General features: G+C 40.6%; 1 protein-coding gene and 1 long non-coding RNA gene across 3 annotated transcripts; one reads left to right on the forward strand and one right to left on the reverse strand.

Annotated features, from left to right (window-relative positions):
* Positions 1-29369: 29369 nt before the first annotated feature.
* On the reverse strand, positions 29370-100850 carry ATP10B (ATPase phospholipid transporting 10B (putative)). 2 transcript variants are annotated; one of them, XM_034780261.1, is made up of 22 exons: positions 100564-100850; positions 99372-99566; positions 83296-83500; positions 78250-78335; positions 74621-74727; positions 70672-70803; positions 67652-67779; positions 65850-66102; positions 62419-62654; positions 52857-53045; positions 50843-51455; positions 50214-50320; positions 48884-49010; positions 47139-47323; positions 42195-42510; positions 40464-40540; positions 39835-39960; positions 38255-38455; positions 36339-36419; positions 36152-36256; positions 35410-35597; positions 29370-31831 (listed from the first exon to the last, which is right to left on the reverse strand). In XM_034780261.1, exons 1-22 carry the CDS (start codon positions 100836-100838, stop codon positions 31330-31332), a joined length of 4434 nt encoding a protein of 1477 aa, XP_034636152.1. In that variant the 5' UTR covers positions 100839-100850; the 3' UTR covers positions 29370-31329. The 2 variants fall into 2 exon arrangements, with proteins under 2 accessions (XP_034636152.1, XP_034636151.1); XM_034780260.1 differs by lacking the exons at positions 99372-99566; positions 100564-100850 and adding an exon at positions 97434-98061.
* LOC117882204 lies at positions 48889-56730 on the forward strand. The gene is made up of 3 exons (XR_004646955.1): positions 48889-49029; positions 51333-51504; positions 56097-56730. It is a non-coding gene; the product is annotated as an uncharacterized LOC117882204 (long non-coding RNA).
* Positions 100851-128446: the final 27596 nt, after the last annotated feature.

Consider the following 128446-nt stretch of genomic DNA (forward strand, 5'->3'; position numbering starts at 1 on the left):
TTCCTGTGTTTTCCCCAACCCCAAACTGTCTTGCAACGCACACGCACACGCACACACACACACACACAAAATTATCAGTCTTTGATTGTGCCCTCAGCAATATCAGGATGAAGTCAAATAAATAATAAACGTGGATGAGGTCAATTAAACCAACCACAAGACATTCTATATGGTAGAGTCATGCTGTCATGTCAACTTTTAAATCAAATATTGCACTAATGTTACCTTAACTCTACTAATGTGCTTTCTGAACCAATGTGTTTCCATAAACTGACCTGCTAGGCTGAAGAATGTAATTTACAGTGGATTGTGGTACGGAACTACACTGCAGATGGCATTTACTTAAAAGACAAGTAAATTCCTATTTTTGTCTGCACTAGAACTAAAACTAATTAAACACTAGGCAGAGTGCTTTCCGGCGACCTAAAAAATACAATCAATGACAACATCTGTGCTATACAATTTATTATTTAATTTATATGTTTATTTATAGACTTTTAAAATGCACTTCTCTACCACCACCAAGTAGATGGTACAAAAATAAAACACTTTAATTAAATAACATTCAAAAATGATCCCACTTCAATTAAGGGTCTCAACCACAAACCTAATTAAAGAACTCAGTATAATTCTTCCATCAAAAGGGTTCTTCCCAGTCTACCCCAGCAAAAGCCTGTGCAAACAGGGAAACAGTACAGTGTGCTCTTCAGGTCAATAGACTCAAGCCCTGTCAGACCAGTGGGGCTCGTCACCTATTATATAAATCTGTGGGGTAGGGCCTCAGACTTCAGCTGATTGCACATGCTGGGACATAAGGAGGAGAGGCAGGTGTGACCTGAAGGACCTCTGTATTCAGATCCTACACACTACTGTATTAATCTTTGTTCAAAATATGCATTATGAGTTATCATTTGAAAATGAATAACTCATGGATCATTAATGCTCTTGGACGATGTATGTACACAGTGTGTATTAAGAGTTATGCATATATGGAGGAATTATGACTCAAGTGTGTTTAGACCAGGCATGTCGAGGGGCATGGGAGATTGATAAACAGGTCTATCCTAAACAAAGGCTGGTGGGTTTAATCTCAATTTACACATAAGCAGTAAACAGGGGCATCAAACTAACAAGGGGTGGAGATTGCAGGAAACAGACTAATTTGCATTTTATCAAACACTACCGGGGAAAGAAAGAGCACAGGGCTTCCTTCACCATCCGACTGCATGTCACCTTCCTCACAGCTTGAATAAACTTTATTTTGAGGGTACCTTTTAGAAGAATCAATTTCAAAGGGTCCCAGGAAAGGGGCAGAGAACTCCAAGTTATCTCTTTCAGCTAACAGATCCAGCACTCTGGGTTTCTGGAGGAGATTCTGAGGGGGGTATGGGTGTCAGCCACCATCTTGCTAGAAGACTGTGGGTGAGAAAAGCCATCTTGAACAAATCCTGTACCTTGCTAGATTATGTTTTAGATTTTTAGATGTGTGCTTCCACTTTTATTTGCTTGTAACCATTTCTCACTTTGTTTCTTGCACTTGAACTGACTGAACATCCTATCTTCTTATGTTAATAAACTTGTTCTACTATTAATTTAAACCAACAATGTTGTGTTTGAATTACAGTGAATGTTAACTCCAGTTAACGTGGCAAACTGTTGGGTTTTGTCTCTTTACATGAGCAAATGGCTCTTATTAGTCCTCTGAATGTCACAAAAGAGGGCTGAACATTGCAGAGCACTTGGCTTTGGGAAAGTTTGGGACTGATGGTGTGTTGGGGTCACCTGCAACATCAACCAAGTCTGAGACAGACAGGAATGTGTCTGTGATAACTGCTGGCAGGCTGTTGGATTCAAAGTGGTTGAATCAAAGCTGTACAGCACACATGACATGAAGTGAATACTGGCTGCTGGCTGTGTGTGTGTCCCAGGCAGGGAGTCACAACTAGCAGAAGCATTTTGGGGAACTCGGGGTTATAATTCAAGGGGTGACACAACCTCTCACTGGTTTGAACTGTATCCCAGAATATGACAGAGGGTCCTTCTAAAGTAGCCAGGACCTAGTCAAAACAAAATTGCAGGAACCTAAAACAACATCTTGAATTGCACTGGAAATCTGGAGTCTATAAACAGGAAATGAAAAACCTATCTCTAGGTTTGCAAGATTCTATAGGAAGTAACACACTTTGCATCTTTTATTGAATCCTCTACATGAACTGGGACATGGAGCCAAAGTCCAAATTTCTAAGCAGTGAACCAAGAATGATTCACTGTCTCCCACAGGTCTGTTGACACTAGTGTCAGATGATGCCGCTGATAGGGAAGTGGCTTTTTGTACTTTGTCCAACAGGTTGGGTGTACCCAGGTGGTGCGAGCACCTTAGAATAGCAGGATCCAATGTGCCTGCTTAAGGCCTAATACCATAACTGGGAATCAGAACAGGAAGCTGCCTTCATAGTTGTCTAACTTCCCCTTCTGATTAGAGAAGGGGGGTGAATGGCAAAATGTTGATGGTTTGCTATGGATAAGCAGCCATAAGCCAATTATTCCAGATCTTGTTGGGATGTACCATGATCATCTGCCAATTATTTAGTATTTCTGCTTTGGCCCAAACTAAAAAGTTTAGAGGTAACATATTTTTTAAAAGGTCAGTCAGAGGCTATTGATGAGGGAAATTACATGGATGATGCTAGCAAGTGCTTATAGTGGCTAATGTCTTACTTCACCAGAATCCCGGAGTGGAGGGAAAAAAGATGGTATTGAACCAAAAGGAGAGCACAAGTAGATGTGAATATTGGTACCTGCGATTTTAAAATTCACACTTCCTGGAACAGTGCTTGTGTACATGGTTATAAAATGTGCTTTTATTAGCAAATCTTGTTCACTCAAATGTCTCTGGAAAGTAAACATAAAAGGGATACAAGTCCACGTGAAGTAAATTTCTGCTTAAACGTTCATGAATACACAGGGTCAAGGTTTTGTGGTATTTGCCTAGCGCTTCCTAGATGAATGAGAAATAGTAGAAACATGCCTTCTTCTGAGATTCATTATTTGTACCTTCATTTTTTCAGACATGTGTCACAGTTATTTACATGTTTAGTTACATACAAGGCAAACTGGAAGGCCTCAGTCCCTTGCACATAGGTTTTAGATTTCTAAATGCAAGGTTCCAATGTTAATGAAAGCAAACAAATAGCCCTCTGAAACTGCAGACATATCAGCAATAGGTCTCTTTGGGAAAGAACAATCAACCCCTATTATCAGTGTCAGTACAAGGATGCTAGATAGGAATTTTACCACACTTTACTGAGCTTTTATTTCTTGTGAATAGCTGTGGGTTGCTCCTTCAGCTTTGGGAATTACATTTGCCCAATTCTACATAAACCATAGAGACCACAGAATATCAGGGTTGGAAGGGATCACAGGAGGGCATCTAGTCCAACCCCCTGCTCAAAGCAGGACGAATCCCCAGTCAGATTTTTGCCCCAGATCCCTAAATGGCACCCTCAAGGATTGAGCTCATAACCCTGGGTTTAGCAGGCTAATGCTCAAACCACTGAGCTATCCCTCCCTCTATAAACCTATACAGCACAGAGAAAATGTTCTGCTGCGAAACTTGCAGAGCAGCTTTATACCCCATATAACTGCTGACTTAATGACCTGCACCCTATATTCTGCATTGCCTTGATAAACATAAAGGGCTTTCACAGGTAGAAAATGCATTTTTTTGCCTATACAAAGTATTAACACTATTTAATGTAATAATTTAATGCGACTTTAGCTTCAGAGAACTTTCTTACTGCACTTGGCAGGTCAGTGCAGTTCTTTAGATGAAGTGAAGACACATGACTGTGTAATCCTTTAGAGAAATGGTGACATATTCTCTTTTGTTTCCAAAATATTAGCTACAGTTCAAATATATTTACAGAGTTTCTCTCCACTCTTACCTTCTTTTATTGGATTTTATAAATAAAATACAATACAAGTATCTAACAATATGACAGACCTGCTGTGGAAAACATTAAAATGCAGATCATCCCATCATGGGCCTAAAAACTTATAACCACATATTTATGGAGCTAATCAAATTCCTTCCCTCCAAAATGAAACACCTTTGTTCCCCATACTGAAAAGCCAATTTGATTATAAAACCAACACATCCAGTTGGCCTATAGTTACATTATCAACATCAGGGGTCCAGTGACTGCAGAGAAACCTAATGTTAAAAAGGAACACAGTGGAAAATTATCTTTTATTACATGGGTGAAAAAAGTGAAAGTCCATTCAAAGGTGACAGGAATATTTTCTATTACAATCAGAAGGCAGAAATGAAATCTCTGGTTCCCCAGATCGAACAGATGTTGAGACGATGCCAAATTATTATGAATTGCTGTGATTGATATGAATAAATGTGTCAAGCATGAGTTTGGTATGGCTTGGTATGTCTGAATTTGCTAGAGGATTCTGGGAGCAGGATTCTCTTACCATTAGATAAATGATGTGGAGAATCACTGGAGGTGCTGGAACTGCACTGAAATGGTTAATAACCATTTGATCTGCGTGTATGTTTCAACACTGAACTTTGGAATGTCAGCAGGGAACCAGCTCACAAAGTAAAGAAAATGTAATATCATGCGATCAGTGGGTTTGGCGCAAGCTGACCTGGGTCAAAGTGACCCGTTCGGATGGCATCACGCTAAGAGCTTAAGGGAATGATTGATGAGAGGGTAAATGATTGAGTTTTGGTCTGTATCTGCTTTGCTGCCCCCTTCCAAAATATTAATTAGAGTATACCAGTAATAAATGCCCACAAGGCGTATTTCTGGGACATGTGACTCCTTTGAGAACAAACGGTATAAATGCTAAGTAAAGTAAATTAGTTCAATTAATTTCCCAATTAACATCTGAAGAAGTTTGTGATGCTCTGAGACAGAGGGCTTGGAGCAGCCTAGGCTCCGCTTCAAGGGACATTTGCGGGATTCTAGAACCGGAGCTATGCCAATTTACAGCAGTTGAGAATCTGGCCCATTGCGTGTAAGTCTAAAGGGCCAAAAGAAACCTGATGAGGTTCAGCAAGGACAAGTGCAGAGTCCTGCACTTAGGATGGAAAAATCCCATGCACTGCTACAGACTAAGGACCGAATGGCTAGGCAGCAGTGCTGCAGAAAAGGGCCTACGGTTACAGTGCACGAGAATCTGGATATGAGTCGACAGTGTGCCCTCATTGCCAAGAAGGCTAATGGCATTTTGGGCTGTAGAAGTAGGGGCATTGCCAGCAGATCGAGGGACGTGATCATTCCCCTCTATTCGACATTAGTGAGGCCTTATCTGGAGTACTGTGTCCAGTTTTGGGCCCCACACTACAAGAAGGATGTGAAAAAATTGGAAAGAGTCCAGTGGAGGGCAACAAAAATTATTAGGGGGTTGGAACACATGACTTATGAGGAGAGGCTGAGGGAACTGGGATTGTTTAGTCTGCAGAAGAGAAGAATGAGGGGGGATTTGATAGCTGCTTTCCACTCCCTGAAAGGGGTTTCCAAAGAGGTTGGATCTAGACCAGGGGTCGGCAATGTTTGGCACACGGCTCGCCAGGGTAAGCACCCTTGCAGGCCAGGCCAGTTTATTTAGCCGGCTGACGTGGCAGATTCGGATGATCGCGGCCCCCACTGGCCGCGGTTCACCGTCCCGGGCCAATGGGGGCGGCAGGAAGCAGCGCGGGCGAGGGATGTGGTGGCCGCGGCTTCCCGCCGCCCCCATTGGCCCGGGACGGCAAACCGCGGCCAGTAGGGGCTGCGATTGACCAAACCTGCCGTGTCAGCAGGTAAATAAACTGGCCCGGCCCGCTAGGGTGCTTACCATGGCGAGCCGCGTGCCAAACGTTGCCGACCCCTGATCTAGACTGTTCTCAGTGGTAGCAGATGACAGAACCAGGGCCGGCTCCAGGCACCAGCCTACCAAGCATGTGCTTGGGGCGGCACCTGGAGGGGGGCGGCGCTCACCCGGGGAGAGCGGAGCCGCAGTGGTCTCGCTGCCATCCCCCAGCACTCTGGCTGGGCTCTCTGCCCTCCTCTTGGCGCTCCAGCCGGTCAGGGACAGCGGAGCCACGGCTGGGCTTGGCGCCCTCCCCTGCTGCGCTCCCCGCTGGGAGGGGGGTGGGGGGCGGCAAAAAAGCCAGAACCGGCTCTGGACAGAACAAGGAGTAATGGTCTCAAGTTGCAGTGGGGGAGGTTTAGGTTGGATATTAGGAAAAACTTTTTCACTAAAAGGGTGGTGAAGCACTGGAACGGGTTACCTAGGGAGGTGGTGGAATCGCCTTCCTTAGAGGTTTTTTATGTCAGGCTTGACAAAGCCCTGGCTGGGATGATTTAGTTGGGAATTGGTCCTGCTTTGAGCAGGGGTTGAACTAGATGACCTCCTGAGGTCCCTTCCAACCCTGATATTCTATGATTCTATATTAAAATAAGCCGGAGGAGCAAAGAAAATAGAAAAGGAGAAAGGGAAGGTTAGGGTTAGAGCCATTATTGAGTTTCTGTGAAATATTTTTTCACCCTCTCTGCCGTTAAAGTAATTTTTTTTCTTTTACACTCATGCTGGTTCATCTTTTTCAGATTTATATTTGATGTAAAATGTGTTGGGCTGCTTAGAGCGGTTTACCTGTTTAGACATGCCTGTAGGCAGATCCCATTAGCATGCATATTTTCCCCTACATTTGCAAAATACCTTCTTATGAGTTCTATAACCAGGAAGATAATTAATGTCTGGAACTGACTAGCACGGGCAGCAACAGACATCATATCTGTGAACATACATTCAGAGACCAACTGGTTTGTACATAGGGAATGAGTATATAGAGGAAAAGTATTACAGGACATACTTATTCCCCTTATTTTTATCAGAGAGCTGGGTGAGCATCTTTTCTGATTCTCAAGGAGTCCCTAGAAATTCCTTGCTTATTTCCTAACATTTTGGCTTTTGTGGCTTGTTTGATAATTCAAACCCAAACTGGAAAAATCACCACAGGTAACATGGCACTTTTCCAACTGTTCAGCATGGTGACTAGACATTGACTAACTGTATTTGATAGATAAATACATTAGGTAAAATAGATAAAGGACAGGCAAGTGGATAGATGATAGATTGATAAAATAGGCTCAAAAATATAAACTAACATCCACTCAAAATTAAAACACTTCCTCACAAAATGTTTAGAGAGGGAACCATCTTTTAATATGGGGTCAAATTCACTGTGGTGCAATTGCCGTTGACTTCAGTTGGAACTGTGCTGCTTACACCTTAGCTGAATGTTGTCCCTAGTCAGATAAGTGACACTTTCAAGGCACTATTCACCCTGGTGTGTATAAGTGATATCTGCTCATTTTACTGAGAGAAAACAAGTATTGACTCCTGTTAATAATACAGATCTGATAAAATCTGAGACCAAGTCTGCTGTGCAAGGGCTAGAGTGGTTCTCAATCTATTTACCACTGTGGGCCGCATATGTGGCCCACGCTGTGTTATGGGCTGCATCCAATACTACCTCTATGGCCCTGAGGATGTCACTTGGGCTGTAGCTCTGGGCCGCAAATGGCCTGCTGGCTGCAGGTTGAGAATCACTGGGCTAGACTAAGTGGAATGCCTCCCTGTACTCACCAGGAGTGTGCTTGCTACTGCTAACCCTTTCTGGGATACAGCCACTGCTCTCTCTGGGCTGGTTCTAGTTTTGCTCTGGGGCCAAATGAATATCTCATATGCAAGCAGTGCCATAATTTTTGTGAGGGGCAATTGCTTCAGTGCCTTAGAAGTATTCCTGTGGGTTTTATGTGTGTGTGAGAGAAAATACCCATTGCTTCCACATCATTGGGTTGTCTCCAGTTTGCAGGGTTGAATTGTCTCACAGCATTGAATACTCATGGAGCAATGGCTTAAAGTTTAGATTTGCTGCTAGATTAGGTCAGACTACTTTGGTAACATCTGTTACTTGTGATCTTCCATGTGGATGTGGAGACTGAGCAGCAAGAGAGGGGAATTCCTGTTTTATACGAATCTGCACCAAAACATTTTGTGCTACATATAAATACTGTTGGGAAATATGATGAAGTCATACACTGCAGTGCTGGGAAACTGGAATCCCCCTTGTTTGTAGATAATTTAATTCATAGATATTGAGTATCCTCCTCTCAGCCAAAATCAATGGTTTTCATGTATAATAGTAGAAGTCCCCGCTCACCCTTTTGTAGAACAGGTGTTGCTCTCAGAATAGCTTAGTTTGATTTTCAGCACCCAGATGGAATGTGCAGTGTTGGCAGACAGGGAAAAAAAATCTTGTGACTTGTAACCAAGAAGTTTGGAGCAGATGAAATGAAGAGAATCAGTAAGAAACTCCACATCATTTTTATACAGCCACTTTTATGACTTACTGTAAGCATTTTAAGACTGTCTTTATGAATCAGTCTTTCACTGTCTTTTAAAGCACAACGATGACTACAAAACTAATTTCAATTAACTGAATCCCTGGGAAGTTCACAAAATCTTGACAGGTATCCCTCACTTATCAAACTTTGGAGAGCTCCTTTTACTATGAAACAACCGTGCTAGTATTGGAATCTGGCCGGTACCGTGATCCAGCCCATTGTTTCACTCGCTAAGCTGTGTTCTGGTTCCATGACGGTTCTCCAGCACACTTCAGCAAGTGATTGTGACCTGGGTCTGTTGATAAATCATCTTCGTTACTTGTCTGCTGGCAGACAATTCTTCCCAAGTTTGTTTCAGCTTTCAGGTTTAGCTTTAATCCCCCTCCAACACTCAAGACTAAATCTGACAATTCTGAAGGCCTGATCGGTATTATCCAGATTACCTATGGATTTAATCACTATGGACTTGTCTATATTACAAAATATTATTCTGTTCAAACATGATTATGAGGAGATGAGTTAGGTAGCATGTTGCTGACCACAACTGATTGATCATTGTAGTATGCAGTGTAGTTGTAGCCATGTCAGCCCCAGGATATTAGATAGACAAGGTGGATTAGGTAATATCTTTTAAATTGTATTGAGCTTTGTGCCAGTCAATTGTGGTTAAACCCTGGTGTATATGGATTTGTGCTAGGGATTTATGCTAAATTTACGTACGTTTGGAAAATATATCCCAAGAGGAAGTCACCGCAATACATTCCAGAACTAGAATTGTTTATAAAAAGGTATAGGTTAATCCTAGCACTGCCTGTAACCACAGTAAATATACCACCATTCTAAGACTGGACATTGGCTTACATTTACAGGATAACAATTCTTGGAGTGTCAGCTTTGAAAGACAGCTGAAGAAAGGAAATAAAGGCAGAATCCAATTCTATTATATCTAGATGGAGACTTCACAGTAAAGGAGATGAATTAGAAACACATTTTTTTACATGTGATTTATGATTCAATGTGCAGGAGGTCAGACTAGATAAGTGGTTCTGAAACTTTTTTTCGCGGACCACTTGAAAATTGCTGAGGGTCTCAGCAGACCACTTGTTGATCTTTCCAAATGTTGTTTGTACCATTAGCTAACTATTATAAAGTGCTTTGGATAAAAGTGCTATATAAAAAAACCTTAATAATAATTAACTTTTTATTCTACAAATAAAAGCACACAACTCATATTTTAATATCACTAGTCTTACCTTTCTAATATAATGGATGTGCCCTCTCTCCCCTGCCATGGCGCGCTCCGAGATGGGGCTGGGAATGAGGGGGATCTCTCCCTCACCACAGCAGCCCCTGAGCTGGGGCTGAGAAGGAGGTGGGTCTCTCCCTCGCCACAGCAGCCATAGAGCTGAATCTGGGAAGGAGGGCCATCTCTCCCCCGCAGCCGCAGCCCTGTAGCTGGGGAAAGTCGCCTCTTTCTCTGGCCACTGCAGCCCTGCAGCCCCTCCACCCCTTCTTCTCACCCCACTGCCCCCTCCCACCTACCCCCTATTCCCCTAAGGCGGCTACCTTACCTTAAATGTGCATCTTCTCCAGGGTCCACTAATTAGGTGGGTGGCCCTTCATTCCCTCGTTTGCAGCCGCCCAGGCATGCACCTTAGAGGGAACTATCCACAGACCACCTGAATGGAGCTCGTGGACCACTGGTGGTCCGTGGACCACAGTTTGAGAACCTCTGTATTAGATGATCATGATGGTCCCTTCTGATCTTAAAGTCTATGAATCTATGAGTGACCATCCGTAGGTTAAATGACACATCTATGGAGGTGGACAAAGCAGTCATCAATCATCTAGCCTACATATCACAATGGTATTAATTGAAATGTAATTATTCCATCAAACATTATTCTGCCAATGGCCTGCAAAGCAGAGGAAGCTATAGCTGTTTTTAAATGTAAGGAATTTTATATACAGAGAGGTAATATAAGCAAAACTCAGCATCTCTCTCTCAGAGTAAGACTTCTGACTTTCTAAGTTTTGTAGCTGGAAAAATGGGGGATATTTATAAGCAGGGATGCTGGAAATGCAGATTTCTGCTTCCATAGGGTTAGGATATTTCAGGGTTATTTAATTTAATTCTTTCCATCATCTAGGTTATGGGTGAGAATTAATTTTTGGTTCCTTTTCTCCTGCACAAAGTTGGTGGTTTCTTAATGTCAACTGTGATGCCCATAAAAGGGCTTAATATATAAAATGTAGGGCGGTCGATTAATCAAAGTTAATTCACATGATTAACTCAAAAAATTAATTTCAATTAAAAAACGAATCGTGATTAATCGCAGTTTTAATCGTACTGTTAAACAATAGAATACCAATTGAAATTTATTAAATATTTTTGGATGTTTTTCTACATTTTCAAATATATTGATTTCACTTACAACACAAAATACAAAGTGTACAGTGCTCACTTTATATTACTTTTGATTACAAATATTTGCATTGTAAAAATGACAGAAAACAAATAGTATTTTTCAATTCACCTCATACAAGTATTGTAGTGCAATCTCTTTTAAGTGAAAGTGCAATTTCCAAATGTAGATTTTTTTTGTTACATAACTGCACGCAACAACAAAACAATGTAAAACTTTAGAGCTTACAAGTCCACTCCGTCCTACTTCTTGTTCAGCCAATTGCTAAGAGAAACAAGTTTGTTTACATTTACGGGAGATGATGATATCTGCTTCTTATTTACCATGTCACCTGAAAGTAAGAAAAGGCATTCGCATGGCACATTTGTAGCCGGCATTGCGAGGTATTTATGTGCCAGATATTCTAAACATTCATATGCCTCTTCATGCTTTGACCACCATTCCAAAGGACATGCTTCCATGCTGATGATGCTTGTCTAAAAAAATGTGTTAATTAAATTTGTGACTGAACTCCTTGGAGGAGAATTGTATGTCTCCTGCTCCATGGTTTTACCTGCATTCTACCATATATTTTGTGTTATGGTAGTCTAGGATGACGAGCCAGCATATGTTGTTTGATTTAAGATCACTTTCACTGCAGATTTGACAAAACAAAAAGAAGGGTTCCAATATCAGATTTCTAAAGATAGCTACAGCACTCAACCCAAGGTTTGAGCACTTTGTATTCTGTGCTGTAATTGAAATCAATATATTTGAAAATGTAGAAAGTATCCAAAAATATTTAAATAAATGGTATTCTATTATTGTTTAGTGATTAATTTTTTTAATTGCTTGACAGCCCTAGTAAAATGCTTTTTTTATAGACATTTCTATAGGGCTCAGCACTATACTGTCTGAACAACTGTCAAAGATTGCTAGGTAACACTGTCATACCTCAGGCTATGATGAAGTGATGGGAACTTGTATTGTTGATGTATTACCTGTAATTTGGTATCTGGCTTCAGAACTTTGATGGTATCTCTCTGGAACTAGTCAGAAGTGTAATTTTCCATGCTGGAGAGATTCATTCTCTCCTTGTGCAGCTGAATTTAGCTTTTATTAAAAGCATTCACTATTTTTTCCAACTGGCCTCTTGCTACTTTTACTCCAAACAAGATCAAATGATAATGCTCAGCATGTATGGTTTAGGGTCCAATCTAATTCCCATAAAATCAATGTGAGTTTTACCATTTATTTCCATGGGAGTTGGATCAACATCAAAGGCTTGTATAAGCATTGGGAAAGCATTCAAACTATGGTGTCTGAACTGAAAGGAACCTAATCTCTGAACCTTCTGAGTTTCATCCATCATTATTCATTATAACAGAACTCTCTTTGGCTTCTGGTTGGTAGCAACAAGCTAGAGATTAGTACCAAGGTCAGAGAACCACCTTGTATACTATGATAAATGGCGTGATCTCTGATGTGCTCAATCTACTATCAGATTCCATTTCATATCTTCTCTGTTATTATGAGCATAGGATGTGCAAAAGTTCCCCACTGCTATAACATGCCAACAAACAAGGGGCAAATGCTCTGACTTCCTATTAGCAAGAGATGTGATATTATATAGTGTTTAATCATATCTTAGTGAGAATAATGAATTTTAAAGAATTATTTACATTTGATTAATTCCATCTCCTGCGTCTCCTGGAAGAGGAGCAATTTATGGACATCATATCATTGATAAAACATTAAAGTTTACTTCTAAAAATTGAGACTTTTTAACGGGTTGATGTTGGTTATAGAGTACTTGAAATTAGGGCCGTTGATTAATAGCAGTTAACTCATACGATTAACTCAAAAAAAGTAATCACAATAAAAAAAATTAATCATGACTAATTGCTGTTTTAATTGCACTGTTAAATAATAGAATATCAATTGAAATTTATTAAATATTTTGGATGTTGTTCTACATTTTCACATATTGTATTTTGTGTTGTAATTTAAATTAAAGTGTATATTATTTTTGCTTACAAATATTTGCACTGTAAAAATGATATACAAAAGAAACAGTATTTTTCAATTAACCTCATACAAGTACGGTAGCGCAATCTCTTTGTCGTGAAAGTGCAACTTACAAATGTAGATTTTTTTTGTTACATGACTGCACAATGTAAAACTTCAGAGCCTACAAATTCACTCAGTCCTACCTCTTGTTCAGCCAATCACTAAGACAAACAAGTTTGTTTACATTTAAGGGAGATAATGCTTAAATCTTCTTATTTACAATGTCACCAGAAAATGAGAACAGGCATTTGCATGGCACTTTTGTAGCTGGCATTGCAAGATATTTATGTGCCAGATATGCTAAACATTCATATGCCCCTTCATGCTTCGGCCACCATTCCAGGGGATATGCTTCCATGCTGATGATGCTCATTAAAAAAATGCGTTAATTAAATTTCTGATTGAACTCCTTGGGGGAGAATTGTATGTCCCCTGCTCTGTTTTAGCCGCATTCTGCCATATATTTCCTGTTATAGCAGTCTCAGATGATGACCCAGCACATATAGTTCATTTTAAGAACACTTTCACTGCAGATTTGACAAAATGCAAAGAAATTACCAATGTGAGATTTCTAAAGATAGCTATAGCACTTGACCCAAGGTTTAAGACTCTGAAGTGCCTTCCAAAATCTGAGAGGGACCAAGTGTGGAACTTGCTTTCAGAAGTCTTAAAAGAGCAACACTCGGATGCAGAAACTACAGAACCTGAACCACCAAAAAAGAAAATCAACCTTCTGTTGGTGGCATCTGACTCTGATGATGAAAATGAACATGCATCGGTCCGCTCTGCTTTGGATTGTTATCAAGTAGAACCGGTCATCAGCATGGATGCATGTACTCTTGAATGGCGGTTGAAGCATGAAGGGACATAAGAATCATTAGCACATCTGGCATGTAAATATCTTGCGACGCCAGCTACAACTGTACCATGCAAATACCTGTTCTCACTTTCAGGTGACATTGTAAACAAGAAGCGGGCAGCATTATCTCCTGCAAATGTAAAAAAACTTGTTTGTCTGAGCGATTGGCTGAAGTAGGACTGATTGGACTTGTAGGCTCTAAAGTTTTACATTGTTTTATTTTTGAATGCAGTTATTTTTGTACATAATTCTACATTTGTAAGTTCAACTTTCATGATAAAGAGATTGAATTACAGTACTTTTATTAGGTGAATTGAAAAATACTATTTTTTCTTGTTTTTTACAGTGCAAATGTTTGTAATGAAAATAAATATAAAGTGAGCACCGTACACTTTGTATTCTGTGTTGTAATTGAAATCAATATATTTGAAAATGTAGAAAACATCCAAAAATATTTAAATATATGGTACTCTATTACTGTTTAACGGTGCGATTAATCACGCATTTAATTTTTTTTAATCAAGCGATTAATCTTGATTAATTTTTTAATCACTTGACAGCCCTACTTGAAATACAATGGCACTTTGAGATCAAAATGCCTTCAATTGAGGGATGTAGATATTTTCCCACACAAAATAGAGGGCTGTTTTTAAAAATCAGGCCTCAGATGCCTCATGCAAGAGAATACTGAAAGGCTCAAGAGAAGTTTGTTTTCTCTCAGTAAAGTTATTTGCATTTATATAAGAAGTCTCATGACCTGGTGTGCAAGCACAACAGCTTCTAGTGGTTACTCGATAAAGCTGTTATTCATAGAGCGCAGGCCTGCTCCTCAGCTGTTGTAAGGTGGTATAGCTCTGCTGATGTCACTGGAACGATGTGGATTTACACCAGCTGAAGGTCTGGGCCAAAATTGCTTAGCTTCTTCCCAGGGAGTAAAAGAGGACACAAGTGTAACCCTGAATATTGGGGAGACTTTTTTCTGTTCACAGGCTAAAGCTAAGAATGGTAAGGAAGTGTAATTTACTGTAAATCATGGAGACATATTACAAGATATTGCTGCTAGTATCTTAGCAACCAAGGAGAGTAATAGAGAAACTACACAGGGAAATCAACTACTCTTGGCTCATCTTTTTGTTTTATATTTCTTACATGTCTTTCTGGTATTGATGTTTTAGCTAGGGTATTGCATCCCAGGGGGTGGTTTTGTTTGTATGGGTCATTGTTTCTGCTCATTGACTGATAGATAAGGACATTTCTGCATTCATCAATATGTTAGAGCAGTTTCTGTTGACACATATCAGACTTAATTTGGGATCATCAGAGATAGAATAGAATAATGCAGCAAAACCAGGGCTAGCTATATTCTTACCAAATAAGTATCATGGTGGATGAAAAGCACTGTGGCCCTGATCTTGTTCCCACTGAACTTAATGACAAAACCTTCATTGACTTCAGTGGGGTAGTTGAGGACCTATTTACTGTCAGATCTGAAAACCTTTTATATGGTATACTTCAAACTTGTTTCACACATATTAAATTTTACACAGCGCAGTCAATGTAATTCTGTATAATTGTGGTAAATGGAACTTCCTGCAAATTAAATGTTACTGACTTTTCCCCCTAAATCAGCAAAATTAGAACAAATTAATTGATAATTATTTCCATTTTTTTTCAGTATGTGTATTATGAAGATGTATTCAAGAAGACAAGCTTAGAATCTGTTGATTTCCTTCAAAATTGTTCCATAACTCTCTATTTCAGTTTATAAGCTACTTCTTGAGGCACCGTTGGTCCCAATAGTCCTGCTGGATACAGGAATTTTGAAGCAAAATGGGATTTGGAAAGCTGGAGAAATAATAAAATAATAGATTCATATGAATGTTTCAAATTCAATTTGCTTTTCTTTTTGGGACCATACTATATGGTATTCATGAATATTTAGAGCACCACTGGTATTCATGGCAATGATCACAGATTCTGAAAGTTTTACAACTTGTTATAGGCAGCAGTGCATTATTTGCTATGCACTAATCATTCTGTTTGTTTTTTAAATTCTCCTATTAAAGATTTTCAGGAACCCAATGAGAAAGCAGGAAATATGCCAACACGATCAATCATGTAACATGAACAGCAAATAGTCAGTGTGAGTCATTTGTGCACAACCGTTTAAAAATTATTCAGCTGGGCTGTTCAGTGTATACTTATGAATAATGAAAACTCTTGCAGAAATCAGAAAGGGTTTGCAAATTATTCACAAACTCCAAAAATGCTTAAATTCATCACATTTTGTTCAACTAATTCCATTCTACCTGCTCAAAGAAGTTGTGCGCCAATACCTAAAAGGCTCTTGCAGCTCACAAAAAATGCAAACAAAGGGTTTATAATGGAAATTCCAGTTCAATATTGGCTTCTGCATAGTTCATCCATGTGTGTTAAATGTGGGGTAACTCGGGTGTGTGACACACACATGCTTCTGACCCTAAATTGCACATTATGATCCAATAAGCCTCAGGCTGTGCATATGAAGCTCTCTTATTATCATGTATAGTGAGGTCTAAAGGTCTCATTATTTACAGAACACCCCATTCCAGGCACTTTCAGGGCTGTTGTATTACTTGACTGGGAGATGACTCAAGGGCATATTTTAATTAGTATCTTGAGGTTAAAAAGGCAGTTTCTAGTTAACAGATAGATCCTGAATCAACCTAGAGGAATGTGCTTCAGTTCGAGCAGCGGTCCTTAAGTCAGCCATTGTTCTAAATGGATAATATGCTGCTAAACACAGACCGAATTAAAGTTTGAGAAAACGTGTAGGGTATAATTTCCTAGAGATTTTAACTATTCAATAGATTGTGTGAATAATTGCTTCTTTCTGCTTCAGGCTGGAGACGTGGCAAGCACTACATTCATGGGCAATTATGGCAGGCCTCAGGAGGTCTTGTAAGGCACACGACAGAGGCTCGAGTCATTTTAACCAGCCGGGAAGGGCACTAATCACCTTGAAATGTGCTGCCTGTGGTGCTTCTTACTGCGATTATCAAATGGAATTTCCAAATAAAAAATGCATAACCCAGCCACTCCTGTGCCCACACTGAGCATGCTAGCTATGATTGTGGCACCACTGACAGCCCAGGGTAAAGTTCTAATAATGGACAGCCTTTTAACGCTGTTTAAAAATTTTAATTGATTTAATCTTTAGTTTGCTTGGCCTGTTTAATCGGTGCTTTAGGTACTCTGCATAGAGAAAAGATGAGTTACTTGAAAAAAAGGTGGTATATTGAAAATACCCACCCTACCCCAGGAGTTGTCATGACTGGATATCATCCTCATAAGTATCTATCCGCTTGTTCAAATTCCACATCCCCTTTATGGTCCTGGCAAGATTTTCAGAAGTAGCTAGTGAGCTGAGATGCATTAATTTTTAGGTGCACAATTTAAGACACCCTAAAGGGGCCTGATCTTTTCAGAGAGGGATGTATAGCACTTTCTGGATAACAGGCCCCTTTAAGGAGTGTCAAGCTGGGTATCCACAAATGGAAACACCTCAGATAGTTAGTCACAACTGAAAATCTTGGCTCCAGTTCTCATCTTCCTTGCTTTCAGTGTGCTAGTGCTTGGCTACCTAGGGCTTATTTCTCTTTGTTTCAAAATATTATTTGATCACGGTGCCTATCAACATGAGAGCCTATCTTCTAGTTGAGCTATGAGCAACAATGTCATTACTGCTGGTAGAGGCCAGGCTAAAACTCTCAGGAAACAGAGGCCTTTCCTGTGGAGATTCTGGTCTATGGGCCTTCCTATTAGCAGATATTAAAATGAGTTCCTGTCTTTTCTCTTTTTGGCTGAGTGCTAGGCTGGGAACTAGGAGATCCACATGCAAATCCCTGCGCCTCAACTGACTTCCTGGGTGACCTTGCGCAAGTCACTTAATCTTTCTACGCCCTACCTCACAAAGATGTTGTGAGGCTAAACACGTTAAAGATTGTGAGACACTCAGATGTTACATTGGTGTAGGACTGATAAGTACCGTAGACAGATAGGACATCAGTCAAGCATGGCACTTACATAGATGCTTAAATTTAAAGCAGTAGTCCTCTTGACTCTTGCCCTAGAGCATGATATAAGACACAGCTCTTTGTGCAGGACTGAAATAAGGGATGACTCACAATTGGTGGAAGACTTTTCTTCCCTTAAAAAAACAACAAGGAGTCTGGTGGCACCTTAAAGACTAACAGATTTATTTGGGCATAAGCTTTCGTGGGTTAAAACCTCACTTCTTCAGATGCATAGAGTGAAAGTTACAGATGCAGGCATTATATACTGACACATGAAGAGCAGGGAGTTACTTTGCATGTGGAGAACCAGTATTGACAGGGCCAATTCAATCAGGGTGGATGTAGTCCACTCCCAATAATAGATGAGGAGGTGTCAATTTCAGGAGAGGAAAAGCTGCTTCTGTAATGAGCCAGCCACTCCCAGTCCCTGTTCAAGCCCAGATTAATGGTGTTAAATTTGCAAATGAATTTTAGTTCTGCTGTTTCTCTTTGAAGTCTGTTTCTGAAGTTTTTTTGTTCAATGATAGTGACTTTTAAATCTATAATAGAAAGACCAGGGAGATTGAAGTGTTCACTTACTGGCTTATGTATGTTACCATTCCTGATGTCCGATTTGTGTCCATTTATTCTTTCGCAGAGGGACTGTCTGGTTTGGCCAATGTACATGGCAGAGGGGCATTGCTGGCACATGATGGCATATATAACATTAGTGGATGTGCAGGTGAATGAGCCCTTGATGGTGTGGCTGATGTGGTTGGGTCCTCTGATGGTGTCGCCAAAGTAGATATGGGGACAGAGTAGGCAACGAGGTTTGCTACAGGGATTGGTTCCTGGGTTGGTGTTTCTTCCCTTAGGCACTTTAGAAAGATCCACAAGACCATGAGCTAAGTGAAAAAAAAAGGAGTGGAGAAGATGCCCATACTTAGGCAGAACTTCATTCCGTTTTTGAAGTTAAGGCTTAGATACTATAGCACTAGACAGGAGCACCAGAAGCTCCCTAGAAGTGTGTGGCCCCCACTGCTCTGCCCCTTCCCCCCAGGGCCCCGCCCCCACTTGCTCCTCTCCACCCCCTTCCCCCATTGCTTGCCCTTAAGGCAGGAAAAAGTGGGAAGGCATAGCTCTCTCACTTTTAAAAGTGATGGGGCCGTGGCCCCCAGTCCCTCCTGTTCCTGGTACTAGACACAGACAGACAAAGGCAGTACTGAGATATGTAATTATCTTACTTAATATATTCACGATGTTTATTAGAGCCGGTTGAAACCTGGGACTACATTTTTGCAAACTTCAGCAATTTTATGGAAATGTTTAATCTAAATTTTGAAATCTGAACAATTTCAGTCTGCTCTAAATATTTATTGTGTGCTCATATATTTGACCTTTTTTATCCTCTATGTGTTAAAGTTGAATTCTTTTATTTCTTTAAATTGATTTGTTACTGCACTTGTACTATTTCTTGTTTCTACTAGTATTTGGAAGACCTAGGTTTAAAGTCCTTGCTCTGCCACAGATATCCTGAGAGACCTTGGGCCAGTTATTTAACCTCTCAATCCCTCAGTTCCCCATCTGTAAAATGGTAATAATAGCACTGCCCTACCTCACAGGGGTGTTGTGAGAATACACACATTACAGATTGTGAGGCACACAGAGTACAGTGAGGTGGGCCTTATAAGTACCTCTGATAGACAGATACCTTCAGGGCTTAGAGCTGGGGAGTTCCCTTCTACAATCTTATCCTGGTTCACAATCATACCTTCTTAACTAGAACTATCAGGGAATTCTGATGTGGATGTCAGATGCAAATTTACTGATGTGCAAGTGAGAAGCAGAACAGTATTCACGTTAATAGTTATCTCAACACTTGGAAAAATCCCCTAGAATTAGATGCTTGTAAATGTAAATATTTACCAATAATGTTTCAATTACTGGCAGGCTAGTGGATGACATCAATGCCATTCAGATTCTTTTAAGATTTGCAAATCAATACTTATGAGCCACTAAAGTCTCAGATTACACCTGTCTATTAGACTAAATTGACTAGTTTATTGTTTTAACAGTCTTTTGAAGAGTGATAAGCACATCCTTAAACAACTGCTCAGAGAAGATTTCTTGATTATAGCCTTTGAGTGAGTTATGAGAGGAGGCTGACAGCTGTCCTCTCTCGTTTGGAAACAATCACATTAGACTGAATGCTAATGGAAAATGCTACTCAAAGGATGAGCCTATAATATGGGATAACAAATGATGCCTTGATGACCTTTTTCGTTTTCTGAAGTGGAAGGAAAAGATTGGCATGAGTAATTAGCAGCAGAGGTAAATGCCTGTGTTATTACTTAAAGAACAGTTCAGTATTAACAGTGATGTTCTTGTGTGGAAAATGTAACAACATCCTCTTTTGAAATTATTTTCTCAAGTCGTCTCTTGCAGGGATAAACAAACAGAGATGTGAGAATATTCAAGTTAATTTTGTGGGCCTGTGCCAGTAGAGATGTTTCTTTCCTTTTTTTCAGGGAAAACCTGGGAATAGCCCATTTTTCAGGGAGTAATCAGTGAGTGATAACTTAAATAACCATCATATAGCATACTAAATTTCTTTCTCTTCCACAACCCACTATGATGGCAGATGGCTTTGGCTAACACTTGAGAGCTTGAATGGTAAATTACCAGGAAGAATGATCTCCATTCTGTTTATTATTAACCTGATTGCTTCATTTTTAACAAGACACTGGGTTTTCAGAGACCTGCTGCCCCCAGACACACAAATATAACTTACCTAACAGCCTGGATAGGCAAAGAATTCAAGAGTTCCAGGCAAACCCTTTGTCAATTACAATGATAGACAAGAAAAGCGCTTCAGCGGCTTTCTTCATTGCCACAGAAAGGCTGATGTTATGAATGGATGGATGGATAGGTCTGATGCCCTGAAATAGACTACAGAGGCCATTCTAACAGAACTGAACATTTTTTCTGAGCTCAGATTCAGCACACTAGGTGGCAAAGAGCCTTTTTCACTTTGCATGGCGCTGAGAGCCTTATTCCCTGAAACACTAAACTTCAGAGGAAAAAATAGCGGGTTGAAAGTGAAAAAGATGGGTTCTATAGAATGTTGTGTGCGCTGACACAGGTATAGGTGTGATGGAGAGTGACTACTAAACTTCTCTGCTCTTTGTACATCTAGCTCCTAATTCCTTAGAAAGTTCTTTTTTCTGGTTCCCTAGTCTGTGTGTGGGGAGACTTCATCTAATTTATTTTTCAGTTGTTATCCCTAGCTACCGCTCGCTCTTTGCCTTCTGATTCTTATGCTTGGATGTTTTCCTTCTGCTTCTTTAGTCTGAAGAAGGTATCCAGACATGAAAGACAGGAGAAGAATGGTGCCCAAGCTAATTAACAGCTGCTTGAAGCTATTGTTTACCATACACAGTAACGTATCTCAAATCATTGGCTATTTTGCTCCTGAAAATTTTGCTAGATATCCAGAACAAAGTCTCGAAAATCAATAGCCCCTCCACAATCCTCTTTGGGGTGTCTTATTTCCTCATTAGCATCAGACAGGTCCCATTAGGGGATATCCCAAGTCCATAGATTTTGACCCGCTGGAAGATTTCTAGGACATGTATCACACCAGTTCCATGTAGGCAGAAATCCCTTGTTAAATTAGCAAGCACACAATTTTACACTCTTACTGTTTCAGAAAAGACACAGGGTGTCAGGGTGGGGGGGGGGGAAAAGAAAATTAGGAAATTGTTATTTGGATTAACTGGTTTCTGAAGACCAGTGAAGAATATAAAGCAATAAGGGGCTCCGGGAGGGAGGCGCGGGAGGCAGCGGGACACTATAGAGGCAGCAGGCACTGCTTGATGTGTAGAGAGTTGTGTAGGGTCTGGCATGTCTTTACTCTGCTCGTGTAAGCAATGCTATTTATACCTTTGATGGGTGTGTGTGCAGTGTACGTATGCTATATCCCACTGTAACTGTGGCCATAATCTAAGTGGCTGCAGGCTCAGGACCTCAATGAGCTAAAAGCAAGTTTGAGATGATTAACCGCTCTACACACTTCCTCTAGTTGGATGGAATGAGGAGCAAACAGTAAAACTGGAATTTTTCTTTTAATTCACATTTCATAAGTGTTGTCAGTTGTATGGCGTTGATTTATGCCTGTACATCTCTTACTTTGTTTCTGTCTTTGGTATCCATACCGTGAAAATCAGGCAAACACTACCGCATATAAAACTAGCTCCCAACACTCCATCAACCACTCACATTTGAATTCTGAAACTCCCCTAATATAGTGTCTGTGTACTGCAAGCCAGGGAAAATCCTTAAAACGTACAGTCCTAAAATGCACATTGCTTATTACTCTCATTTGTAAAAAGGGAAATGTTAATATAGACCAAACCATTCTTAAGTCAAAACATGGACAACAGTGGTTCTCCTCATATGATCATCTCTCACTGCTCACAAGAGGAACACTTTTACCAATATTGCACTGAGTGTGTAGGGTGCTTTACAAAAAGACTTCAGTATATATGGATGTTTTCCTATATGTGTGGTCCAGGAGATGGGCACAGAAACTAGTGTAAATGAGAAGATTACAGCTTGACTAATTTCATAATGTGTCAGATTCCCTAACATTTAATGTAGTACACACCAATAATATCACCAGGGCTACTACATGTGTTTCTGTATGCTCATGAATATTCATACCTAATATTTAAATACAGCATGTTTGTTTTTTCATTTGCTTCTACATGCAAGCGATCAATTAAACGCACAGGCATGGGGGAGAGGAAAAATCAGAGTAAAGACTAGAGAGATAATAAATGACAACCATATAGGTTAAAACCTCACCTCCCTTTAAAATATATTCCCTTCCAAATTTGCAATGGGATCTTAAATATTTCTTTCTTCTCCCAGAAAATAGTATTTGTCTTTATTCTTTGAGAATCTCCAAAGGAAAGTGCTATAAAGGTAGGAAATTTAGCTGCATATCTGGGGTGAGGGGGGGAGGGGGACTGAATTTAAGCCTGACCCTAAGTTGCAGGTGAAATTTAAGTCATTTTGATGTCCATGTACTTGTTTGTGCCTGCAAAATTGTAGGTTATGAAGGAGGCGGCCTAATTAAGGCTGGGCTGAGCACCAGGCTCCCATGTTTTTTGGGGCATCCAACATTTTTGAGAGAGAGAGAGAGAGAGAGAGAGAGAATCACCCTTGACCCTCTTCATCTCCTCTCCCCAAAGCTAAGATGCCAAATCAAGTTATTGCCATCTCCTAAGTGTACGGGGATGCGCCTTATGGTCCTTCAAACTTAAGCTGGTATGGAATGTGGATGCTTGCTTAGGAATGACGTCACACAGAGCACATTACGTGGGTACTCCTCGAAGTGCAATGGCCTCTGGGTGGTGTTTAGGGATTTGATCTATAAACCTCTAAATAGCCCTGGCTACCTAACAAAGTGCCCCTCACCTCTTGTGATACTCTGCAGGCTTGATCAAGGTGCCACCCACCTTTACTCATCCCCTCCTGCTTTGCATCAGGGGCACAAAGGACAGAACTGAGGATCTACTCCTTTGGCTCGTCAAGAAATCCAAAATTTAGACTCAAGAAAATGAGATTCTTGTCCCCTGGGTGGCTGGACACAGCCAGGATGTGCCTGCTCAGATGGCAGGGTATGTTCATGCTGGGAAACCTTCCTGGCAAGCTCCTGTAGAATTAACAGATTAGAGGAACAAGATGGGCTCTAATAGAGTTACACTGAATTTAACTGCTTTTAATTGAGCCCTATTCACTTGACCTCAGCCTTATTGATTTACACGTGTGCTTATTTGTTTTAAATAAAACCAGTACACGTAGAGGAGTTTGTACCTGATTTCTTTAGAGCTAAGTAGAATTGAATTTGTTCTACTGGTAAGAAAAGCAGCACAAAGGTGTGAAGCACTGGCTACACTACCACTGACTGAGCTATACAGTCACCTATTTATTTAAAGTTTTATTTAAAATGTTCTGGGATAAATGCATGCTTTGCATGTGGGTTCGTTTGGATTGGCCACAGAGCCAAATGATAGCACATTTAGAATGGTGCTCCAAATACATTAAAGTATGTGCTAATGCACTACAGGTGTCTATGGGACTATATGTCAATCAGTTACCACCCATGTACCTTAAATCTCATGAGCCCAATTCTGCCTTCAGGTATGCTTCAAACTCCCATTGGGGTTGCACAGATAAAACTGAGGGCAGAATCCTGTCCAATGAGAATTGCAAGCACATAACTGAGACTAAGACAGAAGACATGAAACACAAGAGAGTGAAATCCTGGCCATTGTCAATTGCAAAGCTCCCATCCACACCAGGAGGGTCAATATTTCACCCTGAGAGTTTAGTTTGCCATTATGATAATTTATAGATCACCATCAACTTACATGGAGTTTAAAACATAGTCAGACATGCTCCTTGGATGCAGACCCACAAAAAAAGCATCCATTATGTATTATTATGGCTCTCTTGTAGGTCATTCTAAATTAGCTTCAAGCATACGCCCATATCCATTATCACAGATTTATAGAAGTAATCTTAAAGACACACATTGTTTTTCTCCTACCCACTAAAGCTTAGCTGCTACTGTGCCTTTTTTATGAGAATAAGAAGAGAAAAGTGCCTATCTGACCTAGCAGAGAGAAGATCATTAGTAAGCACAGTTTTCATGAAATATAGAGAGTGAAAGCCAGACAGGAGGGGAAGCAAGGTAGTCTAAGCAGCTGGAGGAGGCAACATGCTCAAGGATTTTATAGACAAAGGGAAAGGGGCAGGTGGGGTTAAGGAAGGATTTTTCAGTATAGCAAAGATAGCATGCTTTCAGGCACAGGGAAAGGACCCAGTGGAGGAAAGGAAGGAGAGGAAAGAAAGAAGATGCTAATTGGGCGGGGATGGTGTCAAAAGGAACAGGCCAAAGGGTTAGGAACACAAGAGGTGGGAGACCTCAGAATAATGTTGGCATGAAGGGCAATGTGTTTGAACTAGGGATGGGAAAGGGGAAGGATGGAGAGGCAAAGAGAGTTCTCAAAGCGTTAATTCTGTTTCTTGGGGGGAAATGGCACGACCCTGTTTGCAGAAAAGAAATTCAGAGATCAGAGCAAGAATTTATGCTTATCTGAGACCAGATTAGGAGCGATCAAGACAGTGCATGGGGAGATTAAATGAGGTGGTGAATAGGAGGGCTGGAGAGGTAGCAGATTCACACAAGTTGTTGTGGAAAATGAAGCTGTCTGCATAAGGGGAGGGGATTGAGGATGGAAGGAGAAATCGAGGCAGGCATTACAGATAGGGAGTAAGGAGGATGGAGAACAGGGCCTGGGGTAAACTGAAGTTAGTTGCTAGGCAGAATGGATGTTAAAGCAGATGGAGTGGGATGGGAATGACAAGGAGGGGACTCAAAGTGGCAGGAGAGGGAGGGGTGAAACCCAGTGTCAATGCCAAGATCTGGGAGTGAGAGCAAAAGGAGACCCACCTAGGGACAGATGATGTAATAATTGAGGGCTTGCAGGTCTACAAGAATTGTTAGCATAACTGGTGAAAAGTAGGTAAAGGTTTATGAATCATCACAGTGATCGGTTATATAAAACTGTTTAAGAGAAGAGGTGAGGAGACAGAAAGACTGAATATATTTAAACAGAAAACCACTCAAAGACTGTGTTAAGACTGGCAAAGAAGAGGAGCAGAGGATTAGAAATCAGTGAACCAAAACTGGTGCATCGGATATTAGGCCTAATTGATGAACCAAACAACAAGAGGCTATGTTATTCCACACATTGCCTTTTTGGTGCCCTTAAGAAAGAGATTTGGGGAGGGGGAGAGAAAAAAAAAAACCTCTTACCAACATTGCAGCTGTGGTGGAAGAATTGTTGCCATGACAGCAGTCCTTGATACTCCAATGGGTACATCTGCCCCTCATCATGACACCAGCGAGGCCCCCAACCTGATACATGTGAGATCTTCCCTTGTGCTCTCCTCTCTCTTCCTTCCCAATTTTCTTGTCCCCTCTGCTTTTCACCTCATCCTAAAATAAACTGTACTACATGGCACCAGCATGGTGAGATGAGATGGCCCATTCAGCTCTGCCTGGCCTGAGAAGGACCAGTGAAGGAGAGGGACCTGACCAGACCAACCAGCTGATGTGCTTTGACCGGGGAAGTAAACCAGGGTCCAGAGCCACACTCATTGTGGCCAATTTGCTGGCTCTAAGCATCTAACCGTGACTGACTAGCCACACTGCATTCTGAGAACATCAACAAAAACTGTATTTCCCCCCTATTTACTATCCTATTTCTCCTTTGCCTTCTGTGTCTGCCGTTTTTTTCTAAAGCAGGAAAGTGACTATCATTCCTGATTCAGAATTGCTCAACAGCATTAACCCTCTTCCACACCAGGAAGGACTATTTGACTGCATAAGAGACTGTAACCCAGGGATCGGCAACCTTTGGCATGCGGCTCACCAGGGTAAGCACCCTGGCGGGCCAGGCCTGTTTGTTTACCTGCCGCGTCCGCAGGTTCAGCCGATCACGGCTCCCACTGGCCGCGGTTCGCCGCTCCAGGCCAATGGGAGCTGCGATTGGCTGAACCTGTGGACGCGGCAGGTAAACAAACCAGCCCGGCCAGCCAGGGTGCTTACCCTGACGAGCCATGTGCCAAAGGTGGCCGATCGTTGCTGTAACCAATATTCACTGTCTCCAAAAAGGGACTTTTCTAGGTTTTTATTGTTTTGTATAAACAATTTCAGTTTCAATGCTCTTTAATTCATTTTGATTCTTTTCCTTTTATGTGCGTCAATGGAAAATGGGAATGGAAGCATAGAAGGATGTATAAGGAGGGGTGTGAATTAGGCTGGCAAGTGTAGAAGGTGGATTCTTCTTTGTAACACTATGAGATTAAAACACATTAGATAGTGTCCAGTGAAGGGGCCATTGTTGATATCAAGAGCTGCATTTAGGCCCTAATTCTCAGTTAGACCATCCCTGTGCTCAGCCACGTGCCTCCCATATTTGGGGGTGAGTGCAGCCAAGCAACCTGTGGGCCTTAGAGCATTGTGCTATGGGCCACACTCCCACCTTACAGTACCCTGGCACCTCCCTCCCATTCGCCCCCCAATGCAGGAGTTTGGAGTGGAGTGAAAAAGGCTGCTCTAACAGCTCTGTGCTGGGTGGAGGGAGCTGCCTTATACAGGAGCTAGTTTCTGGGGCTTTAAGGCAACAGAGAATCAGCTCCAAGTCATTTTCCTTTTGAAAGCATAATAAATTCAACCTCTGTTTTCCATCCCTGGCTTGTCTACGTAACTGAGAATAATCAGGTGTTAGATTATAATAGTTAGATGGCAAGTCCTGTTCACATTTGGCTCATGTACTGATAATTGCTGTGAGTTCCAATCACCAGCAACGTCAACAGTACTTTAGAGATTGTGTTATTTGGTCAGCCCTCTATCTCCCACCCTCTGGGATCATTATCTTCAAGAGTCTCTTATCTTCTCTTAGCGTTTATATTTTTAGTCGTCAGCACCGTTTGCAAGTATCTAATTCACACCGCATCCTGTCTTCAGTCATCTTCCCCCCACCCTCCAAAGCAAACAGCTTCGTACTTCTACAGTGCCTGGTACTGCAATCAAACAAATGAATTAAACATTACAGATGTAGCACACAAGCTGCAAAATATATGGCAATCTATCCTTTAGGCAAAACAGACTTTCTTTGCTGCGGTGTTACACCCACCTTTCTGTATAGAATATTACTGTCAGTGTTGTGCTGAACAAAAGAGCAAACTGTGTCCTCCCCCGACCTTTTCTTCTTTTGGGCTTTTAATCTGAACAATTACAGCCAATATCTAGTAGGCCAAAGGGCACATTTCCAAAGTGTTGCACTAAGAGGTACAAGCACAAATTCAGTTAAAGTATAACAGGGTGTGTGCACACCTCCATCCCCATGCACTTAAAACGTTCCCTCCTCTAACAGGATGGTTGGCTCTTCTATGATCATTGCAAGCAGCTCGGGGTAGCTTGCATTACTTTGTGGATAGCCTAGTGTAAGTGAACACCTGCTCACTTATATGAGAGAGAGCTGGTCACTTTCATAAGAGAAGTCACCTTCAGTTTGTCTCATACTTAGCAGTGCCTCCTCTATGTGGCTTCAAGCATTGTTGCTTGTGCAATTACTTTATTATGATAAAGTGTCACAGACCAAAAGAAGATTATGTGGCAATTTTAATGAGACTCATTCATTTTTAATATCTTGTGGTCCAACTAAATGAAACAATGAAGTTGCTACCAGCAGCAGGCAAATGAAAATGCTAGAGACCCACTCTGCTTTTTGACCGTTCACACTATAACCGATGGAGTGTGTCCTGAAAAGGACTCCTTTAAATAAGCCACGGTGCATTTAGATTCATGAAAATAAGCAACCTCTGTCAAGCAAACAAAACAGCCCCATGGGAAATAAATCCTCTTTGGGCTTGATTCGGCTCTGAGCCTAAGGCAGGATAGGTAACAATGTTGCCACCATTCTCGCCCCAAGTGGAGAGCTGCCAAAGGACTGCTTTACTCTCCAGTTAGTATCCTGCTAGGCTTCTGAGGCATGCTCTTGCCTGGTGCCTTGCATTTTGTGGGCTACATCAGTTCACTCTGCCTCCACCCCCAAATGGGTGGGTGGTTTACACTGTTCTGGTGCTGCAGAGCTTTCTGGTACTGAAGACCACAGTCCATTCCACAGATAGAGGAGTAAATTGGGCCATTTATTGTAATCATCTACCACTTGATGGCGCTAGCAGGTAGCTTGTTGACAAGCAGATTAAAAAGCACACTTACAAACGTCTACTCATTCATCTAGGAGTAAATACTTCTGTTTTTAAGTTTGTTGGGCAGGCAGAGTGTCTCTCTCACTCTGTATAATAGGTGGCCCTAAGCATCATGGAACCTCTGGATACATTCAGACAGGTGAGCACATGGCAGGGAATCCTCCCTCTTTCTTTTTAACAGAGAATTGCTATTCCCCTGCATGGCACCCTCGAACCAGCTGGGAGGGCAACCTGTATGGTACAACAATTTTTCAGGTGGTGTGGTGAGAAGAAAAATCACACATTGATTCTTGAGGCTTGTAGACAGGGGACTCAATTAAGAGACTCCACAGCGATCCCCAGGTTTGCTTGAACTGGTCTTGGCTGCCCCCTGCACCCTCTCCATACACCCACACAGATCTACAAGATATCCATTATTTTGCCCTTAACAAGTTGCCAGTGTGACCTGGTCGATAAAGCACTAGACTAGGACTCAGTAGACCTCGTCTTGGCCACTGGCTGCTCGGTGACTTTGGGCAAGTCACTTCCTCTCCGTTTCTCAGTTTCCCCATCTATAAAATGGGGATAATGATGCCAACCTCCTATCTAAAACACTTTGAGATCTGCCGATTAAAAGTGCTATATAAACGAGTTTGGTATTATTACTTTTCTCCCCCTGTCAGGTAAGGCTCATCATGAATAACACTCTGAGTCATAAATGTATTAATTTTATTACAGTGGAAATATTCCACATTTTGTCATCATAAAATACATGAGAAAAAACTGGTGAATGGCACCTCATTTCCCCGAGTTCAGAGAAAATGGACTAGATCACATAAAACCAGTAGAAAAGATTTGATATCAAATATAGGCACCGAAGGATTCATTCTTACCCAGTAAGCAGGCCACAGAGCAATCTCACATCCCATTAACAATAATCTCAACTATACCTAATTCCCTTCATTCATACATCACACACAAAAAATCTCTTTCTAAATGGCCTTCTACTTCCATCAGAGCAGACAATACTGTATTGGTTACAGTTATAAATGAACTACAGTTTTAGTACAAATCTAAGTGCTAGGTATGATATTCAGTCCTGCCTGACTTGTTTTAAAGTAACCACAACTTGAAGATATTAATTACAGTAGTCCTCAGAATACACAAAGCCAAATGAGTGTTTGCTAAATGGGTTATTAAAAAGGGATCACACATTGTGATATGTCATAATAAATTAGCTAAAATAATACATATATATATAGGCTAAAAATATTTCTAAAATAGAGTCAGTGGTTGAGTCACAAGTGCCAGGCAAGATAAGTTTAGTGCATGATTGGGTTCAGTTTAAGCCCCACGTTGTGAAGATTTTCCTGTGACATCTTGCAACCTGACATAGTGCTAATAAGTCAGTATTTCTATGAGAAACAATAGAGACATCATTCACTGCATTGCAACAGCTAGTAATGTTGGAGTCATTTATGATTATTCTTATTTCTTATTACTTTGAGGTATTGAAAAAGATCTAGAGATGTATTTTTTAAAAGTCTTGAAGACACACACTTCATTTTAGTCACCATTTGCTATTGCAACTATAATGTGATTAGCAGCCTGTATACGTTGTAAAATATTTTCCATCTCTTCAGCAACTTTCATCACAAAATGATCCCAACAATATTGATAAACATGTAGGGATGTCCACATCTATTATTGAATGCATCCAGCTCTGGGGTAGAACATGATATGTGTTTGACAGAACACAGCAACACTTCATAATAGTATAGGGCAAATTGAAAAGCTAGGAGAATTCTAGTTAGGTTGAACATTTACTTGAATTGAAATTCAGCCAGGGTTAATATATTTCTATTTCACTTTTTGGTTTAAATTAGGTAGTTTTCAAAAGTACAAGTCCTACACCTTCCCCGAAGTTCTCCTGCAAGTTTTTGTGTGTGTGATTTTATATGAACATTTTTTTGTTTATTAAAATCTTTTCTTCACTGCCCTCTACTGCTGTGTAGAAGATCAACCCACACAAAAAGGGTGAAACTGACTATAGAAGGGAAACAGTGAAACTGACTATACACAGTATTGTTACATGCATAAAGCATACAAACTGAAAAATATACCATTTTTTCTAATTTCTTTCTGTTACAGTCACCTTAGGTATCACTTGTAACCGTAGGAGATTACACATTGTCAGATAGAAGTGTGATTTTTAAGTTGCTGGTGCCCCTTGAAAAAGCAACAAAGCTTGAAAGGAGCTGGAATGGGATTTGCCGCTTTAAGGCAAGGCCTAGAAGACGGTTCCCTCTCACTGTAGTTACCATTTAATCAACACACAGGTATTCAACCACCATTATTGTGAAGGGAAAATGTTCCCTGGTGAGCAACCTCTTTGGTTTTCATCCATATTGTGCATTTCACAGTGACTAATTGATGCTCATGTCATATTGCCCTAGTTAATCAAAACCAACCAACTAGTGACTCCCACTCTCCAAAAAGATACATGAACATGGGCTATGTAAGTACTAGTGATTATATTACACTGTTCCAGCAGGTTTGTAAATCCATGTGTCTGTCTATCTAGAAAGCTTCACAGTTGAATATAAATAGAAACATTATCTCCCCCTTCTGTACTCCCTCTCCACGTGGGCCGCACAGCAGCAGCACAATATGTCCAGAAAAGTGGTCACATGACAAGTTCAAACACCCTTCCCCCAAATCTTTTACAGTGTCACTGCGCTCACAGACCTCCGATGGCTTCCAGGGGTAAGTTCTTCAGCGTTATCACTCGTCAGATGGCTAGCAAATGGCCCAGGAGATGCTATCCTAGTGGGCTCAAGTAGATCTCGCCCAGGGCAGGGTCTTGCTAAGGAGTTGGCAGCAGTAGTTTCTTCCCCTGCCCACCTCCTGGTGGAAGAATTACCTTCTCCATTTAGTATCCAGTCCCTTAGGTGATTCATTTCAGGAGTGGAGAGTCCCTGGGTATCGTTATTTCCATGGGGTGTAACTGCTGCTTGGCCCAGAAACTGTGACACATGTAAATTGCTGTTGGTTCGGTCAACCTCATCGCTGGGTGATGCCATAGGTGTGCTTGGGGTGGCTTGTTTTCCTGACCTCCACCTCTGGATTTCCAGCTCTCGTTGCTCTTTAGGGAGCTTATCCAGCTGCTGAGCTTTCAGAATCGGAGATGCTCTGAAGGTTCCTCGCACGGCCAACATAAGATACCTGGAGAAAGGTGAAGAAGAGTACTGCATTAATAACGGGCTTCACCAGTAATTTACCACAACATGAAAAAAAATCTAATTCTGTTCCTTCAGCTTCCACTGTTCTGCAGGTTTCTGGCAGAGGGGTGTAATGTTTCTAATGGAGGCACTTAAATACACGCAGTCCTCCTATTGTACGGAGTCATTTACACTTATGATGCTATATAAATTACGATAATACAGGTTTGTGCAGTCACTGCATAGGGCAAGGAAGGTCAGACACAGCTCTGGTTTCACTGAGAGAAGCACTATCAGTCAGGACCCTGGGGTTATAGTCTCCCGTATTCAGAAAGAGGGTGGGCAGAAAGGATCTTAGTTTAACATATCATCTGAGGCTTGGAAGTAAAAACAATCCCAGCTTGTGGGTGGCTCAGGAACCAGCAAAACAGCTGGCCTCCCTAGAGAGATGATTCCTGTCTCTACACTACCAGGCCATATTTGAAAACCAAAGGCTCCCCGTAAGGACGGTTTCTGAGAAGGGCTTGGAGCATGATTTGGCCTTTGTCCACACGGCTGGCCAATATATATCCTAAACAGGGCCGGCTCCAGGCACCAGCCAAGCAAGCTGGTGCTTGGGGCGACAGATTGTTCGAGGCGGCATTCCGCCCAATCCTAGGGTGACACCGCTGCTTTTTTTTGTTTTGTTTGTTTGCTCCACTCCGGCCGCCCCGTAGGGGGCGGCAGTGCGGAGGACGAGAGCGCCCTGCAGCAAGCCTGGCGTCCTTCCCTCCCAGCTGACTGGAGCAGTGCGGAGCCTCCCGGCAGGTGGCGCAGTAGTCAGGGCCACGTGGCAGCGCCCCGCTGAAGCCCTGGCCGCCCTCCTTCTCTCTCTCTTCCCCCCACCGCTCCCTTCCCCCTCCGCCTCCCCCTCGCTAGCCGGCCCTGATCCTAAACCAATTAAGAGACTCCTTGCTTTTATACTGCCTCCACTGCACCCACTCTTCTTCCAGCTCCCTGGCAGTGCCTGAAAGTTGAGCAAAGGTGCATGAAACTGGGAGCTCACAAGCAGCGAGATTCATATTCTATACTTAACAGGAAAGCATAGTCAAATTTTTTTGGTCATGTGCATGGGTAGAACTACCACGGAGAGCTACTACAAAAACTCTGCACACAAGCAAGGGCAAATGGGTATGTCCTTCACTGAACACTAAATGTCTTAGCAACTCCAACCTATAGAATCAATAAATACAAGAAGTTGTGGCCACGAGGAGGAATTGAGGCTCCAGGATTTTAATCCTACCTCCTAGAGATAGTCAGGAGTCTCAAAGTTGTAAACTCCAAGTGGGAAACAGGGGAACTAAGGATCAATCAGCATGCCAAGAGGAAGAACGTCACAGAAAACTTAATTTGAGTGTGAGGCTGTACATCACAGGAAGGAGTGTTTTCGATATAACGGAGTTCTGGGGTGGGGAGGACTTCAAGCTGGATTTTGTGTGAACAGAGACTCCTAAAGACAATATTCTGGGGTGCCTGCAAGAGGGAACAGCAGTGCTCCACCCCTGAAGTTATCAAGACACAAATCCTTAAGCTCAGTATCCTGCTGAGGCACAGCAATGATCTCAACCTTGCTGAATCCCCAAGATAGAGACATGAATTCCTAACTATGTGTTTGATCTAGCTCTTCGTAGCAAGCTCAGGGTCAAAAATGACAACAGTGAATATGGGCTGATAGGAACCCAACCAAGAACAAAACAGACAATAAAAGATGCTGTACCCCAAAGATGTGGGCCTGCATTGAAATATGAGGCACTTCATCTTTACCTTATATAGCACAGCATATAAACAGAAGTAAATCTAAAACCACATGGAAAAATAATACTCATTGGACAGGTATTATTTGAGGAAAAAAAGTTTAGTCTTAAATGGTCACCTTTCTGATAATTTCGGCCCATATTTTATAATGTGTTTGAAAAGTGGTCCTACAGAATACAACATTAAAGGAACTGTTTTCATAACTAGTATTTACAGGTCATGACAACCACAAAAGTGAAACTGACTAGAAACAAAAAGTGAAACAAACTAGTCTTATTTCATTGTCCAAGTTGAATGTAGTGCAAAAAATAAATTAGCAGCATAATTTGGGAATAGGAGATTTGTTTTTATAAACTATTTCAGTTCTAATAACCTAGGGTGTTAACAATAACCCACATAAAGAAATTAAAGTATATATTTTTAGCCTGTCACCTGTTAAAACAATTGCATTGTCACTGAATATTTTCCAATACATCCATTATTTGGCATATAGTTGTGACTCTGCGAGCCCCTCCATACCTGCTGGCAGAGGGCACACTATACTGTAACTCACAATAGGTCTGACACACTCAGTGCCCTCAACACATCATTGCCATGATATTCATTTAACAGGTGTCTTGTAATAAGTCATTTGGAAACTACCACCATGCTTGTCATTAATATCACCGTGAAATGTATGTAACAATGTTGTATGTGAAATTATGCATGCCCTCTGATATTGTTTTGTAGCCTGTAAACAGACGTAAGAGGCAAAACCGTTTCCCCCCTGTTTTTTCCTTGTCTGACCAGCTTAATCACAGGCAGAGGACAATGGAGGTACATTTACATATAAGGTAAACAAAGCCATCAAGCCAACAAGCAGGGGAAAAGACCACTTAATGATTACAACCAAAAATGAAGTCTGTACCCCTCAGGAAGCCTTTCTGGCTCTTGAAACAGAGACAATGGACTTTGGGGTAATATATGTGGGGACAAAGAGATATTTGAGTCATCCATCTCCTGGGAGAACAAAGAAGCCAATTCACTGTATCTACAAAAGATGGGTCCTCCTATTAAACTAGTTGGAGAACGCTGATAACTTAGTGTGAGTAAGAAACTAGGGTGAGACCATTGTGCTGTGAGCATGCTGCTGGTGTCAGGGCTCTGAGCCAAAGGTGCACAGCACAGAGGCAATCAGGGTTCCAACGCAGGTGGTGAGAGAAGCCCTTTTTGGTCTGAGTGAACCCCAAAAGCATCACAATAGTAAATTAAGATTTTGGCTGTACGGAGATGTTTATATATAAAGAAGTTATTATTAATTATCTGCAGTAATGCATTGCCAAATTTTAAGATGGTAATTATTTAAAAACGTAGTATAATATAGTGACATGATAGAAGTAGATATTTTTCAAGATTTTACTGCATTTGGGGACAATTCAAAATTTAAACCTACCCTTTATCGAACAGTGGTACACTGAATATTGCTATACCCATAATATTGAACACTTGCATAGCAGCTTTTCACTTGTAAAATCACAAAGCACTTCACAGAAGCATGACCATGTCCATTTTATAGATGAGCAAAAGGAGGCACAAGTGATTTGTCAAAGATTAGATCATTGTATGAGCCAACGGCTGAACTGAGAATAGAAGCCAGGTCTCCACGTTTGACCAAACATGACTCTGAGACATCTAAGGAAAATACAGTTTTTATCTATACAAGGCATCATTATCATCATCATTATTATTTTACCCTAATGCCCTCAAATCCCAACGTTGGGAAGGAAAAAAAAAATCAAATGTTCAAACCTTGGTAAAAGTGCTATGACTGGTGTAATGAAGCACACTAAATAAAAGCTAGGATCTGACAGCTGATCCTCCATAAGCCAGTAGGGGCTTGTGGGTTCATTACAAACAACGCAGACAGCATTGTAGATAGTTGAGAAGGTGAAGTAAAGCAGAACACTTCCAATCATTGTGATCCAATGGAAGCATGTCTATGAACAGAAGCAGAGAACACATTAATGGCACCAAACACTGATGCTAGATCTCATGACTTTAGTTTTAGTACAGGGGAACATATAAGGATATTGGAAGGAACATACCTGTACAGTTCATGTTATTGAGAACTATTACATAATGCAATATGTATATATTACAGAATAAAACACGCCCTCCTCCACATAACTCATTGAAAGGACAATAACTTGCAAGTAATAAAGACTATCTCTAAGAGCATGGCACAAAGTCTCCTATTCTCATGCCTAACTGCAAGAATTCTGCATTGTTCTGTCCCAAAGACATTGTATGAATAATCAAAGGTATTCCAGGGAGGCAATTAATCTAGGCAAATCATCCATTTTTGTTGGCCCATTGATGATACCTCGCTGCATATAAGGAAATGTATTTCCTTTGTGTGATCCAGAGTTAAAAAATGACTCAAAGACAATTCCATGGCTTTCTGTAGGCCCTATCTACACTATCTTATAATCATATTTAAACACACAAAAAGTAAAATGGTCATCTGTACACATCACATTTACAGACATACCCAAGTTTTCATTTCTAGAGCTTGGTGCAAGAGAATTGTGAAGAGAGAGATGGTATTGATGGGGGTTCCAAATGTGAAGACATCAATGTCAGAGTCCTTGTACGTCTAGAAAATAGACAAAAATCAGATATGCATTCTGACTAGTCAAGGTTTAAAGAAGTAGTGTTTAAATCCTCTACGTACGTACCAAATAAGGGACAAAGAAGCAGATGAGACTCTGGTAGAAGGCATCCAACACGGCAATACTAAAAGTTGACAGCTTGTAGGTCTGTAGGAAGTGAGGGATAACTATTATCACTCTGTTTCTGTTAGTTTGTAATGCATCCATTAACTCATCTTTAGAGCCTGATCCTGCAGTTCTTATTTAGGCAAAACTCCCATAAGAGCTGTATGTTTGGGCCAAATGTTATTCTTTAAAACTCCTTTCCATGGAACAGTAAGTTTAGGGAAATGTAATGTGATTGCACATGTTGACATTTAAGCCTTTATCATGACTTTTAATGCAAGAGCTGCAGTAACCGATAGGGTCACTATGGGAGTGGCAAGTTGATGAGGCCTTCAGAATGCCAGAGCACCAATGACAATGCCCTTTGAAAACATGAAGAAATACATTCCACCGAGACCAGGACAACAGCGGGTGTTGGAAGAGGGTGGGACCACTTCAGAGAGTCTGTTGGCAGCATGACTACCTTCCACATTTTGTATTCCAAGAGCTGGACTGTCAGAAAATCAAAGTGAAACTAGTCTGAGTCATGGGCGCTCAGCACACTGAAAATCACACCCCAAACTAAAAATGTGACTGCTGCATAAAACGGAGGAGCCCTGACTCCTTCTGTATTCCACTGTTCTGGGACCTGAAAAGAGCAGGTCAAAATCTGCCCTCAAAAAAGGTTTTGATTAGAACAGATTAGAAAAGAACAGTTGAGCCCAAGCTAGGCTAAGCATTTTAAAATGACAGAAAAAAATGTGTGCATTTGTAATAAATAAATAAAAGATCAGCCTGGTTCTCTGAACTTGACAGGGAGGTTTGAGAAAAAGCTTAATATAATCGCTTATACATATTCCCTGATTTTTATCAATTTCTGAGTATTCAAAAGAAAAAATGAAAGCATCCGGGCCTGGAAAAGCAGGGACACCAAACTCTTATAGTGACAAAAGAAGTACTTTGTATATTAAAAGGACTATTTCTAAACATAACAGCAGGAGCGCATACACGCAGTCTGCCAGCCTTTTGTTGATCTAAAGTCTTAAGTTTACGTGTCACTTTCTACTGCCATCTTCACTTTAAAAGCTTTTCCTTTAGAACTCCTGCTTAGGTTACAAATACTCAGACCCCATCAGAATTTAAATCAGGGGCCATGCTGTTTTTACACTCAGCTGTTACCTTTCAACTCCACTCATTTATTTCTTCCTACATCCCCCAATAATGAAAAACAAAAGTCTTTACAAATTCTTCCACTTCATCTTTCTTCAGGTCAGAGACATTACACCTTTCTGATGTTAAGAGAGTCTTCAGGGTTTCAATGTATAGGGCTTGATTCTCCAAAGCTGCTCTCCACTGACTTCAGTGAACTTACGTTGTTTGCAGTGGTGTTATAACTGTGTTGGCCCCAGGATGTTGAAGACATGGGATGGGTGAAGTAATATCTTTTATTGGACCAACTTCTGTCGAAGAACAGCTTTGTGGAAGCTCCAAAGCTTGTCTCTTTCATCAGCAGACATTGATCCAATAAAAGGTATTACCTCGCCCACCTTATGTCTTCAGTGGACTTACACAGGAGTGAAACTGGAGTGACTCAGTGGCCAATCAGGCCCAGGAGATTTGTGACCGCACCAATTCTCTGGTTTACACCTTCCAACTCAGCCCCATCACTGGCACCAGCACTCAGCCCAGCTTCCACCACCACCTCCACTTTAAATCCACTCACAGGTACTTGTCATGACCCTAGTTACACAATCCTTTGGGTGGCTGTAAGCAGAAGAGAAAGAATAGGTGGATAGTGGATATCAGGGAAGGGGGGGAGCACGAAAAGAGTTGAGAACCACTGCCTTATCAAACAAAACAGCAGATCTCATACAGTTACACCAGCAGCCAAGACCCACCTCTGAATTTTGCCCACTCTTGTATAGTTCAGGCAAACTTAGGAGTGTTTCTGCAGATACATCTTTATCCAGGATTCCAAAAAGGATGGGGGGCATCGAGGTGAAAAAGAGATTGAAGAAGATCATCTGCCAGTAATCTATCATAGTGGTCCCTGAGAAGCCACAGAAGAACTGGTACCAGAAGAGCAGGCTGACGTAGCTCTGTGAGAGAAGTGAACAAAAACCACCAAACGATGCATTATGAGTAGACAGTCCCAACATTTCGAACTTGCAAGAAAAATTGCTTTTGGTAAGTATAAATTTCATTTTACTTTGGGCTCCTGAAGCCACAAAGTCACAGTTCTCTGTGGCCTCTTCTTTGGACCTTCACCAATTGTGATGGTCTATTTGGGGCTGGTGTGAGTTCCTCATTTTGCAGTGCATAGTTAATCCCAGCCAATAGGTCCACCAATGGGGTTTAAATAGCATGGAGAGCTCTGAGATATTCTTCCACACCACATATCCATTCCACCTTTAGCTACTTGATATTCCACATCACACATCCATTTCACTAAGAGAGATCTTAAACTGATAGCTTTGCATTCCTTCACTTAATCAATGCAATGTACCTTTAAGGAATATTTTGGTTTTAAATCAATGCATCACGGTGTATTTCCTTTAAGAAAATACAGCAGAGCAATTCAATTATTCAGTTCTGAACACCAAGTTTTAAATCCTTTTACAAAATTGGTTGTGACTGTGGAATCAAAAGGTCTCTCCCCACTCCCAAATGGTAGCGGGGAGATAATGAACAACAGCATTCCAGTTGAGAAAACTATTTCATGTCGCAAATAAATATCATTTAAGCTTTGAAAGCATGCCCAGACCAAAAAAGTTTTCCATTACAAATTTTAATATTGATAAGACATGATCCTTATTTAAAATGATGACTTTAAAAAAAATTTAAAATGTGAACACTTTGAATTCTAAGTAAATAGTCTTTCATGCTCAGAATGTATTTCAAGTTAAATAGACTTGTTTGCACAGGCTTGCTGAAAGTGTATTACTCTCAAGTTTATCCACTTTACATTATTCTTCAATGCACAGCTTATTTGCATTTACATTAAACTTTTAATAAAAATGCTAGATATGACCGCACCAGTGCTTGCAAGCAATTCCTATAAAATTAATAACAAAAATTCACAAGTTTCACATGCAATTCTTGCGTAATGTAAAGTCATCTTCCATCTTCTAGCACTAATCTACCATTCCTTATGCAAATAGGTAGCAAATTTTATTTTGAGGCTCATGAGTGTTACTGGAAAAGTTTCTGAACTAATAAAAGTCACTAAACTGAGGTATTTCCTCTTCTGGGACAGTACTATCAACTTGTACAGTGAAAGATCTAGATATTACTTTTTCTGAAGGCTTTAGGTCAGTAGAGCAGTAAGAGTGAACTTGTGAGTAATCATGAACTGTCCAAGTGAAGAAAAAGGAATTTCAATTCAATGAACATTAAAGAAACATGGCCTACAAGAACTGGTACTTTAAGCCAGCTTGACTGAAGTAAACCAAGGCATCCAGGATCCTTTGCATCTTACCACATTTTTGTAGAAGAAGTAAATCACCATCTTTGCCAAGCGAGAGTAGCACCAATGTCCATGGACCAGAAGTAGCTTCTTGAGATGTTTAAATCGAGATATTGCAAAGTCACTGGCCATCACAGCCTTAAATAAAAAAGTATTGAGATTATTTATTAAAAATTCTATTTCTCTACCCAACATGATCTGATTCAAGAATGAACAATGAGGAAACCACCCACTATTGTGTTGACACTTTGAGGCTGGTTAACTAAATATGAAACTGCACCCTTCTGCCTTCCCAGAATGCACCATAAAAATGTATTAATGAGTCCAGAATGATGAGGGAGGGGGAACATCTGGAAAGAAATTAGGGCGAAAAGCAGCCTTGTACCAGAATCTTGGGGAAATTCTACAGAAGAGGTGATCCAGAAAGCTATTCCACTGATGGATACTCATCTGCTGATTTTTCAAGCTTAGGATAAACAGTTAGTCCCACAATGATGGAAAGGATAATGTCAGGATAGCAATAATGCCAACTTGTATCTTAATTTCAAGTTGTTACTTAGAATAAAGGTCCTTCTATAAGCCCTTGAAGCTACTCAAATATACTTCATAAAAATAGAAAGGGGGATAAATTTAAGGGATACCTGCATGCCTTCCTGGCCAGAAATTCCAATCCCAACATCAGCTGCTTGAATCATACTCACATCATTTGCACCGTCACCTTGAAGAGAAAAAAGAACCGATTTCCAGAAATATGAAAATAAAGGATAAAATAATGCCAAGGTTTGGTCTTGTTCAGTGTTATATGCCTGTATCTGAGAGCAACATCTCAAAGTATTGCTGATAGACAAGTATCTTTACAATAACACATTTAGGGTTGCTGGTGCCTTTCCTTGTGGTCAGGTGGATTAGGATTAGGTCAAACAGTCAAGAAACTTGAGTCTGATACCTCCTTGCTGTGAGCCTTTGGGTCACGAACTCTTGGGATGAAATTCTGGTTCCATTGAAAACAATGGCAAAACTCCCTCCATAATACTTGCAAGCATAAAGTATTAAGCAGAGTCAGTGACTGAGGTAGCAATACATGAACTCATGTATTTTAACGATCACATTTGTTCAGATTTCCCAAAGTACATGCTATTTTTTATGGACTTTCTACAAAAATAAATTTACTTCATGAGGTTCAGCTTATTTACTCCAACCATCACCAAAACCAACAAGCCAAACAAAAAAGCCTTAGAGAACAATTTGTTCCCCCTTCCTCCTATGGCAAAAAAGCAATTTTTTCCATTTTATCATAACTCAAAAATGGCCTAAAACATTCAGATTCAGGCAGGTACCATGCATGGAAAAATTCAGCCCAAAGATGCACGTTTTCAAAAGTTCTGAGTAAAAGAAACAGGAGTTATAATAGTTTTATGACAGCTTCCTTCTCACATTCTCTCTATATCACCTGATACCAAATATAAAGCATATTAACAATCACTGTTATGTTTTTTCTTGGTGGAACCCAAATGATCAAAAGCATGCTTTTGTAGTAATTCATTTTGTAGATTTCTTTGACTTAAATCACACAAGGTAATGCAAATTATACAGTATAACAAGCCACTTTAAAACCACAATTCTACTCATCATAATTTTGGTGACATTTTCAAGATCTTTGACTACAAAGAATATCCCTGTGGCAAGAATATTCAGGTTTGTATGTAAACATGTAGTCTGTGAGCAAGGTAAACTAGTGAAGTGGCATAAACAAAATGGAAGTGTGGCAATATATATCTTGCTTTTACATTTTCCTTTAAAAAAATGATGCAAATCTAGAAATGTAAAAAATTATCAGACCCTTCCCTTCCTGTTAATATTTTGTTTGGTCCCTGCAGGCCTTGGTTATGTTGTAAGTTTTTAAGTCAATTCTGCAAGGATTTTAGTAGAATCGCACATGCTGAAACAAGAAACTTGCCGATTTCACATCAACTAGTTTACTTGCAGGTTAAAAGCAAGCGTGTCAGTATCTAATGCTGCTCTGGGGATATTCCCTGTTTTGAAAAATTGGGAAAAATCCAAGAGTAAAAGGGAAATGTTAACACAACAAGCAGAGTAACTATTATTATGATTGGTTTTCCTGAACTGAAGAGTTTTGGAGGGAGGTGGGGAGGAAGAGTTGATGATATTCAAAGTTGCTGGGTGCCCTCATCTGATCTTTGACTTTAATGGGAGATGAGGTTGTTCAATGGTAGGAAAGAGGAAATTTCACCTGCAAGCGTATGGCTATATTTAGCACCATCTTTTTCCCATGTGCTCGTAACTCATGATGAATATAAAAAGCATAAAACCAAAATAATCTAGAATTTCAAGAGACTAAGGAAGTTAAGTACCTATTGACAGTGTCATGACTTTTAATTGTCTCCGCACTAGTTTGACCACCATGCTCTTCTGCAAAGGAGTGGCACGGCAGCACAAAACTGAGCGACAGTACTTGGTCAGCTCCAGAAACTTCTCTTCCAGCTTTCCTTGGAAAATGACGTTCAATGTTTTCCCATCAACTACCAGCCCAATGTCAGGACTGGGGGCTACAGAGGCTGGTAAAGATGATGACAGGCTAATGCCAAAAAATTTCCATTTTGTTCTTTCAACATTAGAATTCTTCCTTACTTCTTCCAATGTTAAATCCAAGAGGGATTCACAGGTTTCCTGGAGGGAGATGAGATCATTATATAATGCTTATATGCATCTCCCATTACACCATATCACCCATTGGTATGTCTAACCAGGCCAGGTGCATTAGAAGATGTCACAGAAGCATTAGGAACAATTAACAAAGCACAGCAATAGTTTACCACACTGGAGATGACATCAGTGATGTTCTCAGCTTCTCCACCCGTACAAAATACGTTGAAAACACTGACCATTTTAACAGCTATTTGCTTCCAATATGACCTTTCATTTTAAAAGAAAGTCTAGCTTTACAAAGAGAGCCTATATTTGCATATGCAATGCTAAGAATTTGGGGAAAGCAACATGGAATAATTGTTTTTAATAATAAATTGCATTGTTGTAGCCTTTTCCATCCAGGGATCTTAACATTCATTCCTAACAATGTTAGTAATAACAACAAACATCCCTGTGAGGGACAGTGAAGTCATGATTCATATTTCTCTTTCAGACACGCACACATGGAATCTGACAACTCCCATGAGAGGGATGGTGAAGGCATGATTCATCTCTCTCTCTTTCTCTCTCTCTCACACATACACACCCCCTGACATAAAAATTAAGGTCCAGATTTTTAAAATTAGCCACTGGTTTTGAAAATTAAATAATGTGTTGTGACACATCAAGTGCACGGCATAGCTAGGAACTTAACCCAGGTTCCAACAGCACCTGCTTTAGTCACAGAACGATACTTCCCTCATTAGTGCATTTCCCCGTTTTGGACCGAATTCTTCTTTCGGAGGCACACAGTCCCTAGAATGGCTTAAGCAGGAGCTGGATACAAACATATCCAAGGATGGATAACTTGTTCCAAATTGCCTTCTTTTCCCTAAGATTTCATAAGGGCACAGTGACAGTGTGACATATGGTGTCACCCAAAGTTCATCTTGCTGTTCGTGCTAAAAGTCTTTTTCTGTGGCATGGCATAGAATACCTGAAGAGCTAATCACTCCCCTTTTTTGCCTTCTGTCAGCCTTACTGAGTGATGATTCAGCTCTAAAATGTTATTTTCATGTTATGTTGCATAAGGTGCACCCGTAGGATGCTGTAAGATTTAAATTACACGTAAGTGGGAGGTTCTGAAATCAAACGTACCTCTGACACCTAAGAGGAAGCTGTATCACTAAAATATTCTAAAAATGTTCCTGAGGAACAGAACCTTTCTATGTGTAAACCAGGAAATATATACTGAAAATTTAATGTATTTTTTAATTAACCCGAAAGAAATTGGCTAATAGCCCAGTGCTGGTCACTAGGAATACATCTAATTTCTAGGGTTTTGGTGAGTCTTTGAGGTAACTGTACCTAGGAGAAGAAACGTCTGAGACCAGTGGGAAAAATGACGGGTTGGGACCCCTTCTTGCAGTATGTCCATCTGGTTTCATTCCCCACTATTCCAGTCAGGGAGCCATAGCCCTTACTGACAGCTGCCTACTCCTGCAGCTGGGCCTCACCTCTTCCTCAGCTCAGGAGGAAGTTGAGTGATGCAGAACAGTGATTGAGGGTACAGATGTCCTGGCATGGAGCCAAGAAAGGTTTGATGTTGTAGCCCAAGCTGGGCAGCAAATAGAGTAGGTAAGAAGAGTAAAGTTCCCTGCCCACTTGAAGGGTGGCAATATCAGTGAATATGGTGGACTAGAGATTTGGGGGAAGTTTTCCACCTGTACAGAAATGGGTCATGTGATTTTGGGCTCAGGAGTGGGGTGGAAAACAGTGCATCCCAAGGTGCCTAAAATGGGCATATCTATCTTTAATACCCTTGTGCACACCATTGAGTATGTGTGTTTTTATCTTTAAGGAAAAGTGACATCACAAATACAGTAAAGGAATTTCCATTTTAACAACCAGAACTTTACTATAGCATATGTGTGCCACTGCTCTCTGCTGGATGGGATCAGAATGCTCAGCTGTGTGTCATGAGTCATATACTGGCAACAGTTAAAGAAGATTTTCCTTTACTTTATCTGATTGGGGATTGTGCTTCTGGAACAAGAGGATCTAAGTCATATCCCAACTACTGCCATGTAATTCTTGGTAGTCACTGTGACAACTATGAAGTCCAAGGTGATCATAGATTTGTTATATTTACAATTTCACCAGTAATTTTTTTAACATTAAAAAGTTATTTTCAGACTGCTAAATATAATTAAAGCAGGGTGCAAGTTTTATCACTCTCAGTATAGGGCTCGCAGAATCACTGGTGTTTTTCAGTATTACACTGAATGCCAGAAGGCCCCCATACACCCATTTGAAATCAAAAACTTCAACTTTATATACAAATGAAAGTTTGCATGCACTAAGTGTATATCCCATCAGGTCAACCAGGGCGCTGCACTTAGTAAAATATATGCCTCTTTTCTTTAAAGCAGACATGTGTATCAAATCAAATTTACACATTGAAGCAGAGAACTTATTCCATGCCAGATTCTGTATCAGCTTTGAATGCTTTCTATTTCCAAAAAGAATACATTAAAAAAAAAGACATTTGTACAGAATTCTGTTCCTATCTAGGGAGCTGCTAGCCACAGACAAAAGAAGCTACAAAGTAGGCCATCTAACTTCTCTATAAAAGTGTCCATCACAATAAAATATTCAACACTTATTCATCGCTTTTCACATTCAAAGCACTTTACAAACCATTTAGTTAATCTGCACAACAGCTGCATGGAAGTATGTGTGAAACTAACTTGGCTGTCACTTGGGCAGATAAATCACATGATCCTGCCATATGCCATCTGAGCAGTAGCATAAGCATCACTCCTGATCCCAAGCAAAGCCTAGAGATGACTTGTTCTAGCCCACTTATTAGGTGGTCCACAATTCTGGTCAGGAGGAGGGGTAATGGTCAGGCTCTCTTTTGGTTGGGTTTGGCCTCCCACCACCACAGAGTATGGGAGATGGGTAGATCTCTTCCAAGGGGTTTAAATATCAACTCACCATCTATGCAGATTAGAGATGAATTGGCAGGAACACACAAGCCCTTGTTGCACAATTCAATACATCTTTGTGCAGTAATTGTGCAGAGCTGGGCTAGGTCTTGGAAATGAGCAGGCCTATTGGGTGGGTCTTGGGTTTTAGTGGACAGTTAGAATGCTCAGGATGTGAGAAATGAAAAGCGAGGAGGTGGGTGGCAGCTGCCTCTCCCCCCTTTTAGGGCTGCCAGGGCAGGATGGTGTGTCATGGCATCTTATTTTGTCAAATGAAGTTACAAAAAAGTTGTGGTCATTTGGGCAAACTTGCATCTATCCTCATTGGCACCTCCCATTTGCAAGAGTTCACCTCACTCTGTTCTGGTTGTTTCAGAAGTTATAGCTCGCTCCGTCGATTGCTTGCTGTGGCTTCCCTTGTGTTTTGAAAACTGTTAAAATTAAAAGCTAACATTGTCAGAGTAAGAGGTTTCCTGGTCCTGCTTGCAAACTAATGGGTTCTAGAAGGAAGCATGCAATCTGGGTCTTGTGCAGCCAAGCCAGTCTAGAGCAAGGAGGGTTCAATTGTGACCCCCTGCTTTAAGGAGCAGCTGCTTTGTCTCTGGTTTTTGGTTAGTGTGCGTTAGGGTTCTGGATTTTAAGAAATAAAGTAGTATTTTGCAACCTTCCAGAAAGAGTATTTTATGTTTTTATCTAACTTCTCTGTATGCTGTGAAACATAACACCTCTGAGTAGCAGTGGCTGAGAACGATAATCTAGAAAAGTTACTTTACCCACAATTTTGCAGGGTATGCCTGTGCTATTCACTGTATGAACCTCTTATTACCAGTGAACATACAGGTAATATTTGTGTAAATCAATGCTAGCCACACCACAGGGAGCATCTAGGAAATGATCTCATTATTTTTACAGGACCATGAGAACTATTATGAGAAGGTTAAATAGAATGTACACTGCTGACCCAAACAAAGAGGAGGTGCTAAATGTTCCCTACTAAATAACTAATTTCTTTTGAAGCCTAACTACTCTAACTCCATTGTACTACACCTAGGGTGACCAGATGTCCTTATACTATATGGACAGTCCCGATTTTTGGGTCTTTTTCTTATATAGTCTCCTATTACACCCCCCCACACCCTGTCCCAATTTTTCACATTTGCTGTTTGGTCACCCTAACTACACCTTGGTATTAGGTTTTGAAGGGAATGGAATCTACATCTGCACATTTTTCCCAAGCTGACTCATGCAGTACTTTAAAATTGTCCTCCTACAGAAATCACCTGGAGCTAAATTATCGTTGCAAGTGAAAATTCCATTGCAAGGAGCAAAGCCAAACATCAACACTATTATGCGATCAGGCACTTGAACTGCAAATTACCTTTTCTCAAAAGCATAATACTCAATGCCCCTTTTTTTTGAAGAAAAAAAAAAAGATGATTTTCATGTGGAAAATTCATTATATTTTAATCTCATAAAAATAATCTATAAAACCTGCTTGAATCATACAGCATGATGTGTGATCAAAAGAGTCAAAGGACTTTTTCCAATAGGCCTTGAGGGATTATTTTTTTTTGGCTTTTCATGAAGCATTAATACAAAATGAAGCATTTCCAAACCCCAAATCATTGAAGGAAATGGAGTGCACTTCCCAGCAGGCTTTTCACCCTTTTCTGGACGTACCTTATTTTCAGTATTAATGGTAAACACAGTGTCTTTTTGGTCCAGAAGTTTACAAGAATATGCAATATTAACTGCTGTTTCCTGCTTGTCTCCAGTCAGCACCCAGATTTGTATCCCAGCCTCTCGGAGAGCTGCAATCGTATCGGGCACTCCGTCTTGCAGCCGATCTTCAATCCCTGTTGCTCCTAGTAAAAGGGGAAGATGAGAAGTGAGCCAATTTATTTCCCTTTGAAAGCTGTGGTGAGATGGTTTAAAAAAAAAAAAAAAAAGATATCAGGAATCTTTGATTCTAAATAAATAAATAAAGATCCAGCATGTATCAACAGCTAAGCCAATGCTACCGTCCAGTGGTTGATATAGACTTCAAAAGGCATAAAATTAAGCCTGAATTGAGGGGAAAATCTTTATGTAGATTCCCTATATTTTTGCATTATCTTAAGTCTCACATCAGTCCTGTAGGGAATATATGGATGAATACTGAACAGTTCTGGTGATTAACACATACAAAAATCTGCATTTAGATTGAGATTTAAAAAAAGAAACATAAAACAGCAATCAATGACTAGTGACCATTCATTTTACTTGGCACTGTAGTGACTCATTTCATTTCTTTTGAATACTCCAAAATGACAATGTACTGGCCAAGGAATATACTACGTGCATTTTTTAAAAAGTATGGTATCAGTTCCCATCACAGCATGCAATTCTACACTGAATCTTGGCTGTTTAATTGAAAGACACTCTACTGGCAAGTCAGATGCTTCTTCCATCAAAGGAATGAGATAGGACACAACAAATGTCCTCTTTGGAAATGTGAAAACTTAGCTGAAGAAGCCAATACTTATACTGAAGGTAAATCACCATATGAAAGAGTGATAAACAGTCATCTCTTATCTCTTCCACTAGAGGCCACTTTGAAGTTGCTGTAACAGTGATACCATACATTAAAGATCAGTATTACTTAAAGCAGAAAAGGATACTTTTCTGAGGAAAATTAAGTAGGAGTGCATACAGAGGGTTTGTAGTTGGCAAAGGTGAGAGATTCTGACAGCTACACTAGCTCACCTACAGCTCTGTTTACAGTATTTACTGTTATTATCCTAATTTTTACAAATATCATTGCAGAGATTATGAAGAGCCATAATAACAACAAGCTGCAATTATATAGATCAGGATGACAAAGTGCTGAACATACGGCACATAGGTAAATAGGTTAAACCTGGGCTCCTTTGAAAAGCTAAGCCTAAAATAGCAAAACATTTGGACTCAAGATAGAGAACATTAAACTACTCTCATTTTTATGAAAAAATCATGATGCTTCGATCCTATAGGGATGGGTGCCATAAAGTACCAAGATGGATAACTTTTTGCATGATGTACTGTAGTTTTTTCAAAGTGGAGAAAACTAACATCAGAACACAGATAAATCATAAACCCATTGGTAAGCATGTGTGTGTGCATGTGTATACAGAAAGAATGCATATGGTACCAAACCTTAGGTACCAATATAAAACACTGTGCACCAACGTTAGTGCTCTGGACACAGCTTATATATATAAAAATATTTGCCCTTGGAAGCTGCATCCAGCACTAAAGAGTTTGATATTTGTACCAAAGAATTGCAAAGGGCCACAGCAAGACCTTTTAATATAAATTCGTCGAAGTCATTGTTTCTTTGGTTACCAAGAACATCACTTGAAAGCAAGCAATGTTTCACTCAGTAACAAGTCTTTATTTTTAGCTACCTAGCAAGGTGAGTTTGGTCTCCAGATGCTGTGCTGTGTCCATTAGCAGCTCATCTCTGTTGTCAATCGCTGCCTCTGCCTCACGACGAAAATTGGCCCATTTCCGAAAGTCATCTTCACTCAAAACCTGTGCAACAGGGATACAGGTATGCCTCATATTCAGATTTAGGTAGAGCAGTTGCTCAAACTGTGTGTAGTCTGTGGCCCACCGTAGTGCAACACAACCCTTTCCTGGTGGTTCACAGAATGAAACAGAGCCAGGAATCAAGCAGTGGGGAAGAATTGGGGAGTTGTGAGAGGAAAGGTGTCCATGAGAGGAGCACTGTCTCAGCGAAGTAGTATGGATGCGTAATGGAAAGTTTGCACGGGCAGAGTATTGTTCAGGTAGAATACCGAGTAATAGATTTTTTAGAGAATCCTCGGCTACAATTATGTTTTAAAAATAACTTCTTTCTTTGCATTTGAGTCTTATCCTGTAAATCACAATCTTGCATCTATTACTTCAGTCTATTGGTATAAAATATTTTGATGCAATAGTTTCAGCATTATGTCTTCTCCACTGCATCTAAGAAGAGCTCACCTTGTTCTAAACTGCGGAAATAGGGCAGCAATATTTTGAATCCTAGAGTGGTAATTACTACCCCAGAGTCCTTTTGCAACATATCACATGACCTTTAACCTTGCCCAACTGAAAGCTGCATGGACAAGTAGCAATGAGGAAAAACAGACCTGCCTTCTCAATTTGCATAAAATGGTATAGACAGCAGCTGTCTTCTCTTTAAGAGAGGCATGGCCTGGAAAGACAACTGGTCCCAGTGCTGCTCAGCAAGGACCAAGATAGAGCATTGCATGCTGGGACATGTTGTTTCTGAAGGCTGGACTCCAGACCTCCATGGGCTGGATTTTACCCATAAGCTGAACTTTCATTAAAACCATCAGGATAAAGCACAACTGCTCCAAATTGAGTACAAGATGCTTGAAAGCTGAATGCCAAATAAAATTTAAAAGAACAGCTAATAAATTGTGATTCTGTTTGATCTTGCCTGGACTCACTAACTAGGAATGGATAGGGTAGTCACAGGAGACAGATATTGCTGACCAATGAACCATCTAGATAAAAGATCTTGACTCTGACAGTGACCAAATACTTCAGAAAAAAGTGTAAGATCAATTTGTCCGTAGGAAAAGTTCCCTTCTAATCCTAGGCAGTTAGGATTTGGCTTGTGGCTTTATGCATAAGGGTTTATAATTCTCACATTTCACAAGTCATAAATCTGTTCACATGTACAGGACATCGTTAACAAATAGCATTAGTCCGATTACTCCTTACCTTCTTAGCTATGCACAGGGTTCGCAGGCCATATCGTGCATACCAGTCCAGGTGTTTCTGTGTTTTAGCATGTATTCTTCTCAGCTTCATCCCCATATTAATGTCAGCTTTGAAAAATAAGCAGTCAGCTACTTATTTCTAGTACAGAGCATTCCTTACCCAACAGCCAAATTAATAATAATAATAAACAGGCAACACAGGAGCTGGTGTACTAACACAGCAGCAGTCCCTTGCAAAGCCCATAAATATTAATTTGTGTTCCATAACCCCACAAGCATATGCTCAAGGATGGCATTTCTTGGTCTTCTTTATGTTACTGCTCCATTGCTGCCAAGTTAAAATACACTGGTCAGGGTTGTATGACAATATTATTGCGGAATACACCATCCAGTTAGTTTAGGCTGCCTGTGAATCCTAATTAGCCTTTTCCATATTTCAAGCCCTCTTCAGGTTAAACAAATACTTCTATTTTGATCTGCAGCAATAATACTATACTAAGGGACTTATTATTCCTGTATAATCCTAAAGCTTGGATATAGTATTGTATGCAGGAAGAAGTACTGTAAACTTCCCGTACTTATTAACAGACAACATAACGATAATAGTTTACTAGCTGGTGCACTAATTACCTTTGGCAGGGTCTTCCAGTAAATCCATTATGACAGAGTCAGCTCCCTTGGTGTAGACAATTATCTCATTGGTAAAGGGGTGCCTCACCACCACAGACATCCTTTTCCTGACTGAGTCAAAACCCAAGGTGCAAAGTATGTCAAAGGTCAGGAGGGTACCTTGTGGCAACCTCACAGTTACCTGCTCAGGGGTCCTGGACATTAAAGTGAAACTGTAAGCACAGGCAGCATGGACAAGGGCTGCCTCATCTGGGCTCTCAGCCTCGTAACAAAATTCTGGCTGCAAATGGCCTTGACTAACAGACCCAAACACCTCATCCAGGGAGGCGCCCCCCATCTCTGTGCTGGGCATTGCATCTGCTCTATCATCACCATCGTAGTCACCATCTGTTGAGTTGGAGCAAGTGTGGGTGGAAATGTCATCTTTGTTACAGGAGTCTGTGGCAGCTGGATTCTCTTTACTGTTCTTTGCATTAACATTTGCTCCTAGGTCTGAACTGGACTGAGTCAATGAGAAAGATTGACCAAGGTTTGCTAATTTTAGCCGTTGGAGCAGCTGGTGAATCCTCTCCAAGGAGATCCCTGATGGTTTCATCAGTGGTGGCGCTGTAACCTTGAGACATGAGAAGACATTGGGAACATTACACCTGAAATTAAACAAGGTGAGCCACAAGAACATTTGCAAACTCCCAGGGCTGTGCTGTGCATCAAAGTAATGATTTTTAAAAAAATACGCGGCTGTCCTTTTTCTAACTAATTATGTCAAGGGATTTTCAGGACAACAGTTAAGTTGGCTTCTAGATTCAATGGTGATCTATGGCAGAGACAGAGTGGTGCCCTAAAAAGTTCACCAACTACCTGAGATAATTAAGCAAAGTTTTTCAGTGAGAACCTTGTAGCATTCAAAATATTTCCTAAAGTAGAAGGGAATGCTGCAGACACTGAGGTAGCCATATTGATTTATCTTACTTAAGACTGGCAAGTTCTTAAGGGCCACCATGGTGGACAGGGAGATTTGTAGGTAGGGATAGAGAGGAATTATTTAATTTAAGAGCCAGTGCGGACACAAGACCAAAAAGAGATATAACTAGCCATCAACAAATTTAGGCTTGAAATAAGGCAAAGATTTCTAACAATCAGAGGAGTGAAGTTCTGGAACAGCCTTCAAAGGGGAGCAGTGCAGGCACAAAAGCTAACTGGATTCAAGACTGAGCTTGATATGTTTATGGAGGGGATGTTCTGATGAGACTGCCTACAATGGCATGTAGCTGATCTGCGACTGCTAGCAGCAAATATATCCAATGGCTGGTGATGGGACACTACACGGGGAGGGCTCTGAGTTACTACAGAGAATTCTTTCCCAGGTGTCTGGCTGGAGGTCTGACCACATGCTGAGGGTCTACCTCAGGGGTCAGCAACCTCTGGCACACAGCCCATCAGGGTAATCCACCTGCACCGCTTCCCACAGCTGCCATTGGCTGGGAACGGCAAACCATGGCCACTGGGAGTTGTGGGGGGCTGTGCCTGCGGATGATCAACGTAAACAAAATGTCCCGTGGCCCACCAGTGGATTACCCTGATGAGCCGCATGCCGAAGGTTGCTGACCCCTGGTCTAACTGATGACCATATTTGGGTTGGGAAGGAATTTTCACCTGCCTCTGCAGCATGGGTCACAGATCACTTTCAGGTTTAAACTAGTGTAAATGGTGGATTCTCTGTAACTTGAAGTCTTTAAACCATGATTTTTGGACTCCAGTAACTCAGCCAGGGGTTAGGAGTCTATTACAGGCGTGGGTGAGATTCTGTGGCTTGCAATGTGCAGGAGGTCAGACTAGATGTTCATTATGGGCCCTTAATGGTTGAATAGCACTCATTAGAATTATTGCAGACAGAAGATAGAAAACCATATGGCAATTCCAAAACAGTGCTTTTTTACTACTGCAGATAGCTTTCAATTTTAGTATACAGATTTTAAGCAAATCAATTCTCCTTACGTATTTAAAGTGAGATTACCCTTTGCCTTGGCTCCGTTGCTGTGGAGACCACAACAGTATTACAGATAGCCAGTGCAAGAAAAAAGTCAGTAACAGACGTGGTGGAGCAGGTGTCCTTTGCAGATGGAAATGATGCCAAAGACTCTATCTGGAGTGCAGCATCTCTCACTTTCATCAACAGCCTGTTATCAGGGGTCACATCCTTTTCCTGGAAGAGAAGTTATTCAGTAAGGACCACATTTGGGATTGTGTACGACCTGCACCTTAGGTTTTCTAGAGCCTTCAAGGAAATGCTTGTACAGTATTATATACTCTAATGTACCCAGCATATAGAAAAAAAGATAGAATTCCCACTGTTGCATAAATAGATGGTCAAGGTCACACATAATCACTAATGAAATCTTCAGGGATCTTCCTGAAGAAGAAAAGATTCTCTATCTCGGAGACTATGCAATGAGGTGCTCAGATATGATGATGATGGAGGGTAGAATAAGAGCCTACATAGAACAAAATAGAGAAGTGGTCACTTCGCTGGGCTTGCAAAAAGTGCAAGTCAGGCCAGAATCTGAACCTAGATCATTAAAATTCATGTTATACAATCTGCACTATGGCCCTAAACCCATACCCAGACCTAAATGGGCAGATCCTTGAAACCGCTGATCACTGAGTTAAATGGAATGCTTAACAGGGACAAGTGACCACCCAATGAATTCAGGGCCTATGTTTAATTTTTGCTCTTCACTCTGTATGGCCAATTTCACATCTTGTTCTCATACCATAATGTCATTTCCAAAAAAATTAAAGAAATCAATCACACCCCTCAAAGTGTTTTCACTGAATTTTTTTAAAGAGATCATTAATTCCTGTGACATGGTATTGTAATCCCTAGGCCCCACTTGATTTTTAATACATTTGAATTTAGTTCAGGCCATATTTAATAAGATCTTCCAGTTTTAAAATACGAGCCTCTGTTGGAGCCAAGGCTTTTAGATTTCTTCTTTAAACTACTGCCAAAACAATTTAGCTTCCTTCTCAGTTCATCTCTGCCACTGCCCTCTCCTCCTTCAATCTGGCACAATTATTATGAAGTTCCCAAGTATGCAACAACAATAAATCAATAACCTTCAGGGCTATGTTGTGCTGAGCTAAATGTGTTACATTTTAACTCCCGCTTGCTAAAGTGAATAGAGATTCTTAAATGATCTAATCATTGAAAATTGAAAAATAAAATATATCGCTAATTATACTGGACATATGCATTAAGCTCTCAGCTACAGTAGACCCTCTTGTGCTTCTGAGGTTGCTGTTTTAAACTAACATTCCTTTGAAATAAGTGAAAGATTTAGCCACACCAAGTACGTTCAGCAGCAAAGAAAGTGCGTTTGTGTTTACTGGCTGCTACAGCATCACACAGTGGAAAAAACCACAACCTGAGGTTCCCTATTACTTGCATAATTTCAATGAAAAAAAAACCACAAATTGTACATACAAAATCCCAAAAGCCAAAGCAAATTTTTCCAGGATCCTAATATAGTAACTATTAATTACTGATTACTGAACATCTAGCTATTTATTCTGTATCTGTGCTCTTTTTATCAAATCCACGAAGGTACACTCATGCAAGCAGCAAAGCACAATAACATACACCTCTCTCTTGCTCCTGTCCATCATCCATCCATCCAGTTTCTACTGCATCTATATCATTAGTATCCAGTACTGTAGCACCATGCAGCAGATGAAGAATTATTTAACATCAGGTATGCTACTTGTGCAGAAACTTTCTGTACTATATTTCTCTGCATATTACAATTATTGAATGTTGAGGGGACACTGTCAGGTTTGAAAAGCTAGATAGTGCACAACTGAAGCTTAGAAGAAAAGTTTTCATTATCTTAAAAAATGAAAACAAATGTTGGCTTGGATTTATATGTTTCCATGTAGCTGGATGGTAATGTATAAGAGACAGATGGTGAAACTGACACATCTATTTTCACTGACCAAGCTGAGTGAAATGCAAAAATTAAACAATCAGCATTAAGAATGAAAAATCAATTAAAATTTAAAAATCCCTTCATTGTTAGTAGGCTAGTTCAATATTTATAAAATGGGTAAGGTCATTTACGTTTTAAAGGGTAATTTATTAATAGTTTTCATTTGAGTGTCCCTTTAAATGAATCCAAAATTAAAAATAAGTTATTGACTTTAAAAGACGTTAACTATGAAAACTGCCAGTCTTCAAGAAATATTTCTAATAATAGTGATATTTATAAGACATGCAATTGCAGACTTATTAAATCTAGATCAAGAGTGCTGTAAGAACCTTAATTTAAAACGCATAGCAAAGGGAATATGGACAGTTATAATCCTCTTTCTATCTTTTTCCATAATTTATTCCTTTTCATATTGTAAGGTTTCTCCTTCCATTCTTCTATAGTACAAGGAAGTACATCCTAGGGTCTATTTTTTATTTTGTAGCACATGATTTGATGCAGCCTTTTTCGCATGGAGAAGTTGCAGCAGCAGCAGCAGGAGACAAAATTAATAAAATAAATTGGCGATCTCTCCACTTGAGACACAAATAGAAACCATGAAGCTGGCCAACATAAGGGAACATTTGTCGGTCCCAGCATGAAATGGGTAATTCCGATTGGGCTGCAGGCTGTTTCTCAGTGAAGCTGGGTTTTGATGGATACAAAAAGAATTAGTTTTCATTTTCATCTGCGTCTTGAAGGAAAGAGAAATCTGATTTCTCGCCTATAAACGTCTCAATAGGATTGATCTTTCACCTTCCCCACCCCGCCTCTCCATTTCCTCACTGAATCAGGGAGAAATTAATGACACAGAAAACATTCTATCTCTGTGGCTTTCTGAAATACAGCTTTTTTACCATTCTTTATTCCTTTCCCACCCATATGATCTTAAGTTATGCAGAGTCAATACAAATTCCCTGGCACTGGTATAAACACTACAAACTTGACAGGTATTCTGAACTTTAAATAATCTCTCTCTTTCTTCTTGGGAATTGATTAGGTAGACCGATTTTCAACCTGGCTTTAACTCAACCTCTAATTTTGCAGGAGTAATTGTTAATGGCACCAGACACAGGTAGCTTAGTATACAATTGCTGTTATTTATGCTAAAACTTACTATGAGGTGAAAAACATGGGCACAAGTATTTGCAGGAGCACAAATAGAGGACACTACTGAAAAATTAGACTATGCTGCCTCTTGCATCATATCTTTGTAATTTCTACTCCAGAATGGACCACACAGCGCTGCTTATATTTTTCTCCAGGATCAGCAGACTCCATTTTCATTAACGCTATCAAATGCCACGAAAGAAACAACATCATCATCTGTTTCCTTCTCAGGATTACACTGACAGCAACATATTAATTGATGAAACCATCTCATATTTCAACAAAACAGCAAAACCTGTCAAGCATAGATGCACTCACAAAACATTCAAGCTTGGATAATTCTTGTAGCCACCTAGCTCCATAATCCTAAAACCTCTCAAGATATAGCGATAAAGTATAAAACCCATACAAGAGGCATTAGGAAATGTCTGGGAACCCAACTGGGTTTGCGGAGGAGGCAGCCAAGCTAATGGCTGGCACCTCCTTGTGGCGGATGTCCAGTGCAGGTACTCCATAGGGAAGGTATACAGTGACCGGATAATGGGTTGGAAAAGGACTTAAAAAGAGGTGTCAATAAAGGAGCGAATGGGGGATGGTTTGGGACCCCTATGATTGATACGGCAGGGAGCTAACCCCCATTATTATAGTCCACCTTAACCCTCCTATGAGCTGGTGGTGGAAGGTAAGGTCCTGTCAATGGATTTGCTTGAGTGACCTGGGTGGAAAAAGAGGGGGAGCTGGTAAAAAGCCCCCTTGGTAATTATGAAATAAATATGGGGTTACCTGCACTGCACACTTTTATCTGCCAGGTAGTCCCAGACATCTAATAATAAAGGTGAGGCCTGATTAAATCCATGTCAAATACCTGCTGTCTTTCTTTTGGTATAGCCAGACAATAGAGTACTAACAGTACGAAAACACTTAAAAGTAACTAATGCAGACTGCTTATCACCGATTCATGTAAGACCACTTTCCAGTTGGCTTTGCAATCACAGTATAATAGAAGTGGTTGGAAACTTTTTGACAAAAACACTTTTTGTTGGAAAATGCTGATTCATTACAGAAATGCGTTGGTTATAATTAAACTTTGATCAGGAAGATGTTTTAGGTCCAGAAAGAACTGCTGATGAGTGAAAGAGACCCATTTGCCCCAGAATAGCCTATAGCAGGGGTCGCCAACTTGAGCCTGAGAAGGAGCCAGAATTTACCAATGTACATTATCAAAGAGCCACAGTAATACGTCAGCAGCCCCCCCATCAGCACCCCCACTCCGGTCCCAGAGCCTCCTGACCACCGGCAGCCCCACCGATCAGCGCCTCCCACTCCCTCCCCACACCGCCTGATCAGCTTTTCTGTGGCATGCAGGAGGCTTGGGGGGGGGGGGCGAGGGAGAGGGGGAGGGGGAGAAGCGAGGGCATGGCAGGTTCAGGGAGGGGGTGGGAAGGGGTGGAGTGGGGGCAGGGCCTGTGGCAGAGCCAGGGGTTGAGCAGTGAGCACCCCCCGGCACATTGGAAAGTTGGCGCCTGTAGCTCCAGCCCCGGAGTCGGTGCCTATACAAGGAGCCGCATATTAACTTCTGAAGAGCCGCATGTGGCTCTGGAGTCAGAGGTTGGCAACCCCTGGCCTATAGTCTGTTGGAGAGTGCCGACAGAAACAGTCTCTCTCTCTCTCTCTCTGAGAGGGACACTAGCTCTACAGCCAGATGGTGAGAGCACTCACTTGTGATGTGGGAGACCCAGGTTCAAGTCAATGGTACAAATCCAGGCAGATGAGGAATTTGAACCTGGGTCTCCTGCTTCCCAGGTGAGTACCCCAACCAGTGGGCTGTTTTTCTCATGAAACAATTTGAAAGGTCTTTGCTTTGTCCTGCATCAAAATGGAAACAATATTAAAACCTTGACATTTTCTGCAAAATTGAATTGGTGTTTTCCAGCCAGTCCTACCACACAGAGGACATTGTTTAAACAAACAAACAAAAAAAGGAACTCTTTATACTTCCTTTTGGTTCCACACCTATTTGGCATTTACAGAAGATTCTCTCCTGTTCAGCACTATTACTTTCCATTAAAACTCAGCAAATTCTGTAGCATACTATTATATTAACAGTTCTCCTACTTTAACACTTCTCTTGGCAACAGCCCCACCAGGCGGGTGCTCACAGCAGATGCTGTGCTAACCTGTACCCAAAAAATACTCTTCTCAGCATTGCAAAGATTGCAAATTTTCCTTTTATCTGGGGCAACCAGTTTTCATAGCTGGTACAACACTTGGAAACTTGGCATTTAGAAGCCAAAAAAAAAAAAAAAAAAAAAGGAGAATCCCAGCTTGTGGCCCTTTGGACACTCCTGTCTATTATATAGAGAAGAATTTTTTTCTTGCCCTTTGTCTGTTTGATACAAAAATTCAGGAAAACGTTCATAGAGAATCCAAAGTCTAAAAACATAAGAATGGCCAATGGTTCATCTAACCCAGTATTCTGACTTCTGACAGTGGCCAATGCCAGATGCTTCAGAGGGAATGAACAGAACAGGCAATCATTGAGTGATCTGTCCCATCATCCACTCCCAGCTTCTATGCAGTCAGAGGCTAGGGACATCCAGAGCATGAGGTTGCATCCCTACCATTTTTGGGTATAGCCATTGATGGACCTATCCTCCTTGAATGTATCTAGTTCTTGTTTGAACCACGTTATAATTTTGGCCTTCACAACATCATCGGGCAATGAGATCAACAGGTTGACTGTGCATTGTGTGAAGAAGTACTTCCTTATGGTTGTTTTAGACCTGCTGCCTATTAATTTCACTGGGTGACCCCTGGTTCTTGTGTTATGTGAAGGAGTAAATAACATTTTTTAATTCTCTTTCTCCACACCTGTCATGATTTTATAAACCTCTATCATATCCCCTCTTAGTCATCCCCTTTCTAAGTTGAAAATTCCCTTTCTTTTTAATCTCTCCTCATATGGAATCTGTTCCATACCCTTAATCATTTTTGTTGCCTTCTCTGTTCCTTTTCCAATTCTAATATATCTTTTTTGAGATGGGGTGACCAGAACCGCATGCAATATTCAAGGTGTGGACGTACCATGGATTTATATAGTGGCATTATGATATTTTCTGTCTTTTTCTGTCTTTCCCAATGATTCCTAACATTGTTAGCTTTTTTGACTGCTACTGCACATTGAGCAGATATTTTCAGAGAACTATTCACAATGATTCCATGATCACTTTCTTGCATGGTAACAGCTAAATTAGACCTCATCATTTTGTATATGTAGTTGGGATTTTGTTTTCCAGTGCGCATTACTTTGCATTTATCCACATTGAATTTCATCTGCCATTTTGTTGCCCAGTCACCTAGTTTTGTGAGATCCCTTTGTAACTCTTTGTACTCAGCTTTGGATTTAACTATCTTGAGTAATTTTGTATCATCTGCACATTTTACCCCTTTTTCCAGATCTTTTATGAATATGTTGAACAGCACTACTCGCAGTACAAATCCATGGGTGACCCCATTATTCACCTCTCTCCATTCTGAAAACTGACCATTTATTCCTACCCTTTGTTTTCTATCTTTTAACCAGTTACTGACCCATGAGAGGACCTTCCCTGTTATCCCAGCTCTTAAGTAAACTAAGCAGTCATAAGTGTGGGACCTTGTCAAAGGCTTTCTGAAAGTCCACTATATCCGCTGGATCACCCTTGTCCTCATACTTGTTGACTCCCTCAAAGAATTCTATTAGGTTGGTGAGGCATGATTTCCATTTCAAAAGCCGGCTTGACTCTTCCTCAAAATATTATGTTCATCTATGTCAGGGGTGGCCAACCTGTGGCTCCTAAGCCACATGTGGCTCTTCAGAAGTTAATATGCGGCTCCTTATATAGGCACTGACTCCGGGGTTAGAGCTACAGGCGCCAACTTTCCAATGTGCCGGGGGTGCTCACTGTTCAACCCCTGGCTCTGCCACAGGCCGTGCCCCCACTTCACCCCTTTGTGCCCCCTCCCCGAGCCTGCCATGCCCTCGCTCCCCCCCCCCGAGCCTCCTGCACGCCACAAAACAACTGATTGGGAGGTGCGGGGAGGGAGGGGGAGGCGCTGATCGGTGGGGCTGCCGGTGATCAGGAGGCTCTGGTCGAGGAGGGGGGTGCTGATGGAGGGGCTGCTGATGTATTACTGTAGCTCTTTGGCAATGTACATTGGTAAATTCTGGCTCCTTCTCAGGCTCAGGTTGGCCATCCCTGTTCTATGTGTCTGATAATTTTGTTCTTTACTACAGTTTCAACCAATTGACGTGGTATTGAAGTTAAGCTTACCGGCCTGTAAGTGCCAGGATCGCCTATTGAGTCTTTTTAAAAAAATGTTATTATATATTAGTTATCCTCCAGTCATTTGGCTTAGAGGCTGATTTAAGTGATAGGTTACATACTACAGTTAGTAGTTCTGCAATTTCATATTTGAGTTTCTTCAGAGCTCTTGGGTGAATACCATCTGGTCCTGGTGGCTTATTACTGTTTAATTATTCAATTTGTTCCAAAACCTCCTCTACGACACCTCAGTCTGGGACAGTTCCTCAGATTTGTCACATAAAAAGAGTGGCTCAGGCATGGGAATCTTCCTCACATCCTTTTCAATAAACACCCATGCAAAGAATTCATTTAGCTTCTCTGCAATGGTCTTGTCTTCCCTGAGTGCTTCTTTAGCACTCAGGGAAGTTGATTGTCCAATTGCCCACCGACTGTTCAGCAGGCTTTCTGCTTCTGATGCACTAAAAAAATTGCTGTTAGTTTTTTTGTCTTTTGCTAGTTGCTCTTCAAATTCTTTTTTTGGCCTGCCTAATTATATTTTTACACTTGACTTGCCAGAGTTTGTGCTCCTTTCTATTTTCTGCAGTAGGATTTGACTTCCAATTTTTAAAGCATGCCTTTTTTTTGCCTCTAACAGCCTCTTTTACTGTGCTGTTTAGCCATAGTAGCATTTTTTGGTCCTCTACCAGTATTTTTTTTTTAATATGGGGCATACATTAATTTTACTCTCCATTATGGTGTTTTTAAGTAGTTTTCATTCAGCTATATTCACCTCTTGGACCAGAACCATTTACGACTAAACCAAGAATTGCCTCTCCACTTGTGGGTTCCAGGATTAGCTACTCCAAGAAGCAGGAAACCCTATTTCTAACTCAATTTGCAAAGTGAAGTGAGAAAAATTTTAACTCCCACCCTTAAAAAAACGCAAAAAAGAACTGTAGAGAGAGAGGCAAGAAGCTATAGATTCTGACTCAATGATTTTACAATAATAGGAAAAATAGTTGGGGAAAAATTCTCTTGAAGGAGACGTTTTACACACCTGAAATGTCATGATCCATAAAGCAAACAGATACAGAGAAGTTCTCAATGTACTATGTGGAAAAATGGGATGGAAGACAACAGACCAGCAAGCAATAAGATTATCATGAAATAAACAGATTCAAGAAGTTAATAGAGTACTAACTGATGTCCATTCTACATAACAGAGATACTGAGTTAGCAAGACAGAAGCTTGTAATAAATGCATTCATAAGCCTACATCCCAAAAGTCATTGGGAATCAGTGGGCATAAGAGATTGCCATCCGGAGCTTCTTTGCAGAATGAGGGCTTAGGGTTCGACCCCCTAAAGTGCTGAGCACTCTGGCTGAAATCCAGTAAAGTACTTGAGTGTGTGTGTAACAGAGCAGAGTGAAAATGTAACAATATTTGGGAAAATTTTGTTCCTTTTCAAATTTCAAAAAAAAAATTAAAAAAAAATTCTGAATTTTGAAAATTTTCAACCTGCTGTACAACCGGTCACAAAAATAGGACAAAATGTTTACAAAAATTAGAACTGAAAACGTTGACCCATTTTTTCTGCTGAAGTTCTGACAAACTTGTGGTGAAATTCTGCAAGTTTTCGATCAGCACTAGTATTTAATTTTAAGCATGTGCATAGTCCCATTGGTGTCAATGAGACTACTCGTGTACTTGAAATTAAGGATGTACCTAAGTATTTTGCTGGATTGAGGCCAGAGTGCTCAGCATTTTGTAGGATTACAGCCTTATTTTGGAACTACATTTTATATAAAAATCAAATTTTATATTTTTAACTTTGTACTAAAAATCATACTAGGTTCACTGTATTTTATCTGTAGTGAGGTGAGACCTGTCTTCTGACAGAATAACAAGATACTGGTAACTCTCCTGGTGGCTCAGTTTGTCACTTTTCTATGATATAGTGTAATAGACTGAAATTCATCTGGGGTAACCATGTATAGCATTCTCCGGCAAGTAGCAGGTTAGTTTCCTTGCTCCCAATCTAGTAAATGACTGCTGTTTCATTGACTATTTTCTCCTTCGGCTCCCTCCTCCCCTCAAAAAGTTGCATGAAGCAGAGATCCCAAAAATGTATTGACCGAATCTGAAGTTACTCACTATGGTACTGCTGAACGCCACTTGAGACTGAAGGCTGTCACAACGCCCCAATGATTTCTTCCTTGAATGTCCCTGAAAACGAGCCCGGGCACTTTGGCACCTCCTCAAGGGCTTAGTGTTTTTCTGTTTTAAAGTGTCTGGTTTCTCGATCTTGATAACAGGAAGAGCGAAATGCTGATGTCTTGCCCAGTCTTCATCATCTGAGTCCAGTTCCTTATGGGTCTCCAGGCGTTTGGCTGGAAGAGAGAAACCAAGATCTTGCCTAGTCTTTTCTTGTTATTAGCAGTATTACCGAGAAGATTTTATTATTATTATTACTAACTCTGATAATCTGTGACACTCTGTACCTCAAAATGACACCCTGTACTCACATATTCACCACTATTATATGATTGCATGTTTTGTACAAAGTATGCCTTGTGAGATATCATTCGAGAAGTCATGATCTGTGGAACATTATTATCCTGTTGAATTGTATATATTACCATTGTATGTGAAGTTATGGAGTTTGCTATATGTTTGATATTGAAATATGTTGTGAGTCTGGGAGACACCCACAGCCTTTCAGTAGCAACAAAAGAGTAACTAACACCTCCAAACCAGATTTACATTAGGGATAGCCAGCCAGATTTGATGGCCCATTAAGGAGAATCTACTCTCCCAGAGAGCCCCTCCTGAAGCACATAGATGGAGGCCTAGTGTCTCCCAGGGCATTCAGAACATGTGACCTCACTCCATGTTTGAGACACTCTCTTTCCATGCACATGGATTTTGGGGGGGGGGTATAAATTGGGGACGGTGACATCAGCCCCTGGCCTCCCTCCTCTCCCACCTACCCTGAAGGCAACAAGAACACTGGGAAGACAAAGACTTTGAACTGGGGAGATTGGTCTCAGGCTGAGAAGGGAATTTAGCCTGTGTATTAAGAACTGTAACCTGCCTGCAACATCCAATGGGGTAAGAAAAACTGATTCAAATCTTGCTTAGTTTGATAAAGTTTAGAATTTAGACTGTGATTTTATTTTTATTTCTTATGTAACCAATTTTGATCTCTATGCCTAACTCTTATAATCACTTAAAATCTTTCTGTAGCTAAAAACACTTATTTTAATGTTTTATCCTTACCAGTGAGTTTGTCTAGAATGCTTGGGGAATCTGCTCAGATTATAAGGGCTGGTGCATGTCCACTATCCTTTGATGAAGTGTCGAACTAATTAATGAGCTTGTATTGTTCAAGAGAAGATCTTGAGCAGGTACATTTCTGGGGTGCAGAGTTGGGGGGATTTGCTGGTGTTTCCCTATGTATGGTTCATGAGTGGCTTAGAACAGTGTCTCTCAACCTTTCCAGACTACTGTACCCCTTTCAGGAGTCTGATTTGTCTTGTGTACCCCAAGTTTCATCTCACTTAAAAACTACTCGCTTATAAAATCAGATATAAAAATACAAAAGTGTCACAGCACACTATTACTGAAAATGTGCTGACTTTCTCATTTTTACCAAATAATATTAAAATAAATTGATTGGAATAGAAATATTGTACTTACATTTCAGTTTATAGTATATAAAGCAGTATAAATAAGTCATTGTCTGTATGAAATTTTTGTTTGTACTGACTTTGCTAGTGCTTTTTATGTAGCCTGTTGTAAAACTAGGCAAATATCTAGATGAGTTGACATATCATCTGGAAGACTTCTGCATACACCCCAGGGGTACACATACCTCTGGTTGAGAACCACTGTCTTAGAGAGCATTTGTGCAACTTATCTGGGTGCGTCCCTGCATATTGTTGACTGAGTGATCATAGCATCTGGAGGGGTTTGCCGCTTGTCACTAGCAAAACATCACGAGAGACAGCCCAGGTTGGACAGTTAAGAGGGCACAGCAGTGCCACAGTTCCAGGTTGTACACTGGGGACACACACAATCTCTAAACCATCACCAGAAAAAACTTTCATGCATAGTTCAGTTTCTTGGCAAGCCTCCCACTGAAATGTTTATCATTACAAACCAAAACAACAAGAAACTGATTACTTTTATGGACTTCTGTTAACTACAGACTCTTTAGCTGCACTTTTTGCAGTTCAGTGGAACAGAAGAATGAACTATTGTAATTCACAAATTTGGTAATGTTTTCACTCACAGAGCATGAAAATCTATTTGGCAGCTGCTGGCCAGCTTAATGACATTCTAAATATAATGTAGAGGTGGAGTAGTTATATGCATAGTAAAGCACTTTGGGCCTAATCTTGCACTACCTACACAGGAAAAACTCCCACTGAAGAATACAACATGAAAGGGAGTTGCAGTGAAATGGGAATTTTGCCTTAGCAAGGACTGTGAGATTAGACCAATAATATTGTTATCCCTTTTTGACCTAAGTGGCTTGTGAAAGTTTGTGGCCCTGTGGGGGTTGCAGTTGGGTGTAAAAATTGATGATGAGGTCTGGTGTTTTCTTTGAGACAAACTTATTTATTTAAAAGGAACATACAGAATCCTGCATCTCTGAATGCAGAAGGAATCAAAACGGGACACATTTTTTGCTTACAGTCCCAAGCATCTTTACTCAGCACCAGACCCAGAAACCCATTCTCTAGCTTCTTTCATGGCCATAGACTGTGCTTGTCCAGGCTCTCTCAGTATGTCTTGCTTCAGTTTGTCTGTCCCTGCGTGCTCAGTTTGTCTGTACTTCAGCTTGTCTCTCTCTCTCTCTCTCTCTCTCTCTCTCTCTCTCTCTCTCACACACACATTGTGCCTTCCGTCTATATGGTGTGAGGTTATGCCTATTTTTAGGTGGGGCTCCTTAACTATCTCTTACAGCTATCTTAAATGAAGACAGCATTCACACCCATCAATTTCAATGTGGTTTTAACAAAATCTATAAACAGTATTTATTAATGAAAAAGTAACTATCAGCAATGGACCTAGCCAAAAATCCCAGATTCAAATACCCGCAAACTTTGGGGAACTTCAGATATGGACTTTGTAGTTTAGGCCTGTTTCTAGCAAACAAATAATTGTTCCTACCTTCCGCATTACCCAGATGGTTGTATGGTAATTACTTTTGGACCCACTGAATTTAATTACCACTTATCTCACTTAGTAAGAATCAGGGAAAGGTAGGGCTGGCAGTTACTACAGTGTAGTGAATTTAAGAGGATATTTCTTCCTTGCAGTCCTGAATTGTTGATCACAATAGAGCAGAGGCTCAGATGTTTGATGTGGGAAGATGAAGATTAGTTATGTGGCTTCAGAATAATTAAAAAAACTTCCCCTCTCTGGTGAACCTTTATAATAAGACAGTCACCAAAAAAAACAAACCAAAACAAAAAAAAACCCCAAACAAACCACAAAATGGAACACTAAGCCACATTTAGCCAGTCAGGAGAAGGTATAGTAGGATCATAATATAATAATATTTCTTTGAGTTTTACCATTTTCCTGATGTGAAAACTCATTTCCATCGACAGTACAGCGCCGAAACACCATCTTGTTCTCTGTTAGCGTCCCAGTTTTATCTGAAAAGATGTATTGGATTTGCCCCAGATCTTCAGTGATATTTAGGGCTCGACACTGTATGGGCAAATCTACATCTTCATCATACAGTTCGATGTCATTGTGAATTAAGAAAACTTGGCCCAGCTTGACGAACTCGATGGACACGTAGAGAGAAATGGGGATTAAAATCTGAAAGAAGAATGTTCCACAAGACGTTAGAACCTCAGTGGTGGGTCTTTTTTCTCTCTGTACTTTTCACTATCAGCCATGTCCCATGTCAGTTGCAGTCATGACACTTATGGAAGAGAAAAAGTTCTTTCTGGAGTCTAAGTCTTATTAACTCAGTGGCAGGGAGATTTTCACTGTCCCTGTAATTCACAGGGAATGTATAGGTCAAGGTCACCCTCACAGAAGCTCCATGATGTAACATCTTGACCATAAGCACAGAAAATAATGTTCATGCATCTCCTGACTCTCACTAAACATGTATATATGGAAATGATATACTACCAGGAAATTCATATTCTAGGACTGAGGCTATGGTGCCAGAAACAGCCATCCAGAAGTGGAATGATGCTGTACACATAATAGCACCCTATGGATAGGTGCGGTGGATGTGGGTCAAGAGGTGCTATATTTGGAAGTGCTCAGATGGGATTCACAACACTATCCAAAATGTGTTTCTAGGCCAATGTGCATCTTGCTCATATTGTTCCTAAAATAGGATGGACTAGCATATTTTTCAAGTCTTAATATAAATACATTTCATAAGTAACTGCTTTTTTTTTTTACCACTTCCCCCTCTCCTGTTATCCCCCCAAAAACCTCTAAATTCCCAGAACGTACAAGTATTCTGTTTCAGAAATAATGCATAGCTTCCCTAGGGATTCTACCAACAGATCAGAAAGTTGTCCTCATATTTTATTCATATTAAACAAATTCTGCCTGTTTAAATCTCAGTGGCTATAATAATAAATACGAAAAATAAATCCCCATTCCATAAAATGTTCTCAGTTAGGCTTAATCAGATTCAGATATATGGTCTCCCAGTTATAATTTATCTTCTTTTTCCACGCCAACACAGCCTTATCTAGTTATTATTCCCTGTTGGTAAAGAGTACAATAATTTTTGTTTCACTGTTTCCTCAAGCTACTAAGTAGAATTCTCATTCTGAATCAGGGGTGAAAACACTGAAAGTTCTAACATACTGATGGAATTGTTCTCCTCTGTGTGCATGCGATCAATTCTGGAACTAGTTTAATGATATTACCATCTCCTTCATATCAATACACTCGGGAAGGGTCAGAAAAAAATCTGTATCTTAAATATATATAATTGTGTGTATGTACATACATATACTCATACTATAGTGACTATTGTGAATTAACTACAATAATGTATGGGTTTTCAGATGCTGTAGAACCCTAAAACTTAAGAAGCTTTCAAGATAAAAAGGTGCTTCCACCTGATGTATAGCAACTGGTTCTCTGCCATGTGATCTTTATTTACAAATACAAAAAAGGCTGTTATCACTTAAGCATTCTAGAATACCGGTCCAAAATATTGCACTCACTGCTGTACACTAGTATTTTGGACCATTTCTGTAAAATACCGTAGTATTTTTACAAAAGTTTTAAAAATAAATTCAACTATCAAGAATCTGTAACTTAACATCTGCTTGCCAGCCATTATATCACCATTTCCAAAGCTACAGATTTTTTAAAATTTCTATTTTACCTGTAACAGGATTATCATTGTCAAGAACATGTAGAAACCAGCAAGAGCTGAGGAAAGGTAGTTGCCATTCGCGTCTGGGACTTCATACGGTGGGCGTTCTGAAAAATTCCCATTCCAAATGCCATGACCTATATAGAATCAACACTATTTTAGTGGAGTAAGCTGAGAAAAACAGTGGTGGGGCAAGAGTTCTGGAATATTCTATTTCTTTTACTCCTGTTACAAAGAAAAAAATATTCCACAGCAATGGCCCCAAGCAATGCTGTAAATCTCCTGTAAACTGCACCATTAATGTAGAACACCACAGCCCATTTTTATAAACGTTACATTAGTAGTAAACTTGAAGTGTGGGGATCTTTTAGGGAATCCTCCTCCTCCTCCCTGTTCCCACTGTCTGGGGGGGGTTTCCCCAGAGCTCTTTCCTTTACCCTTTGCTCTTCTCACTTACATTCCATCTCTGGGTGATTCCATTTGCTTACACAGATTCAAATATCAGCTATGCTAATGACTCAAGTATAAGAGGACAGCGGAGAGAGAGATTAAATGTGTCCAGAACTTATTCTCTTCCTTTCTAAACTTCTTCACTTCCCCCCTTCTTTTACTGTTGACACTACCACTCATGCTCCCCATGACTCAGTCCTGCAGTTTGGCATTTATTTTAAATTCCTCTCTCTCCCTTTATTTACTAGTCTTAGGCAGAGGTGAAAGTAAGTCAGTACAGTCCGGCTGTGATTTAAAGGGCCTGGGGCTCCAGCCACTGCGGGAAGCATCGGGCCCTTTTAATCACCTCCGGAGCCCTGGCACCGCAGGGGCAAATTTAATGGGCTTGGGGCTCCAGCCGCTGCGGGGAGCCTCCTTCCACCTCCTACCGGGTGGCTCCAGCGGGGATTTAAAGGGCCCGGGCTTCCCGCAGTGGCCGGAGCCCTGGGCCCTTTAAATAACCTCTGGAGCCCTGCAGCCACTACCCCAGCCCTAGCCTGAGCCCTGCTGCCCCGGGGTAGTGGCGGCAGGGCTCCCACAGTGATTTAAAGGGCCCAGAGCTCTGCGGCGGCTGGAGCCCCGGGCCCTTTAATTTGCCCCTGAGCCCTGGGGCTCCCAGCTGCCTCTGCAGCTGATAGCTCTGGGGTGATTTAAAGGCCCTGGGGCTCCTAGCCATGGGCCCTAGGGCCTTTAAATCTTGAAAGGCCCCGCCTCTTCCCATTGAGGCCTGGCCTCTTCTGGTTGAGGCCACGCCCCCTCAGGACTTCGGCGTACCGATAAGTCCTTTAAACTACTTTCATCCCTGGTCTTAGGCCACATCCAGAAATGGATGATTCTTCGTCCTCAATTTCTCCAAGATCTCTATCCTTTTCTTTCTATCCCTGAAGTCTCTCTTCTTCAAGGTTTCATTGCTTCCTGCCATGACTACTGCAACATCTTTCTTTCTGGCCTCCCAGATATGCATATTGCTCAAGAATGCTGTTAGCTTAACAACACTGGAAACTGAATTTCCATACAGAACTAGTGTAGTTTGATACTGTACAGGCAGTCAGCAGGAATACAAGCTTCCCCTGCACTGTTTTGGACTCTTTCCTAACACTCTTGAAGAAGATGCTATTAAGTGCCAATTGTGGAAGCAGTTTTTGTGGTGTGGACATCTGTCCTACTAAGAACTGGATAGAGACTCCCAAATTATTTCATGCTAACCATGAAAACACCTGTCAGATGGCAACAGCTTTTGGCTGCTAGAGACCTTATCATATTTGAACAAGGATGATTATCCCATTACCACACTCATGAGTTACCTACTCCCCCAAGTTTTGCTAATATTACATTATCTGCAAGCAAGATACTGATCACTAAGTCATAAGTAATATTTTTTTTTCTGAAATCCTATATTCAAACAATTTTATCACATAAAACAAACTACTAAACCACTGTTGGCGCTGAAGGTCATTTTAAGAGGATGAAATCTAGTGGATTTATTACTATTTTACATGTTTCACTGTATGAACATTTCATGTTTAATTCTTCTTTTTTTTTTAAAGATAAGCAGATAAATTGGTTTTTAAATATTGACTTTTTGCATTTGTGTCCACACATCGAATCTTAACTTAAAGGATTTTGCTACTCAGGGGTACATGAGCATGACAAATACAAGAGTCTAAATCTAAATGACAGCTGCCCTGGAACAATAAAAATAAAATCTCCCTCTCTCTCTCATATGCATACAGCTCAGCTGTCAAACTGAAATCCCATTTCTAAGCCAAAAAAAAAAAAAAAGCTCATTCCAACATGAAGTAGCAAAATTAAAAAGGGATTAACTCAGTTCTACTGTTCATCTTAAACAGATTCCTCTTTTCTGATGCTCCCTTACTTCTAGAAGTACTAATCTAATGGCTTGCTGATATGTCATATTACAGCTCTCATGGGAAACTACCTGGAAACTTGTTAGGGCTTTAGTATGGTACGATACAACTCTCTGTGAGTGAACTCCAACAAAGCTGTGGCACTAGGCAACTTCATGGCTGTGCTGCAATTTAGTGAAAATGCTTCAAAACCACAAGAAACCTACAGGAGCCTTTGTAACCTCTTTAAAGTCATGGCCCATGGAAAACTCATTGGACTCCAACTTTGGCCCTTTCTTCATTAAAGTTAAGAAAATGTATTGATCCTGCTCTAACTAGGATAGGATCACAGTCACTACTGGAATGCAAGCCTGTGCTGAAGCTTTCTGCAATGCAATGAAGACGACCTCCTCCACGATTAGCATCTAGCAAATCCTACTAGAATTGGAGATGAAAATTCACACCCATAACTGAATTTCCTCCCATTTGGGATTATTCAGATTTGAGATTTTGATTCAAACCCATTATAAAGATATGCATCAACCCTGAATTTTCAGTTAAGTTCCCCAGAGTAAAGGTGTTCAGATCTAGGTTTTGGAACATACACACGCCTAATAAGAACAAATCTTAAATCACCACAAAGAAAACCAAACATTTCGAATGGAAGAGGAGATTTTCACCATAGCTCCATACCTAGTGCTCCGATAAGACACATGATGAACAGAAGCCCAACACAAAAGAAAATATCAATGTTCATGCGCCGTTCTATCTTGCTGCGTTTGTAACGAGGCCCACTGTTATTCAGCATGGCCTTGGTTTCATGACCTTCAAAAACACAAATGTAGAGAGACTTGTTTATTTAGTTTCTTACCTGGGGGAGGGGAGAGGGAAGAGAGACAGACTTAATACACATCTATATCTGACATGCTGGTGCCCACAATCTTCACTTGACTCCAAGTGTTCCACTGGGGGAGGGGGCACGGCGGAGGGGGGTTTCAGATGGGAGTGGTGTCAGGGCTGGAGGATCACAGGAGGAGAGGGAGTGTTTCCCTGCCTTCTCCACCTGGTATCATTTATCAGGAAGGAGCGTTCCTGTGCCCTAAGTCACAGCAAATGCATTGCAGAAGGGCCTTTTACCTGTACAGCCTAGTGGGGCCCAAGTCTATCACACACCATTCATGCCACTGTCCCAGGCATTCACATTTATACTAAATTGATGCATTTAGGTGGTAAATACAAGGACCCCAAATTCTCACTTACACTAAAGCCCCATAAGAATAGCCGCTTGCAAGAGGTCTCCCTGGCTAGCATAAGGCATATGCCAGCTCTGGTCCCAGTTCCTGCAATACAAGCATCTCAAGGGCTGACTGAGGTGGCTGGAGTATAATGTACAATGGCTAATGTCTGCTTTCCGGAGACAAAAGGAAGCAGAGCATACATTAGAGCAAAACTGAGTGGACTTAACTTACACCAGCGCCAGACAGGTCCTGCCTTCCCCAGAACACAAGGGTGGCTTAAAAAGCTACTTTTCCTTCCCAGCCTGACTTCCTGCCTAAAACACTTCATTCCCCTAACTGAGAATTGAGGCCAAGAATTTGAATCCTGCTTTAAAGTGCAAATCTGAATGCAACCTTAACTATGGAGTTGCTTCTGACACTTTCATGATATACACACAAATAAGTACACACACACACTGTACAATGTATATGTTTAACTACAAACAGAAGACACAGAGAAACTTTTAAGACAAAGAATTTCTATGAGACAGACGTTAGGGGGAGCATGTTTCACATTAGAGTCCAGCTTTACAAGCCCTAGAAGGAAGTAAAAATTCCAATTAAGTCTGGAAGGATTCCAAAAAAACAATTACATTACAGATTTCAGCTGTCACACACATTTCACTCTCACAAGGGCAGTAGAGTCAGCGGGACCACAAGGCTTGTACCAACATTTGAAGATGTGGGGAAACATGTACGTGCTTCTACTTAACAGCTAAATCTGCTTGACGTGAAAAGGAAATAAAATAAGATTTGTAAAATATAAAAATCTTATACAATAAGATAATATACATCTTATTTTACTTTCTTTTATATATAGAAATAAAAACCTTGATTAGGTGGTCGACTGATTTCTAACTACTTTTGAATATCTCAGCAGCTAAACTGGCTTAATTAGAAGCTGCTAGTCACATTTGCCATGTGCGAACTTACAGAAAACCCAATATGTCAGATCCAGAAGTGAATGATGTTAATGTTATTTAGCTCTTCATTATATGACTTTAAAGTATGAACAACACAGTAGGATAGAAAAATATTAAACTTATTAAATCTGAATCAAGTTACTACGCTTGTAATGGCAATAAGAAACTAGTGTAAGAAGTGCTAACATGAAACCTGCACGTAAGAGCCTGCTTTTTCTATCCTATTAATTTTTCATACTGCACCCCTCACTGTGATAGCTAAATTACTTCCAGTGGTGCTTTAAATGATGTCATATGTGATTCTTTCTCCATTTATCTTTCCAAAGGATAAACATGTATAGATTTTTGTTTGCAACTGCATGGTATATGGGAACGATGGGGTTGTTTTTTCTTTTGTTTTATGATATGCTAGATGCTTTTATTTGGGAAGACAAAGTCAAAGCAGCACGCCTTGAACATGAAGAGGAAGTGATCAGCAAGTGGTCCAGCAGTGCCACTAATGCTGTTGCTGTTCCACATCGTAGCCCAAATTCATATTGCACAGCATCTATTATTACTCTTTGTTCCTATTTCAGTAGTGCCTAGAGGCCCCAATCAAGATGACGGCCCCAATGTGCTAGGTGTTTGACATTTACATAGACGCACCACCCTGACCCCAAAGATAATAACATCTAAATAAATATCTCAGCAAGCTCAGAATGAAAATTTGATCTCGATATCATCTTGCGACAGGCTAAGACTATGAATTAGAGGTATGAATTACACTGCATTTCTAGGCCCTCCCCATAACTCTGAATATGCTGTTTAACTCACCCCCTTGCTTAGCTGCAGGGGGTAGCAGATGAACACTAACGTCTCTCTCACTTTCTAGTTGCTGAATGGAGGGAAGAACTGCTCTTGGCTGCAGGATTGAAGTTTCTCTCTTGCCTCCTACCACCTTCATGTCTGGGGTGAGTGCACCTCATGTAGCCCCTCCTCTATCATGGTTGAAAGAATGCATCACCCTGTGTTGGCTGAAGCTTCAGCGATGAGGCCTGTATGCACTTTTCCCTTAGCACAACTGCCTCACATTTAGCCATCTGCATAGACATGAAAAGTAAAGTCACACACCAGTGAGATGTGAGCCACACAGGCTAGGCAATCACATTGAGCGATTGCTCCACAATTCGCAGATGTCTCCATTAAAGGTTAGTTTAAGAGGTAACAGAGTTATACAAATGGAGAACATGTCATTATATAAATACAACAGGAGTGATAATGGTGATTCAGAAAAAGAGGTTACAGATCTTGATTAAAAGTCACAGTATAATCAATGTCAATGAGTCCCAGAAATGAAGCTAGTGCTGGCTCAGGGAAGATGCTGTACGTGAATCTAATTTTAGAAACAAAAACGTGAGAATAAACTCTTACATTGACATTAACAAGTGGGTCTCAGCTGAAAAAATCATATTGAAGGCATGTTAAGGTCACAGTCACCATGGCTTAAGAATGACTGCAAAATTCTAACCTTCAAAATGAGCGGAGGAAGCAGTGAACAGACATTCAAGTAAAGAGCAGAGATGCAAACCATATTAGGGTCTGTGATCAAAAGAACGTACCAAAAATGACTGCAATAGACATGCAACGAGAGAAGTAGGATTCCTAAAAGGAGAAGTGAAGAGAAATGATCCCAACTTCACAGTGAACAGTTGCCCCAATTTTGTTTATAGTAGCTATTTCAAGGAGGTGAGTGATGGGGCTTGGCAGTCTGTGCTGGAGTAGTACAAAGGTTGCCATAATAGAAACAGGTATTTCTGTTAGATGGACATTGTCACAGCATTTGGCATCTAGCCAGGGGTGCAAATGAATGACACTCACGGTGTGAATGTCACTTCACATGTCAGCTAGCAAGTGTTCTGGGAGGAATGGCCATTGTTCTTCCTCTATAGCCTAACAGTCAACTGTGGAAAACATTTGAGCTCAAGCAGACTGGAAATAGAAGGCCTGACTACAACTGTGAACCTTGTGATGCTGCTACAGATCAGGGCACTGATGTCTTCATGGCTTGCATATGTATACGTGGTGTCTCTAAGCTCCGTTCCCCATCACCTATACTGGACTCAGTCCTGGGATGTGGAGCAGATCACTTTATGCCTTCTTCACTCCAGCAATTTTTGAGTAGCTGCTGCAGGACATCTGAAATCAACTAACAAGCAGGATCATCTGCCATCACTATTAGCCACCAGGCACCGATGGGCGGACACCTTAGCTTCAGATTGGAACCAAACCTTTAGCGATAAATGGCCAGTACTTTCACTTTATCAACCTATTTTATTCCCATAAACTATCACTTCTTAAAGTAAAATATTATGGTTCAGTATCAGACTATACATATTCATTGAAATATCTTACAAGAGCAACTCCATGCTTAGCTAAATGAAAAGGTAAAAAGTGCATTGTTACCTGCATAAATGACAATTCCTATTGCAATCTCAGTATTTCTGATTGTACAGCCACGAAGCAAAAGGCTTTCACTGCCAAAACCAATCCGTTTGTGATCAGGCTGCTCCCTACAAAGAAGAAAATAAAATGATATGATTTCCCTTTTTGTTCTGTTCTATGTATTTTCTTCCCCTTTGGGTTTGAATCTGCAAATTGTGAGGACTGAGAAATGTTTCACTATATCTGGCTTCAGTCAGGGATCCACACTGGAGGTGTATAGAAGTCTTTGAATCTTATGATACAGAACCTGTTTGTATGGACTAAAGCATCAAAATTTAAATCTTAAAATAATTTATGTGGTTGAAGCCTCTGATTCTGTTCTTTGCCTGGCAGATTTAGTATTTAATAAATGCAGAGAAGACAGACTGTGCAATTTAACCCACAATTCAGGTGGAATTATTAAAGAAATCTTATAGGTGTTCTCTTTCCGAGGTTAATGGTTAAGATTAATAGATTTTGTAATATTGTAGAAGCACAATTGTATAGATACCACATGTGCATATAAAGAATATCCTTTGTCTGCTGTGGTTACCATTCAGAGGCTCATCTCTGTGAGGCACCAGGTGGGAGGAGAGATTTTTCAAAGAAGCTTGTGAGTCTTCCCCTTCACAATATTATTGATCCCAGCATTCTTCCTCCTTTACAGAGTCCCAGTTTAGGATGCACATTCACAAGACAGATCTCATTGCTAGTAAGATGGGCAGTAGCGAAGGTTCGATTTACATGCTGAGCAAATCACTATGAAGCTGTTCCTTCAGGTAAACAAGTCATTATCTGCCTCCAGTGACACAACAGCGAAAGTCTGATGTTTTCAAAGACTCTATTACAAACCAAGCTAGGTTCCTGCTGAGGTCATTCAAGTTGGGATTTATGATGTGGGTCGGTCCTAACATGGCGGAACTGATATTGCTACTTTAAACATCAGCATTGAACAGGAGGTTCCCAAGTGTTCATGGCTTCCATTTAATTTTTTAAAAATATATTCAGCCTCACTTCTGTGGGTTAAGTATGGTATTATTCATAGGTGAGGCCTGATTATACACTACCTCACACCTTGCATAATCACTTACACCTTTGCAAATGAGTGTAAGGTAAACGAGTGCACTCACAGTGTTTTCAAGCCAGTTTGTCCATTTGTAAATGACAACACAAGATGCAAGGCAATGAAGAATTATGTCAGAATGTTTACAAAAACTCCATGACTGTTGGAAACCACTTTGTTCTTAAGTTTCATGAGCTAGGCAAAGTAGCATATGCTCCAGTTTGCAATGTAAACCCACAAATCAGTCATGGGAATGAAGGGACAGATTTTCAAAAGTAGCCTGTAATAGGCTCACATTTGCTCACAATAAAGCAATTTGCACATGAACATCAGGCAGTCAAACATTACATGCTATTTGTACATGAAAATCAGTTTATGGAGCAATAAAGATTAAGTGTCCCAAAATTAGTGACGTAGCAGTGTAAAGTTTTGAAGTGAGGTGAAACTTAGGGGTACGCAAGAGAAATCAGATTCCTGAAAGGAACACTGCTGATGTGTTAGTTAAACTGCATTAACTAAAGTGTCTTCACTAACACACAAAAAACTCTAGCAACCTCTTTTTTTCCTCATCTAGATAAGGCATTGGTAAGATCATTTCCTAAAAGCCTCTATGTGTCCCTTTGCTCAAATTTCAATCCAGTAAGGAACACTTTTTCAAGCATGTCAGACAGGCATTGTGATTTCAATAGAGCCAGTTCTTAGGAATTACTATAGTTTTATACAGAAGCTACAGAAAATAACTGTACAATTTAGAAATGGTTCTTGGAGGAATTCCAGTGACTCTCAACCTTTCCAGACTACTGTGCTCCTTTCAGGAGTCTGATTTCTCTTGCGTACCCCTAAATTTCACCTCACTTCAAAACTACTTGCTTACAAAATCAGACATAAAAATACAAAAGTATCACTGAAAAAATGCTTAATTTCTCATTTTTACAATATCATTATAAAATAAATTGATTGGAATATAAATATTGTACTTACATTTCAGTGTATAGTATATAGAGCAGTATAAACAAGTCATTGTCTGTATGAAATTTTAGTTTGTACTGACTTTGCTAGTGCTTTTTATGTAGCCTGTTGTAAAACTAGGCACATATCTAGATGAGTTGATGTATACCCTGGAAGATCACTGCGTACCCCCAAGCGTACATGTACCCCTGGTTGAGAACCACTGTTCTAGAGCAAATTCTTTGCTGAAGACATTGTGTTCATTGTATGTTGGGTCACACTCATTTGTTGGAATATCAACTTTTGTTGGAAAATTACTTAAAATAATTCTGGTTTCCTCTGACTAGGCTTCTAAATTGTCTTAACTAAGAGTAAAACAAGAGGGAAGAACTCAAGCCTCATTGATCATTAAATGCATTAAACTACAATGAATATTTTTTGCTGAAGATTCTTTCTGCTGTCCTTGGACCAACGTGATGAGAAACATTGAATGGATTCTACATCCACTAAGCTTGGGAGGTAGTAAATATTTCTGGAATGGATTTCTCATACAAAACTCCTGTCAGAGTTCCAAAAATTGGGATCAGATCCTTGGTTCCATCTGATTTGCACACAGTGCAGTCTGTGTGTGCACATAGGTCATATACAGCCCACCTTGCACACCCCGTACCCTGGTCCAGCCTCTATGTAGGGCCAGTTGCCCTGTGCCACAGCAGCCTAATTGAGAGGGCTGTCATAGTTTATGCTCCAAGCAACTGGTCCCAGGAGGCCAAAACTGGATCAATATTAAATAGGGGTTTCCTAGGTGCACCCCTTGACTCTTCTAAGATGTCAGATGGGAGAGTAAGTGGAGGATCACCTTACACTGGGTAAATCTTCCAGGCCAGATTCATATGGATTTACACCAACGGAGCAGCACAAAGTGACTACACCGCAACAGAAAACCTGGCCCATACTGTATTTTCCAGAAGTTTTAATATTCTCATTGCTCCTCTGAAGAGGCATTATGTATGCTTTTTATAACCATTTTACAAAAGGTAACAGAAAATAAGAGGTAGATTCTTTCCTCACTTGCACATATTTTACATTAGTGTAATCCTATTGACTTCAGTGGAATTTACTCTTGATTTCTGCTAGTACAAGAAAAATCAAGCCACAGTAGTTCATCCCTGGATGCCTTTTATTTCCTGTGAACATACATATAGAGAAACTAGAGCCTTGAACCTGAACCCCTTTGAACATTGGGAGAGATTTAGATTTAGACCCTGGCCCAGGACAAGTCCTTCTGGTGTTGGTTTCAGGTCAGATTTAAAACTTAAAGTGACTTTTACCTGGGTTCAGACATAGCTGAAATCTCATGAGAAGAGCTTGTGTGATTCTGGCAACACTGAATCCAAACCCAAGTATTGACATTGACTTAGCTACAAACTCCAAATCCCATCTACATTGGACCTACAACACAGCTTCCACAGCCCACATTTAGGCAGTGGTGGAGATTTTAAACCCATTACTTTCTGTAAAATACTTAGTTCTAAGATATGTTAGTTTAAAGCTCAGAGGTGATTTGACACATTTATAGAAACAGATAGCAAGTACTTACACAAAACCGTTGAATTTATTGAGATCATTATTTGGCTTTTCACAGACTATGGTATTTTGGAAAAGTTCTGGATCAAATGGAGTATTCTACAAAAGAAAATACATTGGGGATTAAGTCCAACATGTACTTTTAAAAATGTAACAATCAGAACATCTCACGGCAGTCGTGACTAGCAAACATATCTATGGTTGCTAGCATGGGAAGCCTTCTGTTGGAAGGGTCATATAACATTAGATCGAATCCAAGTCACTACTGCAAAATAAAGAACAATGGGCAAGAGCTGCTGAGGGCAAATTCCTGGCTTGCAACATACAGACACATCCAGTCTTTTGTCTCCCATTATTGTATAAAATATGAATTCTGACCTTGGATTTGTATCCAGAGCTTTTATTGAATTCAGTGAGCTGTGGATGCATCCAAAGGCAGAAGTTGGCCGAAGTAGGCCAAACTTTGCTGCTAGCTTCTCCAATAATCTTGTTTTGATGAGGTATTTACAATATAACCTTTTTAATGTAAATCAATCCAGGCCTTTTCCTTATGCAAATTAACAAAAAGTAAAACTGACCATATTTCTATTTAACTGAGCATTTTCATCCCATTCAGCATAGTAGACATTTCATTCAATCTTTGGCTTTTCTGGGAGCACTAGCTCCAGTTCTATTGTTTCAACATTTATACAGTACACAAATACCCAGTGACACATGCTCACAACATGATGTGGTGCTGACAACAAACATACAAACAGCAGGAAGTCAAGGGAACAAACTGATTAGTTCATTAAGCTCTAACCTCTAACACTACTAGATACCACCACAATCCAAACTGCTTTCTACCAAGCTTACTGAGATCAACATTTTATACATGCAAAAAGCACACATTAGGGCATGTGGTTTGTTTAGGTAACTTGAAGGTAACAAGGTAATAACCAAGCTAAATAATCTGAGTCCAAAGCACATTTAACCCAGAACACAACTGTTACTGAGTTGATAGCTGATGAATTGAGGATGGCCTCCTATTAGTGCAGAATTTTGTGTTTTGTTTAACTTTCAGGTTGCTCAATTATAATATAAAAGGTAGGAAATACAAAAGATGTAGTTCATAAGGTATCAGTAACATGGTAACATCACACATATGTAATATTTTCTATTCCTCTTTTTCCTTGTTAAATATGTAGTTCAATACATTTTGGTTTATGTTGTTAAATCAATAAAATAAAATATACAGATTTCAACTATGCTGGGCAGAAAACTTAGTTTCATGAAACATTTTGAAGTTTAAAAATTTGTTTTCATTTTGATGTGAGACTTTTTGAAATTTTGTTGTGAAAAGCAGAGAAAAATAAACTCCTTCAAACAGCCAGTAACCCTGATACAGAGCAGGGACTTGAAGCCAGGTCCCCCATATTTTAAGTGAGTGCCTAACCACTGGGCTATTGGCTATTCTGGGATGGGTTGATTTCCCTGTTGCACCTCTTACCTTCCATCCTCAAGTCAAGACAACTTCCCAGCAAAATTTTTGTTGAAATCAGTAAGATTCAGTTTTGATGATATAGCATCTTTCAACAGAAAAAAGTTTCATCAACCATTTTTCAGTCAGCTCTAGTTTCAACTCTTCTCACTAAGAAGAGCCTCTCCTACTTAACTGTTACAAAGCTTAGAGATAGTTTGAGGTCTATGGAACTATAGACTTGATCTAGCAAAGCACTTAAGCACGTGTACGAGATAAATTCCATGCTATGGGTGAAGAATGTATAGAATTATGACACCTGACTGCAACCAGTGGTGATGGTGGTTTACCCTCATTTAAAGGATACAATAGGTTCTTCCTGCTTCTTCCCTACCTGCACCTACATTCAGAGGAGTGAAATCTGAACTGTGAATGGGTGGTATTGATATTTATATTTAAAATATATATATAAAAAAATAAACCACATGCAATGAACTAATAATGCTGTTTGGGAAAATGCAGACATTTTCTCCCTTTTTCCATTAAAAATTTGAAGTGTTCAAAATGTCCTAACCCACTTTATGAACTAATTGTGACAGATACGGCAATTTCCTGCCAATATACTTGAAAAACCATATTGAATTAAGTTAAGTATCTTTGGGGTCCATTGTACTCAATGCAAAGTTTATGTACTATTTTGGGCTGAGACTTTATGTAACCTCTCGGGGTCAGGAAGAAGAGAGATGTGATTTAAGGCCTGGCTGATCAAAGGACTATACTGAATGACATACCAGAGGAGAACTGACTTTTGGGACAACACTTGCAAAGTGAATTTCCTGGGAAATGCCTAAGGGGAGGTAAATGCAAGTTCCCCACCTCCAGTTATGCAAAAACCCTGCCTTTTGAAGCCACTCTCTGAGGAGAGGTTCTTTGTTTGCTGATTACCTGTTCCTGGATACTAGACATCAAAGCCACAGCTGTATGAAGAAACGGATGAACTGCCCGGCTGCTTTCTCTGGTTCTAAAATCTGAGACAGTTACGAACTAAATCTGAGACCATCGTGGATTTTCGAAGGTTGACACCTACCAGAGTCTGAGTTTGGAGTTAGGGTGACCTCTGGTAGGCTTATTAGCATGCGTATAAGTTCTTTTATAGTTGTTAGTGTTTTCTGTGTAGTGCTTTCATCTTAAGAATAAATGTCCTTGCTTAGAAAACGTGGTGAAGTAACTTGTGACTGTTGTCCATTACAACTGTTCATAGCCTTCGGAGAGAAAACAAAGTACAGACACTGGCCTGTTTAGGCAATCTGGCTTGCTGGGGATGTCACAAAATCTAGGCAGGGGACTCCGCAGCCTGAAAAAATCCCAGTCAGAAGGGACATAGACGTGGGTCTCTGCCCAAGAGAGGTGATAGCTGAGGAGCAAGGAGCTTAGAGTGGGTCCCCTCAAGGGACCACGAGGTGGAAATACAGGTGCAGTTGCCCTGAACTGTGACACTAATGATGATGATCTGTTGTTTCATCAGAGGATCAATTGTGCTGAAGTACATGTTTAATGTAATAAAGTAAATATAGTCTTTCATTTGCAAAGAGGACTAGCTACAATTTTGGACTGCTTAAGACTACCAATTAAGTAAATAGTCTTAAGAATGCAAACTAACTGTGGGCTGCAAATCTATTCAATGGGAATTTTAATTAGGACAAATTTTTAAACAGTGAAATAAACAGACGAATAAAACTATTAGATTAATAGAAGATTACATTAATTGGAACATTAGGAGATGAACTGAAACCACAGATCCTCTCACATTGTAAATGGAGTGGAGAATTCAGAACGTGCAGCAGCTAGATAATAGTTACCGCACAATGCAGTTTATCATCCTGTACCTTAATAGCTAGAACAAAAGCTAGTGGGAAGACAAATTATTTGAAAGAAACAACAGATCAGTGCAATGGGCCATACTGATTTAGGGCCTGATGCTGGGAGGTGCTTATTGCCCTCAACTTCCATTTATCTTCATTGGGAAGTAAGGGTGCTCAGATCCTTGGAGGAGACAGAGCCTCGCAGGGTTGAGTCCATACATTTTAAAGACCAGTCATCTGAAAAAATGGAATGTTATTGTTGTTCAAAATAGTAGTATGGGCTCTGAACCTAAAAAGCACAAAACATAAAACCTACTGAGTAAAATTATTTCTTTGTTCTCTCCCCATCCTTTCACAGAAATGTTCATCTAAGTACAACTCCTCCTAAAAAAAAAAAAAGACCATAGTTTGTATGTGATCTTATGAGTATTAACTTACTTAGACCCTAAAGATCGCTGAGAAATGCCTTGTATGACAGCCGTAGGAGTCTCCACTGAATTAAATGAGGTGGGTGGATGGGGGATGAACTTGCTGCCAGATCTACCTAACTACTGAACTGCTGAAGTGAATTAAAAATGGGATTTAAAAAAAAAAAAAAAAAAGAATTTTTTTTTGTGGTACAAATATTTATTTGGAGATTTCTGCAATAGTTGTTCCTATTTTTGTGCTTTATGTGTATTCTCACTTCCTGCTAACTAAAACATTGATGTTTAATTCCAGGAATTATCTACATGTTCTTTATTTTTGCCCTATTCGCAACTATGGTTCCAATGGTACAAATTGTTCCATTCCTCCTGATGTAGCTGATTAAACTTGTTTTGTCTTATCTGACACCTGTCACTAGTATGTTTGAAAAGTCATTCAAGAGTGTGATGAATACAACTCTTCTAATGTCAAACTGTCTCAATTTTAGGATTTCTCAAAAGGTGGCACCAAATGAATAATTCAATCAACTGCTTCTGAGAAAGGAACAATATGAATTATGCAATAATATCAACATCAGATATTTAATTTCTCACTGCCAAACATACAAACTGATGACTAGACAGCCAATCTTCAATTTTAATTCAAATTTGTCCTAATAGCCTACACAATAATATACTGTACTTTCAAGAAGGGCCATTCACAAAGTTATTTTCAGTTTACTGTGCACTGGAACTATTTATCCACTAGTTAATATAAGCCAAAGTGTTGCTTAGGAACCTAACCATAAAAACTCATGGGGCATAAGGGTGGCTGGAAATGCTGTGAAAGCTACACCCCAAATCTGAAAGACAAAGACTGAATTGGAAAGGGTGTAGTGAATTGCATTGCTAGTTCTATGCAGTAGGCAGGTCATCCCTCACCCAACTCTCTTGTTTTTGTCTTGTATCCAATCACAGTCTAAAGGAGATGGAATTCCTTGGACGTTCGGAAATGGCCACTGCAGATTCTGCCCAATGGGAAGCAGAATACCACTTGCAACCCGGAAAGTACTGTCATCTGGTCCTACAAGCAGGAAATAAGCACTTATTTGTGTCAGATAATATTCATTTATAATTGTGCATGTCTATAGCACACCTACACAAATCTGTTGCTTACCGTACTATACATTCATGGCATGCATCTGTGGCTGTATGAGACTGAGCAAGTATTATTCAGCCCTTCAGAACAAGCTTATATTGCATTTCATGACACTAGTTGTCATGGAAACAGAGGCAGAATAGCCTGAATATTGTCACATTTCCAGCAGGCCTACCTGATTAGAGAACCCTTTCACAACTTGTCTTTGTTTAAGATTGGTCTCCCCATCGAGGTTTGCAGTCTCCAAGTGACAGATCCCATTTTGATCGGAGGAGTACAGTAACAGGATATCAGCTGGGATGATCTCGTTACATTGCAGTTGCACAAAGTCTCCCACTTGCACATCTTTCCAGCACTTCTCAACATAGTCACTTTCTTTCCTGTTGTGTTAAAGAAGTGTCACATTTGAATAGCCACATTAGGAGCAAAAGGCTATAACAACTGGTTCTTCACGAAAAGAAAACCGGGTTATTCCATAATTTAGGTTTTGGTGCATAGGAAAACAGAGAGCACCAATCTATAGTCTCATAGCATCACTTCTACACACCTAACGTTGGAAAGCAAGTTGTGTAACATACACAATAAGATCTTTAACCGAATCCCATTCAAAGTAAAACGATACCATGGTGATAACTGTATAAGACACTAGCATCACCCCATGTTATGTTTAGTCTCTTACTATAAAATATTAGGTCTTTAAGCCTCACAATGGTGGGCACTTTTAAAAATATCGCATTTTAAGACTGAAGCCCGAAAGATGCACTGAATAGAACTTCTGTAGTGAGTTTCAAACATTCCACAGAAAATGCTACATTACATGAGGCTGGAAGGCTATTTCTTCGAGGTTTCCCAACACCAAAATAGAGACGCTTGAACAAGTCAGACTAACTTCTCAGCTGCAGTTATTTCAGCTCTCCCTGGTTCGTAAATCTTGAAAGGTTATGACAATCCTCAGGCTTAGCCCATATGCATGGTTTCAACATACGCAACAACTGAGAGGTACCACCTTAAAAATAAGTAACATACTGTGATTTTTTTTTAAAAGGGCAATGAAAATCTTAAGGTGAAGGACATCTACAGGTTTTGAATGAGTGAAAACAGAAAAGAATTTTACCAGATTCATCCCCAGTCTGAATCTCCTCCTGCTTTGCTAGCTTACCATCAAGTTTGTGTTCTTTGCTCACTCCCCAGGTGTAAATAATTTTCTTGCTCTGGAGTAGCATGTATATCCTAACACATCACTCAATTTTCATTTAACAATTATATCCTATTTAACCCTTCATTTGAACAGTTTATTCATCAAAGCCTTGACCCCGAAATTATCTGTTTCACACTTATGAAATGCTCATCATCTGCGTATACAGGCAATAAATACAAGTCACATTCATTTCTCTGCATTATTTCTCCATTTAGCCATGAGTTAGTAATGGGATTTTCCCCTCGCTTTCTTACTCCATGCTGCTCAGTTGTCCATCAGCTAGTGTTAGTGGGAAAAACTTATGCAAACTAAAGAATCTTGCAGAGAAAAGTTATTTTTGTAATGTGGTTTGTTGAAGTATCTTATTTCTGAACCTACAATAGGGAAAGATACTAGAATAGATGCCTGCTAAATGATTTAAGTGGTGATTCAACACCCCAGTTTCTCTTCAGTGTTTAATTACCAGAAATTGCCTTGTATTCTTCTCCACCTGAAGCGTTATCCCTTAATTAATAACTATGTCTCATTAGGAAGGTTGGAACAGATCTTTTAATTGTGCAGGTGACACTCTTTTCAATGTGGTCATGGGAGCTGAGCTGAGGTGCTCACTGAATTCTCTTCCACACTTTCTGATTATCCAGCTCTGCACCCTGACATACAAAATATGGTCATGCACTTTTCTGCTGGGTTCTCTCCCATCTTGGGATATGGGCTTTCATTTACCACCCCAGTTACCCCAGAGGAATATTAACAGCTCTGAATTATCAATGCTAAACTAATAATGCAGCAGCACATGACTGAAGCATTCCAGAACACTGTAACTTGATTAAGCATCACATAGGATGAGATCAAAAGCACTCGGCATTGACTTAACTCTACTCCTATTGAAATCAAAGGGACTTTTACATTTGACTATAGTGGGAGTAGGGTTAGGCCAATGGCGAGTGCCTTTGAAAAACCCTGCGTTAGACTTGCAGGGGTCCAGGGCAGAAACTACGGCTTGGGCCCGCACCCCGCCTCCCTTACCTGCTCACTCACTGGATTTCTGCAACGTTTCTGAAGTCAAAGCCTGAGCCCCACTGTGCAGGGTCCCCTGTGGCACGTGGCCTTTGGCAAATGTCCTGCTTGCTACCCACTAACGCTGGCCTTGAACCCACAAACACAGCCTGTCAGGCATGAACCTAAGAGTTTCTGCAGCTTGATTTATTTTTAAAGTGCTATAGAAAAGGCCACAGAGCCATGCCAGATATTTCATTCTGAGGTTCCTTCCCACCCGCTTTCATCTTCACATAAATATCTCAATAGTGCTCCACTCAAGGCTCTTCCAGAATTTAACTTTCATTTTCATTAACAGAAGAATTGGTATCTACACCAGACTTGGGGTCAGGACTCCTAGGATTCTGTTCTATAGGTTTACTAGGTCTTACCTCTAATTAGATGATCTCTCAAGTTCCCTTCCAGCCCTACATTTCTTGGCTTCTACGACACCCAAGTTTTAAAAATCAGCCTATTCCCATAACTTTTGCTTACTCCCCGTAACACTCTACTCAATTCAATCATGATTTTAACAGCCAGCATGTCTCACGAAGCCCAAGAGCTAGAAATAAATGTTTTACATAATCTGAAAAAATCTGACTCCCAAGAGTTCAGACAGGGTAAAGTACTGCCTCTAATACTCTTGACCTACTCAAAATTAGGTCAGAATTGAAGTGGGAGGGGGAAAATGCAATAACAATCGGAAATACGTGATTGTAATGTCTAATATCTCTCAAGCTATCAGGGCTAGTAGTGATCCTACTAGTGATAAGCATTAAATTTATAGCTCTGAGCAGTCACGAACTCTCAGGGCATAATAAAAAAAAAAAAGCATGTCCCAGGTGTTGAACCAATATAAAGTTTGCTCCACCTACAACACACATAATTACTACTGATTTTTGTGAATATGAAGATTATTGTCTCGGAAGATAAATAACTCTGCAGCTCAATAAACCTGCTTACGTCTTGACAGATAACACTTTATATATTATCTACCTCTAGGTGTTTAAATACTTGTATCTAAAAAGGTAGAACATAACATACTGCTACCCAGAAACCTCTTGATGCCAACACATACCATTTTCTGGTAACATTTTTTAATGCAATACAATTGTGAATCATTTCCTCATTGCATCCACTCCACATTATTACTTAAAAACCTATCCTGTAAGAATCTTCACAAACCCCTCTCAGTGAATATACTGGGTGTGAAATGTGTTCAAATATTGCTAAATATTTATAGCAATAATAGTTAATTCTTAAATCTTCCCTCATTTCTTCTTTTGTCCCCTTCTACTCCTATGCTCCATACACACTTCTGCTTTTTGTATCCTTCACCCATTTCTGACTTTGTGCCTTCTTTCATGCCATCCTGCATGCTCATAAAAACTTCTAAACTAATAGATGTCAAGCTCTTTTCCCACCCTCAAAGAAAAAAAAAATACTTTCAACTTCTCAGAAAACTTCCAATTCACCCACCACCTTCTCAATACCTTTGAATAGGAAGGAAACATTAGAGAGGATGTGGTAGTTGTTTAGGTCATTTTTATTATTATTTATCATGTTTATTACACCTGTGCCTTGAGGCCAGCTGAAAACGGCGCCCCACTGTGCTAGGCATTGCACAAATATAGAAGAAGAGACATCTCTCATGCTCCCATGAGCTTACACTCTAAATAGACAAGACAGAGAAAAGGAGGGGGAAGGGATAGAACATATAAGCAAAGCAAACAGTGCAATGGTGGCAAATGTCATGTCAGTTCTGTAATTTTTTTTTGTTATTTAAAATCATTTCAGTGGGGCTTCATTGGGGTGTGCGAGAAGGAGAGTATTTAGCTGGAAAGACAAAGGAAGAGAGGAGGTGGGAAAAGTTTGGTACAAGAAGCGAAACAGCACAGGGGAGAGGATGTTCAGAGTGAAAACTGCAGGTATCCATTCGATGAGATCATCAGTGTCCACAGGTCCTTGCTCAAACTACTTTCTGCTGATGCTTTTCTGGAAACAGTCACTGAGATAGAAACTGCAGGGAAGAGTCAGCCAAAGGCCACATGGCTTGGGGAGGGAGGATGCAGCATAGGTTCTAGTGTCCCCTAGTGTCTTTCAGTTGTCTCTTTTGCTTAGTTCTACATCCAAGGGGTCTTGGGGGGGGGGGCATGAAGAGGGGTTGGGTGCTCTGCTCGGGCCCTATTTTGCTCCCCTCACGCCCTATGCATCAGTACCATCTTAAACTGCTTTCTGAAGCTGTTGTGCTGACTTCAATGCTGCATGAAGTGCTGTTTTCTTGAGCAACATTTATTTTTCAAAGATTCTGAGGCACTGACAGTCTGGTAAGCAGTTATCTCAGGGATTCCCCATTCACTACAAGGGGAAGGGGTCCATTTTGTATGTGGCAGTACAGATTTCCCTGGCACTTTTAGAACCTTTGCTCGTGAAGAAAGATCACTCATTTCTTCCCTGGCTCCATCTCTTCAGAGTTGGAAAGTCTATCTCAAATTTGGCTAATCTAATTACATAGACCCAAATACTAGTCACATTTAATGAGCTCTGATATGAGTTGATCAGAGGGCTCTAGAACTGATACATAAATCAAGATTTTGTGCCTATGGCAAAGAAGAGCTCTCACAATCCCGCATAGCTAGGGCATAAGTTTGCACTTGAACCCTGAACAAGTCTCATGACACCAACACTGTAGTTTTCTGCTCTTATGCTTTATCTAGTATAGCACACTGGTGAACAGAGGTGATTTAATGGGGTGACGTAAAGGGCATTTATGAAACATGTTGTTGATTGCGGACAAGTTATTTAATGTGATACCAGTTCAGCAATCCCCCCCGCGTCCCGATATTTGACTTGGGTGATCTGGTCACCCTAGCCCCATCCACAGTTGGCTAGTCAGGGTAGAGGAGGAATGGGGCTATGAGTACACTTCCCCACCCCCACTCCCTTTGGGGTGGGGAATGGAACTAGCAGCACTAGTCAGGGAACAGTCCTTGAGCCCATGCAAGCCAGAGACATGCAACTGTGGCTACATCATGCACAGGGAGCAACTCCTTACACCCTCATTCTCTGCACCCCTATGCACATCCACATAGGGGCCTGACAGAATCTGGCCCTACATGTTAATTCTGTTAGCACAGCTGTTCTCAGAAATCTGTCCCATCTGTGAAGCTGGTTGCTAAGAAATATTTTCTTGCTTACAGAGCCCTGCAACAATGAGCTGAAAGCCCACACCCTAAGAAGTCAATTCTATTTTAAGTTAAGCTGATGTTCAGTGTTATTTATATATTAAAAAAATAAAAAAGGTTTCATCCCAGCAACTCTGACAAATTGCTGCTTAAAAAATATTTAAGCAGCTGAGCATTAAATGCTTCACAAAAGTGGGGACAGGTATTAATAGGACACAAATGCTGAGTGACCTTTAACACTAACAGCGCTTAACACCTTCCTGGTAAAACTTTATAATCTGTTTGTACAGATCATAAAAACAAAAGGACAGAGGCAGCCGATAGTAAGCAGATGACGTGTCATAACCTTTACGAGACATACTTGGGCACAGTGCTAGAGACTGCTGCAATGCAGTCCTGTCGTTCTCTTTCCCCACCTCTTGTTTAATTCCAATATCTACCAAACTCTTTCTTTCCATTCATCTTGCTCACAAAGATCTTTGGAAAAGCCCGGCCCAATTACTGGACATCTAGAAGGGACGAAAGAGTCCATCTAAACAAAAATAGCCTATTGAAAGAATGAACTTGAATTTCAGTGAAACATACACAAAATTACAGGAAAGTTGTCTGAATAATAAAATTGTTGAGCGAGTAAACTGTCAGAAAGAGCTGGGGATTATAGCCTGATTAAAGCATTTATGATGCATAATGCCTTTCATCTTCAAGGAGCTTCAAAAACTATAATTTTACTACTATTTAACTCATTTTGCAGAGGGGAAACTGAGGCAGGAATGCCAAATGATCTACTCAAGGTCCCAAGGAGAGTCATTTTCAGAGCTGGGATTAGAATTCAGGAGTTCCCAGCTTCCAGGTCTGTTTTCTCACCACTAGACTCTTCTCCCTTCATAGAGAATTAGAGCTGTCAAATGAACATATTTGCTTTGTATCAAAAGACTACGTTTCCCAAATTTTTTTTTACAGCACTACCTGTTATATAGTTGTTGCAGTGAAATTAACAAGTTTCTTCAGTACAAAGCATCAAGTATGTTTGAATACATTGAAGTGCCTTCTCTATGGATACAAGGCAGGAAGGAGCTCTTTACATGCAACCCCTCCTGCCCCAATCCCCATCCCCCCCAGCTATCAGCTTTGAAACCACATAAGACCTTTCAAATGAAGCAGTTTCCTCTTAGCGATTCACGTAGACAGGGAGCAATGTCCATTTGCTATTCATGGATTTAAGTGCATAGCCCAATCCCAAGCTCCCATTGCTAAATAAACAAAGTGACTTCGCAAATCTAGGCAGTTTTGGCAATGAACAAATACAAAGTGAACAATTATGCAATTAAAAAAAAATAACATGAGGTGATTTCTGATAGGTGGGGAACTTGAAACCTGAACTACTGCTTCCAGTAAGCAGTGTCAGGACATTGGAATCAGGAAAAGCAGCACCCAATTAAATAAATAAGAAAAGATGAGAAATGTTACTGTACAGTCTCTGGTCAGAGAGAGAGTTGAGGGGGTGGGGTACAGGAAGAACAGGAGTCTGTAAGCAAAAAAAGTTGAACAAATAAAAAACAGGGACTGGATCTTTCAAAATTAGGGGTTTTCAATAGAGTCATTCTTGCTCCCACCTCCAGCTGATGGGCCTGCATATCTCATGCTTAGGATAATCATTTTCTCTTCCTCCCAAGTTGTCCCAAGGCCCACCCAACAGTCAGCCAACAGCAATCAGTTGTGCCCTGGGCCACTGTTACTGTCTGCTGCTCTGACCTCTTTCCCACTGACGCATCCATTGGCATGGATCAAAGGTCCTTTCTGAATCTGTATCTGAGAAGAAAGGCTCATAAAAAATGGAGTGGCTGCAAATTGTTGGATATGGGGACATGAATAAATGATTTGCATTGTGTCAACAATGTTCTCACAGTTTATTTCTTGGACTCAAACAAGACTGGGATTTCCAAACCAAGACTGGGATAGGGAGGAAGGTGAAGGGGCGCAAATGGGTATTAAGAAAAAATAACATTAATCTGTCCAAGTGGAGACAAATCAAAGCTAGCCACTTTGAAGCACTGTAATAGCAAGACTTTACCTCGAGGGTGCCTCTGTGCGCCTCAATGGGGCGTTGTAAGGGTCATCGCCTCTAGTGCCCCCTCTTGATCACCTCCACCCGCTGGCCAGGTCAAATTTACATTCAGTCCCCTTTCAGGGTAACAAAGGTCCAACTTTAAGTTGACAAACAATCACACTAGTAATTCTCATGCTTCTCTTGGGCTACTCAGAAGTTCTCTGCTTTTGCCCCTATTCCTGAGCCCTGCAGAGCTTTTTCTCTGTGCTTCTTCCAATCAGAAGTTTCCTCCACTGCCTCCATTCCCTGGGGACTCTGGCCAATTCCATTAGAGATCTCCCTGTTCCTTACAGGCCCTATTACAGAGTCCTTTCCCACGGAACCTGACCTATGTTCTGTGGGTCTCCTCCAACCTGACTTTCCCAGGTCATTCCCTGACAAGGTAACTTCTCTTGCTTCACTCTCCTGTGTCTCTTCCTTAGGAGGAGTTCACAGCTGTGTTTAAGTACTCTTCTCCCTGATCCCCTGCAACTGAAGACAGTCATAATTAAGACTCCATTGCATTCAGCTGGGGGATAGCTGTCTGGTCACAGGCAAGGCTGAGCCTGGCTTGCCTTAAAGGGCCAGCCAGCCAGCCATGGGCAAAAACAGGAGGATTTATCTGTGACTCCTTCTGAAATAGTCATCTAGTCAATTCCCTGAAAGGAAGAGTCCTCAACTATTCATCGTTCGCAATTTCCAAACCATGTGTACTTTGCTTCCCAAAGTCAGCTGCTTTTTTTCCTCCTGTGACCGCGTCACCCTTGAATCCTTCATTCTTCCACCCCAAAATCTTTTGCAGTGTTTTAAAAAAACCTTTCCCCCAGTCCTCCAGCAAAATGCTCCATGGTATATCTTTTTAAACATTTACAGTGCCACATTTGGACCAAAGCAGACATTTCCATTTATCACACATACATTTGATAACCTTCCACATTTTAAAACTATATCAAGAAGCATCATCTATAGCTTCTGATTGAAATTTTAATCAAGTCTACATTCGTCAATGCTATATATTCAGTAAACAGAATTACTGCAGTTATTTATTCTTTGTAGGTTATCTTTGCAACCAGAGAGACTAGAAAAAAAATTCAACAAAAGAACAGTTCAGCAAGAAAGTAGCTAGGTCCCCACGGTGTTCATTCATTGGTACTCTCACAACATTGTCACCAGGGTGTCAATTAGAGTTGCATGTAAGTGATTTTTGTGAGGCCGACACATGTCTGTTTGGAATGAAGAGACCTACTTGTTTCTCAGAGGTCAATTCTGTACCAATCTTTCATTCACTACATTTTAGACTGGATTCAAACCTGTGACCTAGAGGTGAAAGTTCTGTACATCATGTGCAGTCAGACAAGTCCTAATTTGTGAAGAGATATGTATGTTCCTCGTAATTGGAAACTCTTAGGATTGGCCTTGAATGATAAGATAGCAAGGTAACAATGAACATCCTTGATATTGCAATGACATGCAATTTTCTAGAAGGTAATAAAGTATGCAGTTAAAATAATCCTACTTTCTGGGGATTGAATGATCCTTAATGCCACAAAAGGACCCTACATTTCTACTTGATAAAATAATCTATTGCCTCCTATCATGGGCACTATTCTCTCAATGCTAAAAGATGCCTATATTCTTAACTTATGGACTAACAATACCAAGTCTGTACTGACGTAAAACAGGTACTAGTCAGGAATACTTTATCATCATATAAATGTATTTTTTGATTTATCTGATTTGGTCAGAATCCATTTGGAAAACAATGAGCCAGATCAACTGAAAATGTATTTATTTATTTTACAAAAAGCATTTTTGACTGTTGTTCAAACTCCACTGTCCAGTAACTTTGAGGTTCATTTTCTAAACGGTGCGGTCATTTGACAGTTTTTTGATTTCACACCTCAATGTTTCTGGTGCCAGGTTTTTTTGTATTAGCATCAAGAGCAGAATACTGCTGCTAGGATACTGTCTGACAGCAGATGGAGTGAGCACAATGCCACTTAAAGCTCAGCTACTTAATGATTGCTAATCAGATTCTGCATTAGCTTCCAGTTGCTTATATTGACCTGTAAAGCCTTTGGGAAGCTCAGTCCACACCACCTCTGTCACCTCCTGACACCCCCAAGCACAATTCTGAGGGCACCGGACTGTGGCCTGCTGCTTGTCTCCCTGCAGCATCTCAATAAGCTGTTTACCATTGTTTCAGCCACTTAGCACCTTCTCCATGGCTCTCGATGTCAGGGATTCTGCTGTTCATTAAACCAGAAACATAGGCTTCCATTTGTCCTTTGCCTTTAGTCATTAGTTTGGTGTTGAAGTCTGTTAAAATACTGCACACATTTTTTTTTTTTTTTTGGTGAAGCAAGCTTGAGGGGTCTTGGCACAATAATACAATAGACCTTGAAGAGGTTGTTATTAAAGCACTGCACAAACAGGTGATGGCATTAGCAATGTTATGGCAGGTGTTAATTGAAAGAAGCCAAGAATCATGACTACAGTGATGTGCATTGACTGGCAACGAGAATTGCTAATTCACTGCTCCTTGATTTGCAGTGCTGTAGCTTGGGCCTAACCAAAGTAAATGTTGAGAATCTGATGTTCTTTTAAATTTAGTCAGCTGAGCAGGTTAGATATTCTTTTACCAGATAGTTAGATTCTCCACGGTATGAATTCAATTTTTAAATTTTTCCTTCACAACTTTGATACCACAATAAGTTGCTTGGCAGCATGCAACACAGACCTCATTTATTATGATTCTAGAGCCACATTCAGAACTTGCTAGAAGCCCCAAAAGTACATCTAGCTTGCATAATAGGGGCACGTTGTATGCACCTATCCAGACCATATAGGTCTGAAAATTCCAGAGAATCTAAGTTTCACCTAGACAGTTTTGAAAGAATAGTAGAATGGACCTATATTAGCTAACTAGTATCTCTTTGTTTTCGGTATGCCCTTTCAGTATGAAAGATGCTAGATGAGTAATACTCAACCTGAGATTTTAGAGCAGTATGCAGCTCTTGTAGAATTATGGATTTCTTTTGTGCTTCTCAGGCATAGGAGCGGAGCACCAATCACAGGAGTGCTTACCACACTGGCACATCGGGCAAAGTGGTTAGTTCTTAGCAAACAGACAGGATTTGTTAACATCCCTCCCTCATGCTCTCGGTATTCAGGAAAAAAAGATACAAGGAGGGAAGAGAGAATAGATATTATATCAAATGGAATTACAGATTCATGAGATGATCATGGAGTGATGTTCTGACATTGCACCAATATTTGATGACACTAAGTTGCAATTTTTCCTATCTCCTAGAACTGGAAGGGACCTTCAAGGTCATCAAGTCCAGCCCCCTGCCTTCACTAGCAGGACCAAGTACTGATTTTGCCCCAGATCCCTAAGTGGCCCCCTCAAGGATTGAACTCACAACCCTGGGTTTAGCAGGCCAATGCTCAAACCACTGAGCTATCCTTCCCCTCAATGGGGAATCTTGGTGAGATGAGCACTAAAATATGATGTCCAAATTACCTTTTTGCAGTGAATATAAAATTTTAAATTAATGTATATGCTTTTATTTAATAAACTTCAAATTTTAAGATGATTCATGCTTAAATGACATTTCATGTGCTCATGCCTAATGATATTAGGCAAAACCCATCCTCAGTGTGGCATACACATGTGTTGACTGGGATGAGAGGGTAGGAGATCCTGCATGAGGGCAATCTGTGTATATGCCACAAGCAGAAGGCCTCACTGGGTTGTAGAAAGCCAGTTGAAAAGTCAGTGAGAAATTTTGCCTGAATAAAAGTAAAAAGACTGAGTAAAAATCACATCAGGACTCCAGGATCTGTTCCCTACAATGTAACGTTTAAAGCAAATGAAATACTGATTTTCCTTCAAAGCAGCAAATATACCAAAATTCACATTACAGCAAAGTTCTCCAGTACCCTACAGTGTCCTGTTACTCAACTTGATGAAGAAATGAGCTCTACAGCACTTCAAGGTTTGCTATCATGGTTGTATGTCCAATGTTTATTGCAGATGTAGAAATTTTGAAACTTGCTTTTAAAGCTGATGCTAAGTAAATTTGACAGTCACATAGACAGCTACCCTGTGTTTATCACAATGCAGACCTTCAGTGAATCAGCAGAGATTCAGCTGGCAGATGCTTGTGGAACCTAGCCAGAAATCCCTAGGGATTGAAAGTGACACAAAAACGCTCCAGTTTCAGTCTCTTTGTGTATAAGGCAAGCTCACATATGTACTCTATGCAGAGTGTATAACTATGCTTTCCTGGATTATTATAGACCATTGCTCTTACTGGGTGAAAGGATACCACTACCGTTTGCCTAGAACTTTTGGTATTTGAAATTAATGACTCATCTCCTCCTGCCTCTTCTGTGGGAAGGTTGGGGGTTTGGAACAGGATTGAACCATACCATTATTAGTTTGGAATGCCACATTCAGTTCTAGGCCCCTAGTCTCAGAAAGATGACGACAAATTGGAGGGAGTTCAGAGAAAAGCAACTAAAACAATGAGGGGGGCTGGAGGAACTGACCTATGAAAAAAGATGAAACGAATGAATGCAGCATATCTGTGCCAGGAGATAGCTGGGAGTGTAGGGAAGGGACTTTGATCACGAATATTTAAAGGATATAATTAAATACTAAGGATAAAGAAGAATTAATCAGGCTTATACAAAGGAGTATAGCTAGAAGAAATTGAATGCAATTAAGAAAGAGAAAATATAAGCTGAGTATCATAGATGATTTCCTGATAATGAAATTTAGAACTAGGCAGAAAATGTATATGTAGGGACAATCCTGTACTGGCACGGGGAGGTGACTACAGATAGGTCTGATCAATCTGCAATTAGAGTATTAACTTTTTAATTTATCTGGCAAATTAAGATGCTACAGTTTATAAACCATCATTACTATGATTCTGTGAACCTGCAGCCTATAGGTGCAAGCTTCCACAACCAATTACTAAGCCCATAAACCAGCCAATAGAGCCTAAAACACTCTTCAGTGACTAGTGCCCTCTCTCCTGTTTGCAGCTGAGTCTTATTTAAATATGCTACTAAGAAAGGTTATCTCTTACCAGTAATGACTTTACAGTCAGTTTATCTCATTTAAAAAAGGCAAAATGAAAAGGGCTGTGTTACAAGATACCCTATTTAAATTCACTAGCTCCCCCCCCCCCCTCCCCCCATGATCTGGGTAAAGGCAAGATGGGAGATTCCCCCACCAATCTCCTAGCAAGTTTTTGGAAAAGCATCTTTCTATCAGAGATTAAAAAAATAGAATTCTGTCCTCATATTTCCATTAAAACTGGAAACCAGAATTCATTATATTGAAGTCTGAAACAACAGCGATAACACAGTCTCCAATTCAATTTCTCCTAAGGTAATACTGTAAATCTGATTAATCGTTCACCTTTAGATGGGAGATCAGTTACTGTATTAAAAGAGAATGCTCTACTGCAACAAGATTATAATTCAGTTTTACAAGGCTTCCAGTGTCTAGAAGAATAGTTTCAGGTACAAAATAATGTATGCCAGATGATTCATAGGGAAGAAAAGAAAACTAGGAGACACCAAGCTCCTCCGTGAAAGTGCAGCTAACAAGAAGAACAAGAAATGTCAGCTTCCCATAGAATTAAAATTATTTATATTAGTTACAACACATAACAAGTCTGATGGCAGTTGTATTATCTACCATTTTTTCCAGGAGAAGGGAATCTCTATTGTCCTGAAGACACCCCACGTCCTCTGGTTTTACACCTCCTTTAAGGCCACAAATATCTGGTGAAAGACAACTGGAAAGGGCTCTTTTCAGAGCCTTCTGATATCCCTGCAAACCAAACCACCACAACATATTGGGATAGCCCAATGACTATTTTTAATGTTTGACTGACTACGTATCCCATGGCTGGAGAAAAGTGAGCCAGAGACATGATGTTCACGCAAAGCATTCATAGGTCTATCTGTAAGTTGGTAGATGTTTTTCATACACAAAAAAGTTAAAAACATATACTGGATCTTTGGGAGAACCAAAGACAGTTCATTGCTGTACTAAGGTTGCTAGGTTCAAAAAGAACATAGAGCAATACAAAATGGCACAAGAGGAAGGGTGAAGAGCAGAAAACAACTTCTGTGCATTCCCCATTTAGCACTTAGAATTAGCCATCTCTGGTAAATGGTTTTCAGAAGCAATTTATCATGCCTCTTTTGTAAAAAAGGGAGATAATTAAGATTTCCGGCACAGACTCACTCAGCTAATGTCTAGCTTATTTGTTATTTCTCTCTCTCCGTCGTCTTTGTCTGAGCAAATGTAAAATTAAACAATAAAAAAAAACACCTTTTTATCATTGTCTTACCTATCAAGTTGTCAATATTTTTTCATTACCTCTGTTACAATGTGTCATTTTTCTTAAGAGTGAAAATACTATCAATGCTACAGTTTGAAGGAAAACAGAAAGCAGCAGTTCTGCAGGCAATCCAGGAAACTGGGATCATGGACAATTTTGGTGGTGGGAGAGAGAAACTTTTTAGATAAGGTCACACATTTTTATAAGCTTCTGAAATTAGTGTTTTCTTAGTCAATCTAGTAGGATGATCATCCTAATTTGCCCCTTACAAGGCATTGTTAGCTGTCAAACACACAAATTCATTAGTTTCCTCTGTGGAAGAGTTTGTTCCCCAGTAGTTATTTTTTTCCCCAGAGAATCCTTCATTTTTTAAGATGCTTCTGAAAAAAAATTGAAGCAATTTTTGGTTTATGTAGAAAAACCGTATGATTTATTTACCTGCTGTAAACGAGGCAGACCATATTATTGATCTCTTTGTCCAATTGGTATCTCCGAAAGTCCTCCCAGACATCTTTAACTGCTGTAATAGCCATAATAACACAAATTGGGATCACAGAAACTGCTGGTTGAAAAGCATTTACCACTGGCACAAAGTTCAATGCTGCAATGGCCACAAAATATAAATTGGCAAAGCGGTGAAACTGCTCAAAGATATTCTTTGGGATGAAGGATAGGAAAGTGTATTTGGTGGTCTTGATTTTATTACAGTCATAATATCTGTTTGGGTTCTCTTTCCACTTGCAGCTTTCAAAGGGTAAGTTGGATACGACCACCCATTTATTTTCATTTTTCTTCTTTCTTTTCTTTCCTTTTCCTCTCTTCTCTGACTCCTCATTTTGTGTCTCAGAATCTGAAGCAGCATGATGGCAGCAAGCTTTCTTGAAAAAAAGTTTTTCCCTTATGATCTTCATAGAACAGCAGCCTAGAGCATATTTCCTTGACATCTTACTTCCCCTTAAAAATGTCTTTTCAAATAATAATAAAAATAAGGCACAGTGGTTTAAATAATCCAGAAGGATGCAAAGCAGTAGAATGAGGATTTGAGTTTCCCTGAAACAACTGCTGTTTTTCACTTGATGGAAAGCTACACCTGTTGGAATACAGACGTCACAGGAATAGGTAGTATCCTCCTCGAAACCAGTTCTGCCACTGTCAGTCAGGCTGACTCTGGGTCCTAAAGTCTGCCCCGTTGCAAGTCACTGATGACAAAAGCACTCCTGAAATGTGCAATTATTTGTGCTACTATACTTCCTGAAGCTTGTGCCAGGCAATCTTCTTTCTGCATATTATTATAGTGGGTGGATAAATTTGAAGACATATGCCCAGTCCTCTTCTTGAGGCTTTTCTGAAACACTCTTTTTAAAGTTGTTAGAAGCTAAAATTATTGCCAGTAAGTTAGTTCAAAGGGGAAGCCCTGATTTCACTGAAGTCAATGGAAGGCTGCTATTGACTTCAATAGTGCCGGGACTTCATCTCCTAAAACTATCCCTATCTGCCAATTGCTTTTGTCTCTACAGAACCAAGTTTAAGAGAAAAAGAAAACCTCTTGACCAAAGGACCTCGCAATGCGATCATCCTCTTTTAATGCAAGTTTACCACCTTATCATGTAGTCCCATCAGTTGTGGCAAGCTAAGAAGGATCTAGTCAGGGCAGCACTTGGCCAAGAGACCTCTAATGCTGTAAGAAGTGTTGTTAGTAATTAAGAAGATAGTAGAAGCCATTCTCTTCCCTCTGAATCAGTACTGGCAAATGCCCCAGCACAAATGTAAAGGATATTATATTTCTGGAGGTGCAGTCATTCACATGAAACTTGTAGGGACTGGCCACCTTTGGTTATTGGAGATCTGATGGCAGAGATAAAGTGTTAACACTTATGTCCTGGTCACATTCTAATCTACCAATGAAATTTCCCGCTCTGGTTTCAGTTGGATACAATATTCTTCCCTTCCTGTTGCCAATGAGCAGTGTTATGCCATGCTGTTAAGCAGCTGCAATGTTCTATTCCAGAGTTGGCTGCATTTCAATGGTGGGTGAAGGATCCTCACCATCCCTAAGATCCTTTACCTACTGAGAAGGGGTGTTGAGGCTTAATTATCTGGTATTGGTAAAGTGGTTGGAAAACTTTAAGAGAAAAATGCTATAGCAATGCAAACACCCTGCGTGCTGGAATAAAGGTTATTGACATCAGTCTAAAATTATTTCCTTAGCTTTTTACCAATAATATCATTAGGAACCAGTCCCTATATAAAAACCTTTCCAAATTTATTAATTTCACTTATTGTGATCAAATGGGGAAAATATTGCAAAATAATGTGCTTAAACTGCACCAAATAATGTAATATAAAAACAAACAGTTATTGTTTCATTCCACTTACTCATCATATGCTTTGGTTTTAGAGGAGTTTATCGCCTTATCAAATCTGTATCTCCTGCAGTCTTCAGTGCCATCCTTAACCATGATTACTAGCAGCACCACACCCAAAGGTAGCATCGTGATCTCCCTATGGAAAACTTCCACTTGTGGAAACCAGTTTAGGATGACCAGGAAGAAGAAATAGAGATTAGCCAACCTGAGAAGTCAAAAACAAATGACAATAGCCAGAAATTAAATGTGTCCTTTCCTGATTCATAACACTGTTTATAGATCAAAACAGCTCTCTCTCTCAAACACACACACACACACACACACACACACACACGCACGTCTCCTTCCCCTCCTTCTCCCTTCCTTCCCCAGTAAAAGTGCAGAATATTTCCTGACTACAATGTGATGTCTCCATTCCTTATGAGGATTCTATAGGAGATATATTTTCATAACATTAAAAAGAATTTCATTTAATTTGTGTATTAAACCATTGTTTAAATCCAGAAACCTAAAAACTGTTTACCTCATGACTTCCCTCACATCCAGGTTTCCATATTTGCATTCACTTTTGATTCAAGGATTGCCAACTTTAAAAAGCAAAAAAGTATTTAAAACTCATATTCAGAAATATATGGGATTGTTTTTACAAGAAGCGGATGAGGCCCTCTATGAATTTACAGACATAAGGTAAAGAAAAAGATAGGCCAAACCATGGGATGACAGAACCTGGCACCATATTACAGAATGTTTATTTCAAAGTGAAAGATGGATGGGCAAATTTAATCTATCTTGATCAGAATGGCATTTCCCACTGGCTGCTCTTGGCAGGATTCTTCATGCCAAGGTCACTAGTCCTACAACCAGTAGTTAATCGGAAAGACTGAGCCACACAAACAACTCAGCTCTGACCACCCTTTACGGACAAGTTCTATATAACTTAATATTGATGACATCAACACGCTTATGTAAAAATTAACATAATTGTATAAAATTACTCTAAAATCCTATAGAAGCTAAGAGAATAATTTGCTTTCAGCATGTTGTTTTGAGCCCTTTGTATAATTCTAAATCAGGGATATTAATTCTCTTATAGGATTATTCAAAAACCTATAGAAACTTTATACATTTCTATCAGAGATCACTTATGATGGGACAGATCTTAAAGCTGATAAATCATTTCCTTAGTTTTGGCAAGTGTATACCTGTGAAACTGTTCAAAGAGGTTTCGGGGCAAAAAGGAGAGCAAGGTGTATTTCGTGGTCTGTATCCCATTTCCAGAATAAAACCTAGAAACCTTCTCCCAATCTTTTTGAAGTCTCTTGTTGTTGGGAAACACAATCCTCCATTTGTTCAAATTGTACCTCAGCCTCTTTTTGACAGAAGACAGCAGAGGTGTTGATTCCGACTGAGTCCAGGTGGATCCTTCGGCAGCCAGCCGCTGACAACGATACAAAGCTGAGTCCACTGACAAAGCCATTCACAGAAGCAAGGTAAGGCTGAAAGAGAAATGCATTACAAGGCCTGAAAACCAATTCCATTATGGTAACAAATTCACTTTGTGTCTTGCCAGTGATGGTTTTAAAGCAGCAAACAATACAATTCAGCATATTACCTGTTCAGCTTCACGCTCAGTGCTTTCTGTACAGAAGTTAACTGGTACAACAAAAATATTTAATATGGAAAAAATCCATTTCTAATTCTATGAGAAAAATGCGTTATGATCTGTGAGTTCTAACAGTTCTAACTGTGAGTTAATGCAAATAAGGCAGATTCAAGCTGATTGTTCACAATTGAACTTCCAAGTCTATATCATTTCTTTATCTATATCATTTTATCTTTATCCAAGTCTATATCATTTTCTTTAATCAAACTGCCACAACCAAAGCTGTTTGGTAGTTTTTCTTTGACTGCCTCAGACTTGTGCACGATGGTTCTTCTGTTCATGTTCTTTTACAAAGGTAATTGGCTCAGGTGCTGAATCTTAAAGCACGCACAAAGGCTATGATGAGAATGAACTGCATGGTCATTTTAAACTCATTTACATTCACAAAAGGAAAAACATTCTTCAATCTCCATAGAAATCTTTTTTCAAATGCAGAACTCAACAAGGAAAAATGGGTATTTTACTGGTTGGATAGATCTAGCAACTTGATTAGTAAATACTAGTGCCCTTATATAATGTAATAGTTTGAAACACAATCATACAGTAAGACCCTGATTCTGTTCCCATTGAAGCTAATAGCACAACCTTCTCCTTGGGCTGCCAACTTGACGTGGTGGAGAAGCTTGCATATACTTAAGACCCTAAGAGTGATGCCGTCAGGAGTCCTGTACTCCTGGTAGGGTCACCCATAGCGGTGAGGTCGAAGGTGACAAAGTGAAGCCCAGCACAACGCAATCCAGTATAAGCCCTCAATGACAGAACAAGCAGATGAAGCTGGATCACCTCTCAATGGCTGTGAAGGCGGACAAAGGCTGCAACAGAAGAGAAACCGCCAGTTGTTTTGGACCTCCTTGCCACTGGACACCGGTGCCTCTTCCGCCAAGATTTGTGTGGCTGCTGGTGAGCATCAGCTCCCCCACACTAAACTACTCTTGTGCAGGCTTCTTTCATAGGAGAACTTTTTCCTCACCTCTACCCATAGAAGTCCTGCGGCAATGGGCGAATCCCACACACACTGGGAGACAGCAGCCCAGGATAGGGATAACTGGTGAAGACTTGTCAGAGAGGGAACTTCCACTTTTGAGGAAAATCGCTTTGCCCAGATCTCAGAAAAATGCAAGAAAAGAAAGGAAAGACAACTATCATGCAGCAATCCCGGCCTTCCAACACTAGCTGCAATGTCTGCCAACGAGCCTGTGGCTCAGGAATTAGACTCCTCAGTCACCAAAGGACCCATGAAAAATAAAACATGTGAAAGAGATCATCTTCGCCCTCGAGGGATTGCCGACAAATAGCACAACTCTCACTGACTTCAAAGGTACGGCTCTGGGCTCTATACCATTATGCCCAATTCAAACCACAGTAAAATGCATGAATGTAGGGGCTGGAGGGAGACACAAAACGAATGGTATGGCATAAACAAGAAAAAGGATAAAGCCTTGTCTATATTCAAAGCTGTACTGGTTTAAACTTAGTTGTGATTTGAAACCAATTTACTTAAACTAGCAGAACACACAATATGGACAATCTTAATCTTATTTAAAGTATGTTAATATTGATTTAGTTTAATTCAGTAAAGAATCTGCTTAAGCAAATTTGATATCAATCTCGTTTAAATAGGATTAAGAGTACCCACATTATGTTTTGCACTAGTTCAAGTACATTACTTTTTATACCAATTTAAAATTTGACCGATCCACATTTAATATAGACAAATTCTCAGTTTCCCTACACTCGCAAAGCTACTGCCTGTGTTGCCCCCTTCCAAATCTCCTTTCCTTTTAAAAATTGTGAACAGCCACACATTCTCCTCAGGAAGAGCCATATACAAAATATTTATATTTTAAAAATTATTTTCAAAGATGTATATAACTGAGCCATAAAGAGGAAAAATAACACGCTGTGCCAGTTTATGCTATGTGCTACACTGATATAGTGCTCATAGGCATGCAGTTACAATAACGTAATGCAAGTCAGACCTATGCGCTACTATTTATTAAATACTTAAAAACGTAGTTAATGAAGAGTTAAGATTGCCCAGTGGTGTCTTGTGCCTTTGCGGAATGTGGAGTGGCTAACTCGAATCTCTGAAAACCTATTTATTTCAATGTGGCTGATGATGGAGTGAGATACTGCTCAACATAAGGGAATACGAAAGAATCGGGCTCTTAGTTGTTCACTGATTTTTTTATATTCTGACTCCAACAAAATTACATATACACTTAAACTAACCTATCAGAACTCCAAATTATTAATCCTCCTAGTTCTTCAACTAGTTAAAATAAAAGTAGGTAAAATGAAAGTCCTCTACACTTACAGATAAAAATGAAGCAGAGTTGGTCCTGCTTTGAGCAGGGGATTGGACTAGATGACCTCCTGAGGTCTCTTCCAACCCCTAATCTTAATCTTTTTATCTAATCGTCATTCACAAAATCATAGGTATTTAAAGTAGAAAATATATATTAAATCAGAGCCTCTCCTCCCACCAATGCAAGTTTGTTTGCCAATTGTCTGGACAGTCTAGCTTTAAATTTCTAAAATAATGTCATCCACCACTTCTTTTGAGAGACTATTCCACAGCCTTACAGATCTCACAACTATGAAGTTTTTCTTGACATTCAGGCTGATTTCTTTTCTTACTATCATTCTATTTCATTAAAACAAATTAATGAAAGAATAAACTCGCCCTACTTAGCTTGATTCGGTTTAGGAAGCAACATTCTCATCATGGCTTCCTTTGTAGTGAGGCCGTGAATAGTGCTGTATCTATGGAGAAGGAAGTTGACTGATGCCAACATACAATTAACTAGGTCACAGGAGATGTCAAAATGTCATAATACAAACTATGCAAAAGGACAACGGCTATGCAATGAAAAAATTATATTGATGGATATATAATCAAAGGAGAAGTTAATGACTTCCTTGTCACAGGAATGAAATTGTTGGAAAAAACAAAGCTGCAGAAAGCAACCAATATATTTTGGGATCATTAAGAATAAAGATGAATCTGACTTGGCACCTCAGTTAGGAGATGACTAGGGGAAAGGAAGGAAGATCTCACAGAGACATTATTCTGTAAATTCAGTATCACCTTACATCAGCCAACTGGTATCCAGAATCTCCCAAGTATACTAATTGCATTTCGGTGTGCCATCTGGGTCACTTTCTGAAGGGCACGGAATCCATTTCAAACATTTACTTCTTAGTAAAAGCATACTAGCAGTTCCCACAGGATTTCTCTCTCTCTCTTTTAAAAGGGTGAGGTATAAAGCTAAAAAGAAGCAGAGATTGCCATCTCTGCAAACCCACAAATATAGTGAACACATTATTTATAGCTCTATATTATGCATATATTGGTGGGGGGCTATATCTGATGAAAGTAAAGAGCAGATCTTTTCAGCATATGGTTATCAGAACAAACGAGTATCTCCCACCTTGAAGATGATGTTTTTGTACCACCAGAGGCACCCCTAAAGAAAAAGAAGGGAAGATCCAAAGAGAGTGGTGAATTATTTTTCCAGATGCTGTGATGTCACTTGGGATTTGCCTGCTACATTACTCCAGTATTAGGGTTACAGCATGTGTCGATTCTTATCCCAATACTAGAAAACAATTGTGTTCTCTCAGTGCTCTCCACAGTTATCAGAAATTTAAAATATTTGATTGCTGTTAAAAGGCAATCAGCAGGCCTTAGCAGTGTGCTTTATGGCCAGGTATGGGACACAACCTGGATTTCTAGTCATAGTCTATCTCTGAGCAGGCAGAAGCTAGAAGTGCTGGAGAGGCACATGTTCAGGCATAGGTGCAGGGAATGCCTCCATCATGTTGTCTGAGTAGCCCTCTGGCTAACCAAGAGATAGAGCAGATGAACTTCACAGGGAATGCTTTTGGCCGTGTCTCCTCTCAGCTCTCAAGCTTGGATTGCTGAGGACAAATGGCTAATAAAGTGCATTAGGGAGAAATTTGGAAAGAAGTAGAAGTTCGATGATCTCTGCCAATGCACATTGTCCTTGTAGAGTACACTTGTCTTAAACATTTTGTCCAGTCTTTTTAGAAGTTCCAGTTGATGAGGTTTCCACCTTTTCCCTGTGGAGTTCTAGTCTACACCCTAATAAATCTCACGATCAGGAACCTGAAGTTTTCCCTTATTTCAATTTATTGTTCCTAGTTGAACCTCCAGATACCTCACAATGAACCAGACTGTGAAGCTCTTACTTATACTGATGAGCAGTTACTACTACGCATAGTCCCACTGGAACTAAGTGCTCAGAAATACGAGTAAGAGGTTCACAAGCTAGCCCAACTCCTCTTCCTCCTTTGTGTTGATACCCTTCAAATATTAAACTGTAATTATATCATTACCATAATTATCTAGCCAAACTTCACATATTGAGCTCTCAACCTTCCCAGCCCCCCGTCATTTTTATTACTCTTTTCAGATCTTCCTTAGGAATTCTTAGGACCCCGCAAGGTGTGTGAATAGCCAGAGCGTGTATAGATAGTTATTTATTCAAATACAGAAGGTCAAGAATTGAAGCTGAGAAGGAAAGCAATATGTAAGCAATTTAAGTAGCATCTGATTACATCAAAGTGAATTGAAATAAAGCACAGAATGGCATAATCAGAACTAGAAGCCCAGTTGTACAAACTGATTCAGGACAAAGCTGATGGGATTTCTGGGAAGGAAAAGGAAAGGGATGCACATAATACACAGTTTTGCAGAATGAGAAGCACATGATGTTGGTTTAGGAGGCCCAGACATTATGGTTATTTCATGTGCCTCAGTTACAATCTCTTGTTTTGTGTGTGTGCGCGTGTGTGTACACACACACACACACACACAATAGCTGCTCACAGATGTCTGAAAGATGTTTCACCTCCTTTAGACAGCTATGGAAAGATTTACATATGAGAAAATTTATAAGAGATACTTTACCTGACAAGACAATGGAATAAGAAGCCAGTCTACAAACAAAAGTGATACAATTCTCAATCAAGAGGAAAGGTTTTGAAAAATCTGAACTTCTTTGCAATATAAGGAGAACTAACATCGTGCTATTTCTTCAGAGATTGGCAATAAGCTTTGGGGTGCAATTTGCTAGCATTTATTTCCAGGCATTTCAGAGTGGCTTCAAGTTTACCTCAAGCATGTCAATGCACAACAAACTATTCAAAGAGAATCACATTAAACAGATTTCTCCTTGCCATTTTCACATAGATTGAACTACCAACATCTTATTAACTTCAAAAGTGTGTTCCATGCTATTATTGGAAAGGAATACAATTTTTTGCCTAAAGGTTTTATAATACTACTGTAGAAAAGACATTGGTTGTGAAATACTATTGACTATACTGTCACAGTCAGGGATTTTACATATGGCTCAAAAACAACAGTAATGTATTTACTGCAATAAGCTGCCATGAATTACAACTCAAAGCCCAAGGCTGCCATTCCTGAACCCATTATTTTAAAAGACTCATTTATTTTCCCCTCATTTTATTTGTGAGGAGAACTGTCACCATTGTTAAGACTAATGCTACAGATTCACTATATTTGCCTTGCACATCTCATCCAGAAATGAAATGTGCTCATGCCCTACGCCTTGTTAGCATCTCCTAGATAATCCTCACTGTGTTTTAAGGCATGTGCTCCCAAAAACCGAAGTAGAATTAACACACGATCCTTGAGGTTTAAGTCCCTCAGTCTGAGGCGGGTTCTGAACACCTTCAGAAGCTAAAGAGATCCAAGATTAAGATTTATTCATTTTAGTGGAGGGAACAAGTCAGGTGCCATGATGGAGCAGAAGCTTGCCGGTATGTTGGCTAGTCATGGGGTGGGAGGGATGCTGTTCAAATTCGCTAAGTAGAGGTTTGGCTCAAATGGTTCAATATGTCACATCAATGAATGGATTACTGGGTGCTTGTCAGTACCAAGCACGGTCCATTTGTACAATACTGCCCTTTATTGTGAAAGGCATGCTGCAACTCACTGATGCCAAATTCTCTCCCGTTCCCTCCCTAATCACTCCCAAAATGATGGTGAGATTCTTTCTTGGTTCTTCACTTCTACAGGAATTTACAGTTCCTCATACATGGTCAGTGTGACTATCAGACCGCCTATGACAGGGGTCGGCAACCTTTGGGAAGTGGTGTGCCAAGTCTTAATTAATTTAAGCTTTCACGTGCCAGTAAAAGGTTTTGCGTGTCAGACCGGCAGCGCGGGCAGCAGACGGAACCCCAGACCGGCAGCGAGCTGAACTGCTCAGCCTGCTGCCGATCTGGGGTTCCATCCACCGGCCCCGCTCAGCCCGCTGCTGGCCAAGTTCCATCCACCCAGGCTGGCAGCGGGCTGAGCGCAGCCAGTGGCCGGGACCCCAGCTGGCAGCAGCGTGCCACTAAAAATCAGCATGCGTGATGCCTTTGGCATACGTGCAGCAGGTTGCCGACCCCTGGCCTATGATCTCGCAGTTTTCTCCCTTCCTGCCACTAATGAGAACCTTCTTCCCAGTCTTCCTTATATTACATGGACAGTTAGCATTAAGAGACCCTTGCCTACTAGGGTTGCCAACTCTGACTGAAACTATTCAGGGAGATTTTTTTCCTCCCAACATGACAATGTCATTTTCTTAAAATAGCCTATGAAAATCTCCTGGATTGCTTTCAATAGTCACTGGGAGATGGATGCTGATTCCAGGCCAATCCTGGAGGACTGGCAACCCTAAAGCCTACAAGCCTTATCAAGGAACAAGGCCTTGTTGTGCTAAACATCCTGTCCCTGCCTGAGAAATTATAATCCCAGTTTATAACAATATGCAACAGGTGGGTGCAAGGGACAAATGAGGGGAAAGTGGGAAAATAAGGTATCAGTAAAACAAGCATGGTTTTCTACATGTCATTTTGCCACCAGCCTAGCCATTGTCAAAGGACAGCATTTAGCAAATGTATTATGCCTTGACTTATATTATACTTTCCCTGGTTTTATATCTTTCTATTGCTAGTGTCTGTGTGACCAAGGGTTTGCAGCATCATGTCCTTTGTATTCTGTTCATAAGAGGGATGAGAAGCCCAAATTCTGGAAAATATCCTATACACATATATGTATGTAAAAACATACAGACACTAGCAATACAAAGGTAAAAAACCAGGGGTAACATTTTCAAAAGTTTCTGAGTTACTTAGGAGCCTACACCAATGGGATGCAGGTGCTTTTGAAAATTTTACTCCAGGGCAAAAGTTTAGACAGAATGGAAGTTTTAAATGTAACATATTAACAGGAGCAATTTCAGTGAGGACCTTTCACTGGGATGTGTGCATTAATCAAATGTTACTAAGAAAAAGCTAATTTTTCTCTCCAAACTCTTACCTTACATTTCCACATTGAAAGAACCTATAAACCTACCCATAAACTAAGAGAACACAGATGCACGCGCACACACACACACACACTCCCTGAAACACTTAATTCCAATTTTTTCAAGTTTTCTCTCTCAGTTCATTACTGAAAACAGCAGCAATTATTCTTTGTGTTGCCTTATATGAAAGATGTGGCACCCATTCAAGTGAATCATTTCCAGGACGGTTTGGTTAGGGAAATAAACATCACTGAGTGAGTGGAGCACTACAGAAGGCTGAACTACACTGTTTTTAATCTGCATTGCAATTATCTGCTAGGAAGCAGCCTGTTTTTTTTTTTTTTTTTGCTATGTTATATAAAACCTCCTGTAATCAGGATCCAGTCAAATCAATCCTGAAAAAAATATTTGGCAGGTGAAGGCTGATGAATATATTGAATGGGGTGAGAGAGGGAGGCTATGGTCGTTCATTAGCCGCATCTAAAATGCTGTCTGGAATTATGTTACACTGTGCTGAAGAAATAATGCATGGGGCGAGGCATCAGCAAGAGTTAAAAACAGGTCCTAAAGAAATGATTATCCAAAAATGCTAACCATTGCAGGCTGCCCTGTCATTCATTGAACAGAAATGCATTATGGATTAAAATTTATATAATGTTTCTTTTTGCAGGATAAATAGAAAGGAGCTTTACGTAAGTCTAGTGCGTCATTAGACTACAGTGTATTGCTATTCTATTATTATTCTATTAGATTAACACAGGCTTTTCATGCAGTGACTAGATTTTGTTTCCATGTGGGAGAAATCTATCCTGAAATCTCACAACAATGGGTTAATTGTAACACTTTTCCCAAGGCAGACAAAAGATTTTAGTGCCTGACAGAATTTTCCTTCAGCTTCAGCAGCGCAGCAGCATGTTCAGAGAACCTGATTTTGCAAAGGGCTACAGCTGCATTATTAAGACTTGCTCCAAACAGATGTGCTCTCAGCAGATGCCAACACACAGGTCATAAAGACAACTATGATTATCAAATGGCTTTTTCTCAAGTAGGATGCTGCCAGTCTGAATGTAGTAATACTGGATGCTTGGTTTAGTTCATTTTTATGGAAAAAATCAGATACTGCATAAAGAAAGAATTCTGCCTTGCTGCCAATATTATTTGCTTGTCCATATGCAGAATTACACAGAAATTAACTATCCTCTTGTACAAGTATCAGGGGGTAGCTGTGTTAGTCTGGATCTGTAAAAAGTGTCTGATGAAGTGGGTATTGACCCACGAAAGCTTATGCTCCAATATATCTGTTAGTTTTAAAGGTGCCACAGGACTCTCTATCCTCTTGTAGACCTTCTTGCACTGTGACTATCAACCTACCCTTCTCAGATAGAGCAAAGGATAAGTAAATAAATTCTAGCCATACATTTGTCAGTGTAAGAAAATTCTGAGCATAGCCTAACTTTAAAGATTAATGTGCTATTTAAACATACGGTATTTCTCTAAAATGAATGGTCAACCTGATAGCCAAGAGAGTGATCCAGCTCCACTACACCCATGCTCAGGAAAGCTCCCGTGGCATTTTTCACAAGCATAGGGTGTGTTAACCTTGGCATCCTAACCTAACTCCAATTCTGTAATTATATCTGGCCTACTTACATTTTTCCTGTCATTTCAGCTGAGTAGCGAACAGGAAGAGAGAATATAACAGTGGTTCTTCACAGCAATTACAGAGGCAACAGGTTACTAACCTGAGCCTAGAGGTGGCTAGGACTAGAGTTTTCAATCACTGTGGACTATAGGTTGTTTTAGTATCTCACTGACGCATTAGTGGCCTGATCCCACAGCTGGGCGGTGAGTTCTAACAGGCTATGCTAGAAGATTATTAGGTACATGAATCTCTTGGAATGAGCCCGCAATCTAAACTTCATGGGAGAGAGATCCCTGGGTGCCGACTGGTGTAGACGTTGAATTAATCACTATGGAAAACATGAGTGTTCTTAGGTTGCCCTCCAAGAGCATATACCAAAAGCATAAATTAAAGCTGGCTGTAGCAACCATAACTGACTTGCATTCCACTGCATACATGTGTACACAAGCCAGGTTTAAGTCTCAGGTTAGCCAATTATTAACTATCCTCACCCACGAATTGGAGGCAAGAGATGAGTACCAGTCAGAGATATAGATATGTATGTGAATAAGTAACCAGACACATACACATCCCAACTTACAAGGACAAGTCAACATAAGGTCAAATGTAAATGTATTGTACTGGCAGCCCATTTGATTGGAAATAGCATGCTGGTCTGCAGGTCCACCCTAGACTTATTTCATTAGTATCTGTGTGTGCCCATTTGATCATCAGCTAATTACTCCTTCGTACATGAAGAGCATCTGCACTGGTGTGTTTTCAACCTATTTCATGTTCTAGCCAAACTGGGCGTCTTGCTGCTCTGCTGTGTTTCACAGGTGCTCAGTCGAAGCGTGGTATAGAATTCTACTGCCTCATGGGGGGGGGGGGGGGGATAGCTCAGTGGTTTGAGCATTGGCCTGCTAAACCCAGGGTTGTGAGTTCAATCCTTGAGGGGGCCTCTTGGGGATCTGGGGCAAAATCAGTACTTGGTCCTGCTAGTGAAGGCAGGGGGCTGGACTCAATGACCTTTCAAGGTCCCTTCCAGTTCTAGGAGATGGGATATCTCCATTCATGTCCATGCATCTTTTTTGTATTATACAGTCCCTGCTTGTATATGGTGCCAGTTTTCCTAAGCAGTACGTACTTAGAAGATGATATATCCCATCATGCCATTGTGGAATCTATTTACTTCTTAACTGAGAAAAGAGGACACTGGAATCAAAGCAATCCTTTGAATAATAAACTTCTTTGTTCCACTTAATTTTCAAAATCAAAGTAGAGTGGCCTTTAAAAGACAATCTAATATTTATGGCATGTATGATTATAAAGCTCTTGTGATCAAGATTATTATGTTGCAGATGTACAACACTGCTTAGTTCCCATATGAACAAGTCCAGAAGGAAGCAGAAAACTTGAAAATAAATTGGGAACTGACCAGAAGATCCTCTTGTGTAAAAAACTTTTATGTGAGGATTTTTGTGAGAACATGTTGATTTGTTTTGATCTCAATTCCCCATATCTGTATGGTAAACTAAAATGCCCCAGAGAGAACAGTTATTTCTTTATGTTAAACCGAAAGAGACACAAAGAGTCTAAAAACACTGCCAAATTATATAAGGCACACTTCCACGTCACTTGATCAGCTTGGAAAAATCTCAATGAGAATTTAATCATACAATCATTTGAAAGGAATGTCCATTAGACACCTGAGACAGTGAACTGACTGCTTGTATTTAATAAACCTATTTAAATCCTTGACCTTATTAAAGTTCTTTGTAATAAGGATTACCTGAAAATGTATGTGATCAAATAAAAGCCAGCCCAACAGTGGTGAATACACTGCTTATTTGATGTATCACTGTTGATTATGCCAGGCAGAGAGGAAGGTTGGGACAGTGATAAGCTTCTTGTGGTCTGGCTTGTTACGTGTTAAGGCACAACCACCAACAGAATCAAACATGCCCATCTAAAAGCCACTACCTAAAATCCCCTGCATGAAACCCATATTGAAGATGATACTTAAGAATCACAGTGTTGGATTGTCGGCTACAATCTTGTAATTTTCCTCTATCACCTGAAACAAGGTCTTCCCATATATATCAAGCAGGGCATTAAGGAAGACATGATAGACAGCAGGACCAAAGTCCACTTTGGAATCCCTCAGAATGCCTCCAGAAACATTCTTGGTATCTTTTCATACAGTTAGCATTAACTGTTGATAATCCTTGCTGGGACTGAACTCCTAGTAATCTTCCATGAAGAGTATACATAAGAACAAGAGGCATGTAAATCTTGTCCAGAAACCAGGAGGAACAACCTGCAGAGCTGATGCAAAAACTCTTCAGATCTCTACACTGGATCCTGTCTACTCTACTACAGAATACTGCTCACCCAAGTTGGCAAGTGTTAAATTGAGAGCTGGCAAGTGATGTGTGGGAGCTATGTATCCAGTATTTAACACTGCCATGTGAATCATTACAAGGACAGTAAAATCAATGCCACAACCATAGCTTCCCATGCTGGCACACATCCATCCACCTCAAAGTTGCCATGACATGAGAATCCTTGGAGAGTCCCATCATTTTAGAGGGATACAATACATGAAGACCCAAACAACACACCAAGATTTTGACTAAAAACCAGAAAATCTTTTGGGCTTGTAGTGCAAGAGCTCGAAGACTTAGGGTTCTTCCCTGAAACTCAATAGCGAGCAAAATGGAAGGACCCCAGCATCCTTAACAAACACTTCATCAAGGACCCAACTGAAGAACCCAATGGCTTTTCACTCCCATGGAAAATATGGCCCACTCTGAACTGCAACCACAGATCATGTGACAGATGAGCCTACTTTTTCCATAAATGGGGACTGAGACACAATTGTATTTGTTACTGTGGAAAAGGACTTCACACTATGAAATGCCTCATCAACCAATGTCCCAAACTATTACATCCAAGTGGTATCCCAGCCATCCACTCTATGATACTCGAAGCAATTAACTGGAGTACAAACCTAGACATGGACATCTAACATTGCTGGTTTTAAGCCATTATAAAGATGAAGAATGTGATGAAGGGCAATAGCCTGGGACTTGGGAAATCTATGTTCAATTCCCTGTTCAGCCATGTGTGTCTTCAGGCAAGTCCTATAACCTCTCTGTATCTCAGTTCCCCATTTGTAAAATGTGAACAATACCATTGCCCTAACTCACAGGGATGTTGTGAAGATAACTATACTAATGACTGTGAGGCCTTCAAATACTATGGTAATGAGTGGCATGTAGGTACCTGACATGGAGATTACTACTTCTCACTGGGAAGCTATCAGTGGTATTGGCTAAAGGTGTATCTGCTGACTTGGAAACTAGTCAGACTCCATTTTACATTTTTGTCATAGACCAAGATATAGATGATCAGAGCAGTCAGAGCAGGAGTCAGGGGTCAGAGACTGAGTCAGGCATCAAGCCAAGAGTGTCAGATGTGGTGTCAGAGGAGAAGAGATCTGGAACAAGGCAGGAACCAGGAACAGGACAGGAAGGCAGGAATCAGGAGTAAGGCAGGGCTCAGGAGGAAGTGAGAAGGGAGGGTCCAATGTAGTAGCCAGACAGGCATTCACCTAGTTACTCTGACAACTCCCTGTTTCTTCTTCTGGCTTAAATAATTAGTCTGAGCCGGCTGGAGGTCTCCTTCAATTAGGAGCTTTATGGGCAGTACCTATGGTGAGCCCACATTACATGCTAGTACCAGCAAACTGCTGGGTGGTGGCTGAAGTCTGATGTTTTCCTATAGACCCGCAGACCTCGGTTTGAGATCTGCAATCCGTTACCATTTTTCCTGTCACAGAACTCATTTATTCAAATTGGGATTTTTTTAAAGTAGGAAAACACACACACACACACACATTTAAACGCAGCCAAAAATCTACTAACAGCTCCTCAATCAACTCAACAAAAGCCCCATTTAAATTAGTGGTTTTGGCAACAGCTAATTTAAATGGGGGCCTTTGCAAATAAAATCAACCTCCAGAGACTGTGGTAAGAGTCCAAAACTGCTTAACATGTTACAGTGCCAACTGTCTGAAGTGATGGAAAATATATTGAAAATGGTTTAAAAGCTAGGGTCATTTGTGTATGGCTAATGAAGTCGATTCACTCAATTAACTGTTCAGTAATACAGCAGTGGTTCTCCGTCTGCTAGAACAAAAGTCCAAAGTAGAGGAAAAGACAGTTTTAGGGTTTTCTTGGGAGAGGGAATACAGTAACTGTCTCCATTGCATATAATCCTACTTAAAATGTAAGCCTCAATATCTTGTGGCAATGAGTTTTACAGATTAATTATGCAACATTTAAAAAGTATTATATAGTAAGTTTATTGCTTTATATTTGTTGCCGTTCAATTTAGTTGAATGACATCTGGTTCTTGTATTATGAGAAAAGGTAAAAAGGAGCAGGTCAATTTATTGGTTCTGTGCTGTTTGTCATTTTGCACTCATGAAATTGCACCAGCAGATACCTTGATAACTGTAAGTATCTAGGGTCCTGTGAAAGTGTTGAAAATTCTTCCAGCTACCTTTCCTACCGTACTTTGTCTTATTTCTTAATTTCACTCTGGCTAATTTGGGATGCCTTGTCCTTTGAGTCTGCAAAGAGCACAATATGTGAGGTTCTGTCAGGTTCACATATACCCACGCTAACTGGTGCAAGACAACTACAGGAGAAGGAGGAGAAAGCAAAAGTATTCTGGTGTTCCCATTTAAGTCCTATGACCAGAAGCAGAGTTGGTGAGAAAAGAATGCTATAGAGCTCTAAATTAAAAATCGCAAGTCTGCTCTTTCTGGATTTCTATTTTCTGTTACTTTTAAATGAAACTGCTTGTTTTTCATTGCATATGATTTAATACACATTTGTAAAAGGTTTTCACTTTGTCCACTTGCTAACATTGTAACGACAAAAGATTTAACAATCTGAAAACAAAATACATAGTGACCCAAATACCACTGAAAAGTCCCACGTGTTACTCACCACAGAAGTTCTATACATTGCTTAAGGTTTTCATTCTGCTTTAGGGATGAGATAATAATATTCAGGATATTTTAATTCATATTTGTATATTTATTTAAGATAATTGTGTGGAATAGGAGGGATCAGAACTGCATAATGAAGAGAAACCCATGTTAAAAGACCACAAGAAAAGCATTTGCACAGAAGTTCATTTGTTGTACACCATTTCTTAACATCCCTGCATTAATAAAATCTTTAGAAGGACCAACATTTATTGTCAATCAAGACCAGCTGTGTAAGAGGTTTCTAATACCATATTCCATTTAAATTTCACATCCTCCATGTCCTTTCCCTTCCCTGCTTCTGCCAGTGCACAGTGACAAAGTATCAATCTCGGAAGTTACACCATTACCCACCAAAAAACAACAACAACAACAACAACAAAAACCAACACAAAAAGCAAAAACTTCTTACAGGCAGGCAGTTTTGCCCTGTATTGTCGTGACAGTAGGAAGGGTGTAAACACTGCAGCACTCATATTATTTTTAAATTGCTGCAGGTGCCTGAAATTAATTACATACATATTGGACTCTCTTTTAAAAGCAGGAATTCATGACGTGATGGCTTTTCAGGCAACGTTCCACAGAGAAGAAGGTGGGAAATAACCAGGTTGTGAAATGACACAAGCTAGGGCAAGTCGAGTGAGTTATACTGTGAGCTAGTGTGAGCAGAGATTGAGAGATATAGAATAATTAGTTTTATATATTTAGTTAGGGAGTACAAAGATAGAAAAACATTTAAACATGATGGAAATGTTAAATATAAATTTAAAGCCAAAGGGGCCAATTCTGTCTTATTCCCCCTCCCCTCCCACCTTCCCCTTTATACCACTCTCATGGTAGAAAGAGGCCAGGTTGGCACTATGGGAATACCATTTGTGTTAATGGGTGTATCTGCTGGTACAGAGCTAGTGGCGCCGCTCTAGATTACTCTAAAGTGCAGCTCTGATGTAGAGGCCTGGGGAAGGCTTGTCCAGGAGGAAGTTGTTCATGGGAAGGACAGAGTATGGCTGAAGTGCACTGTGCTCGGGCTATTCTGGGGCACACAGTGATATACAGGCAGCCCTGCAAGGCTGAGATAACAGAGAGCATCACCATGAGCTTCTCTAAATAGGGCCACAGGCCCTAGCCGGATTCACTCATAATTTAGAAAACACACAGATGATATAAAGCCACCTTGTCTGCCCTTCTACCCCAAGCTGTGTCTTCCTGCAAGGCACAGCACAGGAATCTGGCTCCAGGGAACTAGAAATAAACTGCAAAAATAAAAATTTGCCAATTTTAAATGGTAAAGGTTTTACCAAAAAAAAAAAAAAAGACTTTTGTGCCTTGTGTGAACTAACCTTATGGAATTAAGATAATCTTCACTGAATTAAAATAAACCTAACTGAATTAGGGTTAATACCTTTGGGGTACATTGTATTAAATTGTGTATGTATGGCATTGTACGTACCTTCTCTGATAGGGAGGAGCTAGGATTTCCAATTTTCTTAACGCACAAACCCGAACATCCTTGCCCTCATCCCGCCACTTCTCTGAGACCCCGTCCCCAGCTAACTCCATCCCCCCTCCCTCTATCGCTCGCTCTCCCCAATCTCACTCATTTTCACTGGACTGAGGCAGGGGGTTGGGATGTAGGAGGGGGTGAGGGCTCTGGCTGGGGCATGCGGGCTCTGGGGTAGGGCCAGGGATGAGAGGTTTGGAATGTAGGAGAGAGTTCCAGGCTGGGGCTGAGGGATTCGGAGTGCAGGAAGGGGCTCAGGGCTGGGGGAGGGGGTTGGGGTGCAGGCTCTGTGAAGGAGGGGGTTCCAACCTGGGCCAGGGGGTTGGGATGCGGGAGGGAGTGAGAGGGTGAGGTGCGGGAGGGGGTGTGGACTTCTGGAAGGGGAAAGGGGGCTTCCACGGGTTGATAACAGAGAAGGTATATTAGCATTGCTCCTCCTAGGGTTGCCTTCAAACTGGATTCTCCAGGGACCAACAGACAAAGAAAGGATTTTTGGATAAATGGATTGGTTTTAAACAGTCTCAGGGCCTTCCTGATCCAGCAAATGGATAGGACTCTTGGTCCATGGAGGGCTCCAATTCTTTGCGAAGGATTGGGCCTACTGAGACCTCACAAAACTGAGGGCTAGTTCTGAGCTGAGTCTGTGATGAACTTGTAGCCACAAGGAATCCCTGAGTGTGGGGAATTCCACTTTAGGGTTGAGGTGAATTCTCATTACAGCGTATTAGCATATGTGTAGGCTCTTTTATGGTTTTTAATTTGTTTTCTCTGTAATGCTTTTTTATCTGAATAATAAAGTAGGCTTTGTTGCCCAATATATGCTAGGCTAATTATCTACAGATAGATCACATTATCACTATGTACTATTGATACCACATATATTAATATACATTAAGCGCACTATATCAATATAACATTATATTGTATACATATATTTCTAGCAGTTACTTGGGCTGAATGGGCATATCTTTTTATGCTAAAATTTATGCCATGCTGAAGTAAGCATTGGCACAAGAAAATAAGATTGGTCAGCAATGTTCTGACCAATACAAGCTGTGGAGATACCTTCACAGACCTGAAATAATAGTATCCAAAACAAAGATAAGGATAGGGGCAGAACAAGTTAAGGAATTAGGATGAACTGGTGGGCTGGACTTTAGTGACACACACAGAGTTTTGTAATCTGTAAAATCATGCTATAAATACTCCTAGCTGAAACTTGTAACTTTGGGAGCACACTTTCTGTGTAAGCACAATTTAACAATACTGCCCAAGATGGCTTCCCAGCAGCTGTTACATTGAGTATTTCTTCCTGTATTATAGACTTCAAGGGCTATTGATTATTTGGTCTCAAACTTATGTCATAACAAACCAAAGTCTGGTCAAGCAGTTGGCTATTCAATTTATCAACAGCTTGCATGGGAAGTGGTGTGTGGAAGTGCTTAAAACTGTCGTAATTATACCTGTTAACCGCCTCTGAAGAGCAAGCAAGCAGGTGTCCTTGGGCTGCCTGTCTGTGCTGGGAACAGAGTGAAGGGAGGGAATTAGGCAGGTCTTCACTACGGGGGGGGGGGGGGGGGTGTCGATTTAATATACGCAAATTCAGCTACGCAAATAGCGTAGCTGAATTTGACCTATCGGAGCCGACTTACCCCGCTGTGAGGACAGCGGCAAAATCGACCTCCGTGGCTCCCCGTCAACGGCGCTTACTCCCACCTCCGCTGGTGGAGTAAGAGCATCGATTCAGGGATTGATTGTCACGTCCCGACGAGACGCGATAATTCGATCCCCGAGAGATCGATTTCTACCCGCCGATTCAGGCGGGTAGAGTAGACCTAGCCTGACTCCGGTCAGAAGGTAGAGACACACAGGTTTCCACCCAGAAATACAATGGTATTGGAGCTAGAAGCCCGAGAGAGAATACTGGTCCATTTGCCCTGAACTGTGACAGCATACACAGCATTTATGCTGGCAACTTCTTGGGCCTGATTCTCTGTTGCCTTGCACCTTGTGTAGTCATTTACATTGGTGCAAAATGTTCAAGGTAACTAGAAATCAATTAATGATTCCAGCAGCACAAGAGGCAAAACTCACTATAAATAGTTTAAGAAGAACAAGTGTGAAGAGAAAACCCTAGAGGGGATTTAAGAAAACTAATTCCAAAGCAGAGCTAGGCTCTTAATAAAATTATCAGCTTGCAACTGGTTACAGGCCTCTGAGACCACATTAACATAACTTGTCTGGTTAATTACCTAGCCAACAGAGATAAGGAACCTTGAACTCTAGGACATTGTCAAGTCAGAGGCGCTCAAAATCAACTATTAAGAAGGCCTCTTTCCAAAAAAAAAAAAAAAAAAAAAAAAAAAAAAGGGGGGGGGGGGGAGAAGAGAGGAGATATTAGCTGAGGGGAAAAAAAGTCAATTCACCACCACCACCCTTAGAGGTTTGCAGACTGTAAAGCTCCCTGGAGGCAAACGTGATGCTACAAAAGATATTTCAGAAAGGATCAGCTTTAAAAGGTGAATTTAAAAAGTTTTTTTAATTAAAATTATTGTAGATCCCACATTTTAATGATAAAAAAGAGTTTTTAGGATAGATTCAATGCACAATCTATATGCTTTTGGCATCCATTGTTAACAATATTACAGTAACAAAGGCATAGGAGTATAATGTGAGATGACAAAACATAAACCATGAAGCTATAAAACAGAATAGTAAGTCTATAGCTACTCGTATAATCAGTAACTAATGTGGTTTTCAACAGAAGATGGAAATACATTTTTCATTGCCTGTATAGTATGGCTGCTTCCAGAGGCGGATTAAGGTTTCCTGGGGCTCTGGGCCAGAGCAAGTGGGGGGCCCTCCCAACCCCTTCTGCCTGATGCCCCACTCGTGACCCCACCCCTTTCTGCTCTTTCTCTGGGGCCCCGGCCCTGTTCCACCCAGGGTCCCCTCTATTCCACCCCTCCCATTGCAGCCCCACAACCTATTTGTTCCTTTCTGCCCCTCTACTGCAGCCCCAGGACCGGAGAAGCTCTGTCCCCGTGCCAGGGCCCCAGGGTCGCAGTAGAGAGTGAGAGCTCCCACAGCCCAGCCCTGAGGCCATGGCAGGGAGTGAAAGCTCCTGTAGTCCCAGGGCTGCAGCGGGTTTCGAGTGCTGGGGCTTCCCCTGCCACCTCCCACACTACTTCAGGAGACCAGGGTCGGGGTGCTGGGGCTTCCCCTGACGTCCTGCATCTTCTGCTGGGCACTGGGGGCTTCCCGTAATGTCCAGCGGCTTATGCTGGGGATGGGGTTGAGGAGCGCTGGGGCTCCCCCCCACCCTGCCCGGTGCTGCTGTCGGGGAACAAGGTTGGGGAGTGGGGGCTTTTTCTGCTCCGCCCGCCCGGTGGCTGGGAATCGAAGCTTCTGCCACCCCGAGGCAGATTTTTTCCGGTGGCCCTCCAGTTGGCCTGAGCCCTGCCGGCCCAGTGGCTAATCCATGACTGGCTGCTTCAATTTACACAGTGCTACACTCCATTATAATCCAAAATGGCCAACTTTCAAGGACAAATACCACAAAACAAGGTCATTATCTAAAGATAAGTTCTGTGTGGAATTAATGTATAGTTTCATTGCTAGGCTTCCTTTTTAAAGGAAGACAATGCAATGTTAAATTTGTACCAATATGCATGCCTGCTCCTGAATCAAAAGGTGGAAAATACAAATTACTCACCCCCTTTTACTTACCCCTTGAACTACAGTTTCTAATCTTGGATTTCCTAAACTTTCCAAGCACTGGGACTTGATAAACTTCCTTGCAAAACACTTACAGACTGCATGAAACGTGCTTCTCAAACATCAAATTCTCAAATGCAATGTTTTCATCTAAAGCAGCCAACTTGCATTTTACAGTGATGATTTTATTGCGACTTCTACAGCTTTTAAAAGCATATGGCTGAGATTTTCACCCATGTACAGCAGCTGATTACAGCTTACCCATAAATTCAGTGCCTGATTCAGTCTTCTTAGCTAATTATTAAATGAGCCACATTTAGCTACGAGCCTTTTGTGGATCACAGAAATTATGGCTGTTTAACAGCTTTGTTGTGAACAGGGAATACTGCTTGCCAATTATAAGTATAACACTTTAACTTGCCTGAATTCTGCTAATTTACTAGTTATTTTTTGTAGGTTCCAGCTGGGTTCTCACTGAAGTCAATGGGAATTTCCTCACTGAATTCAAAGGGACAGGATCAAGCCACTAATTTGTATACCTTTTTCTCTGCTATTCCTTAAATATCCCCTCTAACTGGAGTCCTAGATTTACTACACGCCCCATCTTGCTACACCAAGGAATACAATGATTACAAATATCAAAGACTGATGTGTGTCATATGTTTCCTGTAATAAAGGTAGGACTAACAAGGGAGTGTTTGTAAGAGGCTGGATTTTATATCCTGGCCCCAGTCACTTTACATGGATCCAGGTTAGAGAATTCACCACTGCATTACACTGGCCCACTTTCGATAGAGACAAAAGCTGCTCTCTTACCATGCTTGCAAAGCACTTAGACTGCAATTCCTTGCCAGTTTAAGATTCCCAGAAGTTTGGTAGTTTGCCTTTCTGTAGTTACTGGACCTATCCCCATAAAGCAGGTTCCCCCTATTTTACCTTCTTTTTGTTAGATATTTTGTGATCATATCAAGGACTTTCTAAAACAATATGTTTTGTTCTATTATATAAATACATTACAAATGTGGGCTCTTACGAAGTCACCAGCCAATCTCTTCATCGCATTGAATCCCTAGAGCTGGTGACCTCAGTAAACCATTAGTTGTTCATGCTGCTCATTATCACAGCATGATGCATGTGACATAGGACTATGGTCATATGTGCTATGGTCACATGTTAATTCTGCAACATTAATCATTTCAGTAGGGTCAGTTCCTATTGGCTGTTACTATATAAGTACAGGTCAGGACTTCAGTAAACAGTTTTCATATTTAGTATTCTACAAAAAGAATGCATGAAAACTTTAATATGAAAGAATATTCTGCAGAAGTCCCAATCACTGACATCACCAGCAATGGAGATTCTCTTTGGTAACATTAGGGACCAAAAGTATAGTCACTATATATTTCCACAGCCAAAAATACATTGCTAATGGAAGTTAGCTAGTGACCAACAGACAGCAAACAGAGTTTGAGAGGGAGAGGAGGAGATTCCCATGCTGACCAAACAAGGTACATGTACCAATCTTGGGGTGAGTGAGTTTGTTTGGCTCTCTCTTTCAGGTTACCGTATTTAAAGTTCTGGAGTCGGTTGGGATTGTGTGTTCGGGGACTGTTTGAGTCTTTGTTCCCTGGATCATCCTTGATCAGCCTCTTCAATAATCTGAAACTCAAAAAAGAGTCCTACAAAAAGTGGAAACTAGGTCAAATTACAAAGGATGAATATAAACAAACACTACACGTGTGAAGGGGCAAAATTAGACAGGCCAAGGCACAAAATGAGATTAAACTAGCTAGAGGAGACATAAAAGGTAACAAGAAAACTTTCTACAAATACATTAGAACAAGAGGAAGACCAACGACAGGGTAGGCCCATTACTCAAAGAGGGGGAAAAACAACAACAGAAAATGTAGAAATGGCAAAAGTGCTAAACGATTTTTTTGTTTCAGTTTTCGCTAAAAAGGTTTGTAGCAATGGGTTGGTCATCTAACATAGTGAATGCTAGTGAAAATGAGGTAAGGTCTGAGAAGAGGTGACACACAATGGTGGATAGTGGGAGGGGGTGTGAAGAAGGGGACGGGGGACAATTAAAAGGTTCTGGGGGGGGGCACATGGCCACCCCACATGTTGCCTCTGCCTTCACCCCCTGAAACTTGTTATGTATGTAGACAACATAAGAACAGGCATATTGGGTCAGATCAAAGATCCAACTAGCCCAGTATCTTGTCTTTTGACAGTGGCCAGTGCCAGGTGCCCCAGAGGGAATGAACAGAACAGGCAATCATCAAGTGATCCATCCCCTGTCACCCACTCCCAGCTTCCGGCAAACAGAGGATAGGGACACCATCCCTGCCCATCCTAGCTCACTCTCACAGATCTTGGGAGACAGACCTGTCCTCGCTTACAGACAGCCCCCCAATCTGAAGCAAATACTCACCAGCAACCACACACCACACAACAAAAACACTAACCCAGGAACCTGTCTTTGCAACAAAGCCCGATGCCAACTCTATCCACATATCTATTCAAGTGACATCATCATAGGACCTACTCACATCAGCCACGCCATCAGGGGCTCGTTCACCTGCACATCTACCAATGTGATATATGCCATCATGTGCCAGTAATGCCCCTCTGCCATGTACATTGGCCAAACCAGACAGTCTCTACGCAAAAGACTAAATTGACACAAATCTGATATCAGGAATCATAACGTTCAAAAACCAGTAGGAGAACACTTCAACCTCTCTGGTCACTCAGTAACAGACTTAAAGGTGGCATTTTGCAACAGAAAAGCTTCAAAAACAGACTCCAATGAGAAACTGCTGAACTTGAATTAATATACAAATTAGATACCATCAATTTAGGCTTGAATAGAGACTGGGAATGGCTGAGCCATTACACACATTGAACAAATAAAAGGAAGTTCTTCTTCACACAGCGCACAGTCAACTTGTGGAACTCCTTGCCTGAGGAGGTTGTGAAGGCTAGGACTATAACAACATTTAAAAGAGAATTGGATAAATTCATGGAGGTTAAGTGCATTAATGGCTATTAGCCAGGATGGGTAAGGAATGGTGTCCCTAGTCTGTTTGTCAGAGGGTGGAGATGTATGGCAGGGAGAGATCACTTGATCGTTACCTGTTAGGTTCATTCCCTCTGGAGCACCTGGCATTGGCCACCATCGGTAGATAGGATACTAGGCTAGATGGACCTTTGGTCTGACCTAGTATGGCCGTTCTTATGTTCTTATTAATCTATTTCCTCATGTTAAGTATCCTCACACCTTCTTGTCAAACTGTCTGAAATGGGTTATCTTGATTATCACTACAAAAGGTTTTTTTTTAATGAATTAGCCTCTTAGAGTTGGTAGTGCAACTCCCACCTTTTCATGTTCTCTGTATGTGTATATATATCTCCTTACTATATGTTCCATTCTATGCATCTGATGAAGTGGGCTGTAGCCCACGAAAGCTTATGCTAAAATACATTTGTTAGTCTCTAAGGTGCCACAAGTACTCCTGTATTTTTTAAATTAGTTAGATGTCTTCAGGTCGCCAGGGCCTGATGAAATACATCCTAGAATACTCAAGGAGTTGACTGAGGAGATATCTGAGCCATTAGCAATTATCGTCAAAAAGTCTTAGGTGACGGGGGAGATTCCAGAGGACTGGAAAAGGACAAATATAGTGCCCATCTATAAAAAGATTTTAGTAAAGATGTGGACAAATTGGAGAAAGTTGAGAAGAGCAACAAAAATTGTTAAATGTCTAGAAAACATGACCTATTAGAAAGATTGAAATAATTGGGTTTGTTTAGACTGGAGAAGAGAAGGCTGAGGAGGGACATAACAGTTTTTAAGTACATAAAAAAAAGTTACAAGGAGGAAGGAAAAAATGTTTTCATTAACCTCTGAGGATAAGACAAGAAGCAATGGTCTCAAATTGCAGCAAGGGAGGTTTAGGTTGGACATCAGGAATAACTTCCTAATTGTCCGGTTAGTTAAGCAATGGAATAAATTGTCTAGAGAGACTGTGGAATCTCCTTCACTGGAGGTTTTTAAGAGCAGGTTAGACAAACATCTGTCAGGGATGGCCTAGATAATACTTAGTTCTGCCTTGAGTGCACGGGACTGGACTATAAGATTTTTTGAGGTCCCTTCCAGTTCTACACTTTTATGATTCAAGTAGTAAATACAGAGATTTATAGGTTTGCAGGCCAGAAGGGACCATTTGGTCAAGTCTGACCTCTCGTATAACACAGGCCATACACGTTAATCTATTCACCCCTATCTTGTTCCCAATAGCTCGTGTTTGACTAAAGCATATCTTCCAGAAAGATATCTATTCTTGGAGACATCAAGAGGTGGAGAAATGAAATAATGAAGCTTAGGCACCTTCATGGACATATTTTAATCTTGTAATGTGATGCCCAGGTGTAATAGTGACTAACACGTTTGAAATACACAAAGTGAAAAAATGCCAAAGTGTCATCTCAATATCATTTCCAAGGAATAAAACTGCTTTGAAGAAAGATAGTCATGTATGAGAGCACCTTTTGCTGCCAGAGATTGGACAGCACTGTAACATGGTGGCGGTGGTTGAAATTAGCAACAAATAATTAAATGATTCTCTTAAATGGACCAGCAGCATCCTAATCTTCACACTGGTAATTACAGAAAGAATTGCTGCACTGTTGCTGAGATTAAAAAGGACGTGTGATTTAATGATTTTGCAATGGAGAAACTTCCATGAGGTTACTTAGCAACCACAGTTAATCATCCAGGAACATTGTGACCCTGTTGCTAGACGTGAACTCAGAGTCTACAATCTGTACTGTTAAGAAATGGAAGCTCTAGTCAACAGGCAGAGAGTTTAAATTTTAATTATTCTCACCCAGAATAGATTCCAACTCTGTTCAAGATGTGGATGGGAAATTCTTCACCAGCTACCATTTTAACATCTTCAGTTCAGTTTACAATTCATTAACTAGTTAGTTATCATAAAAAAATTCTTGTAAGGTTGGTAAGCATTCTACCTATTTTGCAGAGAGGAAAATAGATATTGCTACGATTCAGGGCATCTGCACCTGTATTTCCCTTCCATGGTCCCTCCCAGGTACCCACTCTAAGCTCCAGGTTCCTCAGTAGTCTTTCTTGGGCAGTCTTTCTCCTTCCTGACCTGGATTTTTTCCAGGCTGCACATTTCCCTGCCTACATTATGATATTCCCAGACTGTCTAAATAGCCCAGTGTCTGCACTTTGCTTTCTCTTTGAAGCTTATGAAGAGCTATAATTGCCACCAGTTATGAGTTACCCCACAACCCATTATAGGCAAGCACATGTATTCTTAAGGTGAAACAATTACAGAAAAAAAAAGAAAAAACAATAAAAATTGAATGCAAAAACCTTACTGGAGGTCACCCATCAGTCTTTAGGTACCTGCTAGACCAATTTGTCATAATTTATCTGGCCAACATCCTCTTTTTCTCAAAGTCAGGCACTGTCTTGGAAAGACTCTGCCAAAACCACTTCTACAAGAACATTGATACATGAGAGTGGAATTCTTGGAATAAATTGTCTTGCCCAAGGGACTAACCAGGGTTCCGCACAAGATGGCAGCAATATCTGTGTGAGCTGCATCCAAGGATGTATGCAGGGTGCAGCGATTCCTTGGGTTCACCAATTTCTACAGGTGATTTATTAAAGGATTCCCTAGCCAGGTTGCAACCATAATGGCGCTCTTGCAAAAGGAGCCCAGTTCACCTGTGGTCCATGAAGGCTCAGTTGGCCTTTGTTTGACTGAATAGAGTATTCACTGCATCATGCATCCTGATTCACCCAGATCCCACTAAACCATTTACAATCAAGACCAATGCCTAGAATTTTGCCATAGGTGCAGTCTCATGCGGGCTCCTGCAACCAATTCCACCTCTGTGCCTTTTATTCTTGGATGCTAACCCCAATGGAAAAAAATACAATATTTGGGACAAGAAGCTACTGGCTACCAAAGCCGCTTTCAAGGAGAGGTGCCACCTCCTAAAAGGAGTTCAATTCCTAGTCCAAATCCTGACAGACCACAAGAACCTATGGACTGCCAGACATCTTAAACAATGCTAGATCTGCTGGTCCCCCTTCTTCACTCGATTTAACATTGTGGTAGCCTATCACTCAAGGATGAGAAACGGGAAGGTGGATACCCTATCCCAGAAAATTGAATATCTTGAACCTGGCAAAGAGCTCTCCTGCCACAGCGCTCAAGATGTCCAATTTTGTCAATGGGATGATCAACGGCAGTCTGACATCCTCCATCCATTCCCTGTTCCTCAATGTCCCATGCACAACTCACATCTGCCAGACCCTGACCAATGCAGGTACCCAACCTGACTCTGAATTCTGATTTCAGAATGGTCTTCTCTATGTCAAGGGTTGTAATTTATGTTCTGGAGGGACAACCTAGGCTTCAAATATTGAAACTATGCCAGGATTTGCTTTTTGTGGGCCATTTTGGCCAATTGAAGACCTGGAATCTGGCCTTGAGCAGGTTCTAGCAGCCAGGCCAATGAGCACCTATACCAAGAACCGATGATCAAAACCCATAGGCCTCCTCCAGTCTCTGCCCACACCTCTGCAGCCTTGGTCTACTTTATCAATGGATTTCATTGTGGAATTGCTCTGCTCTCAGGGATACTTAGTAATCCTGGTTGTCATCAGCTTCCTAACAAAGGTGGAGCAGTTCATCCTGTACTGTTCCTACCATACGGGAGATGGCACAGCTATTCCTGGAAAATGTCTTTCGCTAACACAGGTTACCCACAGGCATCGTATTAGACCAGGATTCCAATTCATCTCCCAATTCCAGTGGGAATTTATCAGACTACTTGTCATAGAGTCCCTCGCCTCATCCACCTATCAGTCACAGACTAATGGGCAAACAGAATGAGTCAATCAAATCTTGGAGCATTTATCTTTGCTGCTTTCTGAGTTAGCACCAGGATGACTGGCTGCGCCTGCTCTGCTATGCTGAATTTGCATATAAGCAATGCAACCCATGCCTTGATCCAATATAGCCCATTCTTTGCAAACTATGGCTTCCACCCCTGCTTCCACCCAGACTTACCTGCAAGTTCCCCAGTACCAGCTGTTACAGATTTAACCTCCCACCTACACTGGGCGCACCGGGACTCTAGGAACACCTGCAGTCGGCCAAAGATACTATAAACATCACATGGACCAAGAGCATCGGGCTGCCCTCAATCTGGCCATAGGTGACAAGGTACATCTCTCTATCCAGAACTTTAAATCGAGCTACCCATCTGCCGAACTAGACTACCAAAAGCTGGGGCCTTTTCAAGATTACAGAATGGGTAAACCCAGTGGCCTTCAGGTTACAGTTGCTTGAATCCAGTACCTGGTGGACTGGGAAGGCTACGGTCTAGACAAACAGTCTTGGGAACCAGTAGAGAACATCCATGCTGCAGACCTATTGCAAGAGTTCTATCAGAAGTACCCCAAGAAACTGGTCCCCGAGGTCCCTAGGAGACACACTCAAGATGGGGTAATGTCAGGAATCAGGCACTGCAGCACAGCCAGTCACTGGGCAACCTAAAGAGCACAGCTGGTCTGCAGTAGGCTCCCTGACTGGCATCAGCTGACCAGCTCTTAAGCCCACAAGTAGCAGCAGTTCAGCACCTGCTCAAAGCATTCGCCCATAGCAGTGATAGCTCCTGCCTGCTTGTTCCCAGCCTTGTCCCTGCATTGGACTCAGTGCTGCTCTAGCCTTGAATCCAGCTTTGCCTTATTTGAGGTAATCTAGCTCCAACCCTAGACTCTGGCATCTGATTCTGGCTCCCACCCTGGGCTCCTATTCCTGGCTACAAACTCCTGCTCCAACCACTAGGCTGACTCCTGCTCCAATCACTTGGCCCAGCTGCCCACACCTGGTCTCTGACATGAGTCATGTGCTAATATACTTTTCTGGTCCTTATATTGTGATCTATGACATATTGTAATAATTACATCCAAATAATGAATAGTAAATAAATCACAATGCGGTGTAAGTCCAAGGTTATGTCTATTAAAATAGGGTTACCATAATCCAGCAAGCAAAAAAGAGGATGGGAGGAGCCCCGCCCCTGTCCTGCCCTAGCTCTGCCCCATCCTGCCCTAGCCCC

This window comes from Trachemys scripta, chromosome 8 (genome assembly GCF_013100865.1).
Source record: "Trachemys scripta elegans isolate TJP31775 chromosome 8, CAS_Tse_1.0, whole genome shotgun sequence".
NCBI classification, from domain to species: domain Eukaryota; kingdom Metazoa; phylum Chordata; order Testudines; family Emydidae; genus Trachemys; species Trachemys scripta.

Bases quoted from the DNA above. Each gene is read 5' to 3' on its own strand.
- ATP10B (XM_034780260.1), bottom strand. From the start codon at position 97,939: ATGTCAAGGAAATATGCTCTAGGCTGCTGTTCTATGAAGATCATAAGG. The intron at 51,456-52,856 runs GTAATCTCACTT...TCATGTCTCAAG, and splicing joins CAACGGAGCCAAGGCAAAGG to GTTACAGCGCCACCACTGAT. The intron at 31,832-35,409 runs GTTTGAACATTT...ACCTTTCTCCAG, and splicing joins GTCATAGCACTTTTACCAAG to GTATCTTATGTTGGCCGTGC.